The sequence below is a fragment of the Vigna umbellata genome, chromosome 1, assembly GCF_029865625.1.
Source record: "Vigna umbellata cultivar VRB3 chromosome 1, Vumbellata_1.0, whole genome shotgun sequence".
Lineage (NCBI taxonomy): Eukaryota > Viridiplantae > Streptophyta > Magnoliopsida > Fabales > Fabaceae > Vigna > Vigna umbellata.
Window position 1 is genome coordinate 53,900,280 of NC_142165.1, and position 121,152 is coordinate 54,021,431.

Consider the following 121,152-nt stretch of genomic DNA (forward strand, 5'->3'; position numbering starts at 1 on the left):
TGCTTAATTGATCGTGTGATGGTCTGGAAAGCAACCCTAGATAGAATAAACTTGCATAATAAAAGTCATTTGAATTAAGGCAATCTTTAAACATCAAAATGGTTAAAAAAGGGATTAAAATCTTACTCTTTACCATATGGCTCAATCCATGGTCGATCATGGAGGGGCGGGTCAACACTTTCACCATCACCAGTTTAGTTTGGATCAGCAGATGGTGTGACAGTTTCAGAAGGCGATATAGAAGATGAGGAAGGTGCAAAAGTAGGGTCAATGAGAGGAGTGGGGGTAATAAGCACAAGGGGAGGAGTGGGGGTAATAAGCACATGGGGAGGAGTGAGGGTTATAATCACAGGAGGAGGAAGAGGGTCTGCTACAGGGGTAGGAGAAGGGTGTACTGCAGGGGTAGGAGAAGGGTGTACTGCAGGGGTAGGAGGAGGGTGAACTGTAGGGGTAGGTAGTGTAGCAGACACCCTAAGTACATACTTTGGTGTCTGTTATTGCCTCTTTTTAGGCCTTGCTACCCCCTTTCCTTTATCAGGACGTTCTGAACCTTGTCTTGTCATTACTACATTGAAATGATTACAAATAAAGTGAAACAATACAAAAGAATAAGGAATGATCACTACAAGTTAAAGTGAATGTAAAATAATATCATACAACTTTTAAGATGGTATTTTACATAACTCTATTGAATGATAGTTCAATTTGCTACAATAGATGTCCAACATTCAATCATCGTCATCATGATCTCCTCCTCCTCCTCCTCCTCCTCCTCCTCCTCCTCCTCCTCCTCCTCCTCCTCCTCCTCTCCTCCTCCTCCTCCTCCTCCTCCTCCTCCTCCTCCTCTCCTCCTCCTCCTCCTCCTCTCCTCCTCCTCTCCTCCTCCTCCTCCTCCTCCTCCTCCTCCTCCTCCTCCTTCTTCTTCTTCTTCTTCTTCTTCTTCTCATCATCATCATCATCATCATCACCTTGTATTGCTGCTTGTAATTCTTCTCCATCACCATCAGGGTCGTGCAATGCGGTTATATGTTCAACTTCAATAATTTCTTGTGCTTGTGACATTTGGTCAAGTTGGTAGGCAACATCTTCCTCAACCACATTTGAGTCAATGCGACCTCTAGGCTTGGTTTGTATTGCTACAACCCAACCATGCTTGTCAATATTGCGGAATGATGAATATGGCACATAATAAACCTGTCTGACAATAGTTGGTAGAATGAAAGTATCAAACGGTGATTTTGAAACTGTTTGATTATTTTGCAAACTGTTTGATGAATGTCCTAATGAATTTTAGATTATGTGATTTTAAAGTTTTGGGACCAAAATTGGATTGCTTCGTTTTCTTTTGCTATTTATGATTGTATTACAGTGCAAAGATCATGTAATTATATTTGGAAACACTAAACCAGATTTTTCCAATCTAGAAATGAAGATTAAAGATTTGAAATTGTCAAACAACACTTAAAATGCTCACCGCACCAGAAAATGACATTGAAAATGGTGGTTTCAAACCAAAAAATGCTTGAAAGTGTTTCAACAGCTCAAGTGATGCTTCAAGCAAGTTTATATCATTAATTTGAAGGTATGCAAACACTTAAACAGCTAAGAAACAGATTGCAATGAAAAATCACTGGTTCACTTCCATTTTAAATCAAATTTTGATGGTTTAAAAGGTGATTATGCATATAGGCTGAAAAATGACCAAATGAACAGTGCAAACAACTTTGAAATGGCAATTTAAACTTGCTCAAATGTTGGAAATGCACAAAGACAACAAGATTAACCAAATCACTCTTGTTATAGTCAAATATGCAACAAAATGCACCAAAAACAACACTAGAAATCAGATTTGAAAGAATGAAAAAGAGGATAGCAACAACAAGGACTCTAGGAAGGCCTAATTCACTACAACTAACTGAAGATAATCAGCTAGAAGATTATAAGCACCTAAGACACAATCAAAGAAAGCAAGCACGGTGAAAAAGCTTGACGGAAAAACGGTGACAGTAGTTGAAATCAGATTTCAAGCAACTAAAATAGTCAATTTTCAATTTTGTAATTATTAGGGGTTGCTATCACTTCAAAAATATGTAAAATCATCAAACAAACTTGTCTTAAGGTGTAGAACCAAGAAATGTGCACTGAAACAAAAGCTTGATATTGCACCAGCATTAAATAAGCATTCAGATTTCAGCTTTGCACTGTGTTGTTTGAGTTGTGTGTGAGTCTAATTTGAGTTTAACTCCACCTAGCTACTATTTTCCAGCTTGGTCTTGTGTAGTTACACATTCTACAATAACTTTTAACATTGCCTAGTCCATTGAATCTTTTAAACTCAGTTTTGGTGGTGTGATAGAGTGATTTTTCCACATTTTTTGCCATAACAATGTTAGATTTCGAATGCTAGCATTTCTATGCTGTGTGACAATTTGAGAAAGTCTAAAATGATGTTTAAAAGTTGCTAGCAGAGTTCAATTAGTGATATAATGGTCTGAGTGCGTAATAGTATACTAATCCATCAATTTTGAGTCAAAATTAGGAAGTGGCAAGGTGTTTTTGAGTAACAGTTTGAATTTGAGCCAATTCAAAGTTTGAAAAAGTTTAAAATCACTAAATCAAGTTGCTGGAGTGATTAGTTTTGAGCTACAACCACTGCTGTGACATTTTGTGTCTTAAACCACCAAATTGTGAGTCGTTTTTTTGGAAAAAATGAACCAGACAACACTTGTGTAGATAGTGGTAGCATCTTGAGGGGTGGAAGTTAAATGAGAAAGGAAGGATCATGGTGGGGGGGGGGGGGCATGGTCCTGGCAGAAGCATAATGAAGGAGAAAGAAATAAAAGGAAAATATGAGAAGAAGTGTACAATACACATTCTTATTGTTAGTGGTAACCCTAAAGCATGTACTTTATCTCCTTTTTCATTAGGTTTGTTATCAATTGTTATAGTTTTTGAAATTAGAGAACACAAAACTGTCTTCAATGTATAGGCTTTTACACAGATCAATTAGCAACAAACTAAAATAAAGCATCTACATAAGTTTCCATGCTCAATTTGCAGAATTTAATTCTCATGAAGGCTATAATAAGCAAAATAGACAATTCATACATGCTCAAATTGGTCAAACTGCGAAATTAATTAAAAAAATTCAATTATAATGATGAAACTACGAACATTACGTACCTGGAAATGTTGAAATCTTGGATACTTGACTTCAACTGCAGCTCGTCACCAATTGTGCCTCAGCCCTAAATCAAAACACCAAAACCTTGTACAGTAATGAACAAATTACATTACCACTCAACAATAACTTACTTTCAATGTTATTATATTCAAAACGAAAATGTGTCTAAACATTTTCTATTTCCATTCCAACTAGCCCCAGATATACCCAAACAGATTTAAACTAGCCAAGAAACTGAATCCAAACCTTTAATTACACTAGACATAATTAAACAAAGCTTAGGACATTCCCAGATACACACAACCATATCAAACCAAATTCACTTGTAGAGAAACATGTACACTTAAAGTTATTACCAATTCTGATTAATCCCACCCAAATATATCATAACAGCCAGGTTAAAAAGACTTCCTTAGGTTCAGACGTTCCATTCCAAAACCTAATAACATAGCATTCATTTCAATTCCACAAAATACAACTTCAAACATAACTAACAGCTCAAAGAACTCTAATAACGTTAAAAACTACACAACATATCATTAAATTAAATTCATCTTCCCTACTACATAAGCAAATAGCCCTCATAATAGATTATCATATCATTATGTCATTACATAACTCACTACACCCTTAGAACAAAAGAATTTATACTATCGTCAATTCAAGTTGCTTAATCTTTGGGTTAATTCACTTTTATGAGAAAAAGCATATTATAATTGAACTTAACCAATTCATATTAAGTTTTCCTCATTCCCATACTCTTAAGAACTACAAAGTATAATTAACAGCTTGAGTGCAACTTGGTTTACAACTTGGTCAGCAGCTTCTGATAAACCTTCTTTGCACAAAACAAATACATAATTTAAGGACTCCCTTAGCAATTCCAGAAAACATTGCAAGACTAAATCCTTGCCACCATAAGCCACAACGAAGAGCTTGAAATAAACTAAATTGAAAGAGAAGTAGAGAAAGTAGGATTTACATAATCATATATTATTACAACACGGGCCAAGGTTTCAAAGCAAACTAAGCTTACTCTTTAAGTTCATGAAATCATACGGGCCAAGGTTTCAAAGCAAACCTACTGCAAATAATTTAAACATCATTGTTCATTCACGGAACAAAGTACCAAACCAATTCAAAGAAAAATATATAACATTGCATACATTTAACAATGACATATCAAATTCTTCATCAGTCCTTCATCAACAAAGTCTTCATCATTCACAAAATAGAGAACTCACCTCTACGACAGCGACACCCCCTAGGTGTATCAGCCGTCTAATAGCCTCCCTCGCGATAATCAAAGCCCTCCTCACGCAACGAAAGGCCCTTCGTCACAAAGCCCGTAGATTGGCCTCGTCGCGATACCGGAAGCACTGGTCACGCCGCCACACCACCCTCATCACACCGCGACAGAAACCTCGTCAAGAAACCCCTTCGCAACAACCTAATCCCTCACCTCAACCACCACCCTCCTCACCGGCACTCTCCTTCCACACCCCCCCCCCATCCCTCACCCCCCTCTCCCCCCACCTCCTTCCTCCATAGAAACATAGCACACAACGATTGAAGACCAATTTCACAAAAATGGGGAAGGTTCTGAAGACCAATTCCACGACAGAAACCTAGCACAGTGGTTAGGTTTGGGGGTTCTGAATGACAAAGGAAGAGTAAGGGAAGAACTTCTCACTTGGGCGAAGCTTTCGCAAAAATATAATTTGGCAGAATGGGAGAGGGAAATCCCAAATTTTTATTTCATTAAGTCTGAGCAATATACCGGCGGTCATATTCCACTAAAGTCACTGTGCTAATACAGACGGCTAAAAACCCTCGATAATCTACACCTAACATGACCATCGAAAAATCCTTCGATAATTCAGCTCTACCAAAGGCCTATAGGCCGTCGGTATTAATCCTTCGGTAATTGACAGTTTTCTTGTAATTATACATAGTTTATGTGATATTTTATTAAAAAGAAATATAATTTATATTTAAAATTTAATTAATTCTCTACTTGATTAGACAATGAGAGATTTCTGTATTAATGTAACTAGACTGATATTTTGTTAAAAGGAATATGATTATAAGACTTAATTATTAGTTAATATTGTAGGGATTAATAATTGGTTTTAGCTGTCCAAATTTTAAGAGATAAATAATGTTACTTAGGGTAAAAAAACGCTTAATAAAACTTTTAAGATAAACTTTTAACCCTAATTTAATATATTCATGAATATTAAAGTATTAATATAAATTATCAACTCTAAATACTTTAACTAAAACCTAAATACAATATCTAGGTACTTTTAGTTAGAACGTAAACTATTAGAATTTTAAGATACTAAACACTATAAACGGTTATTAATGTTTCTACGTTAGATTTATTTTGCATGTTAATAGATTTTATTAGTTATCTTGTTGTATGTTAATTATTTAGTTTACGTGTAATATGATTATTACAAAAATTTATGATATTACTAATACTGTACTGGTAAAAATATTTTCAATCAAATACTTTATATAAGAAAAAAGTTACTCTAAAAATAACTTCAGAATGATTATATTTTACTTTCTTTTCCATTTGCTTTTAATATGTATAACCATTAAATTAAAAGAAAATAAAAAATAAAAAGTTGTTCTAAGAAATACCTACAATTCCTTTATCTTTCTCCTCGCAGCAAAAGTAGTCCAAATTCCTTTGGTTTCAATTTTCCAAAAGCCTACCACTAGTAAACATATAATTCCACTTCTGTTTTACATTAAACTTAAGTTTGATATGTATTAAACTTAAGTTTGATACATTTCCGTTGATGGATGTCTTGAAGGTTACGTTTTTTATTTTAGGGTTTTATTTGAAAGTTTATTTGAATACGCACCTTGAAGAAGCATCACACACTGCACTACGAGAACGACACTGCACCACGAGAGGGAGACTGCTTGATAATTTTTTCCACCACCACCAACCTTTGCAACTTGTAAAAGAAAGAGAGGAAGAAATATAATGTTAAAATGAAAGAAAAATATTTTATTCATAGTGGAATAGGTTGTGAATGGGTAAAATTAAAAAATAACCCTAAAAATAAAATTTTACTTAGAGGCAAAATAGTAAATGAGAGATGGAGGGAGAAAGGTGTGATGGTGGAGGGAGCAACACCATAAGGTTAATCCCTTGCCAATTAACACTAATCATAATGACTTGTTGTTTGGGTCTTGGAGGTGGATAACCCCGTTTTAACTGTAGAAATATTGTAAGTAGCTTGGGCCATAAGGAAATATTTTTAAATTATGTAATTCAGCAGCTGCTTTTTTTCTTAATTATCTTGAAACTATTATTCACTTTTGAATTGCATAATTTGATTAACTTTTTTTTTGTCTTTTGAACTTTTGCAACTTCAAAGTTACTTTTTTAAGGAAAAAAATAACTTCTGAATTGTGTAATACAAAAATTAAAAGTGACTTTCAGATTACAGGGTCTAAAAAGGTAAAATATAATTTTTTTTTATATTGGAGGTGTATAAAAAGAATATATGAAGGTACAATAAGAAGTTAAAAGTTAAAAGAAGATCATGAAGTAACACATTAACGTTCAAAGGATGTAGTAAAATTATTACTTGTTTCATAACAAAAATTCAAAGAATACATTAATTAAACTAGTCATAATCATTGTCATTTGAGTTTCTAGTCCATGGAATAATCCTGACTCCTAAAATCAAATTCCATTTTTTTAGTCCACTTAATAGAGATTTTTTTTAAACCTCAACTCCAAAATTTCAGAATTGGGATAGGGTTAGGATAAACTCACCCCAAACTAAATTTATTTATTTTTAATTATTCTTTTATTTCTTTATAAGTTTAATAGTTTTCAAAATTTACATGATATTTTACTAATATATTTTAATTAAATAGAAATATATAAATATCGATTTTATACAAAACTATTCAAGATAATTTTTTAATTGTAATTAAATATATAATTTCATTATTTTAAAAAATTAAAAGTATAATATATATTGAATTTGTTTAAATTTAAATAAAGAAATTTTTTACTAATATATATATTGGGTTTGCTAATGTACGTAAGTTATTTTTTCAGTGGGTACATTTTAGCAGAGTGTATCGAGTTTTAGTAGACAAAACTACCCTCATATATTATGGATTTTAAGTTTTAAGGTCAAGGGTATTTGAATAATTTTACTCACCTCTCTCCCCTCCCTCGTTCCTCTCAACCCTTTTTCTTTCATCTCTCTCACAGAAACCTTCTCTCTGTCATCCCTACCGAGCCCCAATTGAAAAAAATAAAAAACACCCACCTAATTCTAATCTACCTTCCTCACTTATCCAATTTGTTTCTCTCTCACCTTCATCATCTCTCACCTACACACAGCAACCCGCAACACCGCAATTTGTTGTTCTTGCTCTGCTTGTTCATTTGTTTTCCACTTTAATAATAAAATAATTGATGATGTTGATGTTGATTTTTGATTGGAGAGCTTTGTTATATCCTTTCCTTTCTGATTGTTATTAAATTATTAAAAAACTAAAGTCTACAATAATTTTAAAAAAAAAAGAAAACACAAGAAACCCCCCATGAAAAGACGTTAGCATCAATCCGAAATAGTTGTAAAACATTTAGTTTCTTAATACCAATTTTGATAAAATCATAGAAATGAAAGGAGTAGAAGTTAAACTATAAGCGTGATGGTAACAAATTTATTAAGTTTAAATTCCAATTTGAAATTAGTGTGTTTTGTTTTTCTTAATTTCACTTCTGCGGCAAATGATAAATTAGAATGACAACATCATGTTTATATTAACCAAACAAGTTGGAGATGTGAATTGTTTAGAATAAACTTACATGATATGATTACTTTAGAAAGTAATTTTCTGATCCAATTAAGAGCTAATAGGTTCATTATTATGACTAATTTACTAATTTCTGGTTGATTTTTAATTAGTTGGTATATCAATGCAGTTCTTCTTGGAAACTACTCAATATTCTACAATCTACTCAAATATAGAAGATGTGTAATTTGTTAGAATATTTTTATTCTTTTTACAAAAATGAAATGAAAATATGCTTATCAATATGAAACATTCGAAAGGGAACGAGCACTGATCTCTTTTTTGAATAAGGAGACAAAGTCAACAACAATAATTTTATGTATTCATAACTCTCTTTAATAATTTGTTCCTGTTAAATAATTTAGTACGATGTGTAGGAGCTTCATTTTTTTTGACGTTGGTTATATGCAAGAATGTGAAAAGTATATTCATAAATATTGTTTTCAGTGAAAAATATGTTTTTAGAATTATTTTTAAGAACTAATTTCAGAAATCCATTTTATGGGCAATGACTTACCCCTTCCTTAATCCCCTTTCCATATAACAGTTTTTCTCTTCTAGAAAATATTTCCAGACAACTTAATAGTCAAAATATCAAATCTCCCTAAAGATAAACTACTAATTCTAAAATTTAAAAGGGAAATTTAATAACAATCAGAAGGGAAAATATATAACACAACCCTCCAGTAAAAATCAACATCAACATCATCAATTATTTTGTTATTAAAATGGAAAACAAATGAACGAATATAGAAAGAATAACAAATTGTGGTGTCGTGGGTTACTGTGTGGGTTCGAGAGAGGATGGAGATGAGAGAAAAACTGATGGCATATGCCCTAGCCATGGCTAAGCACACTTAAGAAGAGTTGGATTCATCTATGGAAGGTGGGTCCGAGCTCTTATCATCATGAGCCATCAACATGTTCTTAGTAAAATTATGTGTATTTTAGACCTTGTATTAAGGGTCAAGTAGTATAGGATTTCATTTGAGGCCTTGTATTAAGGGCCAAGTATTGTATGGTTTGTAATTTTATTTTAAAAGAATGTGTCCCACCATGAGACATGATGGCCACATGACAAGATCTTAAGTGAAGAGTTTTTCTTAAGAAGGAAGTGGCCACGTGTCATTTTCTAAGAGGAGAAACTCTTACTAAAGTGGATTGTCACATGTCACTCTAAGAATGGAGAAACATTGCAAAAGTGGATTGTCACATGACACTTTAAGAGTGGAGGAACTTTGCAAAAGTGGATTGCCACATGGTACTCCAAGAGTGGAGAAGACTTTACAAAAGTGGATTGTCACATGACACTCTAAGAGTGGAGAAACTTTGTAAAAGTGGATTGCCACATGTCTCTTTAAGAGTTGATAGTTTTTAGAGTTTCTTGTCTACTTTGGAGACACCTTTGTCTATAAATAGAAGGGTCTCCTTCCTTGTAAAATCACTTGATGAATTTGAATGTTATTATGCCAAAATGTGTGCAAAAATATCTTGTCTCAAGTCAAGGCTAGAGCATCCCATGATGCCCCTCTAACCACCCTTCTCTAAAGTTGGCCTAACCTCTCTAAAGATCCATCAAACACCTCCCACCAAAATACTCACCAAAACCTCACCAAAACCGTGAGTCCACCACCATATTCATAGCTTCCGCACAAATTCCACCTCCATAGCTTCATCTTCATGCTTTGGCCCAACCTAGCTCGAGGAGGACGCTATCAAAAATAAATTGGATAAGTGAGGAAAGTAGATTAGGGATGACAACGAGAAGGTTAGAGTGAGAGAGAAATGATTGAGAGGAATGAGGGATGAAAGAATTGGTGATATGAGGGAGAATCAATTCGTTGGAAAAAAAACCTAGGTTGAGTTGGAGAAATTGGGGAAAAGAGGGTTGGAGACGAATTAAAAGAGAGAATTGAAGCAACGGAGGAGACCCTCGGACCCTAGGTCGTCGTTGGTGGTGGGGAGGTGGAGGAGGCGGTAGAGGGGCGGTGAGATCGGGGTTGTCCTCTTGCATGAACCTGCACCATGAGAAACTCCAAATGGATGAAAATGGAGACTCAGGGGAGGGAACAATGGTGGGTGTGAAATAGATGAGAAACCCCAAACGTGGCACACGCCTGACTCACAATTAGCTACCTCATACAAAAATTTAACGTCATTCAATTTTAAGGACTAAACATAAGAGTTTCAAAACTAAGAGGACTAAAATGAACAAACCTTTCGAAGAGGGACGAAACCCAAAATTCCTTCATAGTTTAGGAACTAAAAACATATTTAACTCTTAAATATATTTTCGATATCGAAAATGACTAGGAAAGACTATAATTGAGAATAATACCAAAAAACACTGAGAAAAGAGTAAATTTTCTCATTATGTAAAATAAACTTTTTCAAAATAAGTACAAGATTTTTCTCTATAATGAGTCATAATCAGTAAACATGATCTTAGAATGGTTTTCATGTTTTTAATGAATGATACACGACGATATTGTTTTCTTTTTCTTTTTACAAAATATACTTTATAAAACACTTTTATTTCTTTAATATTGATTAAAATAAATATTGTGATTAGATATATAAGAAAATAGTATAATAAAATAACAAGTATTATATGGATATTTGAAATTTTAGAGTTCCTATTTAATTATTTATTGTATTTGTTTTAGATTGAAAAGACTTTTTTTTGTTAATTATTTATTTGTAACAATTGATTCAATAATTTTTTATTTATTTATTGTTTTATGTGATTTTTATATTTTTTAAATTTTTTTGTTAAATTAATATTAATGATGTTAATATAATTATATTTGACAATTTTAAAAAGAAAAATCCATGGATTAGTCCTAATTCATATGACTTTGGAAATATTTGACTAAGCCTTTTTTGCCCAACCAAGACTTACTAGGGGCAAATTCTATTATATGGACTTATTTTACAGGTCTAATCGCAACAAAGTACATGACATGTTGAAATTGAAGATGAAGTTTAAAATTTACAGATAGAATATGGAGAATAATGAAAAATTTAAACTTAAAATGTCACCTTTCCGAATTACAAAAGTGAAATCATGGATGTTTCAAAGATGCAATATGAATGAGATAAGAGCTTTATTCTATAAAATAAAATTGACACTATTTATAACTCTAATAAATTTATAGATTTTTTATTTTATAAGTTGTTTAACTTTCTTGTATTACTATTCAATATAAGATTTAAATTTACATTAGAATTTTTCCAACTATCTCGTCCTTTGCCCTCCCAAGAAAATTATACAGCTGACATATGAAAAATAGATATACAACATTACAAAATCAGTCATCAGTTTCGTATCCTTCCCATAACCTTTCTATATATTTATACACGTCAAGCATACTTGGCCTCTGGTGTGGAGACAACTGAATGCAATCAACTGCAACCTTAACCAGACAAGAGATTTGCTCATCGAATCCTTTTCCCAATAAAGATGAATCAATGACATTAAAATTTATACTCATTTCAACGTGCTTCTTTCCAGTGATAAGCTCCATCAGTACAACGCCAAAATCGTACACATCCTTCTTCCCTAGCTTCTTCTGGCTTTCTTTCATGAGTTCAGCACTTCTGAAATTCCGTAATTTGGGCTCAAAATTCTTATCAAGCAAAACATGCTCCGAGCTTATACCAAAATGGAGTATCTTCCAATTGCAACAATAATGGAGAAAGGATAAACCTCTAGCCAACCCAAGTGCTATTTTAAGCCTTATTGGCCAATCCAATGGAAAAGCTTCATTTTGCAAAGGATGTAACCAATCAGAGAGTTTACCATTTGGCATGAATTCATAAACAAGGATCCTCTGCTTTCTCTCTGTGCAAAACCCAAGAAGACCCACTAAGTTTCCATGTTTGAATCTGTGTAGAATCTCGATTTCTAAGGCAAACTTTCTTTCAAATAACTTGGAATCATAGAGTCTCTTCACTGCCACTTTTGAGCCATTAGAAAGCTTGGCCTTGTACACCGTCCCTGTCTTTCCTGTCCCAATAACATTGGTCATGTTGAAGTAATCAGTTGCTTTACACAGTTCCATGAAGCTGATACTCGATCTTAGTTTCTCCAGTACTCTAGAAACCTGTGTATACACCAAACTATGTTATACCAAACTTTTTCTTGAGTGTACCTTTGAATTGAAATATCAGTAATAAAATGCATCTTGATGGATCCAGTATATAAGAGGGCAAGTAGAAAAGCTGTATATGTAACTAAGAAAGGTTTACGAACATAATTTCCTAAGAATTTTAGAGTGTGATATGAAATTGATGAATGTTGGTAAAATTAGAAAAGAAGAGAACCTCTTGGTTTCCTTTCTTGAGCAACAACAGATAGAGTAGTATATCATGCCTACCAACGTTGGAAGACATGAACTTTCTCTTGGTCTTCTTCAGTTGCGCCCAAGGGACACAGAACCACATATAAGCAAAGATGATCCCACTGGCTGAACAGACATAACCAATGCTAAAACTGTACCAAAATGATTGATCAAACAATGTCTCATGATCACTTTCTTCCGATCCTCCGTCGAATTCAATGCTACCTGCGTCACTGATCATGGCGAAGCAAGTCTGCAATGACCACAACATGAGTAGAAGAACGTTGAAAACCATGGTTCTCAGGTCAACTTCCATATAGATCCAAGGTTATGCTTAAACAAGGTTCATTTCTACTGGTTTTGTCCCAAAGTTACGCTACAATACTTTGATTCCTTCCCATCAAGTTGACTTTTTAAGGATGAAAGTCTCTCTCCCATAATTTACGCTACAAAATAGAAAAAGAGCAACTGCAGAGAGAGGGGCCCTCAACGGATCACAAAAAGGCCTGCTGGTATGGATTGGGCTCTTCATACGGCCCAATTAAGCGAAAGTCCAAGGAGAGTTACTCCCTCCACCGTCACACAGCTCCCTACACCTCTCAAATTTGTTTTTATTCCAAAAATATCATTTTTACTTTTATCCTTTATCTTTTTTAACTTTTTCTTAAAACCCTAATTTTTTACTCTATTATTTAGTCAGTCACCCATCCCCACACCCTTTACCTTTTTTAACTTTTTCTTAAAACCTTAGTTTTTTACTCTCTTACCCCCACCCCCACACTCTTACTTTCTCTCTCCATCTCTATTCTCCTCTTTCTCTTCCTCAATTAACGGATCTCGAAATCCGTCCACGGATATTGAGATCCGTTTAAGTGTTCTACGGATACCCTATATCCGTTTAAGGGTACTGAACTTTGTATTTTGCTTGGCACCACCACTGGACCACTACAATAGCACAGTTAAAAGGGAGAAGAAGCAAGAGAAATATGATTTTTGTGGGAGTACATTGATGCAATGCGTAGATGTTGGTGAAGGTAAATACATTTTAATCATAATTAAACATTTTATCGGGATAAAAGAGGAATGAGAAGGTGTAAGGTGGTAAAGGAAGTAACAATAAATCCAAGTAGGTAAAAACAACATGCGTTGATCCAAGAAACAAACCCGGACAAAAAAATTGAATAGGGATAAGGACCGCGATATTCCAACAACGTTTTCTTAACACATTTTTTACAAAGCCACGTGTCGTGCTTTCATTGGTTTGTTTTAAAAATAATATTTTATAAAAACCTTCAAAATGGAAGTTCGTAACCCTTCTTTTAACTGAAAATCCGAAAATACCCCTTTCTCTGTTTCATTGGAGACGAAGGTCCCTTCTCGTGAAGGTCCAAGGTCGCGTTTCGCAGAGAAACTTTTATGCGTGCCTTAGAGGACCAAGAATTTCTAATTGAAGAACTTAAAAGGAGGGTTGCAAGTTTGGAGGCACAATTGGCTGAAGAGAAGGCAAGAAGGCAAAACAAAGATGACGTTGGACAAAGTGTGCCTCGTACAGAACCATCCGTGAACACTGGTTTTGTATCCCCTACTGACATTGACGGAAATGAACAACCTTTGAAGACGTATGTTAGGGTTCGTTACAAGGAAAGAGCACTTAGGACTCCATACACCGGAACCGTAGTGCTTAGAATAAAAAATGAGTGATATGTGTATTTAGTTGATTAATGGAAAGTAAATGATAATTGTAATCATTGTAAATAGATTAAGAAAACAAAGTGTAATGTATCGGATTTAGTTCAATGATATAAAATTTGAGTTTTTGTTTGAATTGGTCTCATATTTTATTTTTTCAATACCATTGTTATTATGAGTTGTGGGTTTGTGGATTTCAGAATGTGGTCAAGTTTAGTGTCTCCTAAGTTGCAGACTTGTTTGTAAGATGTTGGTGTTTGAGTGGTCATTCTGGGTAACATGGGTGACCAATGTCAAAACCAGTTCATTTGAATGACAATTTGAGTGGGGGGTGATGTGATGTGAGGCCAAGGAGTGTGGAGTGACCCCTCATCACTTGGAGGACCAAGCTGTGCAAGGGATGACTGAGGGTGTTGAATAAATGCTCTGGTAATCGTTTACAACTTCCTGGTAAACGATTACCCGAGAGAAAATGAGATTTTGTACAGAAAGTCCAACTGAGGTAGTCAGTCAGGTTAACAGGGGTGACCATTGTCAAAAAAACTGGGTTTGAGACACTTCTGCACTTGTCTGAGGCTGGTCTTGGTGTTTCAAGGGTGGGAGAGGGTGGTTAGTGATGTGATGATGTCCCAAGGAGGGTGGAGTAACCCCTCATCAGTTCGAGGAACAAGCTGTGCAAGGGATGACTGAGAGTGTTGAAAAAAGGCTGTGGTAATCGTTTACAACCTCCTCGTAAACGATTACCCGAGAGAAAATTGGATTTTGTACAAAAAGTCCAACAGAGGTAGTCAGTCAGGTAAACGGGGGTGACCATTGGAAAAAAAAGTGAGTTTTAGGCACTTTTGCACTTGTCTTAGGCTGGTTCTGGTGTTTCAAGGGTTGGAGAGGGTGATTGGTGATGTGATGTGAGGCCAAGGAGGGTGGAGTGACCCCTCATCAGTTGGAGGAGCAAGCTGTGCAAGTGATGACTGTGACTGTTGAAAAAAGGCTGTAGTAATCGTTTACAACCTCCTCGTAAACGATTACCCGAGAGAAAATTGGATTTTGTACAGAAAGTCCAACAGAGGTAGTCAGTCAGGTTAACAGGGGTGACCATTGTAAAAAAAAGTGAGTTTTAAGCACTTTTGCACTTGTCTTAGGCTGGTCCTGGTGTTTCAGTGGTGGGAGAGGGTTGTTGGTGATGTGATGTGAGGCCAAGGAGTGTGGAGTGACCCCTCATCAGTTGGAGGACCAAGCTGTGCAAGGGATGACTGAGAGTGTTGAAAAAAGGTTGTGGTAATCGTTTACAACCTCCTCGTAAACGATTACCCGAGAGAAAATTGGATTTTGTACAGAAAGTCCAACAGAGGTAGTCAGTCAGGTTAACAGGGGTGACCATTGTCAAAAAAAGTGAGTTTTAGGCACTTTTGCACTTGTCTTAGGCTCGTCCTGGTGTTTCAGTGGTGGGAGAGAGTGGTTACTGATGTGATGATGTCCCAAGGAGTGTGGAGTGACCCCTCATCAGTTGGAGGAGCAAGCTGTGCAAGGGATGACTGAGAGTGTTGAAAAAAGGCTGTGGTAGTCGTTTACAACCTCCTCGTAAACGATTACCCGAGAGAAAATTGAATTTTGTACAGAAAGTCCAACAGAGGTAGTCAATCAGGTTAACAGGGGTGACCATTGTCAAAAAAAGTGAGTTTTAAGCACTTTTGCACTTTTCTTAGGCTGGTCCTGGTGTTTTAGTGGTGGGAAGTGATGTTTTGGCACCCCATGATGGAGGGAAAAAACAATGTTTATGAGATGAGCAACTTGGGTGAGATAACATGCTGTCAACTTTGACCTTTACTGGCTATTTTACTGATAACTTTTTCCACCGACCTCCAAATGATGTGATTCTTTTTTTATTAGAAACAAGACTCAAAAATCTTTCCAATGACTACTAATTTGTAATTTGTGGACATCTGAGTTGGTACAGTTTATTCTTTCAAGTTAGCGTTTCATATATTTTTGCCAACTCTGACCTTTGCTTGTTCTTTTGCTCATAACTTTCTCCACCGAACTCCAAATGAGTTGATTCTTGTTTTGTTGGAATCTATACTCAAAGACCTTTCAAATTATGCCTTAGAAATCAAGTTTACACCTTTTTTGACACTGTAATCGATTACAAGGACACTGTAAACGATTACCCGAGTGAAAATTGGATTTTGTACAGAAAGTCCAATAGAGGTAGTCAGTCAGGTTAACATGGGTGACCATTGTCAAAAAAGGTGAGTTTTAAGCACTTTTGCACTTTTCTTAGGCTGGTCCTGGTGTTTCAGTGGTGGGAAGTGATGTTTTGGCACCCCATGATGGAGGAAAAAAACAATGTTTATGAGATGAGCAACTTGGGTGAGATAACATGCTGTCAACTTTGACCTTTGTTGGCTATTTTACTTATAACTTTTCCCACCGACCTCCAAATGATATGATTCTTTCTTTATTAGAAACTAGACTCAAAAATCTTTCCAATGACTACTAATTTGTAATTTGTGGACATCTGAGTTGGTACAGTTTATTCTTTCAAGTTAGCGTTTCATATATTTTTGCCAACTCTGACCTTTGCTTGTTCTTTTGCTCATAACTTTCTCCACCGAACTCTAAATGAGTTGATTCTTGTTTTTTTGGAATCTATACTCAAAGACCTTTCAAATTATGCCTTAGAAATCAAGTTTACACCTTTTTTGACACTGTAATCGATTACAAGGACACTGTATACGATTACTAGTGTTTTTTTACAGATTGGCTCTGCACTTGTCCAACTTGGTCCCCTAAGTAAGAATGGCTTCTTCTCCACTTCTTGGGGTCACCTCCCATCAATTTCCACTCTCTACCTCGACTGAAACACCAACACCAAGTAAATACAAGTGGACTTGTGCCTGAAAGTAACAATTTTTGCCAATGATCACCCATGACACCACAGCTGAGTACTTCAGTTCAACTTTCTGTACAAAACAGTGATTTCTCTCATGTAATCGTTTAACAGGCCACTGTAAATGATGGACAAATTTGTAAGCACCAAAATATGATGTCACAAACTTGTTTCACAATCGGCAAGTATGACCGAATCGTTCAAGTAATAAAACTTGGTAAGACCAAGTATCGTTCTTCCCAAAGGACTCACGGCCTAGTTTAGTTATGTGGTTTCTTGATTAACTAAGACTTACAAACGAAATATTTGAGTTTAAAATGCAAGACAGAAAATAAACATGTATGCATGAATTTTGATCAATGGCAAAGACAAAAGATAAACACTTTCAATGGAATATATGAATGAATATGTTGTTGGGGTCAATTTCATCTCATCCACTCTCATATATTTTAGGAATTCAACATTCAAATCATCATTGTTAATGCCACTCTCTAATGTACCATTCTAGATGGCTTCTCCCTAATCAAATAGTTCATACAATTCCTAGCATTCCTAATGATTAGTTCATGAGTGCAGGAGCTTAAAGGCAACCAATAGAATATTGTCAGTATAATATTGGGAGAAATTCCCCGGATCTAGACTTCCCCGTACGTGTCCGTATCGACAAAACCAATAATCATGCATTAGAATGAGTTAAACAATGCAAGCATTGAGCAAAGAGGAAAAACCCTAACTAATGATGAAAGAAAGCATATGTCTTAATTCAAAGATGTACTCAACAGATTCCATATATGAGAGCTTCAAGAGATTACATTGATTCCCCAACAAACATACAAGGTTTAGTTCACCATATTCATGGTGAACCTAGATGAATAACAATGAAAGTATGAAAGAATAAACCCAATAAAGTGGAAGAGGTAGCCTGAGCATCCAAGATCCTCCTTCAAAGGGGTGAAAGAGAGAGTGTTTGCCTCGTTTCTGCCAAAGATACCTAACTAAAGGACGTGCAAGCCCTTATATACTAATCTAGAGTTACAAAAGATTACAAAAGCCCAAGCCCAAAAAGTGCCGCTCAGCGCCATTTACCGCTCAGCGGTGGTTACGCGTCTTCTTTCTTCCCCTCAGCGGCCATTTGCCCCTCAGCGGTTCCAACGCCACCTCTTGAGTGCCGCTCAGCGGTAGTTTGCCGCTGAGCGGTGCCTTCGACTTCTCTTTTTGCACTCTTTCTTGTCTTTTCTAATGTCCTCTCTCTCATTCTTCACTTCTTTCACCAAATTCACCTCAAAACCTGCACAAAAACACTCAAATCAAGTATAAACCTGTCCAGCTCTCTTATTTCTGAAAATATAAACAAAATGCATGATTTCAAGCTAGTTTCTAAGTCTAAAGGTTGCTTTTAGTATCACTTTTAAGCATGAAAATAACAGTTTTTCAACTGTTATCAGTAAACGATTACAACAGTGTTTTTTTTGTAGATTAGCCATGCACTTCTCCAACTTGGTCCCTTCAGTAAGAATGGCTTCTTCCCTACTTTTTGGAGTCACCTCCCATCACCTACCACCCTCTACCACCAGTCAAACACCAACACCAAGTAAATACAAGTGGACTTGTGCTTTAAATTAACAGTTTTTGCTAATGATCACCCAGGACACCACAACTGACTACTTTAGTTCAACTTTCTGTACAAAACAGTGATTTCTCTCGTGTAATCGTTTACGAGGCCACCGACAATGTTTTTTCTGCAGATTAGCTCTGCACTTGTCCAACTTGGTCCCCTCAGTAAGAATGGCTTCTTCCCCACTTCTTAGGGTCACCAAACATAACCTCCAAACCAGTAATGACCCTTAAATTCACTTGTATGGTTTTTTGGTCAACAAATTCCACAACTTATATTCATTTCTGAAACCATTACCTACATTTTAAATACTTATTAATATTCTGCAGTCTTTTTTCAATATAACACCTTTGTTCATTATAACACACATAACGTAAAAAGAATTAAATTCATGACACCCAAACCGCCACCAAACTTCGAATCAGAAAAAAAATACAAGAATAGGGTTAGAACGACAGAGAAGATAGAGGTTAGATCGAGAGAGAAGATAAAAGGGATGAAAGAAGTGTAGAGGTGAGAGCGAAAAAACGAAAACCGCGAAACCAAAAATGTTAAACTTGTAAACTTTTCTTCCAATTTTGCCCTTAGTATGATAACCTCTCTCTATTTTTTTTTATTAAATTTGACCAATGCAAAGACGCCACCTGACGTTGTCAAATTGTTGGCAAAAATCGACATATCATTTTCCCAGGGATAATACCACTGCAACCAAGATGGAAAAATAATTTATGTAAAATAAAAATAAAATAAAATATAAAAGTATACATATCATGTACAATGAGAATATTTTTTCATAAATATTAGAGAGGTAACGTGCTAGATAACATATCAATTTCTTTCAAACATAACATGCAAGGACACTCTTTTTATCCGATCCCACCCATTGTGATCCTTAATATTCAGAAACTAAATGAGTTTAATTTTGTTACGCAATCTAATTTTTCTCCAACCTAACTTAAACAGTGCTCATAAGAAATAAAAGATCATATACGACTTCAACTTTCCCCAATCCGTCCAACGGATTAAATCATTCTATTTCCTTGAGATGAAATTCCAAACTCTGCATTTAAATATTTTGAAAACCTTAATATAATATTTATAATTTTCCAAAAACTCGTTCAAATGTGGCGAGTGGTCAACGTAATGGTCTTTGTACAGTGCAAACTGTACTGAAAAATTAGTGGTGAGAGTTTGAGAGTGATAGACAGACAAACTATAACCACGGAAAAATTAAGCCTCACTCTCCTTCTCTACAAGATTGACGTTTTCGTTAATATTAATAATTACTATCAAATATAAATAATGATTTGAATACTCTGGAGTGAATAAAATTCTATCAAATTAGGATTCGAATATTGTTTGAAGTTGGAGTTTCATTTCTGGCGTATTGAAAAGTATAATTGAAGAAAATTCAATTCCATTCTTCTCGTCTCTTAAATTCACTTTTCCAATCCTTCTCCTCTTCTTAACTTATCTTATATCAGAAAGGATCGTTTCTGCATGAGCACAGAAATGGGTTCTCAAATAAAGAGGGATATTTTCATCCATGTTTTCTTGTATTCTTTGCTAAGATCTCTAATGGTAGGTAATGGTGTTGAAAGCGACATCTCCTGCTTAATATCCATTAAGGATTCCTTAGAAGATCCTTTCAATTACTTATCAAGCTGGAACTTCGACAACAGAACCGAAGGTTTCATATGCAGTTTTGTGGGCGTTTTATGCTGGCATCCGGATGAGAATAAAGTGTTGGGTATCTCGCTGGAAAATATGGGGTTGAAGGGTGAGTTTCCACTGGGAATTAGGAATTGCTCGTCATTAACAGCCTTAAGCCTTTCAAACAATCACCTAACAGGACCCATCCCCTCGGATATATCCACCTTAGTCCCTTATGCTACCTCCTTAGATCTCTCATATAACAAATTTAATGGAAGTATTCCACCTACTTTGGCTAACTGCACTTACCTCAATTCTCTTAGGCTTGATCACAACAAGTTAAGTGGTCACATCCCTCAAGAACTTGGTCAGCTTCCCCTGATCAAATCAGCTTCTTTTGCCAACAATCATCTATCAGGGTCGGTGCCTTTGTTCTTTCAAGACATATCTTCTGTTGATTACGCAAATAATGGAGAGCTTTGTGGTGGGCCTTTGCCACCGTGTTCATTGGACAGCTCACATGATTTCCCTCAATCGTTCAAGCGGGGTCTTGCCACAGGCTATGCTTTTTCAGTGACTTCTGTTATTGTCATTTACATGTCCTACTGTGCACCTTGGGAACAATCACACCATCAAAGGAACAAGCACCGGAAGAAGGCTAAAGAATTAGGAACAATTTTTTGGTCCATTGCTGGGAGAAAGACACGTACTCAAGCTCCTGCCGAACACGAATTGCAACCTCTGCAGTTGCAGGAGAAAGTCGTCAAAGAGGTGCTGTCTGTCCCTACCATATCTGCTCTGGATCAAGTCTCTTTTGTTTTCAAGATATATAAAAAAATAAAAAACCAATAAATATATAAAAACTAATTTTTCATTGGTATTATAATATATATATATGTTTAGTTATGTAAGGAGAATGGAAGATAATGTAATGGATTTTCAAAGGAGGATGTGCAGAAAATAGAACCAAATCACAAGGACTCAGTGAGACTAAAATGAATGGTTGAGTGAATAACAATTGGATGTGTGCAAGCTAACTGGGTGAGATTCGGCTATAGACAGAATTATACTGATAAAACATGTAGGCTAGGCACAGTAGCTTTGGATGCAGGCAAACCAAAGGTGAAAAGGGACATCATTTTACTGGACCAAGTAAGCAAACAAATAATTCATTCTAATTACAACACTTAAAGCATAACAGATATATCTGGAACAAAGACAAAATAGGCATAGTTACTGCATGCAGAGGGCACCTTGTGTCTATTGTTGATTAAGGAGGTTATCGGTGGAGGTTTCTAAGAGTCTAAAGGCAGAGCTACTGATGTTTTTATTTGAACAGAGCTAGTGATACATATGCCGACTGGATTTTCTTGTTTATGCTAAAGTCCACTGGTTATTACAATGTGATACTCAAATCAGAGCAAGTACACAAAGCTTTGTGGACTTATTAAAGAAGGAACATACCTGGTGTTTGAAAAGATATACATGGATATAACATTATATATCATAAGGTATAGACTAAGTATAAGATCAACAATGAATCGTATTGTTCCCAAAGAAAATGCAATGAGGCCCTGGATGGGTTTTCGCAGAATTTAAGGCAGAGGAATAAACCAAAGTTTGGTTTGTTGTTCGCGATATGACAAATGCAGTATGAAACAAGTAAAGTACAAGGCTAGATAAATGAATAGTCAGAAGAAGCTGCACAACAATAGTCTTGTCCCTTAAAAAAGGCCAACGTTAATGTAGTACCTAGATAATTGAAATCTAAGTTATATTGTATGCATGTTGAGGCAATGTAAACACTTTGTAAATAATGAACCGTGTATATATATAATTTGGGGGAAATAAAAAATAAAAAGATTTTTTGTACTTTTTATGAAAATTGATTCATAAAATACTCTTTTATTAATTATATAATAGAGAAGTGATAATGATAAGCTAATACACAATATTGTCTTAAACTATTAAATTATCTCAGATAAACAGAAATGTGTTACAAAGTTTGCACAGAAAAAGTAAGGATTAACTAGTTAAATGTCCATGAACTAAAACTATAGTAGTAATGTATTATAATGAGTTTAGCAATGATTAATATGGTTGTGGTTACATCAACAGATTTCTGTAGTAACAGAGAGAATGAAGTCTCGATGAGGTTCAACGAAGAGAGATGCAACAGATTGCTTTTCCATAGACAAGGCCATTGGGATGGGGAAAATTGGAATAATGTACGAGGGAAGGCTACCCAATGGTTGGAACCTTGCCATTAAGAGACTATTCGATTCGAAACAATACAAGAGAGAGTTTCTTTTGGAAATAAGAATTCTGGGAAAGTACAGACACAGAAATATAGTTCCCTTACTTGGGTTCTGCGTAGAAGGAAAAGAAAGGATTTTGGTGTACCAGTTCATGTCAAATGGAAGGCTTTCAAAATGGTTGCATCCTTTAGAAGGTGAAGTTACATTGAAATGGCCTCAGAGGATCAAAGTAGCAATCGGGGTAGCAAGAGGCTTATCCTGGATTCACCACATATGCAACTTGCATGTTGTGCATCTCAGTATAAGTTCGGAGTGTATCTTGCTTGATAAGAATTTTGAACCAAGACTGTCCAACTTTGGAAAGGCAAAGTTTGTGAATCCGAACATTGAAGACGGTGCAAACACAATGTTTTATGTGAGTGATGGGAAGAAAGACGTGTATGACTTTGGTAGTTTGCTATTTGAGTTAATCACAGGGAAAACATTGAAGGAGTTGTCGTGTTCATTCAGTACTGCAACTAACCTATCTGGAAACCCTTCAAACTTTGTTAACGCAATTGATGAATCTCTGATGGGGGAAGGTTTGGAAAACGATGTGTACACTCTCATCAAAGTTGCATGCAAGTGTGTTCGACCATTCGCAGATGAAAGGCCAACGATGCTTGAAGTTTACGACACTATGAAGGATATATGGGGTGAAGGACATTAATATAGTGATGGGTTCACCCACTCTACCTCGATATTTCTTCTTCTAGTATAGACAAACTTTTTTTCCTATAAGAACGGGCTTACCCATCTAACATTTGAAATTAGGATTTAAGGTTTATTGAGATATTATATACAAATTTTTTATATTCATTTCACCCTATTTTTTTATATTTTAAAAAAATTATATATATATATATATATATAATATATATATCATTTTATTTTTATTTTTATAATATGTGTTAAATAAATGGAAATGTCTCTCACTTTAATATATATTTTTTATTTTATTTTTAAGGTATGTTTCCTTTGGTTTCCAACTTACTACATTAAAGTTTCTCTTGTAAACTTCTATGTTGATTTCTTTTCTTTTGTTTAATGAACTAAAAAAACTGTTTTTTATTAACCATTTTTTTAGTGGTTATCTAAACTGATATAAATATTTTGATTTCTGTTAATTATTCTTAACTGTCACAATATTTTTTCATGTTATTTTAAATTTAGTTATATTAACTTAATCAGTAGATTAAATCTGATTTGAATATTTTCAATCCTTGTCTGTCTTTATAATTCTACAGATTCAGAAATATGCAAATCTATTGTGTTTAAATCTAATGTGTTTTCCTCTATTCATCCTATGATCTATGATCTCCTACGTCTACTCTTCTCTAGTGCATGTTTGCCTAAAATTTCTAGAAATTTGTTCAGGTAATCTTCAATATAAGATTTTCGAAAGCTTCTTGAGGTAATTTCTTCATATTGGAAGCGAGATTTCATATTTCAAGTCAGATTTTCTCTTTCCCTAGGTTAATATGCCCTTTTCCCCGAAGAGAGAGGAACTGACAACTCAGTTGACTTTGAGCTCTCTACACGTTCTTTCAAGTTCTGCACCAAGTTCTCCAGAAAAAGCTCTCCACCGAGCTCTGTGTTGAGCTCTTCACCGACCAAACTCTCCATCGAGCTTTGCAAGCTCTCCAAGCACCTTTTCAGATTGTTCGAGCTATCCATAAGTTCTTTGAAGCTTTCATTGAACTTCTGTGTGGTCGACCTTTCCATAATAGTCGACTGCCTGGTTGAGTTTCCCTTGCTTCTCAGTTGTTTATCCGAGCTCTTTGCCTCACCTATTTTACTGAGTTATTCTTGTCATTTGGAAAACTCGCCGAGCTCTCATTTTCTACTCGACGTTCTTGTCGAGCTTTCCTTTCTACTCAGAAAACTCGACAACAAAGAGGGAGAGAAATTGAATAAAAACATAAGAGAGAAAGAGACGGGTCTGACCAGGGATGACAGCTGGTCGGATCTAGGTGCAATCCTATCGAACAATATATGTTTAAAAAATATTTATAAATATTTTAAAATTAGCAGCCGTGAATAACCACGATATAAGTAAATATTTAAAAAATATATTTTTATAAAATATTATAATAAAACTTAAATAAAATTTTAAAAAATATATAAAATATAATATATATTAAATTAAATATAAATTAAAATTTAATTTTAATTATATTTAACTTTAAAAATATAAATTAATGTTAATTTTAATTAAATTTAACTTAATAAAATATGAATTAAATTTTTATTTTTATTTTTTGTCAGTAGTAGATATTCGCGGGTACGGATAGTATAATACCCGCACCCGACTCGTTTATAAGCGGGTATTAAAACCTTACTATCCGCAACCCGCGGGTAGTAAATATCCGTGGATACCAACTATCCGTCGCGGATTTTATCCGCGGGTACCAACTATCCGTCACGGATTTTATCCGCGGATATCCGCAGGCACGAATTTTTTTGTCATCCCTAGGTCTGAGTTGCATAGAGAAGCATAGAAAGAGAAAAGAGTAAAAAACTTGAGCATTGCTCCTTACACCTCACCTGTCTCACCCTGTACTTCTCAATTGACAGTTTTATTCTTCTTCATTTAATAAAATAATAATTTTTCAACCATCAATAATCTTTAATTCTGTATTTTAATCCTTACATGGACCTCATCTTATTAACAAAATTAAATTTAATATATTAAAGGTTTAATACCTATTTTGGTCCCTCTTTGTGTAGGGTCTGTTCAAAATTGTCCTCCTTGTTTTCAAAAGTTCACTAACATCCTATTTCTCGCAAAAACGATGCACGTTAGTCCTTTTTGGTTACGGCGTTAAAAGACTTACGGCACAGCTGCCCAACTGGCCAGGTGGCAAAAAACTGATGAGTTGTATAGTTGTGGTTGACGTGTTAAATTGAATTGCTGATTCATCCTGAAAGTAAAGGGATTCATGGTTGTTTTTCCCAAATTTAAAAGCAAAGTTAGGGTTGTTGGTGATTCGTGCTACATTTGTTCTCAAATCTAAAAGCAAAGGTTAGGAGTCTTGGAGATTCGTGCTACTGTTGTTCCCAAATTTAAAAGCAAAGGATTAGGGTTAGAGATGACTTCATCACAAAGTTGTTCTTCTTGTTCGCAGAAGTTACTCGGAATGAAAAATTCATCACGAACTGCTTCAGGCATCACTTTCTGCTTTATCAATAGAGCAACCAATGGAACACCAAAAATGCACAAGATTGCTTCCTTTGCTCCTATTCTAGTGAATCCTAATGTCCTCACCAAACTTTTCATTATCTCCTGGAATTCTGTTTTTCAGTGCCTTGTTTTTCCCATCTTTACTCGTTTCACGCTTCTACATTTCCCATTAAAGCAAACAACAATCAACACTGTTAATTCTATCAAAAGAGAAACATTGTGAATTGCAATTTTTTAATCTACTTTTTTAACATACCCCTTTCCAACACAGACTATAAGTAAGAACACTAACCTCACTAGGACTGACGAACGAACCACGCTCTTCGACGAACCACGAACTTGATTTCACCAATAATCAAAATCTGGACACTTGAAAAGCTGATTGTTGAACCCGAAATCGCGAATTTATTTTACCCCAAATGTAATATCGCTTTAGGTAATCCTAAAATTATTTTTAACCCTATCTTTTAAATTATTTTAAATCATTTTAAATTATTTTATTTTAACACATATAATGAAGTCACAGTGCCACCACAACCAAAACTGTACAACTCATCAGTTTTTTGCCAGCTGGGCAACTGTGTCGTTAGGTCTTTTTAACGCCGTAACCAAAAAAGACTAACGTGCATCGTTTTTGCGAGAAGTAGGATGTTAGTGAACTTTTGAAAAAAAGGAGGACAACTTTGAACAGACCCTACATAAAGAGGGACCAAAATAGGTATTAAACCTATATTAAAATAGTATTTCGTACATATATGTTTAAACAAATTTAATGTTAAAAATAAATATAAAAATACTAAATAATATATAATATCTAAAATACAAATTCTAAATTTAAAACAAATCAAATAAAAATTTAATTAAATATAACAAAGTAAAAAAAAGAAAAGCAATAAAAAAACCCTAAACCCTAATTCCAACTCCTCGTAGTAGCTCCAAGTGCGGAGTAGCTTCAAGTGGAAGACGGACCGTAACTCCAAGTGCGGAGAAGGAGAAGACGGACCGCAGCTCCAAATGCGGAGAAGGGGAAGACGAATCGTAGATCCAAGTGTGGAGAAGATGAATCACAACTCCATGTGCGGCGAAGACGAACCGCGGCTCCACGTGCGACGAAGACGAACTGCAGATCCAAGTGTGGAGAAGATGAACCGCAGCTCCACGTGCAGTGAAGACGAACCGCGGGTCCACGTGCAGCAAAGATGAACTGCAACTCCACGTGCGGCGTAGGCGAACCGCAACCCTTTCAACCGCACTTCCCTGCGTGCCACCTATATGCTCGATCTCTGTCGTCACCCCCTGCTCTAACCGTAGAACCAGAGGCTGAATCCGCATCTCCATCAACGCCCTATTCTCCTCCTTCAACCCCACCACCTCTCTCCAGCACCCCGCCCTATAACATGTTCGAAAAAAAATCTGACCTTTAACAAAACATTATAATTTCCTTCAAAATGTCGTAAAGAAAAAACATTGCAACAAGTTAACGGCGAAGTAGTAGTTTTCCATATGCTTGACTTGATAACCTTAAAAAGAAATGGTCAAAAATAAGGGAGGAGGGGAGGAAGGGAGAAGCGCCAGTAGAGAGAGAAAGAAAAGGGTGTAGGGTTTCAGAGATGAAATGCGGCAAAGAGGAGATGAGAAGAGAAAGGGGTGGAGGATTTGTAAAAATTATTATTTTATTAAATGAAGAAGGGAAAAATTGTGAATTGGGAGGTGCAGGGCGAGACAGGTGAGGTGTAGGGAGCACCGCTCAAAACTTTTTTGTCACCTTACCACAGAGTTAGTTAATACTGTTCTGTCAACTTAACAGAAGGAGCTTGATTGATGCAATTATACCACATTGGGACGTAATAAGTGTTTTTAAAAGTGGGTACTAACGAGACACTAAATGATGAATTTGGGAACTAAGTAAACAATTAAACCAAAAAAATTACTTTGACACGTTTTTACATATTATTTTTTAGTTTTCCAAAAAACATGTCAAATGAGTGTAAGCGTGTTAACATATTATTGTCCAAGTTTGATTTCATTAAGAAATTCCTAGTTCTTCTACTAGCTCAAAACCGTCATAGGACGAATACTACTATCACGTGAGTCATCAAAATCTTAGGGAAAACATGTCTCGCAAGATACTCAAATGAAAAGTTATCAAAAAGTCACTTTACAAGCATTAACTAATGACCAAAGGTTGCAACTTTCCACCTCGTCATTGACGCTTCGTTTCCTGTGTAACTTGACAACTCTTCATCTCTCACGTCTTATTAGGTCTGACATCTCATGATTCAAACATTTTCATCAACATAGGGATCTATTATACCTATAAGATGAGACCATATAAAGACAATTTTTTTTAACATGGTGGCACAAAATGCAGACACCATAACGATAACAGAAAGACTCAAGTACATGCATGCTGTATTTGGGGGGTTAATGTACCATATTCGTCTAAGGACATCTCAGCCACTGTTACCTAGATGTACTAATCCCTTATGGTGTGACCACATTATGACAACTTGGCTACATATCGATCAACCATGAGTATACCATGTATGACTTAAGACATCTCAACATTTGTGCCTAGATGTACTTGACTATCACCACATGAGTATGCCCTATGGCAGCTACCAAGACCGACAAATGGAAAGCGTTGACTAGGTTCACTAACTCAAGATCGTGATTAAGTATAATTAAGCAAATTGATTAATCAAAGACTAATCAATAGCTACTTGGATCATGCCCATTAAAAAGCCTATAATCATAAGTATAAATAACATAGTACAAGCGGTACATTTATTACAATCATTAATTACTGAATTTACTGTCATTTGATGCACTGACTTGAAAATCAGAATACAGAGCACAATACCCATTTGACTTAAAGAGGACAAGTAACTTTGAAGAGAACAAATAACCTCAAATTGAAACTAAAAGTGTTTGAAATTAGATTCTTTTGCAAAATATATTCAACTATATAAAAGCAATATATTTTCAAGAGAATTAAATTAAATAAGAAAAACATCTTATCACATATCTCTTTAAATTATTTTGAGATTTATGGATATCAAGGAAGATTTAAAAAAGTTAATCAAATCCTTAATATAATTATTAGACTTATTATTGTTCATTCTAAAATATGATCATCACTAGTTTTATGTTTGCATGATTTCCGTGTGATCCGTTGCTTATATTCATTTTTTTTCTTAAGATTTAGTTGAATTTATTTATACTTATTTATAAGATCAAATTCTCTTAAAAATATCATAATTAAATATTAAATACAAATGATTTTATTACAATACTTTTAATGTATTTAAAAAAAGACTCTTACTTTTTTCTTCTTATTTGAAGAGTTTTTTTTTCTTTTTTTAGAAATGAATTTTAAATTTAATTTAATTTTACAAAATCAGTTTATAAGATAAATTCATTTATATATTTTAAATTTAAGACTTCCATTATTTTTAAATAATAAATCTTAGTTACATTTTGAAATAACTATTTATAAAGAGTGTAATTTCTTAAACTATAGCTATTTTTTTATTATTTAATTTATATTTATTTTAAAAGATAATTATAACTGTATTAAATTTAATCGAATGTACTTTTAAAGGTATCTAAAAGTAAAATTTCTAATTATATATTTTAATGTAGTAGTTTTGAAAAACAGTTAGTTTTTGCACCAATAAAAACGTAACTTATTTTAGTTTTATAGTTCGTAACTAAACTTTCAATTATTTCGATTTCCTTTTCCTTTATTTTTATTGTGTAAGTTTCATTCCTTCAACTCCAATACTAAAATTTTCGGACCAGCAATTTTTTTCTAAGCAAAAATTAGAAGATATTATTGAGAATAAAAAATTGATAATATTACATTATATACATATATATATATATGAGTGGTTGGTTAGTATAAAATGTTAGTAAGGTCGTGAGCCGATGTAATTGCCTGTAGGGTAATAGTTGCAGATGATAAACATCCAGTTATTGTCACATTTGGTTCTAGCACATCCAACACTTTCTGTCGTGTTCCAAACCACCTGAGTGTAATGCAAGCATTCATCCTTAACACACTTGTTGTTCTTCTCATCATAATTCGGCTTCTCTCCCACCCACATTTTCACCGAGTCTACGCCACTAAATTCACCATAACCCTGCGCCAAGTTCTCCCCATAAGGCCCCATAGAATGCTCAAATTCGCAGGTTTTTTTCTTCGAGTTCACGTATTTCTGTCCATAGGCCACAAGGGTTTCGTTCCATTTCAGTGGTTTAACACCAACCTCTTTACGAGCTTTGTTGTGCTCGTCAAGGTAATCTTTCGGAGAATTCTGTGCGAAGCAAATGCTGCACATTGAGATAAAGGTGAGGATCAACACAAGACTTGATGTCTTCATTGATTTTCATATTGAGACTTCGGTCGAGCACAACATATATATTATTTTAAGGAAAGCAATGCATGGTGAAAAATAAACCATGACGTGTGGACGTAAACATTACAACATTTTGTGTGAATGCAGTGAGTACCTCCTCTTTCGCTCATTCTCTGTCTTTACATTTGATGTACAAATATAGAGAATCTAATTCTCTCTGACAGTGGAAGTCTTCGCAACTAAGAACTTTTCGCTTAACCCACATTGATGAAGTTTACACTATAACATTTACCACGCTTAGCAGTATTTTATCAATTACAATTATTAAAAATATTACTATAGATCAATTTTATTATAGTAACATTTTTCAAATAAATGTTACTATAAATAACGTTAGTAATAATAATATTGTAACATATTTTAAATAAATGTCACTATAAATAAAATTAAGTCGTATTATGATCTGTTTTATAATGATATTATTGCATTATTTATACTTCAAACTATTTGTCAGATTTGAAACAGAGAATTACACTTCTATTTTTCTTCGTTTTTAGGCTTTTCCATATCTAGTCTCCACTGGTATTTAATTCACGCATAAACCTACAGTTCAGTCCGCGGCACCTAGATCTTAATATCAAAACGCGATGAATCTTCGACGGTGCTGTACTTCGAGTTTCATAAGGCAGTGTGTTTGCCATCGTCTTGCTTTGTCTTTGCATTTTATTCAGTTCTGTTTCCATGATCATCTAGGTTAGTATGGGGTTTAAGCATTTTGATGTGATTTATGCAATTGGGATGTAATTGAATATGATATATAAAATGGACTTTTTGCTTATGCATCTTTTTTGTTTGAAACCTAATTGGTTTTCCCTGTTGCGTGTTTCGGTGGTAAGGTTGAAGGTTGGGGAGGTGGTGGGAGCGAGTTTGGTGGTGCGTTTCTGGTGTATACGTTTCCGATGTGTGCGACAGAGGAGAGGGAGCTACAAACTTCACTCTTATCCTTGGATTTGGAGATTTAAGTTTGTGGCAATGAACACTATTGAAGAAGTTGAGAATGCTATGGAGAAATTCAATAGCTATGTAAGTTCTATCGCTTATTTTTGTGTTATGACATTAATAATGAGTGCAATTGGGATTGAAATTGGGGTCGAAAAGTTTGGTTTTATTTTATATTGAGTTTTTCGTGTTCACTGGTTGTGTTTTTGTGTGTATGGATGTTGACTAACCACTCAGGATAAGAGCTAACTAATTCTTGGTTTTCATATGTATGGTTGTTGACTAACTAGTGAGGATAAGAGCTAGCTACATATACATTCTAGAGAGAATAGTGTCTGACCATTGTGCATTAATAGTAAAGACAACAAATACATATTGGGGTCCGAATCCATTTAGAATACTAGATATATGGCAAGAGGCCAATGGATTCAGAAAGGTAGTGGAGGGATCTTGGAAAAACAATACAATTAATGGGCAAATAATGTGAGTCTTAAAAGAAAAACTTAAAACAAGACCTCAAAGTATGGAATAGTGAAGTGTATGGACACTTAGAAACCACAAGGCAAGACATCAGTAGGAGAACAAGTGAGTTAGATAAGATGGATGAAGAGAATATGTTGGATGGTAATAAGAAAGTGGAGAGAAAGGGAGCTATTTAGTCAACTGGAGCTGAGTAATCATAGTCATGAAGCAATGATAAAACAAAAATCAAGGACAAAATGGCTAGAAAAAGGAGACATAAATTCAAGATACTTCCATTCAATTTTGAAGTGGAAGAGGGCAAAAAATGAAATCAAAGGAGTGCAGATTTTAGGGAAGTGATGTGAGGAGCCAAATGTCGTTAGAGGGCGAATTATGGACTTTTTTGAAGAAAGATTGATAGAAAAACCAGATAATAGCATCAAGCTTGATAATATTGAATTTCCAACCAAAAATCTATGAAATCGGTTGGAAGTTATATATCAACTAGAGATAAGATCAATTTAAAATATAGATGTGGGTGAAAATCTCACCTTACAAACCACACAGATTCAGATAAGGAATCAAATGCATTAGGGAACTGCTTATGGACCTGTAGGGAGTGTAAAAGGACTTCAAAGCACACAGACAAAAACATGTCCACTTCTTTGTTTTTTCTATAAGATTTGGTGTAGGATGTTTTGACATCCATAAAAGATCATGGTGCATTGCTTTGATGGATTAAAGCAGTTGTATACTGCTGTGATGAACTTTTGTGATGTTGATTTGTCCCAGTAGTAGCCTAAAGGTTTAAAACATCCCGAAGCACTTGCAAAAGAAATAGTGGTTTGTGCAAGTGAGAATGAAGTAGTGTATGAACTATTCAAGAAGATCAGTGGTGCAGTGATTAATGAAGCAATTAGTAAGGATGAATTTCATATGGACTTGTTGAAGGCAACCAAGAAATAATGTTTATTTGTAGATATTGTGTTTGAGTTGTTTGACACAAAGCATGATAGGATACTTGATTTCAAAGAGTTTACACTTGCTCTCTCTGTCTTTCATCCCTGTGCATCAATTAATGATAAGATTGAGTTTTCATTCCAATTGTATGGTCTCAAACAATAAGGATTTATTCAGAGACAAGAGTTGAAACAAATGGTGGAATGTACTTTACTCATTTGTTCATTAGGAATGAAAGTCGAACAGGATGTATGTATATTCATGGGTAGCACTAGTAACTTTTGGATAGAAATATATTGCCATCATGGCTTGTAGATGTTTCTGGTAAGCTCGAAAGACATCACCTAGCTTAGTTACAGAGCTAAGAATATTTGCTTCAAAATATTATAGGTTTTAGCTTCTGTTGTATATGTTGAATTTATCGTTCCTCACACAATTTTCCAAGTTACAATAATAAATTAATTGAAAAATTATTCTGCAGAGACATTTACTACTAGTTAAATCTTAAAATTATTTCCATTTTTTTTCTTTGCTTAAATATAGTTGATATCCACCGATTATCTTTTAAAGATTATGCTTTAGTTAGTATTTAATTGAGAGAAATGGACAGTGTAAATTAAACTCTCAATTTAAAAGGATAGAAGAAGTGTATGTTCAAGAAAAGGAAAAGCTTCAGTCTGAGCTAGAGGCTTCTGAGAAGAAGTGCAGTGTACTGGTGTGTTTTATCTCTACGGAAATATTTTAGAATAAGTTGAGTAGATATGCTGATATACTATTGAAAATTTCTTAAAACTCTGTTTAGAAGCATGCTAGCTACTATTTGTGTTGGGCGGGAGAAGGAATTTGTATACTTGTGTTTTGTTTGCTGTGTGGCTAGAAGTAGGTAGGGATTTAGGTGAAGTAGAGTTTACACATAAATAGTGACATTCGTTCTTCAATATACAGTGAAATAGTTATCGAGTTATTGTAATTATTTGGTGATGTATTTAGCTTGTTGAGGGTTTATATATTTTGTTTTAATTTGTTCTATTTGAAAAACTTGTATTTTATTTTAAATTTTCTTTGATTGACTCTATAGTTCCTTGATGTCCAGATAGCATTTATTATCTCTGGTTGTCAGATCAGAAAATTCACATGGAAAGGAAAATTATTTTATGACCATACATTTCTGTTTTCTCAGAGACTGCGATGAAGAATAAGATCGATGAGTTGAAGGAGGCTCTATCTGATTCAAGGAAGAAAATTTCTTGTCTAGAAGAGAGAATTGTGAAGGAATAATCAGATAAATTGGTAAGGCTGCCTCCTATCTTTGTTGTGGAATATCTCAAGAAAATTATTTTATTTCCCAATGACCTCTGTTTTTGTGGCTTCAAATCTAGGAAGCGATTAATTCTTATGGTAAAGAAAAGGAAGCCAGAACTGAAGCTTAGAAAGTTCGTGATGAGAAGTCAGCTGAGCTTGAGAAATTTCGGGATGAGAAATCAGTTGCTGAGAAGATGATTTAATGCTATATTCTGTATAAGATTGTTGTAAAATATTGGACTACTGAACTTTACCCCCCAGTTATACAAAATTATTGCCCTCTTGGATAAATTCTGCACTAAAAAGATGTTCATGTTTTCTGCTATTTGAATCCTACAGACTCTCTCCCTCATTAACTGTTCTTTTTGATAGTCGTCTTCTGTTTGATCTTGAAATAGTTAATGAGGCCCTTAAACGGCTTGAAACTGAGAAAGCTGCCATTGTTAAGAGCCTTAGCAATTTAAGAGGCCACTATAAAGCATTGCAGTATCAGTTGGTATCTCTTAAGTGATTACCTAGACACTGATATCTTACCTTATGCTTCTTAAAATGTCATAAGTGAACTTGTTGTGAAGAACCTATTGCATTTTACTGGTACTGTTACCATTAGCATTACCTCCCTGTTGTCACTGGTGGTGGCATCTTGACAGCCGCTCTTCCTTTAATGTTTGTTCCCTCTGTTCTTAAATTTTTTTTAATCTGTTTTTCAGGTTTCACAGGACGAGACTATAAAGCAAAATGAACAGGGCTTGAAAATTGAATCTGAGCTTCTTGGAATCCTAGTGCACCATTTCCCCATTCGTATATTTTCTGTAAGAAATTCTTACTGCTAAGTATAAATACACTTTGATAAAAACTGCTAAGTATAAATACACATTTCCCCATTCACTCATTCTGCAGGTATAAATACACAGTTCTATGTAGGTTGATAACAGGTTTTTACAGAGTTAATATACAATTCTATTCTTTCTTTCTTACCTTTCCTTTTCTCTCTATCCCTGGGTTCTGCTATCCTTGCATAAACTTCTTTTTTAATTTCTTTTCTTTTGTTTAATGATATATTTTCAACAGAATTAAATTAAATAACAAAAACATCTTATCACATGTTTGGACCAGCAATTTCTTTCTCTGCAAAGGTTAGGAGATATTATTGAGAATTAGAATTAGTTTGATCATGTTACAGGGTACTCGGGTGTTCTTTCAAATGAAAACTGATACAGTGGAGTTTCTGAGCAGAAGAGAAAAACACAAGGGTTTTTATAATTAATTCATATTCACACACTTCCAAAATTCATTATCATGTGATAGAAAGATTTCAAAAATGTATCTTACTACACAATGGTAATGGTGACATTTAATGATAAGGAAAGTTAAAGCTACTTATAGAGAGTGATAGATATATATATACATGTATGTGTGTGGATGGTTACTAAAAAATGTTAGTAAGGTTGCATCTCGACGTAATTGCCTGGAGGGTAATAGTTGCAGATGACATACGTCCAGTTATTGTCACATTTGGTTCTAGCACATCCAACACTTTCTGTGGTGTTCCAAACCACCTGAGTGTAATGCAAACACTCTTCCTTAACACACTCGTTGTTCTTCTCATCATAATAGGCCTTCTCTGCCACCCACATTTTCACCGAGTCCACACCACTCAAGTCACCAGAACCCTGCGCCAAGTTCTCCCCATAAGGCCCCATAGAGTGCTCAAAGTCGCAGTTTTTTTTCTTCGAGTCCACGTACTTCTGCCCATAGGCCACGAGAGTTTCATTCCATACCAGTGGTTTAACACCAACCTCTTTACGAGCTTTGTTGTGTTCATCAAGAAAATCTTTTGGGGAGCTTTGTGCGAAGCAAATGCTGCACATTGAGATAATGGTGAGGATGAACACAATAGTTGATGTCTTCATTGTTTTTTATATTGAAACTTCGATCGACCACAACATATATATTATTGTAAGGGACGCAATTTCATGGTGCAAAATAAACCATCACGTGTGGACGTAAACATAACATTTTACGTGAATGCAGTGAGTATTTGAGAGAAATTTTTGCTTAACCCACACGTCGATCAAGCTTAGTTAATTAATGGTTTATATCAAACACAAATTTACCTCATGAACGTCGTAGTCATACACGTCATCTTTATACATGTCTTCAAATCACCAAAGTAAGATATAAATTACTTTTAGAGAATTTTAACATTTAATAAAACAACTTGAAAACTAATTAATATTATTAAGGTTTCTGTTTTTGTTAAAAAAATGTCAAATTGATCATCTAAAATTTTAGTCTTAATTTGATATTAATTTGTGAAAATTGATGCAATTTTGTCCAAAATTTTAAAACATTGACATAATTTTTCAATTTTTTGAAACGGATCAAAAAATTTCATCAAAATTGATATTAAAATTATATTAATTATATCAATAAAACAAATCATTTAGTTTTGAAACAGTTAACTTTTGCACCAATAAAAACGTAACTCATTTATTTTTATAGTTCGTAATTAAACTTTCATTTATTTCGAATTTATTTTCCTCTGTTTTTAATTTTTATTTTGTAAGTTTCATTTCTTCAACTACAACACTATAAATTTTGGACCAGCAATTTCTTTCTCTGCAAAAATTACGAGATATTATTGAGAATAAGAATTAGATTGATCATGTTACATGATATTTCGGTATTCTTTCTAATGAAAACTGATATAATCGAGTTTCAAAGAAGAAGAAAAAAAAAATTGTCTATTTGACCCAACAAATGCACTAGAAAATATGGTTTAATATATATGATCTATTTAGAATTATAAATGTCTAAATAATTTAACATAGATATTTGTTAATTGAATTAATATCAATTTTTTTTTCTATTTTCGTCAATTTTGTTTATTGTGGAATTCATCGAGTGATTACTGTACTCTTAACTTTTGTAATTAATATTAAATTTGGTTATTTTTTTTCATGATATTGTCTAAATCATTAATGACAAATAAAATAGTGTGTGTCACGTGCCAATTCGTAATTTTTTTAATTTTTTATTAATTTAAAAAAAAATATTTTTCTTAGATTTTTCTTAATTTTAAAAAGTTTGTCCACGTGTTAAGTTAATAGTGTCACGTGAAAAATGTCATCTCACGTAGTGTTAATGTCACATGTCAATATCTTGTATTCAATTGAGTTCCAATTTTTGTTAATTTTGTTCAATTTAGTCTTATTTTTCCTTATTTTTGTTCACCCCAGTCTCAATTTTTATTAATTTTGTGAAATGAAGTTCCAATTTTAAATTTAGAACATTTTATTATTTTAAAATTAGATGAAAAATTATTTATTATTTTTAAAATTAAAAGAATTTTTTTCATTATTTTTAAAACTAGAAGGAAAATTTTCATTCTTTTTAAAATTAGAAGGGAAATTCTTTATTATTTTTTAAAGTTAGAAAAAGAAAATCTTCATTATTTTTAAAATTAGAAGGAGAATTCTTCGTTACTTTTAAAATTATAAGGAAAATTATTTATTATTTTTAAAATTAGAAGGAAATTTTTTCATTATTTTAAGGTTAAAAGGAAATTTCCTCATCATTTTTAAAATTAGAAGGAAATTTCTTCATTATTTTTAAAATTATAAGAATTTTTTTCATTATTTTTAAAATTAGAAGGAAAAATCTAATTTGTTTTTGAAATTACAAGCAAAATTCTAATTTATTTTTAAAATTAGAATTAAAATTCTTTATCATTTTAAAAATTAGAAGAAGAATACTTCATTATTTTTAAAGCATTTCTAACCCTATTTTTACATGTAGAAAAAAAATCAAACATAAATGTAATAATTATATTCCAATAATATAGTTAGGGTTAGTTTAAAAATAATAAAAATATTTAATAAAAATGTGAATTTTACTTAAAATTAAATTTAATTTCAATTTAGAAATAACAAAAATCGGAACTAAATTGAACCAAATTAACAAAAAATTAAACAAAAATTGCGAAAATTGTGACTAAATTGAATACATGACAGTGACATAGTCACATGACACTGATACTAAGTAGACACATGACATTGACACGGTCTTGACACGTGACACTGATATTGTCACATGACACAATATTAACCTAAATTAAAAAAAAAAACTACAAATTCATACATATAATACATGTGTGTGTGTGTGTGTGCGCGCGCGCGCGCGCGTGTGTGTGTGTGTGTGTGTGTGTGTGCGCGCGTGCGTGTGCGTGTGTCTGTGTGTTTGTCTGTGTGTGTGTGTGTGTGTATGTGTGTGTGTGTGTGTCTCTGTGTGTGTGTGTGTGTGTGTGTCTGTGTGTGTGTGTGTGTGTGTGTGTGTGTGTCTATGTGTGTGTGTGTCTGTGTGTGTGTGTGTGTCTCTGTGTGTGTGTGTGTGTCTGTGTGTGTGTGTGTGTGTGTGTGTCTGTGTGTGTGTGTCTGTGTGTGTGTGTGTCTGTGTGTGTGTGTGTGTGTCTGTGTGTGTGTGTCTGTGTGTGTGTCTGTGTGTGTGTGTGTGTGTGTGTGTGTGTCTGTGTGTGTGTGTGTGTGTCTGTGTGTGTGTGTCTGTGTGTGTGTGTGTGTGTCTGTGTGTGTGTGTGTGTGTGTCTGTGTGTGTGTGTGTTTGTGTCTGTGTGTGTGTGTCTGTGTGTGTGCGTGCGTGTGCGTGTGTGTGTGTGCGTGTGTCTGTGTGTGTCTGTGTGTTTGTCTGTGTGTGTGTGTGTGTGTGTGTGTGTCTGTGTCTGTGTCTGTGTGTGTGTGTGTGTGTGTGTGTGTGTGTGTGTGTGTATCTGTGTGTCTGTGTGTGTCTGTGTGTGTCTGTGTGTGTGTGTGTGTGCGTGTGTGTGTGTGTGTGTTTGTGTGTGTGTCTGTGTGTGTATATGTGTGTGTCTGTGTGTGTGTGTGTGTCTGTGTGTGTGTGTGTGTGTGTCTGTGTGTGCATGTGTGTGTGCGTGTGTGTGTGTGTGTGTGTGTGCGTGCGTGTGTGTGTCTGTGTGTGTCTGTGTGTGTCTGTGTAAAGTTTTTTTAAAGAAATTTGTTATATTTTCTTTGAATTTTGGTTTTGTCTTTCCATGTTTTTTATATCTTTCCTCTTTTATATATATTTCAATTTAATGATACGATATTAACAAAAAAATATCTATGGAAATTACCAATTGAGACAATATGAAATTTTCAATAAAAAAAATTGTCATAAATCACCTACGGAAAGAAAAAATATGTAGAAAATATTTCCTACCAACATATTGCACACAAATTTTTAATTTTTAAAAAATTATGTCCATAAGTATTTTCAAAACATTTTGACCATAAAAAATTTCAACTTTTCCTATAATATACTAATGCAAATTGGACTTTCAATAGTGGTTAAAATAAGTTTGTAACGAAAGTCTTTCAATCATTCCACCATAGTTGTTTCATCATCTTTAAAAGTTTAAATAAAATGACAATGATTATGATAATCATCAAATATAAAATAACGACGGTTAATGAGAATCGTCGTTAAAAGTAAGAAAAAACAAAAAATATTATTCGAGAAACAACAGTTATTTTAGATAACAGTCATTAAAAGTAGAAACAACAATAATTATTTTAAACAACTGTCGTTAAAAGTTTGTGTTTATTCTTTTGAATTTCAAGTTTTTTTTAAACCCACAATTCCTACATAAAATTTTATAATTCATTTTATAACCATTTAGGACCATGGTTTAACATATTATAAAGAAAGCCTAATAAAAATAATCTAAACAAAAGCTTAATAAAATAAATTGTTTCCCTATTATCCTAAATTGTTATATATGTTAACAAAATGCTTAGACTATGTTTTATGAATACAAGTTATTGCATATAAACTTAGAGTCATATAATGGTCTCAAGTTCAAACATAGTAGAACTAGGAAAACTTGTGGGAGTAACATATGACTGTAGTGAAAGCTCCAAAAAGGACAATGAGTGACAACACATAAATTCGGCTAATATATGTTACCATTGCTTCAAACACTAACACTCTATACACATACAAATGCTGCAAGAAAAGTATAAGATGTTTGAAATTTTATTCCAATTTAATGAAAAAAGAAACAAAAATCAAGTATTGAAAAAGGAGTAAGTCAATCCAATTTTGAAATGATGAACATGAAGTTCATGCTTGGAATAACTCCTGTTAAAAGCATGGGAGGGATAGTTAATTTACAAAATAATAATAAATAACAAATAACAAATGTTGGATGATCAATAGCATCCTTAATAATCGAAGCGTTATCAAACTACAACAAAAAAATGCCACTCGTCATTCTATAATAGACAAAAATTAACAAACATGAAGCATGCCTCATTTTCTTCTCTCTTATGTTCACACTCAACACTCCCAATCACCCAATTCAAAATTATAAATGTGCACATCAAATAAACAATAAATTAATAAGCTATTAATTAATTGATTAATAGATTGATCAAACCTTACCTTACCTTACTAATGCTAGGAACCATGGATCTAAGTGTAAAAAGCCTTTCATTGAGCTTCTTCCTCCTATTCCTCTCTAAAACAATGTTATTAGATGCGGTAGATGGAGCACCACCATCAGGGAACTGGAATCGTAGTACCTTGATAAAGCCTGATAAAATATAATATGTAAAAGCATGGAATTACTAAATTTAACCTAGTTACTTTACAAATAACAAATAATATTTAAGTAAAATAAAATAAAAATGAGTAAGAAAACTAACATGGAGTTCATCCTTTCTTTTCTTCTAACATGGTATCAGAAGAAAATTAATTCTTGATCACGTTCTTCCGCAACCAATTCTGTTACTGCCAAGATCTTCATCTTCTACCTTTCGTTCTTGGCTTTTCTACAATTTCTTCTCCTTCTATGGCTACTCCCTCTGGTACTCTCACATCGTTATGTTTTATGTTTTGCCTTTGCTTTCTAGGGTTTTCAATGAGAAATTTTGGGTGCTTTCATCACTCGTAACCCTGGATTGATTTTTGAGGAATCTGAAGGAGTTTTCGGAGATTCGGGTTCTGCCATTTTTGTCCAATTTGAGGTTGTAAAAATCAGTGGCTTCTACAGTTGTTCCTTCTTCTAATAATGCTTAGGTGCAATCACATTCCTCAACTTTGGTACTTTCTCAAGAGCAAATTCATGGTCTATTGGCACTTCTTCCTCAATCTAATCCCACAGCCACACATTCTATTGGTCTAGTGAATTCTCATAATGTTTCCACTTCTTCTCAGGATCAAGGTAATATTTATTCCCAATGGATTCTAGACACAGGTATTACTGATCATATATCCAGTTCTTTGTCTCATTTTATTTCTTATCATAGAATCTCACCAATTACAGTATCTCTACCCAATAAGAACTCTTCATTTGCTCATTTTCTGGCACAGTTTCTCTTGGCCCACACCTTACTTTACATAATATCTTGTTTGTTCCTAATTTTTCAGTCAATCTTATTTTGGTCACAAAGTTAACTAAATCTCTCTCTTGTAAAATTACCATTTCTGAATTTTCATGTGAAATACAGGACAAGTCAACCCTGCAGATGATTGGGAAAGCTGAAGAAAGAGATGACTTGTATGTCATGATAGTTCCTGCATTCGCACCCCTTGGTTCACCAACTACTATTACTCCTGACAATTCTATTGCTTGTTCTACAATAAGACCTAACTCTATAGATATTTGGCACTCTAGACTAGGGCATCATTCTTCTTCTTGTTTTATCAAACTACGTACCATGTATGCCACTTTACTGATACAAAATACACTCATTGTGATACTTGTCACTATTCTAAGCAAAGAAAATTGCCTTTTCAATTAAGTACTATTGTTTCAAAAGCTTCTTTTGATTTAATTCATGTTGATATTTGGGGGCCCTATTGTACTTCTTCTGTTGATGGTTTCAAATATTTTTTAACTATAGTGGATGATAGGTCTAGATTCACATGGATTAAATTGATGGCAAGTAAGTTAGATACAAGATCACAACTTATTGGCTTTATTTCTTATATCAAAACACAATTTGGCATTGATGTAAAAGCTATTAGATCAAATAATGGTAATGAGTTTGCAATGACAGATTTTTATAGACAAAAAGGGATACAACATCAATTATCTTGTGTTGAAACACCTCAACAAAATGGAGTTGTTGAGAGAAAACATCAACACATTCTCAATGTTGCTAGATCTTTAATGTTTCAATCCCATTTGCCCATAATTTTCTGGTCTTTTGCTGTTTGTTATGCTATGCAACTCATTAATCTTTTACCTTCCAAAGTTTTGGCATATTTTTCTCCATCTCAACTGTTACACAATGTTAAACCTGACATTATTTACTTACGAGTTTTTGGCTTACTTTGCTATGCTTCAACTCTTCAAGCTCATAGAACAAAATTTCAACCTCGTGCAAGAAAATGTGTTTTACTTGGTTTTAAAACCGGAGAGAAAGGCTACCTTTTGTTAGATTTCAACTCAAGGGAAATTTTTTTATCAAGGAATGTAGTATTTTATGAAAACATATTTCCTTTTCTTACTAGTGACAAGCACTCACCTATTGATACACAAAATTCCTTGGATTCTGTTACCAAAATCATTTCCTCTCCATCACCTCTTTTCTTAGAAGTTACTGATCAACCCTCTTTACCACCTACATCTCCTCCTTCTCAACCTGTTTCTATTGAACCTGCCACTGCTACTCCACAAAAGAAATCAACCAGGCCAAAACATAAACCATCTTATCTGTAGGACTATCATTGCAACATGTTATCTACTTCTTCCGCCACTCAGTCATCCACAGGTACCTTATATCCTATCTCTTCATTTCTCTCATATGATGCATTATCATCTCTTCATAAATCATATGTCCTTAATCTTTCCCAAGTTAGTGAACCTAAAACCTATAACCAAGTCATCAAACATGATTGTTGGAGAAATGCCATGGATCAAGAAATTGCAGCTTTAGAAAATACCAAAACTTGGGTTTTTACTGATCTACCTTATGGAAAGCAACCTATTGGATGTAAATGGGTATACAAAATAAAGAGGCATGTTGATGGAAGTATTGAACAATACAAGGCAAGGTTAGTAGCCAAAGGCTACACACAACAAGGTTTATATTACTTTGAGACTTTTTCACCTGTTGTCAAACTCACAACAATAAGATTGGTTCTGGCTTTAGCAGCTTCTAAACATTGGTATTTACATCAACTTTTTACATGGGGATCTAGATGAAGAAGTATACATGTCTCTTCCTCTTGGCTACAAAACAGAAAAACCAGGGCAAGTTTGCAAGTTGCTGAAGTCTTTATATGGACTCAAGCAGGCCTCTAGACAATGGAATCACAAGTTGACAGCTACTTTACTTTCTTTGGGTTACATACAATCAAAATCAGATTATTCACTTTTTGTCAAAAATGATTATGCTCATATCACCATCTTACTTGTTTATGTAGATGATATAGTCTTGGTAGGTGATGACATCCAGGAAATCCAAACTGTGAAGACTCTATTGAATGCAAAGTTCAAGATTAAAGACCTAGGTCAACTCAAGTATTTTTTAGGCTTAGAAATTGCAAGATCTCAACAGGGCATTAATTTGTCACAAAGGAAGTATGCTCTAAAGTTACTAGAAGATGCAGGATTGTTGGGATGTCAACCTGTTTCTACTCCCGTACAGCCAGGAACAAAATTTTCCAAGACAGAAGGGAAACTCTATTAAGATGTGCATGCCTATAGAAGACTTCTTGGCAGGTTATTATATCTAACCAACACGAGACCAGATTTATGTTTTCCTGTTAGTACTCTCAGTCGATTTCTTTCCAATCCTTTGGAAGAACACTGTGCAGCAGCAATAAGGATCCTGAGATATATCAAGAATAATCCAGGACAAGGGTTATTCTTTCCCTCCAACACAAAACATGCTCTCAAGGCTTTTAGTGATTCTAATTGGGCTGCTTGCCCTAACACTAGAAGGTCTGTGACTGGTTTTAATGTGTTCTATGGTGCACCTTAATCAGCTGGAAATCCAAGAAGTAGGTACTATATCTAGATCATCAACCGAAGCAGAATATAAAGCCTTAGCTTCCACAACATGTAAAATTCAATGGCTTCTATATTTGCTCCATGATTTGAAACAGCCTCTACCACAACCAGTTCCTCTGTTTTGTGACAATCAATCTGCTATAATTGCACAGAATCCAGCCATGCATGAAAGCATATTGAATTTGATTGTCATCTCATAAGGGATAAAGTTCAAGCTGGTGTAATTAAGCTCCTGCCCATTTCTACTTCAGCCCAACTTGCAGACATTCATACTAAAGCTTTGCATCCAGCACAATTTCAATCTTTGTCGTCCAAGCTGAGCATTAAGGATATATATGCTGCAGCTTGAGGGGGATATTGGATTTAATTTATTTTCCTTTCATATATGTGCATTTATGTTCATATATTTATATTCTGTTTTTATATTTATATTCCGTTTTTATATTGTTTTAAACAATTATATATATCAATTGTACTTTCTCCTTATTATGAAATAAGATACACAATTTTCATAGAAAAAAAACATTCTATTATTCTATTCCACCCTCTATCGGGCCATTATCGGACCATCCAATTTCTACTATCACGCACGAGATGTCTATACCTCGGCGTGAAGGGGGTGTGTTGGAAGTCCCGCAACGACTAGAGATAAGGCCAAATTATAATATATAAGTGAGATGCAAATCTCACCTTACAGGCCGGTTTTGTGGGGTTCAGTTAGGCTTAAAAACCCACTTTCTAATATGGAGTGTGAGGTAGAATACCTCTCATGGAGAATGCATAGGGTTTCAAAGCACCACTGGTTGATGAAGAAGGACATTGCATGGTGAGAAGGAGAATCGTAGTGAGGGTTTTGCGAAATGCGAAGAGCTTCGCAGAAGAGATTAGTGGTGAGATGTGGAGAACTTTACGAAGGAGCACGGCAGGATTTTACAACATTATTTTTTATTTAATATTCGTTTTTTTTAAACATCTAAAAGAATATTTTTCTTAAAAAAGTTGATTTACATATAATAACCTGTTTCTTATTTATTTAAATTAATTATACATGTATCACCCTTGTTAAATTTAAATGGTTTTCTTATTTTTAAAATTTTATTTGAATTGAAATATGATAATGTTGTGCAAAGAAATTGCATAAATTTGAGCTTCATCAAAGATTTGTGATTCGATAGATTGAGCATTTGTAATCAGTCTGATCAGAGGTTTATCCTGTCGAAAGAAAACGACTTCTTAGTTATAAAAAAAAAGATGTTCTTTTAATTAATAAACATTTAGAAAAAATAATCTAAGTTTAGAACATTAGGCAGCAAAAACTTTGATTGATGAAAAAAGAATTGACAGACAACAATAGCAGCTTCCTCGGGAGCCGCAATCCATGGAGTTCGGAGTCAATTTTTAGGTTCCCATGTACATATAAATATAAGCATTATTTTAACCTTATTCTTATTCACCCTAATCCAGTAACTTAATAGTTTATCTTCTATCCTCCATCTTTATCTGACCTTCCATCTGTTCATGGAAAATTCCCATCAACCATGCAACAGGTTCTTTCCACGACAAATTCCAATTCATGTTATAATTTTGTAGTTTTTTTGCAAAAACATTCATCAGAACAAATCATTAACTTAACTAAAGAGATGGCGTTATATATATATTGTTTGATTTTTCTGATGGCTACCATTTTTAATATATTTAAAAGGATGGATTGGGAGAAGCTTGGATACGATGTGATTCCAACCGATTACATGTACATGATGAAATCCAATAAAGATGGGATCTTTTCAAACGGAGCTCTGGCACCTTTTGGAAACGTTCAGATTGAACCACATTCTTCTGTGTTAAATTACGGACAGGTGAGAAATTGGTTTCTCAGTTATAGTATAAGTATAGATATATAATGCGTGTATGAAAAATAGGGATTGTTTGAGGGAATGAAAGCATACAGAAGAGCAGACGGTGGAGTGCAGTTATTCAGACCAGAACAAAATGCCCTACGCATGCAGAGGGGCGCAGAGAGGTTGCTAATGGCGGCACCTTCCGTTGAACAGTACATTGAAGCTGTCAAACAAGTTGTTGCCGCAAATAAGAGTTGGGTATGCACTGCCAAATTTCTACATCACATATTAGGGTTTTTCTTCCTTTTTATTCATGATCTTTTGCTGCAGGTTCCTCCTTACGGAAAAGGAGCCTTATATATTAGGCCTTTGCTATTTGGAAGTGGATCCGTTATGGGTATTGCACCTGCACCACAATGCACCTTCCTCATTTACACTAACCCAATTTGCAACGTTTACAAGGTCAGTCATCAGTTTTCAACTAAACTTCTACGTAGATTTTTATATAACATTTTCATTCATTTTTACTTTATATATATTTTTGTGCTGTCATATCCTCTCACAGGGACGAACTTCACCACTCAACTTGTTGATTGACGATAGAATTCCTCGTGCGTTTCCCGGTGGGACTGGAGGAGTGAAGAACATAGGCAACTATTCACCTGTAAGATCAAATATACTATATATAATATAAAACTTCGTTTAGCATTTTAACCAAATAATTGTGATATAAACGCAGGTTTTCGAAGTGACGAAAGAAGCAAAAGCCAAAGGATTTTCTGATGTTCTGTTCCTTGATGCAATGGAACGTAAATACGTGGAGGAGGTGTCTTCTTGCAACGCTTTCATGGTCAAGGTAATGTTTTCTTACTTTGCCAATTTCATAGTTTTCCTTTAACTTATACATATGCCTGTTAATCTACATCTCTAGGGTAATGTGATTACAACTGCACCTACTCTCGGAACCATTCTTCCTGGAATCACAAGGAACAGTATCATGGAACTTGCTCGTGATTTCGGTTTCCAGGTGATTCACTCCTAATCACGATGAAAACACATGCTTAAAGCATAATTTGTTGTATAAGGATAGATATTATATATTTTCGGGTGTTAATTTTGCCTAGGTGGAGGAACGCAAATTTTCGGTTGATGAACTGCTTGAAGCTGATGAGGTTTTCTGTACTGGAACTGCTGTTGGGATCTCTGAGGTTGGCAGTGTAACCTACAAGGATCAAAGGTAAATAGAATAAAAGGTCTTGTTCCGTTATTTAGCTTTGCAATATCACTGGTTCACTTCTGTTACTACCAACATAATAACACTGTCGAACAAAATATTGGGTTGTCAGGGTTGAATTCAAAACAGGAACAAATACTGTCACCCAGAAATTGTATGATTTCATTACGGGAATCCAAACAGGTGTTTTGGAGGATCAGAAAGGATGGGTGGTCAAGATTGACTGAAATATTAACCACTGATATCATATACTAATGTACTACATGAAATATATATATATATATATATATATATATATATATATATATATATATATATATATATATATATACATATCATACATGTATTGACTATATATTTAATAAAGATATTGGTTGGATTGGGGTGAAATCATTGTGCAGTATTTGAGATTTATTTATTGGAGCAAATTCGGAACAAAATATCCAGTGAAAGATTTTTGAAGAAAAATGACGATGACATATTTATTACTGGAAAAGGAAGTTTATATGGCGGGGAAAACCGCCATAATGATGATTAAAAATATCTTTAACCATTAAAATTCCTTCTAACACTTAGTAACAATATAAAATAGATATGAAAAATAAGATTTTGATACCCATTGTTTTATGTATGACTTTGGGTAACTTATTATAATAATTTAATAGAATGAATATTTAAACAAATAAAATAATTTTTAAATTATAATATCATTACTCGACAGAGATAATAACGATATGAATGAATAGTGTCGACCTTTCATTGTTTGGAAACTTCAAATTATTTATTGTTTATTTATTTTAATAAACACACTAACTTACAATTTTACAGATATATTAATTTTCTAAATCTATGAACTATTTTTTACATTAATTTTCAAAACTTATAATTATAAACTTAAAATTATCTATTATTTATTTATTTTAATAAACAGACAAACAAACATACATAGATACAAATTTAAAACTAATTTAAGCAAAATAGAACATTTGTTTTCAACTTGTAACGATAAAAAAGAGACTTGGAGGAGGGAGAAATATTAAACTTTGTCTATTTAAAAGGATGAAAAAAAATTATTTATTTAAAATTTATAATTTAATATATTAATATATTTAAACAAAGATTACTATTAACTCATCAAATATTTTAAAAATACTCTAAAACATTATTTTTATGACAATAATTTTCAACGCAATATTAGTATAAGAAAGTTTGGCATAGTCAATCAATAAAAAAGTATTTTTCGTTTTGTGTGTGATAATTATATGGTTCTTTATTTTCTGGTTTCATAAAATACATAGTCAATCTAGAAGTCTTTTGCTCACGGTTGCTTCTTGGTATGAGGGGTCTTACTTTCTCTATATATCAGTCTCTGTATCTCAATCCTAGAAGAAATAATGGCTACAGTGTCTTCAAAAAAATCACGAGAATAGGTTGAAAAGAACATTTCTTACATTATTTCTAGTTCTTTAAGTGTTTCTTGATATCTTAAATTTAAGATATTTCAATAACATTTTCTACAGAGGGAATTTTAGATTCAACTTAATATTAATGTAGAATAGACTTAACAAAGTCAAATTTATACTCCTCTATGTATACTATACAATTTATTCATATTTTCGATTTATATCACAAAACATATTTCTTACTTCTAAATTAACTAAATAATTAAATAATATCACCTGTGAATAACGACGAGTGCATAAAACAGAAAAAGTCAAACCAAGATAAAAGTGAGAGTCGTGTTTTAAACTATTCCATGTGAGACATGTTTGTAGAAAGGAATAATTACTAACAGTGTGATACGAACTCATACTGCGTCTATATGAACGTCAATACAATAAATAAATAATGTTTTACTTTCCTTTATATATATATATATATGGTCACTTGTCCTCATAATTCAAAAGATTCCTAGGAAAAATTGTCAAGATCAATCAGTTATGGAGGTTGTAACTGATATATTTGAAAATGCATATTTCTTTTGTTTCTTAAAACTTTTATTCTGTACTAAAAAAATTAAAAATATATAAATTTTTAATATGATTATATAAATTTCTAATATGTTTATATAAATTTTAATAAAACAAAATCTTATCTAATGCCTTTAAACTACTAGTTTATTAGCAAAATGTTTGTTAAAATTTTGTATTTTATAGGGAAAACCTTTTTTGTATAAACAGACGACTTCATGGGAATCACTATAATTAATGACGACACTTTGTCAACTATCTATAATTTGTAAACTCAAAAACCTATAAATAGTAGTCCTCAGTTTGTTTCTAAATATTCTCTCCAATAAAGGAGAGAGACATATTCCGCCAAACAACCTCTTGGACATTAGTTAAAGGTAGCAAATTTACATGGACAGCTATTACCTTCCCTCTTATACAAATTAATGCTCACATTTAAGATTTTCTCAATATATGTAAATATAAAATTAAATATTAATATAATTATTAAATAATATAAAGCATTAATTAAATACATACATATTCTCTAAGCATCAATCAAATATACAAAGCATTAAATAAATATTGTTGGTTAGATCAAAGTGATGATGAATACTTTTAAAATAATTAAAAAAAAATAGTTCGTAAAATTTAAAAGAAAATGGAAAATGGTCATTTTATAGTGAGTGTTGCATGTTATCCTCAATTCTTTTGCAAATTAATACAATTTTATAATAATTTTAAAAAATAAATTATTTGGATTAGTTAATCATCTTGTGTCCCTATAAACTATGTAATGTATGTTTTTGGATTAGGTATACGTTATTTGTGCATTGATTTTGATATTATCTCTTTTAATGATAAGTATTTTGGCAACAACGTTTGTTTTATTTGTATGGGTAAATATATTTTTGTACGTTAGAATATATAAATTTTACTTTAAAATAACATATAATATAATATATTAAATTAAAGTTAAATTAGCCAATATGAAAAGCATATGTGCTTAAAGTCCAATCCGTGAGAAGCGTGTGCTTGTTATTTTGCCCTTTGGTGGTTGCAGATTTTGATTATAAAAGGCATGCACCAGTATGCTTCCCTTCGCATCTATCACTGTTTCATTCTCCATTTTTTTCATCTAAAGCTTTTCTTTCTCTTCTCCTTTTTCAATCCCACGTCTCTACAAAGTTCGTACCAGCTTTTACGAGGTACTCATGTTTCTCATTCCATTACCTCACTTTCTAATGAATGTTCAAAGTGAATACCGATTCACAATCACATCTTTCCATTCCATTTTTACCTTCGCCAATTTCTCTGTTTTTTTCAAATCTATCACTGGGTAGCGCATCCTTTTCTTTACCAGGATGGAAAGAAGAAAGAAAATTTGAGAAAAACCAAGGAATGTGAATCATGTTGCTATTGTAATTTCTAAGATCACATTCATACACATTCTAGATCATTAACATTATGTCAATCTGGGACTCAAGACCTAAAGTATAATCATCGTGTTATTCTATCTCTGGACAAAAATATGATAATTTTGAATTTTAATTCTTATTTATAACTGTAGTTCCCTTTTTTTTTTGTGAATTTTAACTTTTATGTTTAAAAGTCTTTAATTTTGATCAGATATTTAGTTTTACATGTGATCTTTGAAACATATAACTTTCTAAGTGCGAGAGTGTGTATGTGTATGTAATAAATTTTATCATATATTATAATGATGGTTACTGTAATATATTCTGACATGACATCAGCTGGATTGGTTTTATACAGGTTTTTGTGTGGAGCCTTGCATCAGCTGACACTACTTGAAAGGAGAAACCTGTGATCGCAGCCATGTCTCCCCCCTCAGGGAACATCAATAACGGTTCTGAAAGGTATTGAACGATTAATTGCCTAATTTTTAATGAGTAAGACAATGATATACGAACTTGGTTCAATCATGTTTTTATGGTACAATACTTTAATATTGGTGATTTTGAATGTGAGGTTTGGTCACCCTGCTTTTGTATCAGTGCTGCTGAGGTTAATTGGGATGAACTTGGATTTAATTTAGTTACCACAGATTACATGTATGTCATGAAATGTGCAAAAGGAGATAAGTTTTCAGAAGGATCACTGCTTCCTTATGGTAACATTGAGATCAGCCCTTCTTCTGGGATATTAAATTATGGACAGGTTCTTATGCCACACAGCAGTGCTTAATGATTTATTAGATTTTATCAATAATAAGCATTGTGCAAAGAACTTGAAGCTAAGCCTCACAAATATGCAAACTTTGTGAATCTTCAGGGAATCTTTGAGGGGCTTAAGGCACACAGAACTGAAGATGGGCGTATACTTTTATTTCGACCAGATGAGAATGGTCTACGCATGAAGAGAGGGGCAGATAGAATGTGTATGCCATCCCCATCTGTTGACCAGTTTGTCAATGCTGTAAAGCAGACAGTTCTTGCCAACAAACGATGGGTATTCATTATTTTCTTCATCCTATTAATCTCTATGTTCTATGAAGCTGTTGAAAAACAAATTAAGCTTCAAATTGAAACAGGTGCCTCCTGTAGGAAAAGGGTCACTATATCTTAGGCCCTTGCTCATTGGAACAGGACCACTGTTAGGTTTGGCACCAGCTCCTGAGTATACTTTCCTTATTTACTGTTCTCCAGTTGGCAGTTACCACAAGGTCACCTTTGGATTTCCACATGTTTTACAATACAAGGAGAAAATTCTACTTACAACTTGTTGAAATTTCATATTCGAGAATATTTTCTTCTTGATTAATTAATGCAGGGTGCACTGAACTTAAAAGTGGAGGATAAACTATATCGAGCAATATCTGGGAGTGGTGGAACTGGAGGGATCAAAAGTGTCACCAATTATGCCCCTGTAAGCATGCACTACCGATACATCTATAAAACATGAAAAATGATACTTTTTCACACATAAATTTTTTATACTTATTTGACACTGTCTTTTCTTACCTATCTGTTCTGAATGGTTGATAATTTTACTTATCCCGAAATGAGAAGAAATCAAGTTAGAGGAAAAAGAACGTTAATCAAAACTTTGTTCCTGAATTTTATCGTTCTGTAAACTTTATTTAACAAGTTCCCTGATTTATATGTCTTGATGAAAGTAATACAAATACAACAAAAAGCACGGTTATACTTAGACTGCTAAGTCAAATAATAGATCATACTAAAAGTTACCTCAGATTATAATTATGCTCTTGATAAAGTATATTATCCATATATGTTTTTGTGCCATAGGTTTATACTGCAATAACTGATGCAAAGGCCAATGGATTCTCCGATGTGTTGTTCTTGGACTCAGCAACAGGAAAATATATAGAGGAGGCATCATCATGCAACGTATTTGTTGTGAAGGTCTGAACATTATCTATTTGGGCATGCTATTAACAATTTATATATCCAAACAATGCGATAGTCTGAACAAAATTTGTTTAATTTAATCATATGAAGGGCAACACTGTCTCCACTCCTTCATTAGATGGAACCATCCTGCCTGGTATCACACGAAAATCCATCATTGAACTTGCCATTGATTTGGGTTATCAGGTATTAATTCATTTTCGTTCAATTATTCGAACGTATATTGATTAATCTTAATGGTTTCATTTTCTGCAAATTAACTTGCTTCTAGAAAATATACCTATTATGTTGGAGAATCTACCTTACCTATATTTCTACAAAGAAAAATGTTCTCAATATTGTATGCTTAGTTACTTACAGAGGGGGGCTTTGAATTATGTTCAGGTAATGGAACGTGCCGTATCAGTGGAGGAAATGCTAGTTGCAGACGAAATGTTCTGCACAGGAACTGCAGTGGTTGTTAACTCTGTTGCATCTATCAGCTATAAGGAAACAACGTAAAAATTTCACTTCAATTATTCTATTTCTTTTGTTTCCAATATATTACGTCAATTCAGATAATATGTACTCATTTTTTACACTTTTATATAGGATAAAATTATTTATTTTGTAATGATTATTTTCAAACTTAATCTTATTCATTAATATGATGATTTTTCAGTAGATGTCAACTATAAAAGTATAAAACTCAATTTTTTATACTAATAAGTATCATAATTCAACTATTTATTTAAAATATATTCTCTCTTATGTCTTTACCATTGACCAAATGCAGGAGGGATTACAAAACAGGGCCAGAAACATTGTCTGCAAAATTACGCAAAACACTGGTTGGAATTCAAACAGGGTGTCTTGAAGATACAAAGTCATGGACAGTCACAATCTCTTAAATGAAGATAACTTCTGTTTCATCCTAACAAGTTATTATTTGAAAGTCATTTTTTTAGTTTATTAATGTAATAAAGGTTTCTAGTTCTCTTATTGTAATAAAGGTTTGAAGTTCATCAACTGTGAAATTCTATTGTGCATTTTTTTCTCTCACATTTATTTGTTCCTTATTAGTTGTTATTAATAAATGAATACATTTTAGTTGTTTATGTTTCAACTGAAGGAATGGTGAATGGGTTAAAATGAAATGGAATGGACTGAAATGTAATATAATAAAACATTATCATTGTTTATAAATATCATATAATAAAATGAAGCATAAAGAATCCATCTCTATTCTTTTAAACTTGAGTAAAAGAAAGCAAATTTAAAAACTGGAGTAAAAGAAATCAAATAGAGGTAAAATTCACTGGTTCATATTATATTTCATTTTTATTTTACCAATTCAAATAACAAAAGTGAACCGAGCAAAAGCAAAAAAGAAACTAAAAAATTAAAGTGAAGTGACAAGGAATGCAATAAAACAATAGAACTTTGTTTCGATAGTGAAATAACATCGTTAGGGTTAATCATTTCTTATTCAAGATGTTGTCCACTGTGGAGTTTGTACTTCATTACAGTTTTGTCCTTAAAAGACATCTCAGAGGCTTGAAGGAGGAAAGAGTATTTAAACTCTCTTTGGTCTCGATTCCTAAGCGATGTGAGACTATTAGGTGTGATAGGAACATAAGCCCTTCAATCAAGGTTTTAGGGGAATGATTGTTCAGTCTCAATGGAAGGCTTAAGGGATTGATGGTTCATCTTGGAACCTCATTATCAATCCCACTATGGGCGTATAATGTTCATACATGAGAGCGAAATTTTCTTTCTACATCATGTGCTCAACGTCAGACTACAAAATAGCCAACGTAAAAATTTATCCGGTGGCATTGTTGTAAATGAAATCACCTCTTAGACGTTGGCTATCTCCTCCACCAATGTCATATTCCCTTCAACGTCAGCTTTCTCTACCCACTGACATTATATCCTATGCATAACTATGTTGGAATTATTAAAAATTGAACCGAAAAAACGTTTGGCTACTAAAGTACCATTTTAAACGTTGAGGGCGAGTAGGCCGACGTCTAAATGTGTTTAATTTAGTAAAATATTGAGTGTGAAAGTGAAAATCTAAACCCATTAAACGTCATATGCCCAAAAAATAGACATCTAATGGGTATAAGACATAGGACAACATTTGTGTCGATGTCATATGGACTGAAAAAGTTAAAAAAGCAATATTAGCCATATTGTTTCTTCATGCTCTATCTTCCAGGTGAACTAAGAGCTTTGTTAACAAGTGTGAGGAAGAACAAAGGTTGATTGTGGGTCATTTACCTCAAATGTATGTGTTTTCGATGTCTTGGTTTGAATTTTATTTTAGTTTTAATCAATTGATTTCGTGTTTTCATGCAGTGATGTTTTGAAGGAGAGTTGAAGCTTCCCCACTTCCAACAGTGGCGGCAAGGAGCTTGACACTAACCATCGGTGGCAACGACGAGTCTGCCACTCTCCATTGTTGGCAACGACTCCACTCCACTCTCTAATTGCGACAACGATCTTCGACCCTCCAACAAGGTTAGTTTCTTGGTTTACATATACATTGCAATGTACTAATTGGTTATTGGATATGGATTTTTAGTTTTCCTATTGTACTTTGTGTCTTGTTTCTTGTATGTGTCATTGGTTATGTTTGTCTTCTTCATTATTGTTTTTATGTTGGAAAATTTTTTTAGTTTGATTTTTGGCATTTTACTTTTTTATTAAATTTTTAAAATATTTGAGGTATGAAATGATAGTTAAACACTAAGTGAAACTTAGTTCTCGATTAAGATTTAACACAAATAATTAAATTTTTAATCGTTTGTATTAAATCTTAAATTGTCTTATTGGACAATTTAAAAGAGTTATTTTTCATAATTTGCTATGATGAGTACGCTGAAGTTTATAGATAAATTTGAAAAAAAATTGGTTGAGATCATTTTGTATTATTCTTTGGATGCATACTTGATTGTCAATTGACACCGGCCTTTAACATAACCGACAATTTTCCCCTCCATTTTTCATTCATAGAAATTTGCATCTTGCAGTGCAGGTCGTGTCGCTTAGAGCATTAATGACAACCAAAATGGGTTCGGCGTCCAGGTGCACTAAGCGGCATAACCTATACCGCTAAGTGCATATGAACGCAGGGTCCTCTTTTGGCCATCATTAATGAATGTCAATTTGGCTGAGGGTCGACGTCATTTGACATCGCTTTTTAGTCCGACATCAAATTGACGTCTTCGACTAAGACATCAGAGTTTGGATTGACGTCAAAGGTTGAAAATAATGGATGTCGAAATTCATTTTTGTAATAGTGATACTGGGTTCGGATTCTAAATTTGACAAGACCCGTGGTAGAATCCTGAAGGCTTGTTTATCATGCAGGTTGGTCTAAATATGGGAAGATTCATTTGCAAAAGACTCCCTAATGCTTAAGTAAGAGTTTCTTGGATTTGTTTAATGTATGAGTGAAAGTAAGAAGAGTGATTTAGTGAATGGTATGTTCCTATTCTAGCTCCTTATATCGAATTAGGAGAATACTAATGTTATTCTTGGGCATCTTGGTAATAATAGTTAATAATCAACTCAAAGCATGGTTGCAACGTTTATATGTAATAAATGCTCATTCATTAGTAAAAACTGCTTAACTTTAGTTAAAAGTTAAAAGACTTTTTCTTGGATCGGGTATCGATATAAGTCGGGTATGTACATAAGTCCCCTAAGCTCGAAAGTTTTATCATGTGCAACAGACATTTTTCTATTGATATTCGGACCAAAGTTCATCTAAGTTATTGAGAAGGAGTGACAAACTTTATTATGGTGATGATCGACTTGTTTAGTCGGATTGACTTTTATATGCAGATGGGTTGCTATCTGGCCATGCTTTGAATGACCAACTTTGATCAAAGTGACATATATTGTTTACCCTTAAGGGTTATAGTTACTGATCTTGTAGAATCGTCTAGAGTGGCCTCATTATTTTGACATTCTTTTATCTTCTCAACCTGACTCATCAACATGGTCACCTTACCCATCTTTTCTTTCTCCAGGTCACTAAGTTTCTAAGATAATTGGACCTTACTTACCTGAAGTGAAGAGTGGCTAACGAAGTGAAGGTTGAAGAAGTTCTTGCAATTGAAGTCTCTTTACAGAGTACATCTTTAGCTCTATAAGTACAAGTTATAAGAGCAACCATGCCTAGATCTTTTGGACCAAGAACTAGAGCCTTATTTGCTTAAGGAGGATGATCAACGATTTAGTGTTTTTCAAGGCGTTATTCTTGAGCAAGTAAAAGAGCTTCAATTTCTTTGACTGTGGTGAGCACAAGAGGTGATAGAAGTAACGAAGTTATTATAATCCTCGGATAAGCCATCAAAGATAGCTCAATGTGGTCCTCAAATGAAAGGGGTGCCCTAACAACTAAAAGGTTGTCTACTATTTTCTTATATCAAGAAGATAAAATGACAAGGACATCTCTTTCTTGGGAGTACAAAGTTGAACTTTAAGCTTTTTAATCTTTGCACCGTGAGACGCAAAATAAAGAAAGGAATGGGAGTTGTCATTGACACTAATAACTAGGAAACTATAAGTTGATCCTGTTGATCGAAATTGGCAAAAGCGGGATTTATAGTGCAACTGATTTAGTCTTCTAGTGCGAGAAACTTGGTTTGAATTGATATTATAAAGGAAATGATTTTATTGTAACCATGATATTAAAAGGGAAATATTTTTAAAGCATTGTTTTAAGGCTTAATATCACTTTTGGTCCCTATTTTAATCAACTTTGTTCAATGTGAGACTTACTACTTTTTCGTGTTAAATGTGATTCCAATTTTCGTAATTTATGTTCAATTTGATATTTTTCAGGACGTTGTCTAAATCATTAACGCTAGAATAACCATGTATACTACATGTCAGTTCGTGATTTTTTTAATTTTTAAAAAAAATAATTTTTTATTAATATTTTTTCAGATTTTTCTTAATTTTAGAAAGTTGTTTACATGTCAAGTCAATATTGTGACAATGTTAGTACCATAGGTTAAGTCAGTTTTAGTGTCATATGTCAAGTCAGTATATATGTCATGTGTCAAGTTAGTATCAATGCCACATGTTAATGTTAATGTCATGTGTCAATATTAGTGTCATGAGTTAGTGTCTTGTATTCAATTCAATTTCAATTTTTTTTTTATTTTTGTTCAATTTAATCCCAAATTTTGTTAATTCTTTTCAATTTAGTTCCAATTTTAAATTTTAGAAGGAAAATCTTCATTGTTTTTAAAATTAAATGAAAAATTCTTCATTCTATTTAAAATTAAAAGAATTTCATTATTTTTAAAATTAGGAGGATAATTCATCATTATTTTTAAAATTAAAATGAAAATTTTTCATTTTTCTTAATTTTAAAATTCTTCATTATTTTTAAAAGTAGAAGAAAAATTCTTCCTTATTTTTAAAATTAGAAGGAAAATTCTAATGTATTTCTAAAATTAGAAGCGAAATTCTAATTATTTTTAAAATTAGATGAAAATTCTTTGTTATTTTTAAAAGTAGAAGAAAAATTCTTCATTATTTTTAAACCAACACTAACCCTACTTTTTACATGTAAAAAAAATCAAACATAAATCTAATGATTATATTCCAATAATATAAATAGATTTGGTTTAAAAATAATAACAGAAATATTTAATAAATATGTGAATTTTAATAAAAAATTAATTTAATCTTATTTTAGAAAGGGACAAAACCGAAACTAGATTGAGCAAAATTAAAAAAAATTGAGATTTAATTGAATAAAATTATTGAAAATGTAGACTCGATTGAATATAAGATACAAACACGTGGCATTGACACTAACTCGTGATACTAACATTGACTTGACACATGATACTGATATTGGCATATGACACAATATTGACTTGACAGATGAACAACTTTTTTTTAAATTAAGTAAAAATCTAAAATAAATAATGAAAAATTTTAAAAAAAATCATGTGGACAACAAATATAGCACACACGTGGTTACATGTGACACACACGGTTAATCTGATGAAAAAGGGTCAAATTGAACATAAATTACGAAAATTAGAATCACATTGACTACTCGAAAAAAATGAGTCTCACATTGAACAAAGTAGACGAAAATAGGGATTAAAAGTGGTATCAAGCCATTATGTTTATTAAGAAACCAATTTACCTCCTTTTTTTGTCCAAATGCAAATATTTTGTTCTACAATGATCCTATGAACTTACACTACAATGGAATGAAACGTTAATATATACACGCATAATCTATAATAGAAAAGATAGTTAGATTAATTTATGTAAGAAGGGTTGTCAAAACATTCTATCTCTCCATGATTTTGTTAGATTGTTGCTCTGCTAAAAAAAAAGTGTGGCAAATTGATATACTTTGAAAATTTTAGTCCATCTTTTACATGGTATTTGGTTTAGTGGACCTATTATACAGGTAGATAGAATTTGATAAGAAAAACATGTTGATAAAAGAACTAAATTTGTTTATGTTTGTTTCAAACAATTTGAGTAGATTTGTGAACGCAAAAATGAGAGAAAGCAAATGTCGATTCTCGCAGCTATGAAGAGAGAAGGCAAGAAAGACAAGTTAGCAAATGCCGATTCTCGCAGCTATGAAGAGAGAAGGCAAGAAAGACAAGTTAGCAAATGTGACATTACACAATTTCCCTCCATTTTCATCAACTTTTGCTACTCTCTTTTCACCTCTACACCATGCAAGAAATTATGCCATGCACTAGACACACAGAGTAAAGATTCATTCACTTTTAAATAAAGAGATAGATGAAGTTTTAGAAATCTCAATTAAAAAACCATAACAAAGGTGGTTAAATAGTTACATTTATCTTCATAGTACAGTTCTTATTGTCATTCATTTGTGAAAAAATTACTTCTACCTACAATATGTAAAGTTGGTGTTGTGTTCACACTCATGGAATGTGATTTCATAAGGTAACCATGACTAGTGCTGATTTTGATGTACAAGAGAATTTATTTTAACATAAATATCAATAAGTTTGTTATTTTTTTATTTTATATATATATATATATATATATATATATATATATATATATATATATATAACCATTGTGTATTATGAGTTGTTCATTATACATAAAATTTAATCTTTTAGACTATTTTTAATTTTAAGTTTTAGTTTAATAAAGTGCCTAGATCATTTCATCACATTCTTTACAAAGTAGATAAAATGAGTTACAAATTAAAATTATTAATTTGAATCATCAACTTATATCAATTGTTGTGTAAAAAGAGATAAAGATTTAGAGTTGGATTTATTGAGTTAAATATAAAAAAGAAAAAGAAAAAGTCTATATAATTAGACAAGATTTTTTTTTATCATAGAAGGTTTTATTCCAACATCACTGAAAACTTAAAGAGAAAGTATACAACTTTTTTATTATTTAAAAAATAGCAAAAAAAAATTATGATACCTTGCATTTTCTTTCCTTGCTTGTATTTTTCCTCAAAAAGGAATAGAAGATAGAAAGCAAAACTCAACCAAATTAGGAAAGATTATACGAATAAATCTAAAATTGCGCCGTCTGTGGGGATCGAACCCACGACCACGTGGTTAAAAGCCACGCGCTCTACCACTGAGCTAAGACGGCTCATGTTATAAGGTCTTCTCAAGAAGCTATTTATTAAATGTTATAAACTTAATTGCTTTTTCTTTCTTTGCTTGAGCCATTATCATCTTAATCTGTATTCATATCGTTGGCATTTTAAGGTTAATTTCAATTTTCATCTTTAAAGACTATAATTATTCATTTTAAGTTATACTAATTTTATCATTACTTTTTTATATAATAACGAGTGGCATTTGAAAGTGTTGGTAATTTCTTTCAATGAATTTTGTGGTGTGTCCTATAAAAAGGTTATGTGACACTTATATATTAATTCGAGTTTTTAATGAATAATTCTATAGTTTCTAAAATATTAAACTATCTTTTGTAACATTTTTATTTCGTAGAAATTATATGTATTTTTCATGTTGAATCTAATACTGTTATTATAATATATATACTAATGTTAGACGTCTCACTTATAAGTTGGTTTTATTTTAAAATTTTAATATATATTTTTATCTAAAAATATTAAGTGTGGAAATAGAGCGAATTTGATATACATTGTCCGATAAACTCAAATCCCAATTAAAATATATTTTATTAATCGTATAAAATACTATCGCATTTTATAAATTTAAATATTTCTTATTAACAAATTTGTTTTTATTGAATGTTTAATATGTTTTTTATTTTCATTTAAGTATTTTATTGTTTAATTATTTTTATCAATACGATGACCTAACTAGTATCTTATGTCTTTTTATGTAATTCTTTGATTGATTTGTATTAAAATTTTCAATTTACTCCAACTCATAAATCAATTTATTGTAAGGGAAATAAACAAATTGACTGATAAGTTAAAAAAAGAATGAAAATATAACAAATTATTCTATAAGTTGAAAATAAAAATTAAATATGTAGTTTGCCCTCAAAATCAAACAAGAAATGGTCAAAATAAATTTATTTAAAATAATTGAATAAAACTAAGTCAAACTTGTAAAACTTAACCAATTAAAAAAGAGGGTAAGTGTTGAAACTGAATGAAGTTTGAGTAGGTGGATAATGTAGCCGTTGGCGGCCGGACAAATATATATTCTTTTATCCCAACAATATCAAGGAACCTACAAAGTCACCAACTTTTCTTTTTCATCATAAAAAGGTCAATGTATTTTAAATATATATGTATTTATGAAGGGTTAAGATAAATTTATATATGTTGAAAAAGAGGGTAAGTGTTGAAATATCTTTGTATTATCCTTTAAATAACTATTATTTTAAATTAAAATAATTTTATTCTTTTATTCTTTTATTCTTTTAATGTTATCTTGTTAATTAATATAATTACCTACAGTAAAGAAAACACATCTGACACGTGTTCTGACTAGTTTTATTAGTGTGGTTTAGGAACAAAATTTTCAGGAAAGAAAAGTAATTGCGGAAACAAAATCTAATGGAGAAGTTTGATACGTATCATGTCAAACGAAGAGGATTTTGGCATTTTAATATCAAAATAATTTCGAAGACAAAAACTAGTGAAGTCTTCTACGTCAACCAAAATTAAATGGGGATATTGATGTAAATATATTAATTTTTCGAAAATTGGAGAAGTTATTGCATGCTATATATATATCATTGGAGACACAACTTCATTGCTTGCATCAACTTTTGCTCTCTGCTTTGCAGGAAAACCCCAGTTCCCAACCATGACTCTCCATTCTGTTTCAGGGAACTGTGAACGAAATTCAGAAAGGTACAATATCACATCAAATTTTCCATCAATTCAAACATGGTATTTTTCTTTTCTGTTTTTTATGATAATATTCCTCATTCTAACTCCTTAACTTTGTGTCTGAAAAAGCGCTGTTGATGTTGAAAACTGCACTGACATAAACTGGGATGAGCTTGGATTCAATCCAGTTCCGACAGATTTCATGTATGTCATGAAATGTGCAAAAGGAGACAACTTTGCTGAAGGATCCCTCGTTCCCTTTGGAAACATAGAGATCAACCCTTTTGCCACGATATTAAATTATGGACAGGTTAAAACAACACTGTCCCTGCTTCAATTCATCAGCTTCTATCAATCATACAATGTTTGCACAATCCACATTAAGCATGTTCTGATCAAATTCTAGCTCAAGCCTCACAAATTACTGTAACTTTTCTTCAGGGAATCTTTGAGGGGCTTAAGGCATATAGAACTGAAGATGGGCACATAGTGCTGTTTAGACCAGAACAGAATGCCCAACGAATGAAGATAGGGGCAGACAGATTTTGCATGCCATCCCCATCCATTGATCAGTTCATTAACGCTGTAAAACAGACAGCTCTTGCCAACAAACGTTGGGTACTAATTTCTTCCTATTTATCTCCAGAGTTTAATAATGGTGACTAATCTGAAACAAGGTTTGAACCTTAATATAGTACATAAACTATTTACCTTTTCACTACTACTGCATAGAATACTTAACCAGTATAAAAATCTTCTATCTTTTTTTTTTTTGTCTTTTCCCTGTAAGAAGTTGAAAAATAAGTTGAACTGATCTTCAAATATGAAACAGGTGCCTCCACTAGGGAAAGGATCATTGTATATTAGGCCATTGCTCATGGGAACAGGAGCTTCTTTAAGCGTTGTTCCTGCACCAGAGTACACGCTACTTGTTTATTGTTCTCCTGTCACTAACTACCACAAGGTCTGTTACAAAGAATCGATTTTATTATAGAGAAAATATTTAATGAAATTTCATATCAAGACTAAATTTCAATTTTATGACAGGGTGCACTGAACTTGAAAGTGGAGAGTAAGTTCTATCGAGCAATATCTGGCACTGGTGGAACCGGAGGGATCAAGAGTGTTACCAACTATGCCCCTGTAAGCATATCAATGCCATTGTACCACTTTTCTCTAATTTTGCACTGTAGAATTTCATCATTCTGGAAAGTTTATTGAATAGTTCAATTTTAGTGAAAGCTGGTCCATTTTGCTTATATATGCTGCTGGTAATACAAGAAATTGATGTACAGTTAGTCAGACAAAATCATAAGGCATATTATAATCCCTTAAACGAATTTCGCTCTTCATTGACTGTGTATATATGCATTGTAGGTTTATGCTGCAACCACTGCAGCGAGGGCTGATGGATTCTCTGATGTCTTGTTCTTGGACTCAGCAACTGGAAAAAACATAGAAGAGGTTTCTGCATGCAATGTGTTTGTTGTGAAGGTAAACCAACAACCTTACTTTAGTATTCCAGAATAGATTGTTATCAAGACACGTTATAGAATGAACAACAAAATATTATTGAAGAAAACAACATAATAAGATAACCCAATTTGATCTTTATTTGTACTTCACATTTTCCTTTTATGTTGTGAAGGGTAATAGTATCTGCACTCCGGAAACAAATGGAGCCATTCTGCCTGGGATCACACGAAAATCCATCATTGAAATTGCCTTAGATTTGGGGTATCAGGTATTAATTTGTCGTAAGCTTTGAAATGCACCCTATTAATGATTTCGCAATATTTGTTCGGTTACTAAGAATACGAATACTTGAATTATGTTTCAGGTCATGGAACGTGCCATATCATTGGAGGAGATGCTAGATGCTGATGAAGTGTTCTGCACAGGAACTGCAGTTGTTGTCAACTCTGTTTCATCTGTAACCTTCAAGGAAACAAGGTAAACTGTGTCCATGCTGATCATTAATTAATGCTCACTCTATTAAAATTTTATTTGTTATATGTACGTGTGAGATGAAAAACATTGTTAAAAGAAAGTTCGATTTTTCAGTAGGAATTTGGTTATTGGTCCGTTATCTTTCCTAATATTCTTGAAAATTCCCAACAACTAATGATTGTTGTACTAACAAATTGCTGATAATACTGATACTGCAGAGCTGAATACAAAACAGGAGCAGAATCATTGTCCCAAAAACTGCGGAAAATACTAGTTGGAATTCAAACTGGGTCTATTGAAGACTCAAGGGGCTGGACAGTTCGAATAGATTGATCGATTTGCACAACTTGCCCTATGGCTTGACTCGGATTTTTAGCTATGCGGATATGCACGAAACGTGCCTCACTTCTATTTTCTTTTTTTTTTTCTTTCCTTTTCCCCTCCCAATACGATGATGACTCGGATGTATTATTGGGAGAGGAAAATATTTTGAAAATAAATGAAAAGAATAACTATTTTGCACAATATAATAAAAATAAAAAGAACTTCATCATACTTCATCTTTTTGATAGGTTTCTAATAACTTAATATTCCAACTACTGGTATTAGTTTTGCTCGCCTTAGTTGCACGTCAATTTGCCAGGAAATCACAATACTCTTTTTTTTTGGTACATTTAGACTTTGAAGTGTGTATAATCTTAAATCTTAAATGTCGCCTTTCTAGCTTTTTAGAAGCATTCGTTAACGCTGACGACATTCTAATGCGATTGAGTAGACAAAAAAATTGAAGGCCTGATTCGACAGTGTATTTATTTATCTCATCGATCCTCAAAAATAACTTTTGGTTACACATGAGAAAAGAAAAAATGCAATATACTAATGAGAAAAGCATGCCAGCTAACGAAAGATGAAGAAGTTAAAGACAATCGTTATGAACAATGTCAGTCTCTTTTTCTAACAAATATAGATAAATAACTACTTTATCAAACTTCTACGCTTGATACTTCTTACTATTCAGAAGCTCTATGAACAAATCATTCCAGGTATCTGTAATTCCAGGTAAGCACCAGTGCATGCAATCATCATGTTTTTTCCCTCCAGCTGAAGCAGGGTGTGCATCAGCCCTGAACTCACTCATGTGAGTGATGTCCAAAATAATGAAATCAGACCCCTCGAGAGCCTTATAGAGGTGATCATTCACCAGCCTAGTCTCCACATTTGTCCCATTATTCTTCACGGAGAAAAGTTCTTCTACCTAAAAGAGCAACAAGCAACAAAACTTCCAAGGTCAACTTACTAGTAACAATTTAGCATGAAATTATCACATCACGTATGTCACTCATTGGATGACTGTTCTAGTAAAAACATGCTTAAAAAGATAATTGACTAAATGAACCACCTGCTCTATCGACAAAGGTCCATCCCTTAGACAGGAACCACCCTGATCCCAATCTCCTCCTTCAAAGTGTCTGGGTGATTGAGTACGAAAAAATTTTACTGCACCAGGCCGTGCATTTTTCTCCACATACTTTATCTGCAAACAAACCACTTTCGTATTAAATATGCTGATCAATCACATACCCACTTAAACTAGGTGTAATTTCGTAAGTGGATTGGTGAAAGTATAAGGGATCAGACTAATGTAGAAAATCTTTTAAAAGTAATCATGACAGTTTTACAACTCAATCCTGAACACTTCATCCATATATGAAACTCAGACCCATACATTGATGGGTAAAAGCATTATGGAACTAAACATACAGAGTTCAGCATGAGCAAACGCACTAAAGTCAATTACCAAGATACCACGTACGTAATTGTTTCATACTTAGGTTAACTTAGAGCCATAAATTACAGAAGTTCCTATTTCCTACTACTTCCACTACCATTATAGTGTAATAAAAAGTAAAGACATTACCATGTGCTCCAAAACCATATCCAGGCCTTGATCTGGACGTATTGGAGGGATTACCGGCTGGTCATTCTTGAAGAAAAGCATGGGGGACTTAACAGGGTCAAATTTTGAAGGGGCCCACCACCTGTTTACACAAACCAGATAAAAAAAACTAATATCCTCTCGTATACTTTTAGTTTTCCAAAGAACAGTAATAGCACCAGCTTATACAAAGGAAAGTGAGGAGCAAGCAGTAAAAAACATAAAACTCAAAAGGTATTCTTCAATTGTTGAATTACCAGCAACAACTCCGGAATCAACTCAACCCAAACAAAAGAAAATAACAACCAAGCAGATACATGAAAGACATTAACGTATACGCATTGCAAAGAAACCAGATAAAAGTCATGGGCACTGATGAAACCAGATAATAAAACTGACACAGATACAGCTTAAGCCTTGCAACCCATTGAGGAAATTCAAAAATCAAGTAAATGCACACACAAGAAGACATTCCAATGTAACAAGACAAAATCATAGGACAAAAACATACTTCTTTCCCACTCATTATTTTCAAAGATCAAATAACGAATGGGAAAGTGCTACAAATTGCAATATATGCCCCATTTACAGAAAGAGACTATAGAAACATTCTAGTATTACCAGTGTCCCGTGTTAAAAATTAAAATATCGTGGAAACTCAGAGCCTTTGCCCACGTGCTGTCTGGAACATCAACATCAACTCTATATCCCTCTTTGAATCCAAGAGTTTCTAAGGCACCACCTTTATCACTAGCGGACCAGCTGCATCAAACAGAAGAACAACATTAATAATAGTTAACAATGCTCAACAACTAGAACCATATAAGGGGAATTTATAAGTGTTTTTTCACAATTTATTTGAGTTTATCCATGAAAATGGCTTATGACATGTTCATAAGTTCATTTTAGCTTGTTTCAATAATCTCTTCATACTAACTAGCGAAGACAACTTATATATGAAAACAATTTATCTCCATTTTGTCTTCAATTAAAAAACAACTTAACAGTCTACAATGGTCTTTTGTTACGAATAATGAAAGCAATGAGGTTAGGACCCAAGATAGTGAGGACATCTCCCCTGGGCTATGAGCAAACCATTCAACCAAGTTAACAACAGAATCAACCCAAAACAACCTTAAAGCGTCATGTTTGAAGATTTTTCTCACATGCTTCTCAACTTTTCCATTTCTACCTAATGTGAAAAACTTCACATTCACATTTGCAGTCGAACACTTGACACTAATTATATAACAGGACATAATATAACATAAACAATGACATCTGAAAAAATAATAATAAACTGAAAATCCTAGAATCCGTACATAAACACTTTCACATGAAAACTGCGCAATCCATGTCCTCGTATAGAAACAGTAGATCATTTGAAACAAGACCCAGAAGAAAACAGGCGTGAAAAACAGGAGAGGAAAGAGTAATGAATGAGAAAAACGCAAGCTTACCTACCATAACGAGCGAGAAGATTGGTACGGTGATAGGCGATAGTGAGATTGTAAGCGAGGAAGGTGAATCCACGGTCAGCCCCAGCGGGGCGCCACTTCTTGACTTGTCCCTCGGAGGCACTCCTGAGAGCGCAGAAGAGAGACACAAACATGTTCCTGTTGAGCGAGTCCCCGACAAACCCTGCACTGCTGAACACCCATTATTGACAATCCCAAACAAAAGAAGAGAGAGAAAGTGAGAAGGTATACCAATGGCGGTGTGAGTGTGAGCGCGGAGGAAGTTAAGGGGATGGAATTGGGGGAGATCGCAGTGGCGGGGCTGCCAGCGCCAGGTGGGGAGAAGAGGGGCGTTGGATTTGTTGGCGGAGAGGCAGTTCCAGCCCTTGAAGATCTCCTTGCAGGTGTGATCGTAGGTTGGAATTCTGGGAGGATGAGTGATCCATTTTCCGTCGGAGAAATTGCAGGAAGCTTGGGTGTGTTTGTGGAAGGTGGGAAGAGAATGGGCAATGGAAGGGGAGGAGGTGGTTCTGAATTGGGAGAGAAGGAGGAAGATGGAAGTGAAGCAGAGAAGAGAGAGAAGAGGAAAGAGAGGAACTTTCTTCTTGGGGCTTTGCGAATAAGCTTCCCTTGTGGCCATTCCAATGCCAGATGAGCTAACCTCCTTCATCCTTCTGCATCTCGCTTTTTCTTCTTTCTTCTCTCCAACTTTTGCAGTTGTTCAATTTCCTTGCCACACTTCTTCTTTCATAATCCTGTTTTTGGCATACACTCCATACATTCTCATGAAGTGAAAGTTATATATCCACAAGACATTATTAAATTTTAGGTTTACCTAAATTTTAATTACAACATATTTTTAATTCAATTCTTCGTTAAATTTTGTTTTGTTAAGTATTTATTTGTATAAGTATTCTATCATTTAATCTTTAACTTGATAATATAGTTGTATGTTTCTTTCTTTCTTTTTTTCTTAATATTTTTTTACTTATTGATTAATTCATTTTTCTCAAATAAAAACAAATTGATCACCAAAATAAAGAATTTGAAAAAAGAAATGTTTAATAAGTTCAAAACAATATTATTGATTTTACGAAAGTGAATATATTTTGTAAAGATTTTTCAAACTCCTAGTAAAGATTCTTTACTCTTCAAACCGACATGTTTGAAGTCCACATCTCTTTAAGACACTCTGAAAGAGAGTGAGTGTCTGTAAAAAAACACTGTGTCCAATTAATAGATAGCAGTTAATGCTTTAACGATGAACGTAAATTATTTACCTTAATGGTTGTCCTAATTATAGGTTTGTGAGTCTTCACCTATATGGGTCTAGGTGGGCTCAATAGCCCATTTACCTCATGAGTCAATTGTTTGTTTCAGATTCTGCTAAGTTAGAGTAGTATTCCATTAGTGTGCAAGGTAATCAGACATATCAGCTTATGGCAGATAGTAGTGATCATACAGGCCAACTTGTGACCGGGTAGAAACAATGATGCAGATGAGCTTGTGGTCGGGTAGAAACGATTAGGTGATACCTAGCCTTCGGCAGGTAGCAACACATAACCTCAACAAACAACACATAACTCTCAGGATGTGGCACCTAGCTCTCGATAAATGTCGTGTGGTTCTAATAGATAACACTTGGTTTTGGTAGTCTAGACTTAGTTATGGACGACAAGTAAGCAACAACACCCAGGGTGTTATGGCCTAATTTGTCTAAGGACAAATGTGATTAATATTGATAAGGTCAAAGAAAATCGATCACTACAATTATTATTAACAAAATTAAATAAAATACTTTAAAAAAAGTTTTTAAAAAAAATGTTTTACTTTAATAAAAGTTTAATTGAAAACATTTAAATTTATAAAGTAATTAAAATTTAATTAAATTTAAAACCTGTACTTAGAGTCATTCCTAACGTTTAATAATGTATTTTATTTTCAACTTTTGTAGCTTCACCAAATCTATCACTTACTCTTTTCTTTTCTTTTTTACATATTTTGCAAGTGTAATTTAAAATCTCAAGCTAAATTTTATATAATTTAAAAATCTTAAACTTATTTCAAGTTTTGATGTTTATATTTTTCAAATCTAAAAAAGATAAATAACGAAGAAGAAATTGAGAGGGGATTAAGAATAAGACATTGAAAATAATTTGCACAATGAAAATTGTAACATCCCAAAAATACAGCAATAAACCATATGATAGAATAATTACATTAATAATAATCCAGATTAGTCTTACACTAGAGACGAGCGTACGCTCATGGCCGAACGGCCTTACTGAAAGAGTTACAAATTTAAGCTGTACCTCACTACCCAAAATATGCGACCGGTTTACAAAATAACAATACCAATCGTTCATACTTAAACAAAAGGGAAGGTGAGCGGACGTCCACCTTACTATAACTAGACTATTGACCGAACGTCCTACTCTTCGATCTTGACTTCGATTTCTTCCAAATTTTCTTCTTCCAGCGCCTTTTCCAGTAGCTCGACTCCTTCTGCTCACATCCACACGGATGATCATTGCAATGACAAGGACGGACGTACAAAACCAGACACGACAGGAAACGTAGGGTAAGCTTATGTAATTTAATTCATGCATAAACATACATTTCAAATAATTCAACACCAAATAAATTTCAACGTACGTATCACACAAGCCTATCACTAGACTGACTGTCCGGACTGTATGAAATCTGCGTAGCTACAGGCGTTTGTGCACCCGGGTGATGTAGTAACTGGAATACTCTCATCAGCTGCCACCCGAGGTTAGTCCGTTCCGTCCAAAGTACCCCTAAGGACTAGGACCGTTCCCACACATGACCTACCCTCCTCTACGTGAGGACGAGTACTCACGGAACATCAGGATGAACCGCCAGCATTAGCTTCCCACAGTCATACTTTACAAATTCAATATTCAAACATGAGTTGTTCCTCCCCGGAGCGCTCGTTCATAATTCCAACACATTTCATTCATATCATATTCTTCTCATCTTCCATTATCAATCATCTTAGTTTCATCTTTCAATGTCAATCATTTTAATTTCCTCTTTGTTTGAAGATTTAAAAAGACACCAGATAACAAACGTTCAATCCTCACTCAGAACAAGGATGAACACTTGGAACGAGACCGAGAGGTCTCCAGTTCCAGAATAGAATAAGACTGAGAGGGTTACAGTCGGTTTGAGAGAAAAACTGAGTGTAATAAATATAGCAAGAAACGAATGAACCGCTCGTTCATTACCAAGTAAATCAATTATAGGGACTGACTCGTGATAGCTCTAACCGAACACTGGAAAGGGCTTGCCAAGTGTACGACTCTAGGCCAGAATCAATCGATACAAACTCATCAAGACATTTCAGTAATAATACTTAGAAGAATTTACATGAAGAAACCGAACGCTTATGAATATTTAGCTTAGTTGAATTTACATCAAGAAATCCGAATGTCAGTCAATGACCAAGTACGGTAGAGAAGAAAATTCTATTGAAGTTAGACGAACGCTATTTTTCATCAATATAGATTATATAAGAAACGAGTACGAGCGCTTGGTGTAAGACCGAGCACTACTCAGTACGAGCGCTTGGTGTAAGACCGAGCACTAATGAACTTATAATAAAAGGCTTGATAAATATAGTCAGATACTATAGAAGTAGTGTTTACGAACAACGAAAATATACCATACATATATATAAAGATTTAAGTTATCATAGGATACCCAGATATAACTATGCTTGGCCGAACGCTCAAGCATAGTATTACCATACGAGGACGCTCGTCCTCAACTAGGATTCTCTCCAAATGAAAGAATCTCATTTCAACTATATTTACCAGAAGAACCGAACGGTCAAAGACTGTTCAGTTACGAACGTACACTTTCATATGAGAAATTTCATATTCAGAATTCATTTGTATTTATCTCCTTTCTAACATATAGTTTCATAATTTTATACATTCATATCATGATCAACTTTCATACTTCATAAAATCCATATCATATAAGGTTCATATATTTCATGCATTAAAACATAACTCAACCATATTTCATTTCCACTCATTAAACAAACGAACGTTCATGCAATCTAATCATATCAATCATCATTCATCAAAATCATTCAGTCAAATAACGAATGTTCATACAATACAACAACATACAAATTAAATTAAATAAGCTTCCCTTACCTCTGAGCGTGACCGAACGTTCCCAAACGCAGAAATACAATTTCACCACTACAGGTTCTTCTACCGTCAACGCTCGACAAATTCAACTACACCAAGTGACAACCCGACACTATCAGAACCACTCATTTTAAGAATGGTTATCAACATACGAACCCAGAACTGGGTTTGCATGTTTAGGAAAACGAACGACAGAGTGAAGAGAAAGACTTACCAGCCCAGCTTCACAAACCGAACGGTTTATCTGGAAGCTCTTGACGCCGGAAGTGCTTCTACGGTGCCGGAATAGTGATCGGAGGAGAGAAAGTGAGTGTTTTCTCAAAGAGAAGATAAAGAGGAGGTAGAGAGAAGGAAGAGAAAATGGGATTCTTCAGAAATCTGGAAAGAGGGTGCATGCAGAGAGTGGAGTGGATTTTTTGAAAATCCAAGTTTCGCTTCACACTTCAAAACGAACGTCCCATCTTCTGTTGACACCTGCTTTCCACTAACTGATCTTCGGATCCTCTTCGCCTGACACCTGGCGTTCGTCATCTGAGTGTCGAGCCCCCTTCTTGACACGTGAACCCCACTAAAATGATACGTGCGTGGCTTTTTAGTGGTTCTGACAAAAATAATTTGTACAATACTATATAATATACAAGTACATGGTAAAAGATATATCTTTATTTTCATGGATCTAAGTTTTCGGTAGGAAGGAAAATTGATTTTACTTTAGTTAATAATACTCATAATTAGATATTCAAGTAATATCTTAAAATAAGGTTAATATAGAAAACAGTCTGAGACCTAAATATTAAAGCTAGTTAATCTGCTTAGTTGCAATAATATATATTTCAAATACAAGCAAATAAAATTCAACTTTTAAAATGTAAATATTTAGTAAGTTTACTTAAAATTAATATTGATTCATGATTAAAATCACATTGACATATATTATTGCTCAAATGTAATCAAGACAATTCTGTACACATACTTAAGTATTATGTAAAAATCTTGATTAATTTTTCATTACACCATAAAGAGCAGGAAAGTTGGCTTGAAAAAACATAGCACGAGTGACATTGAGAAGGTATTGATAGTAACTTTCTACGCTGTCATTTTGTTATAGAGTCTCCATGCACGTTGTTTGATGGATGATGCCTTTGCTAGAAAAGAAATCAAGCATGGCAAACTCAACCATTGTCAATACAAATGTTTTTTATATTGGTGTTAGAAAATATTTATTCCCTATTTATAGAAACAAAGACACAAGGGCTTCATATATCTAGATATAGGCAAACAGAAAAGAGAAAACTGATGTAACAGAAACAGAAAACTAAGCAAAAAGAGAAGACGCTGAAGCAATGAAGGAAGGTGTTGGACAAAAGGAAAGCACGCTAGGCGAAATAGCAACAAAGTAGATATATTGAGACTTTGTCACATTATTATATTAAAATTTATTAAATATTACAATAGTTGATAAAAGTAGGCTTAGTCATTTAGTCCACTGGTTTGTTATTTGGTTCACTTTGATCCTTTGTTATTTTTAGGTTCAATTTAGTTTTTATTTTATTTTTTTTAAATATTTAATTTTATCATTTTTATTAAGTTGATGTTAATATGTCACGTGTTAATTCATAATTTTTAATGGTTATTTTCAATTTAGTATTTTTATTTAAAATTTTGATTCAATTTAGATGATTCGGTTTTGTCCTCTAATTTAACCGAATTAGTAATTAAGATTAATTATAACTTATATATATTAAAACAATTATTTAGAAAAAAATACAAGTGAAAAAATATAAAAAATAAAATAATTTAAGTATTTAGGTGAAGTGATTTGATGTATATATTAAAAAATTATTTTAATATGTATAGAAAGATAAAATTGAAAAAGACAAAATTATATCATTGTAAATAATAAAGAAACTGAATTATATAAAAAATTTAAACAAAAACATAAAATTGAAAACAACTATTTTTATATGACAATAATATTGATATATTGTCATGTCAAACTATAACGACACGCTATATTATAATTTATATATTTTTTAAATTAAAAATAATAATTTAAAATTTCACCAATTGAAACATGATAACATTAGTATCAATTTAACTAAATGACAAATTAAACTTTTTTTTAAAAAAAAATCTAAATTAAATCCAAAAATAATGAAAAATCAAAACAAACCAAACCAATAAATTAAATACTAAATCACTAATTAAGTCATAAAAGTAATATCCCCTGTAACTTTTGTTTTCCTTCGTGTTGAAAGAAAAAAATTGTTATAACTTGGTTTTACTTTTATATATATTATTTTTAAATAAGTAATATATTAAATCATGTTAAATTATAACTTTGGCCCCGTTTGCATTTGTGAATTTTAGTTTTTTTTTGTTTAATAATGTTAATTAGTACCTTAATCTTAAAAACTCGTAATTTCAATTTAATTCTCATTTTTCTTTTGAAAAATTGTATTTCTTTCATGATGATCAAAATGAACTTTAAGCCTAGTATATTTATTTAACGTAATAATTTAATTAATTAAATTGTTCGAATAAAAGAAATAGACACATACAAAATTAAAAACTAAAGTAAAATTATAATTTTTCTCAAATTTAGAGGACCAAAAATCATCTAAGCAGAATAGGAAGACCAATATTACAATGGAGATTGAGATCAAAATTATGGGTGTTGTTCCCTCGACCACCACCGAATATTCTCTGCACCACTCAATACCAATTTTACCCTTCTCTAAAACGGATGTCAACATCTGTTTCACCTTCAACGGATGTTGACATCCGTCCGTTCACATATTTTATATTTTAATTTATTGTTTTTAACATATATTTTATATTTTAATTTATTATTTTTATTTTAAAAAAAATCTTTAACGGATGTGGCAACATCCGTTAATGGATTACCACATCCGTTTTAATAAAGTTTTTAAGACTATTTTGATTATTATTTAAATAATAATATATAAATTAAATTAATAATAATTATTTTATTAAATAAAATAAAATTAATTTATAAATAATTAAGTAATAATTTTAAATTAATTAAATAATATTTATATATTAATTTAAAATATAATAAATTAAAAACTAAAAATTTAAAAAGAAAAAACTTCATGGATGTTGCCACATCCATTTTAATAAATTTTTAAAAACTAATTTATTATTTAAATAATAATATATAAATTAAATTAATAATAATTATTTTATTAATAAAATAAAATTAATTAAATAATAATTTTAAAAAAAATTAAATAATATTTATATATTAATTTAAAATATAATAAAATAAAAAACTAAAAACTTTAAAAAGAAAAACACTTCACGGATGTGGTAACATCCGTATCAGCTTTAATAAATTTTTAAAAAGTATTTTAATTATTATTTAAAATAATAATACATAAATTAAATTAATAATAATAATTTTATTAAATACAATAAAATTAATTTATAAATAATTAAGTAATAATTTTAAAAAAAATTAAATAATATTTATACATTAATTTAAAAATTTAAAAAAACTAAAAACTTAAAAAAAAAACTAAACGGATGTGGCACATCCGTTGAAGAATTTTTTCTTCAACGGATGTCGACATCCGTTCAAGAGAAAAGGAGGAGGTGTAGGATATTTTAAAATATAAAGGATAGTTTTGAAATTTAAAAAAAGTATGATGGTGCATGGAGCAATGTGTGGTGGTGTAGGTAATAACTCTCCAAAATTATAATGACTCGTGGAATGGACACATTTAACATTAGTCCAGTCCAAACAACTTTTCAACGTTAGTTAACGTTAATTAGGTTTAGGATTGGGCTATTGCTTCCTGCTTCCTATGATATTTCTTCCAGCACTCTATTTCTTCTGCAATTTATTTTCCAGAACACTGTAAGCAATTTTAGATTTTTTTTTTCATAAAACAATCTTATTATGAAAAAATATTCGGAAACTTTTTGATAGGGCATAAATTTGATGGAGTGTAAGATCTTTATATCTAACATTATTTTCTATATATGTAAATAATGGAGTACGATCTTTATATCTGAACTTAATTTGCGAATTATTTCATAAACCACCCTTTATACACGTTGAAGATATATCATTGATTATATATAAATGTACGTAAATGCCATTTATAATTTTTGGGAGATCAAAACTAAGAGTAATTAATCTTTAATTTCATTATAAAATTCATTTTTCATGTGTGGTGGGTTTCGAAATTCAAAAAACTTAAATGGACTTTTCCAGAAAATTATTAAGGAAATATAATACTAATAAAAAAGATGAGATTACCTCATAAAATATTTTTTATTTTTACTTAAATATTTGACTTAAACTTATAAGATTAAATAGGTTTTTAGTCCTTTATCTCTAATTCATTTTCAAAACTTTAAATTAATTTATTATCTTATTTTTAGAATTAGTGAATTTAATTTTTTTAACTAAATTTTATCATAAAATATGTTTAAAAAAACATAAAATTAAATAAAATTAAAATTTAGTTAAAAAAATTAAAAATATATTTAATACTAAGTGAGATTCATAATAAAGATTGAATTAAACTTAGACATTCACCTTCTAATTTACTTTGTAACAAATGTCTATGTATTTTTGAACTACATGAGGAAAATCTTTATGACTCTTCAAGAGTTTGAAGGTCACCACAAGAACAGTGTTTGTTTGTATCTACTCGTTGACGTAGGGTCATATTTGTGAGCAGGGGAACGTGAAAGGACATACGACCAATATCATAAATCTTTCTTAATCACTTTGCAACCAAACATAATCACTCATAATTTAATATTAATCTTCAATAATGCTACTAAAGATGAATAAAAAAAATACTTAAAAGGAAAGTTTATTAAAAATATTGATCGGATTAGTTAAACTAATTTATGCAGTTCCTCTCATTCCAAACGTGTACGTAATCATATTTTTCACCAACGATGACTCTCTTGTAACTGAATAATGAATGTGTAAGCCACTAACTATGTTGAAAAGGAAGTACAACAAGCTAATCAGTTTTTGTTTCTTATGTAAATAGTTTATATCCACATAATAAACATAATATTTTACTGCATTATTCACTACCAAAAATAAATAAATAAATAATAACGTCAATACACCAACACTAACACTATTAACATCAACCAGATTGCACCACAAAAAGACACAGTTTTTAATTTTTTAATTTTTTTTTATAACGAAAGGATGATGCTTTGTGTCAGCGAAAACTCTCACTATTTGCAATCAGCTCTACACAAACGCTAACCCATTAACCAATTTCAATACAAAATAAAATATAGCTTTATAGATTGACACTACAACATAGTTGTATACTTGCTTGTTACTGGATAAAGTCTAACATTGACCGAACCAATTCATACATTAAATTCTTCTATTATAGTATTAAAATTTGTGACCAACGCTAAGCTAAAACTGATACTTGGTGTTTAATAATCAATCCAAACAAATTAATTCAATTGAAAATATATTCAATTGAATTTTTGTTTTAGGTCTTTTGGAAAACAAATTCAACTCATTGACTTGGTCTGGATTTCCCATGCAAATAAAAAAAATTAAATCAAATCGCTTATTGTATTTAAGTCTAATGTTATATGTTTAAAATTAACTAATAAATAATAAACACACATGAGTATCTTTTTTTAATATTGCTTTATTATTTGATTATATGGTGGATCTTTAATAAATATTTGGAGTGCTAAAATAGATGTATTAGAGTTTTGGAGATCTCAACTGAATAAAATATATTAAAATTTAAAATATTAATTTTGTTTATACAATAATTTATATATTTGTAAAAAGGAAAAAAAATTTGAGGGTCAAAGCTCTCAATAAACTAAACTTTGTGCCTGGATAACATATGGTTAGATTGTTATTATTTATTATTTTTAGTTAGTTTGTTATTATTTATTATTTATAGTTAGTTTGGGTTTAGTTCATATTTCTTCTATTATAAATAGAGTAATATATATATATATATTCAACATTAGGAAGATTCATCTCATACATAATTTATATTCAACATGGTATCAAAGTCATGAGTAAGAACTTATCCCTAACAAGATTTTTTTTATTGGGCATACCATTTCACTCACTATCGACCATCAATTAATGTTTAGTCTCACGCTTGATATATGTATACACCTCGACGTGAGGAGGTGTATTGGAAGTCTCACTTCAACAAGAGATAAAGTCAATTTAGAGTATATATGTGAGTGCAAACCTCACCTTACAAGTTAGTTTAGTGGGGTTGAGTTAAGCTTAAAGTTCACTTCTTGACATGATTCTTTGGAAAAATGTTCGTCGCCCCTACCCACTACAATCGTCATTGTCGCCATTAAAGCCACTAATGTCACCGCCATTGTCGTTGTCACTACAATTGTCACTGCCGCCATTAGAGCCACTAGTGTCATCATCACCGTTGTTGTCATCGTTGTTATTGTTGTCATCGCTATTGCCATTGTGGTTATGTTGATTGGGTCTCTTTTGAGTTTTAGGTTTTTAGTCTCTCTTTCTTGTTCATGGCTTCTAACCTTTCTTCTACCACCAATACGTCTGACATTGTCACCAGTACATTTGACTCGTCCATATATACTAACTATGTCAATGTGCATATTTATCTATTCATAAGTTAGATGACACTAATTATGTGATTTGGGCATCAAACGTTAAACTTTGGCTTAAGAATCAGGGGTATGTTGATCATATTACTCAGAATGTGACAACTATTGATTCTCAAGGGTATCCTTTACTCTTTTTAAAAACAAATTGTTCGTTCCTACGAATCATATTTTGAAATTTGGCAACACGCCAAATTATTATACATTAATGATACTCAACGCCTTTATGGTGTTTGTCATGATCTTTTCAATGTTGTTACTCTTCGGAATCAGACTCTATAGCTTATTATATGGGTAAATTTCATGCTTTTTTTCATGAATTTAATGAATTATTACCTCTTGCCTCTACTTCTCTCCAATAAATAGAGCAACGGTCAAGGTTATTCATGTTATTGGCGTTGCATGGCCTTACTGATGAATATTCTCATATCCATGATCATATTTTGGGTTCACCTATTGTTCCCACTTTGACTTCTACTTGTTCCACTCTTTTATGTGTACCTAGTAAACCCATCAATGATACAATTATTTCCTCTACATTGGTATCTCAACATCATGATCACAATCACTCTCGCAAGTTGGGAAAATGACATCTCAAGTGTAACCGGTGTGGCAAGCTAAGCCATAAGATTGACAAATGTTATGCATTACATGGTTGCCCTTCTATACCTCTTGTTATTGTTCAGACGGTTCCTCCCTCACAATCACCTATTGTGGATCCTTCTTCATTCAATATTACCAATGACTCTGTTATTTTTAGTAAATTTCTCAATGGTATAAGGATCAACAACCTTCTAGTTCCACTACATCTGTAGCAAACATAGGTACATCTTGTGTTGGTCTAACTCCATCTTCTTCTCTTGGCTTTTGGGTTCTTGACTCAGGAGCCACAGATCACATTAATGGTAACAAATCTTTGTTTTCCACTTTGTCCTCTCTGAATCCTTTACCTTCTGTTATAATGGTTTGTGGATCTAGAGTTTTAGCTCGTGGTGTTGGTATTGTTAACATTTTTCCTTTTTATCCATGGATAATGTTCTTTATGTCCATATGCCTCCTCTTAACTTTGTATCCATTAGTTGTCTAACTTGTTCTCTTAATTGTGATATTTCTTTTAACAAATATTTTGTTTGTTTGCAACACCAGAGTTCGAGACAGGTGATTGACACTAGATGTGAGACTAATGGTCTTTATCATCTTTACCCTTCTACATATGTTAACGCGGTTATGGAGTCCCCATCTCTTTTTCATGCTTAGTCAGGTCATCACAATCTTGCCAAAATTGCAACAGTTTGTTCCTAACTTATCCAAGCTATCCAATTTGGTTTGTGAGTCATCTCAATTAGGAAAACATATTCGTAGTTCCTTTCCTCGTAGTGTCTCATAACGTGTTTCGCCTCCTTTTACCTTATTCCCTTTTGACATTTGGAGACCTAGTTGTGTTAAGTCTATTTTAGGTCTTTAATATTTCGTTACTTTTATTTATAATTATTCAAAATGTACTTGGTTATTTTTAATGAAAAATCGTTCTAATTTATTGTATATTTTTCAAACCTTTTATAAAGAAATTAAAACTTAGTTTGGTGTTTTTATTCAAACTTTAGACAACTATAATGGTCGTGAATATATTTCTCATCATTTTAAACAATTTATGGCTTCTCATGGTATTCTCCATCAAACTTCATGTGCTTATACACCTCAACAAAATGGGGTGGATGAACGCAAAAATAAACATCTTATTGAAACAACTCGCACCCTTTTAATTCATGGTAACATTCCTCAATTGTTTTTAGGTGATGTTATTCTTATTGCATATTATCGCATTAATCGCATTCTCTATTTGAATTTTAGATAATAAAATACCCTATTCTATTTTATTTCCTTATGAACATCTTCATCCCTTACCTATAAAAGTTTTCGGGTCTACATGTTTAATTCTTAATTTTAGTCCTTATTCTTGATAAGTTAGATCATTAATCACACAAATGTTCTTTTTTAGACTTTATTAGATCAAAGGAAGGGTACAAGTGTTTTTTTCCTTCTCTTAATTGTTATTTTGTTTTTGCATATGTCACATTCAATGATTCTTCCTTTTATTTTAATGATCATTCTTCTTTTGATATCTCTCCTTCTAATACTATCAATATTTATGTTATTTGTGCTCCTCTAATTGTGCCTAGTCCACTATGTATTTCTACACAACCACCATTTAACTCAATTCAAGTGCCTACTATGTTTACCCTTCCAATTGCCCTCTGAAAAGGTATATGTTCTACTGATAATCCCTCTCCACATTATATTACTCTTGTTGGAAGTCCCACAATGACTAGAGATAAGGCCAATTTATAATATATAAGTGGGTGCAAACCTCACCCTACAAGCCGATTCTGTGGGATTGAGTTAGGCTTAAAGTCCATTTCTTAACATGGTATCAGAGCTATGGTTAGAGCCTATCTTAGTGATATTTGTTATTTGTTGGGCATGTTGTTCCACCCGCCATCATATTGTTATCGGACCACACATTAATGTCTAGTCTCACGTTTGAGATGGTGCTAATACCTTGGCGTGAGGGGGTGTGTTGGAAGTTCCACATCGACTAGAGATAAGGCCAATTTATAATATATAAGTGTGCGCAAATCTCACCTTACAAGCCGTTTTTGTGGGGTTAAGTTAGACTTGAAGTCCACTTCTTAACAGCTCTAATTTATCATGGATTATATTCACCTTTTTATATTTGCCTTTCATCTATTTCTTCTGTTATCACCCCAAAATTTATTATTAATGCCTTAACCCATCTTGATTGACGTCAGGCCATGCTAGATGAACTAAGTGCTCTTCAGAATAGTGGAACTTGGGAGTTTGTCCCATTACCGTTTAGAAAATATATTGTTGGTTATAGGTGGGGTTTTGCTATTAAAGTTGGTCTTGAAGGACTATTGATCACCTTAAATCCCGTCTTCTGGCCAATGGTTACAAATTTTTGGGTTGGATTATGGTGATACTTTTTCTCCAATGAGAAAGTTTGAATATGTTCATTTATTTATAACTATAGTGGCTCTTCAACAATGGTTTCGATATCAACTAGATGTCAAAAATGCATTCCTCAACGGAGATTTGCAAGAAGAGATTTATATGGAGCAACCTCTAGGATTTCTTCCTTAGGAGGAATCTTCTGAGTTGGTATGTCGTCTTCGCAAATCCTTATATGGCTTAAAACAGTTTCATAAGCCATGTTTGGAAAATTTAATAACGTTGTTCAACAATTTGGTATGACTCTATGTGAGGCAGATCATTAAGTCTTTTACTGTTACTCGAGTGTTGTATGTGTCTATTTGATAGTATATGTTGATGACATCGTTCTTATAAGTCGTGACAATCATGAAATCTCTCAACATTTATATTTTTAATATATGAATTTTTTATGTAATGCTTTCTTGGTAAGGTAATAGAAGATTTTGTACTATATAATTGATGAATATTTCGAGAAATAATTATTTGAAAGATACAATACTAATAAAATATAATATGATTATATATTATATAAGATATATAAATTTTATTTTTTATATTATATTCAATTTACTCATATATGTTTAATATAAAACTTATAGTGACTAATATTTCTAATAATACTTTTTCTAAGGTTGACTCCCTTTCACATAATATACTCTCTTTTAGGAGTGAATCTTCTTGGAAGTAAAAAGATATAATGTTACTAGTATAAAATAGACATCAATTTTCAAGAAACGGTAGAATGTAGAATAAAAATAATATAATGACATTTTTATAAATGTCATGAACTTATACGCTTGATTCAAAAAAAAAATGAAACCATATTTATCTTTTGGCCTTAGTTAACAAAGAATCAAAGCCTAAAGGTCCGTCTAATTTTCAAAATATTTCAAAAAAATTGCATTCTTTTATTTATTCATTAAAAAAGAACATATAATTTCGATTATTTGACCAACTGAAGCCATATTTTGATTATGTTTCTATTTATTTACCAATCGAAGCTTAAAGGTTTGCCAAAATTTCAAAATATTAAAAAAAATTGAACTCTTCTTTTATTTATTTAACTGAAAAAGACATGTGGCTTTAGTTATTTGACCAACCGAAGCCATATGGTCTTTCAAAATTGACAATTTTAAATAATTACTTGTCCGAACAGGACCTATGGCTTCAATTTCTTCTAGAACCAAAGTCATATGGTCTTCCAAAATTGACGGTTTTAAATAATTACTTGTCTGAGCAAGACTTATGATTTCGATTTTTTGTAGAAACAATGACATAGAGTCTTTTTACTATGATTCTATGCATAACGAAAACCAAAAGGTTGTCGAAAGTTTCAAAATTTAATTTTTTTTCTAAACAATGTTTATGGCTTCGGTTGTTTGCAAAATTGATGCTTACTTCAATTTTACGCAGAAACGAGGTTGAAAGTTTGATAAAAAAATTCAAAATTGTTACTAAAAATTATTATTTTTTATTTTATTAACAAACTTTAAACACCAGTTCTTCTAGTAACAGATGCCATAGAGATGTTATTGCTTTGCTTATTTGAATAACTAAGGCAATAGGGCTTTGTAGGGTTAAAATTTTGCGAAATAAATAGAGGAATCACTTGCACAGTTTTATTCTTCCTTTCACCTGCTCAAACCAGCGTCGTTGTACTGTGTCTCTCTTCTTATCTAAATGCAAATGCCCGTAGTCACTACTCTGACGTTGTTACACCTCCGCTTTCATTGTCGTAGTCCCACCACACGTTCGTTTGTTCTATGCTTTTGTTGTTCATCTTCTTCGCTGTGGTGAGCATGATTCCTTTCATTTTTTTGTGTGTTTTTATGCTTGGATTCATTCCTGAGACTAATATGTATTTTATATTTATGCACATGTACTGTATTTTTTTGGTGGGATTGTGGACCTTTACAAAGCGCGGGTAGTTGTATCCTTCTCCATTGTTGTTCGTCTTTCACGCTCTTAGGTTCCTATTATTATCTTTAAAATTTATTTTTAATATAAACCTATAATTTTGTAGCACGTTGTCTATTTTTTGCATGTTGTATATGTGATTAATTGTATGCTTAAATATATTGTTCTATTGAGTTAGCCTTGGTTTCCCATTTAAGATTCAATACAAAAATTATTTACTGTCTCTAAGCTTTTTGAAGAAATGTATTTTTTAAAAATGAATATAAGAGGAAAAGGTTCTAATAATTTATAAGTATTGAGTCTGGAATTGTCTAGTTGGACATTTTAAGAACATTAATCACTTTTTCATAGTTTATTAGTACATATAAATTTTAATATACATGTCTTAAAATTCATGAATATTTGCAATTGTGTTTTGTATTGATCTTCGAGTTTATATTTGGTTGTGGTTTATAATCACTTTCATTTCATGTATCTTGAAGACCAATGCGAAATGCTGGAAATTTTTTTGTGAAATTTAGGATATGTTGTTTAAAATTGATATGTATAATAAACTAAAGAAAGTGAATATTCTGAATGGGATAGGATCAAACCTTGAATACAAAAGTGATCAAAGTGATCATTCAAGATTATTGAAATTGTTTACAATTTCAATATATATACATATGGATCGAAATTGAATTAATTTATCATAAATCAGTGCAGAGTATGAGAGAGCGGTAAAATAATTTATAAAATTAGCATAACATAATGAGGGTAGAAGTGATGATGGAGTGAAGTTTAGATGTCCTTGTGTCAATTGTTTGAATAAGAGAAAGTTGAACACAACTAAAATTAGGAAACATCTTATATGTGATGGTGTCCTTCGAAGTTATACAACAATGACATGACACAACGAACTAATAGACTTTCCAATTGTCTCCCAAACTGAACATGTATTTGATTCCACCGTGGAAGATTGACCAGAAGAAGACTGGTTAAAGGACATGATCCGCAATGTTGGCAGAGAAGATTTTGCCCAAGCGCATGTGTATGAGATGATGTCCACTGATGTGAAGAATCCTTTGTATGCCAATTCAACTAGGTTCACACAGTTGTTAGTGGTGTTAAGGTTCATGAATTTGAAGGCGACCAATGGATAAATCACTATAGAATTATTGTCGTTGTTGAATGAAATGCTTCTAAATGGAAATACATTACTCACTCATAATTATGATGCAAAGAAATTTTTTTGTCAGATGGATATGAAGTATTAAAGGATACATGCATGTCCAAATGATTGCATATTATACAGGAAAGAGTTCGAAGGTTTGAAAAAATGTCAGAAATGTGGTTTATCACTATACAAGCTAAAAACCAACAATGAAGATAATGGTAAGATAGAAATGATGGTTCCGCTTTGAAAATAGTTTGGTACCTTTCATTCGTGGCCAGACTTTGAAAATAGTTTGGTACCTTAGATGGCATTTAGATGAGAGAACAACTAACAGACTGTTTCGTCATTCAGCTAATTCAATGCAATAGAAAAATATTGATCATAATGAATTATCCCAATTCGGTCAAGAATGTAGAAATCTTTGGCATGTGACAAAATATCCATCCTTACTCCATCATTTGATCATGTGTCTGAACTTGATTGGAACGTGATACGACAGGACCTATTGGTAAGTTAATTACTGTTATTCCACTTATAGTTTGTTTATATTGATTATTTTGTATTGATGTGCATTTTCTTTATTGCCAATGACATTTGATATTCCAAATGTGCTTACGCTTTAGAAATAAATGTTTATCTTTGATCGTTGATGAATTTCGTGGTTTTAAGACCAAATTGAAGTATAGATTTATCTTTGCAGCAAAAGGTAATGAAACTTCATATGTGTTATCGATGAGGAGCATTGGTAAATTTGAAGATAAACGATTTTGATGATGCTGCATGAAGATAGACTTGAATAAGCTGTTATAATTGTTGTAAAAGCACTTTGTAGAATATAAATGTATTAGGAAAGTCTTTGAATATGTAAAACTTAGAAAATATCATATCTTTAGTTAAGTTACGCATTTAATCGATTATGAGAAGCTATCGATTATCATGAGCACACTTGGAAAAAGCATTTCGCTCTGGAATAATCGATTATTACTTCAAATAATCGATTATCAACTGGTCCTGATGAGAACTGCACAAGTCTCTGGAATAATCTATTGTTCCTCAAGATAATCGATTATCACTTTCTAAAATCCCTCTAACGGACTTAAATAATCGATTATCACTAACAATAATCGATTATCAGTGGCAGTTGTAATCTGTCTTTTCTAACTCAGACCAGTTGCCTATATATAAGTTTTCCAAAATCCTTAGAGGGTTAACTCTGAGCTTTTTGAGAATACATTGTGATCTGAAGAAGTTCCAAAAAGCTAGTTCATTGCATTGCCTGGTCTCGTGAATAGAAGAAGCTCGCGCTTTGTGGGTCAAAGGTCGGAGCGGTTCTCTTCGAGTTGGCAACGCTGTTGTTCTTCCAGTTCGTTGGTCGAAGGAAGACTGTTTTTGCACTGTTCTAGTTTGTTGGTCGAAGGAAAGTGTAGATTGATCACTTCCGGTTCGTTGGTCGAAGGAAGCATCATTCTAGTTCGTTCGTCGAAGGAAGGTTTTATCTTATTGTTTTATTCACTCTATTGTAAATCCGTGAAACTGGTTTTAGTGAAAACGTTAATCACTTTTTATAGTGATTAACAACTGGACGTAGATTCTTTTGAATCGAACCAGGATAAAAACTTTGTGTTGAATTTTTCTACTCCTTACACTCTTTACATTTTATTCTCATAAATTGTTTGATAAATTTTCTCTAAGAAAATTGATTTTCTAAAACGGACCATCTTAATACGAGTTTGACCAAACACACTTTTTCGCTATCTTAATTTATTCCGTTGCGCGACTCTATAATGGTACCGATTGTTCCGATAATATGCCAAAGACAAGGTAATTGATGAAGAGACTTGGCGTCAATTTGTTGAGATTCGTACATCTGTGGGATGAAAGGTTAGTTTACTTGAAATCATTCATTATATGTTATAGGAAAAGAGGACAAAAGCACAAGGTATAAGTGCTCAAAATAAAAACGCACACTTATTATCTTGTGATGGGTATAGAAAGCTTGAAGAGAAAATCATAAGGGAAAAGTCAAAAGTTAGGCCCCTACCTTCTGAGGTTGATTTTCCATAGCCTCCTTCACCACCATCCCATCATGAGAAGTAGAAGTGAACCCGCCTACGATCGTTAGGTTCTTACACTTCTAGCACCGCATGAGAAATATCGAAAAAAAATTGTAAGATATCACTTTTCTTATAATAATAATAATAATGATATTCATTATACATATTAGATGTTGTTTTAAATAATAATGTTGTTTTGTTACGTTACAAGACTTCTTGGTTGAGCAGAGCTCACAAAGCCAATTCACTCTAGAAGGTCGTCATAATATTCTGGCTATTGCAATTGGACGACCTAAGCACTTTAGTTGTGTACGTGTTGCTGGATCCGACATTGATATTTGACATTATTTTGGGTGTTTCTCTCGTCAAATTTTATATGCACACAGTGCTAAGTATGAAGAAAGGTTGAAGTAGGAGATCACTAAGAAGATCAGAACGCAACTTTATGATGAAGTTACTTCAAAAGTGACTTAAAAGGTTATGTCCTAGTTTTAGTAGCAATTTGATATTTATGGAATCTGTTCGCAAGTATCTCCTCGACTTGAACATGTTTTGCTTTCCACAAATAAAATTAATAATCATTTTGTGCTAATTTATGAATTCAATAATTGTTCTTTATATAAGCTAACATTGTCTCTAACATGTAAAAGTAAAAAAGCTATTATATGTTTTTTAATAACCTGATTTTAATTGTGGTTTGGTTACCATTTTAATAATCATGTCCCTCAATATTTAATTAGATTATGATAGTTTTTTTTTTTAGTCTTCAACTTTTTTTTAAAACAAGTATAGTTACGAACAATAAAGGAATATATTCACCTTTCTTTTAAAAGTGACAAAAGAGAAGTTGTAACGTGAAGATGAAAACAACAAAAATTTATTTTTTTCACTTATTCTAAAGCACGATCCTTATTTTTGTTTTATTAGTAACAATTATTAAATATATGTATTTTTAATATATTATTATGGTTTCCCCCAAAATGTTGGTAAACATTTGCCACTATCATCCTCAAGAGGAAGCATATCCATCCATAAAGACTTCAACGGTGACATTTTTATATCATTGTTTTTATTACAATAACATAATACATTTATTTGAAAGGCATCACTAAATTTGTTTTGACTTTTTAATTCGTTTGATATACTTTGATTTTGAAGAAAATGAAACATATAAAGATGTAGGAGCAATTTTGAAAAATTTGCAAGTTTATAGGCCCCAGTTTCATGAGAAGTGAAGCTATATATATGTTTTGTTTTAGTTCCCCCAATAACTAAGGCCAAAAGGTGCTTGAAATTTTCAAATTTTTTCAAAATTCTCGTTATTTTTTAATTATTTTATGAAAGTGAAAGAATTTGACTTTGGTTATTGAAAAATAGAAGTCATATACTTTTATGGTTTCAGTTATTCAAGACCCAAGACTGGAAGGTGAGTCAAAATTTTCAATTTTTTTCAAAAATCTCATTATTTTTTTATATTTATTTTATCTACCTAGAATCGAAACCAAATACCCCTACAATTAAATAATATTTTTAAATCATAAAGGTATTTAATTCCAGTTCTCCTTATAATCGAATCCAAATCTATATTTTTTCTATTTTTTATTATTTATTTATAATTTATGGTTAAACCCCTTTAGTTGTCCCTATTTATGAAGGTTTTTTCCAGTTTGATCCCCGTTTTTTTAAAATCTCCAATTGAGTCCTAAATAATACTAATTTGAATCAATTGAGTCCCTACCGTTAATTTGGCTTAACGTGGTTAAGTTTTTGCTGAGGTTGGAGGTTGACGTGTCAATTTTTTTAAACGTGGTATGCTGAGAGTTGAATACGTGGAATTTGGTGATTAAAAAATCTGAAAGGAATGTGTTTTTTGAGAGTCTTGTGAACCTTGCGTGAGACTAGATGATGTCGTTCTTCTTCGTTGTGGTGCACGAAGGTGGACATTGATGGAGAAAGGAGATCTTGCGATTTGGATTTTCGCTTGATGGTTATGAGGCGCAGCGCGATGAAGATGATTTTGGCTACTGGTTCAATTTCGCCCAATCTTCATTAAGGTTTTTCTGTGATTGGGTTTTCCTTTGTAGGTTGAGGAAGACAGTGATGGCTCGCGCAGGAGGAGGGAGAACTATGGTTGATGCGATTCGCAATTCAATGCTTCTGCAATGGAGAAATTTCTGCATCTTTGCAATTTCTGGCTCTTTGGGTTTGATGATGAATGCGAGAATGAAGATGTTTCCATGGTTGACGTCCTGCCCTTGCGGTGGTGATTTAAACGGCGCTGATGTGGTGCGAAAAGGAAGCTTTGGGTGGCAGCAGTCGCGACAACTTGCAGTGTTGGGTGCTGTTTGAATGACAGTGAAGGAGGTTGATGAAGATGTTCGCGAACTGGCGGAGAAATCAAACTCGGGACGGTGTTGCGATTCGCGTTCGAGGGTTCTGCTAGAGAAGATGAAGATGGTTGTTGGAATGTGTAAATTGATTGCGCGATAGCGGCGCAAGGTGGTCTTGTGGCGGCGACGCTGGTGTTGGGTAATGGCGAGGTTGCGGCAAGGCGGTAGGGTGGCAGACAGCAGCCTAGGGTTGCCCATGGTGCTGACGGCGGAACAAACACATTTCTCTCAGCATGCCACGTTTAAAAAAATTGACACGTCAACCTTCAACCTCAACAAAAACTTAATCCCTTTAAGCCAAATTAACGGTAGAGGCTCAATTGATTCAAATTAGCATTATTTAGGACTCAATTGGGAATTTTAAAAAAATGGGGATCAAACTAGAAAAAACCTACATAAATAGAGACATCTAAAGGGGTTTAACCTATAATTTAGTTTGATTCTTAAGAAATCGAAGCAAAATATGGATATGTATGCTTCAATTCATAATCAAAATAAAAAATTTACCTTTTCTTTTTTACTTTATTTGGAAATGTTTCAATTACAGAATCGAAACCTAGTGTCCAATCCTTTTATATACTAATGCATGTGAAGAAAATTTTCAATATAAGAAATTCTTCATGTTATACTCGTATGACACTAGTGGAAAAATGACATTTTATAACGTACAAAAATGATCTTTTATAACGTAGTTACTGGGGACATAGTTCTGGGCGATATAGTAAGTCTACGCATTTTATAACGTAGCAGAAATTTATGTTATAATATGTTCAACATATTATAACGTAGTTTCTGAAGTACATTATAATATGTGCAGTTTATTATAACAAATTTTCATTTGTCTGTTATAATAGGGTGGAAGGTATTATAACGTAGAAGTTTTTGTACATTATAATATGTGATATATTATTATGTATATATTATTGTACGTTATAATATGCGATCAACGTACCATAACATACATTGCTTAGTACGTTATAATATATGTTTTTTTTTTAAAAAATTGATTATTACATTTGACATCCAATGAAATTATAATAATATTCCTGTATTATCATCTCATCCAATCAATTTATAATCAATTTAGCTTCAAATAAACAAATTTTATGAAACTAACAAAATAGAATTCATTTCAAATATTAAATAGTCTAATATTTAATACATGATTTATACATGAAACTATATATTAAATCCAAATATTACATTAATGTACATACACTATTTAATTGAAAGCATCATTCACTTTAATCCTAACTTTAGAAAACTCATTTCAATACCTATCTTCAACTCCATACTGTGCAAACCCTCACTGTCGCATGCAAATTGAAAGCTCATTCACTTTAATCCTAACTTTAGAAAACTCATTTCAATGCCTAGTTTTGCAGATGCCGCAACTTGCTAGTGTCATTCCCACTACTCTGCTACTTTTTCTCTGCCACTTTCATTGGCACAAGGACTAAAGTGAATAACACTTTCCCGCATCAATAATTCAAACAGAAAAGTATTTTTAATTAAAAATAGTCTATGATTACACTGGTTTATTTGTAGAAATATAACCCCAGAATTAAATTTGAAGCAGATTCTCGTGCACGAGACTCAAAACACGATCTTTTTGTTCTTCAAAAATCAATGAAAACTAAATTAAGAGGATAAAGAGGGGGGGAAGTGTTACAAAGAAGAATGTGAACTATAACTACCTTCAAAATTCTCCAATCACCACTATGGATTCGGCGTTGAAGGCTCCCTCCTCCTCTTCTTTCTCGTCCTAACGCCACTAATTTCTCCACCAATCCAAAGACAATCCCCACCAATCTAGGCAAAATTAGTGAAATTAATAGAAGAGAAACATAACAAATTAGGAAAAAACAAATAGTAGAATGTGAATTATGAATCATAAAACCTACTTGGTTAGACTTTGGAGATTTTGACGAAGAGGCAGCGAAGGCAGAAGCAGTCTTGCGGAGGGAGGAGTGTTCTTGGAGCCAAGAAAAACACAAGCTCGGAGGAGTGCCGAGAAATACGAGTGAGGAGTGCCGACAAATGTGAGTGAGAGGGATGAGACGAAGAGCGGAAGAGAGGAATGAGAGTGAGAGGGAACGTGAAATGAAATCTAGCGAGAGGGAAATGGGAAATTAGAGAGGAAGAGATATTAAAATTGATTTATAAAACTCCGTTATAATACATCAATAATAGGTTTTGAACTTATTTACAAATTTCCCACAGCTTTTCATATTATAACTGATTTTCAAAACTACGTTATAATATGTCTTAAACTCATTTACAAATTTGTCACCGCGTTTCATATTATAACTTATCTTCAAAACTATGTTATAATATGTTTTAAACTTATTTACATGTTTGTCACCGCGTTTCATATTATAACCGAGTTACAAAACTACGTTATAATATCTCCCTATTATGATGGATAATTTTTATCCGTTATAATAGATTTGTTACAAAATATCATTTTTCCACTAGTGTGAATCTCTCGGTCAGATAAATCATTAACTTTAACGAGCCTCAATGTCAAGATTAAACATTAATTAAAGATTAGTTTACCTAATATAAAGAATTAACATGCATTTATGAGTCTTATGATACTTAACTTTTCCATCGTTACTCAAAATAAAAATTAGTCACACTTAAATTTTCCAACAATAATTACTTTTGCATTTTCTTAACATTTGAAATTGAAAAGGCTATAATTTTCTTAAAAGATTACGTTTTTAACCCACCATTGTTAGGTCATATTGACGGCTATTGGATACTTGTTCTGAATAAAGTTAGGTAAGTTATTTGTGGTCATAGATTTTTCGAAAATGTATTATTAATCCTGTTCGGTGAGTGTGAATGCTTTACTTTACATAGACGAATTTAAAACATCAATAATAGCTTAAGTTAGCTTTTTTTTAATCTTAACTTTGTAGGTCTTATTAGGTTCCACAGACTTCGATAAGTTTTACAAAAAAATATTATTATAATATCATAATTATTAATCAATAGTTTCATTTAATTTTATTACCCTCTAGTTGACTTGCATATTAACATTTATAATATTTTTTTTATTAATATCTTTTTTCCATTAAAAAAAAGTGTTATGCGAAATTCAGTTGTTTAGCATGGAATATTAGTATTAAGGCATTGTTCTTTTGAGTGGATTTGAGAGAGTGGATTTGAGGGGATTTGAAGGTAAATTTTTTTGTCGTTTATTTGAGTGAATTTGGAGGTAAATGAGAGTGAATTTAAAAATAAAATTTGTGAGAATTAGTATAGAATTGTATTGACGTGACAAATTAAAAAAATTTATTTTCAAATTCACTCTCATTTACCTCCAAATTCACTCAAATAAACGACAAAAAAAATTATCTTCAAATTTTCTCAAATCCCCTCAAATCCACTCAAAAGAACAATCATTGGCTAACATATCTCCAAATTCAATCCCACTCAAATAAATTAGGTTATTTTTCTTAATTTACAAGTTGAGTAAAGACTTTTTATACGGTGGACTCAATACTTAATTTGTTTTTATCAAAATTATTAAATAATGATAATAATTATCGTTCAAATTGCTTCATCATTCACTTAATGTGTATTTTAAAATAATAAATTATTCTATTTTTTAAGTATTAAATAATATAGTCTATAATTAAAAATATTCTGAAAAGCTAAATAAAAAATGTTTTGAAATTAAATTTTTTAGAAAAAAGCAAATCAAGAAATGAATCTAACACAATCCAACTTGATTAAGAGTAGAATGAGTTGAATTAAAATTAGTAAAAAAATTAAAATTCTCATCTAACCTAATCCAAAATTATTTTATTTAGATTGGATGATGAATTTATTTTAATCTAACCCAATGTTGCTCTCTATATTTGGAGTTCAGTGCATAGATCAAAATGCATATATGTTAAATATCAAATATTTATGTTGCCTACTCCTTAAACACGATTATTTTTTAAAAAGAAATAGTTGTAGTATCTTCAAAATGAAAAATTGTGTTACAGTATGTTCTATACAGAGTGTTAAACTCCTTAATTAGAAAGAAAAAGGTAATATTGTCTTACAAGAAATTGCAGAGTTGATGAAAAATAAAAGACCTATTCTTGAACTGCTTGAAGGACAATTTTGTTTTTACGAGGGTTAGTTGACCTACTTGAATAGTCCATACTATTTTTTTCTTTTTTCTACGCCATGTCAGTTTTGGAACATGCAAATTAGTTTTAACCTCTTAATGTTACCCAAAAACTGACGTCACGGGACAATTTTGAATTTGCCGTTTATTTTTTAATTACTAATGCTTTGTACGGTTACATTGATTCAAGAGAGATAATTTGAATGGATTTGAGAGTAATTTATTTGTTGATTACATTGATTCCGGTGAGATGATTTGAATAGATTCGAGAGTAATATTTTTTTGAGTGGATTTGTGGATAATTGACAATGGATTTGAAATAAATATATGAGAATTAGTGTAGAATTTGATTTGGCCGATTAAAAAAATTTGTATAATTAGTAGAAATAAAAAATTACCAAAATATCTCTAGTTATTAAAGTTATAGAAAATGTTATTTATTATTGTTATATTTAAATTTTAAAATTTGTATAAAAAGACCAAATTATAAATAATTATTTAAATTATTTTAAAAAAATTATAATGTAGTAAAATGAATTTATTATTTTATAATCTTTTAAAATATCAAAACTTAAAATAAAATTTGAACATATTATACACTATTTATCATAAATTTATTATTTTATAAAATTTAATTGGATATAATTTATATATTAAAAAAAATATACTATAACTTGTAGTTATAAAAAATAAGCATTTATCTTAGTTTTATTTTATTTGAAAACAACATAGCTTATGTATGAATTTCCTTTTTAGTTCCTATGTTGTTTTCCCGACAACAAGACCAACACAAAAACCCTAATTTCTCACATTCACCTTTTACCGAATTCAAGGCCCTCTATCGCCTCCTTCTCACCCCAATATTTCTCTTCATTCTTCAAATCCATTCATCTTTGTTGAAATTTTCCTATTTGTCTTTGTCGATTTTTTTCTTTTTCCATCGCCTTCTTAGAGAGGGTTTGTGTTTGAAGGTCCTTCAATGGTGTGAGGTGAGTGATTACAATTCGGAGGACGAAGGATTTGAAGATTACAGGCGCGGAGGTACCATGCACGGGAGATCATTCACTATTCTCTGCATTATCCAGGGTCCTCTCTTTCTTTAGTGTCTCCTTCTCCAGCTTCCTCCACTACTTCAACAACCATGGAATGGAGCTCTCTACAATGCCTGCAATGGTGGATTGGAGCTTCTCCAACTTAGGTTGTCTGCATTGTCCAGGTTCCTCGCACTTCAGGTGGCCTCCACCTCCACGCCAAGCTTCCTTCTGATGTTGTCGTCATCATCATCGAACTTTTAACACCGCCTCCAACTGACGCCACACAAAGATGGAACTGAATTCGTCTTATTAGAACCAAATACGGAGGTGTAATCTGAAGAGGAAAACGAAGGGGGAACCGAATACTCTTGCGGCTGGAACCGGATACACCTCGTCTGTGAATTGTTCGAAAATCTGGAACCCAATACTCCAGCTATGGAACCGGGTCGTGCATCAATGGGTCGAACCTTTGGAACCGAGTACTCCATCTATGGAACCGAATACGTTTTCATTTTTTTCGTTCCAACAACACTGTTCATCGTCTTCTTCACCTTAGAACACGCACCACAAGTAAACCCATTCTTCTTCATGCCATCAACTCCTTCTTCGTGAATCTACAGTAGCCCTAGTAAAAGCGTAAGCCCACTATTCTTCTTCACGTTTTTTTACTTTAAACTTGTTCGAATCGGTTCTGTACTTTTGCGCATACGTTAAAGTGATATACACAGAAGGAATTGTTTAATAGCTTCAGGATACTTATGACATTTCACCAACAATCCCTCCAAATCTCTTCACTTTGGCGAGTGAAGAAAAAGAATCACATTCCACAAATTCATCTTCACCAACACTTGCATTTTCTCTCATCCGAACACCACTTGTTTTTCAAATACTCGCTCACATTCGTCTCTGAAGAGTAGAATTTGTTCAAGCGAGCCTAAAAGTTAAGGAAAACATTAACTAAAATTTTGGAAAATGGATCTTAATATAAAGCAAACCCCGGGGTTCCATTTCTCTTTTCTCTCTCATCTTTTTTCATTTTTCTTATCTTTTATTAAAATTTTATATTCAATTTATTTTTTAGAATGATTGCACCTCGTAAGTATTTTTTATCCGGTTAAAACTTTAAACAAAATTTCTATTTATTTTATAGATTTTTTCTCCTCTTATTTCATTTAATGATTTTGTATCAATTTTATTAGGTCGGTTGAAAAAAAATATAATCTTAATTTTTTTTATAATATATTAAATTTGTTATGTTTGGATACATTGATCTACATATCTAAGTTTTGAATAATTTATTAGTTGGATTTCAGAATTTTTTTCTTGCAGTCATTACAAGTAAGAGAAACTATGTGTATATTTTTTTATAGAATCTTAGTAAAGGTGATCTAAAAGTTAAAGTTTTAGTTTTTATGCATAGATTGTTATTATTAACAAAAAATAGTTTGAATGCTTGAACTTGAATATTGTTGAATTCATTAATACAAAAAAATTGCATTTCACGTTATCAATTCCACTTCAAACGAGAAAAAGTTAGCGTAAATATTTCACCAATATTTATGGCGAACCCTAATATGTAAATTTCAAAATTTACATTAGACCTAGGTCGACGTAAAATTACGTCATACCTGTTTACGTATGCTATGTTAAATTTTGCCTTGATTATGTGAACGAAATAAGTTGTATGTGATTAAGAACCAAAGTAAGAATAAGTATAACACTTTGGACTGAATTGCTTCTTCGAGGCTTATTTTGAATTGATTTTGTACGTTGTAAATAGATGAAAACACCTATTGTTAAGATATGTCAAATATTCTATTAAAGGATATTAGGCAATCTAATATTGTGTTAGTTATAATTTAGATATTATTATAATTTGTACAGATTTGTGCACCTGTCATTCCTTTAATAGATGAAGGATTATAGGATCCTTAAATGTATATATATGGTATTCTACTCTTTGAAATAATATATCAGAATTATTCTTTAAACCTTTTATTATGGTATCAAGAGCCAACACTGATATTCTCTAAGATATAGGAATCAGTGCCTTTTTTCATTGAACATTTCTGATGGCTTCTTCCGATGACAATCAATCGGAGAAACATGATTCTGGAACTTTCGCTGCTTCCAAGAGTTATATTTCTACTGCTGCCGGATTTGTGACCAAGTCAGGTATATTTAACTCTGCCCTTAATCTTTCTGTTGTTACTAAGGATAGTGATTGCGGGTGCTACTAATCATATAACTTGTGATCCTCATATATTTACTAATTTTTCATCTAATTGTTCTAAAACTGTTATTATTAATGCCAATGGGGTCTCATCTCCTATTGAAGGTATAGGTACTATATCCCTCTCACCCTCCTTATCTATTCCTGATGTTTTATTTGTTCCTACGTTAAACTGTAATCTTATCTCCGTCAACAAGTTAACCAAATCACATTCTTGTGCTGCCTTATTTTACCCAACCCATTGTCTTTTTCAGAACATCCATTCCAAGGAGAAGATTGCTAGTGGTAGAGAGAGTGAAGGACTGTATTATCTTGAAAATGTCTCACAATCAAACCATAAAAAAGGATTGACTTGTCTTGCGAACGATCACATACAAGATAAAAACAAAAAAGAAATTTGGTTGTGGCATAGACGGTTGGGACATCCCTCTTTTGGTTATTTAAAAAAACTATTTCCATCACTATTTCATAAATGCAATATTTCTGATTTTTTTTGTGAAACTTGTGTTTTGGCAAAAAATCATCGTGTTGTGTTTCCTTTAAGCAATAACAAAACTAATTTTCCTTTTTCATTAATTCACACAGATGTTTGGGGCCCTGCCCCGCAATCTACACATAATGGAAAAAAATGGTTTATCAGTTTTGTTGATGATTGTACTCGGGTAACCTGGGTATATTTGCTTAAATATAAAAGTGGTGTGTGTGATGTGGTTCGTTCCTTCTATCATTTGATTGTTGCACAATTTAACACATCTATTAAGGTCATTCGATCAGACAATGGAGGAGAATATTTTAAGACTGAATTAATAGAGTTCATGAATTCTAAAGGCATCTTGCATCAAACTACATGTCCTTATTCACCACAACAAAATGGAGTGGCTGAGAGGAAAAATAGACATATATTAGAGGTGACAAGATCACTTTTGATAGATGGTAATGTCCCATCTCATTTATGGGGTGAGGCTGTGAGCTCTGCCGTTTATTTAATTAATCGAACTCCTTCTAGTGTGCTTAACTTTCGAAGGCCTTTTGATGTGTTGTCTAATCATTGTATCCTTCCTCCCATAGTTTATTTACCACCTCATATTTTTGGATGTGTTATATATGTTCACTTACACCCACATCAACGTACAAAGCTTGAAGAACGAGCGATCAAATGTGTTTTTGTTGGGTATGGATCAACTCAAAAAGGTTATCGTGCTTATCATCCACCATCAAGGAAATTTTATATTTCTATGGATGTGACATTTAATGAGCATGAATTTTTTTATGTTGATTCTCCACTTCAGGGAGGCAATGAAAGTGAAGTGCATAATCATGATGTTGGTATGTTTGATTGTGAAGATAAATTATTGTGTAAGGATCATTCTGCAGGAAGTGAGCCAATCCTAAATATGGATCCTTCTTTTCTAGATAATACAGTGTCTTCTGATCATAACCAATTGGCTCAATCTTCTCCATAGGTTCAACTTGACTCTTCAGAGGTACCTTCTGATACTGTCTCTGATAATACTAATGAAATCGATCATGGAATTGATTCTTGTCTACGTGAGACCATCAGCACACCAAACACTGAGTCTACTACTATTCAATATATTATTCCACCTCGTTCTAACCGTGGTCAACCTCTAGTTAAATATGAACCAGACCTCCAAGCCAAAGTTAAATATCCCATTAGTAAATATGTGTCATCTCACAGGTTATCTCAGTCATATGCATCATTTGTATCTCAATTATCTTCAATTTCTATTCCTAGTAATGTACAGGAAGCTTTGGCAGATCCTAGATGGACCGAAGCAATGGTTGAGGAGATGGCAGCTTTAGAAAAAAACAACACTTGGGATCTTGTCTCCTTACCAAAAGGGAAGAAAACTGTGGGCTGCAAATGGGTCTTTAAAATTAAGCATAAAGCTGATGGAACTATTGAGAGGTATAAAGCACAACTTGTGGCTAAAGGTTACACTCAGTCTTATGGTGTAGATTACCAATAGACGTTCGCACCAGTAGCCAAACTCAATACTGTGAGAATACTTTTGTCGCTAGCTACAAACCAAGATTGGCCTCTTCTACAATTTGATGTGAAAAACGCTTTCCTACACGGAGAAATTTCAGAAGAAATTTATATGGATTCTCCACCAGGCATGACTGATTCAATTGGAATGAAGGTTTGCAAATTAAAGAAGGCTCTATATGGATTAAAACAATCCCCAAGAGCATGGTTTGGAAGGTTTACCAAGTCTATGAAGGCTTTTGGCTATAGAGCAAGTAACTCTGATCACACCTTATTTTTTAAGAAAGGAAAAGGAAAAATTACAGCTTTGATTATATATGTAGATGACATGATTGTTACAGGAAATGACCAAGATGAGATTTCTAGTTTACAACAATGCCTTGCATCTGAATTTGAGATGAAACAACTTGGAAATCTTAAATATTTTTTAGGTATTGAAGTAGCTAGATCAAAACATGGTATTTTTCTATGCCAAAGAAAATATACTATTGATTCACTATCGGAAACTAGGCTGCTTGGGAGTAAACCAGCTGATACACCAATTGAACAAAATCATACACTCTTTCAATGCTCAAATTCAGCAAGCATAGACAGAGGAAGATACCAAAGGCTGGTAGGAAAATTAATTTATTTGTGCCATACACGTCCATATATCACCTATGCAGTGAATGTTGTTAGTCAATTTATGCATGACCCACGGAAGCTTCATATGGATGCTGTTGAAAGGATTTTGAGATATTTGAAGTCCGCTCCTGGAAAAGGAATTTTGTTCTCCAATCATGAAAACTTAAAGGTAGAAGGGTACACTGATGCAGATTGGGCAGGTTCAAAAGATGATAGAAGATCTACCTCTGGATACTTTACTTTTGTAGGAGGGAATCTTGTAACTTGAAGGAGTAAAAAACAACCTGTAGTAGCAAGATCTAGTGCTGAAGCAGAATTCAGAGGCATGGCACTAGGTGTATGTGAACTTTTGTGGATTAAAAATGTGCTATCAAATTTGGGCTTTACACAAAATGAAGCTATGAGTTTGTACTGTGACAATACTTCAGCTATAGCAATTGCTCACAATCCTGTGCAACATGATAGAACAAAGCATGTGGAGATTGATAGACATTTCATCAAAGAGAAGCTTGAAGCTGGAATAATTTCATTTCCTTTTGTAAGATCAGAATTGCAGTTGGCTGATGTTCTCACCAAAGGAGTATTAAGAAGATTGTTTCACGAGTCTCTATTCAAGTTGGGAATGTGTGATATCCATGCACCAACTTGAGTGGGGGTGTTAAGATATGTCAAATATTCTATTAAAGGATATTAGGCAATCTAATATTGTGTTAGTTATAATTTAGATATTATTATAATTTGTGCAGATTTGTGCACCTGTCATTCCTTTAATAGATGAAGGATTATAGGATCTTTAAATGTATATATATGGTACTCTACTCTTTGAAATAATATATCAGAATTATTCTTTAAACCTTTTATTACCTATTACATCCCACTTTTGCAAATTGGTATATCCTACGAATTTTTGGTTTTATGCAAACTCACTAAACGAGTTAAATCATTGAGTAAAAATGAAAATTTTGAAAACTATTTAGATAGTAATAATCGATTTTGAAAATTTTATTTCATTGGAGGATTGTAAACTAATTTTATATATACATTTATATTATCTTTTAATGATCATGTTTGGATGCACGGTTTAATGATTAAGTAACTCTTAGAAATGATTTGTTAGTATATATTGAATATACTGAAAACTATGTATGAGAGTAATCTCTCTTATGTTGAATATACACACAGGGTATTCTATTTATAATAGAAGAAATATGAGTTAAGATCAAAATACAAATGAGAAATAGTAAGAAACTAACTAAAAATAAAAGATAAAGATAAGATAAAGATAATATATGTAACACTCCTCTTCAAGTTGGTGTATAAAAATCGTATGTACCAAGCTTGTTACAGATATAATCAATTCTCGGTCCCGTAAAAACTTAGTGAAAATATCTGTCAACTGATCACTTGAATTAACGAACTCAGTCTTGATATCTCCAAATATAATCTTCTCTCAAATGAAATGATAGTTAATCTTAATGTGTTTAATCCTCTAATGAAAGATAGGATTAGAACTAATATGAAGATAAACCTGATTGTCACATATAAGCGATATTTGAGTGATATCTCCAAATTGTAACTCTCTAAGAAATTGCTTAAGTCAAAAAAACTCATAAGTGGATGAGGCCATAACTCTATAATGTTTTTGCATTAAATTTTGTCACAACACTCTGTGTCTTGTTTCAAGTTACGACCAATGGAGGCACAATATTTAGATGTAGACCTTCTATCAGAAAGAGATCTTGCCCAATCAACATTTGAATAACAAACCACTTTTGTATGATTATTGGAACCATATAATAACCCTTTTCCAGAAGATCATTTAATGTACTTTAGTACACGGATAACTACATTCCAATTATCTTCACACGGGGAATTAAGGAATTAGCTTACCACACTAAATGCAAAGGAAATGTTAGGACGAGTAACTGTAAGATAATTCAATTTTTCAACGAGTCTTCTATATTTCTCGGGGTCTAACATAAGCTCCCCCTGTTTTTGTAGAAGTTTAGTATTAGGATCCATAGGCGTGTGATCGAGGTCATACCCGAATCAAATTAATGTGCAATTAAAGTGCAATATACTACTAGAATGACCCCTAGGTCGTCTCTCAAGGACCGATTATGGTTCAAGCAATATGTCAAACACGTAGTGGGAAGGGTTATGTGGACAATTTATGACTAGGAATTAATAAATTAAAACACGAATTAAACATTGATTAAGGACAATTTGGTCATTAGCTTAGTTACAATGCTTCAAATCCTTGATTAACAATCAATTAAAAGTTGCTCTCACCCTATTCCAACACCAATCAATCAACTAACCGAAGATTAATTGGGTTTTCCTAAAATCGAATTAAGTAAACGAATTACACACATTTAATCAATCTTCCACCGGACAGATTAATTAACTAAGCGATAATTAACCAAAATTAGACCACTAAGCGTGTTTCCATCACCAGTGCACAACAAATTCAATGAAATGTTGGGTTAGTGCAACAGACTCACAATTAATGCCCACAACTCTCAAGGAAAACGCTGCAACGTCGCTAATGACCAAACCAAACCGATGAAACTTCCATTAACACGAATTTAAAACGTAGCAACCCAAGAACAAAATGTAGAAACGAAATTCCAATAATTAAAGCATCACCCAATGCAGAAAACGAAACCCTAATACTAAAACGAAAATAGAAAACACAATTAGGATTGAAACAGTGCTGGAAAATGCAATTTAACCATAAAAATGAGAAAGAAAACACACTTCAAATGGGACATCGAACTTGGGAATGAAGCTAGAACTGAAATACGAAATTAAAAACAGAAGCAAGAATGGAAGAATAAACTAAAGTGCCCGAAAACGAATTTAATTAATCTCAAAATGAGTAACAAGATGATGCTAAGAAAAGAGAGAAAAACGAAAAACCTAGCAAGGAGCTCTCCAAGAAGAAAGAAAACATGAATGTGCAAAATGAGGGAGAGTGAGTGGGTCTGCCCCCCCCCCCCCCCCCTGGCACTAAAACCTAGGTCAAATTTCACAAATGTACCTCTCTAAAAATAACCCAAAAACGCCCCAAAAGGTAAATCTGCCCAATAATCCACTAAAATGAAATTACACTTTAATTCTAAACTAAAATGCTGATGTGGCACTTGAAGAATGACGGGGAAGCTCTTTTGATGTCCCAAAATAATATTCTAAAATTTCCTGTAGTTAATAATGAAAATAATTAGCCTAAGATAATTCAAATTAATTAAAATAAGAATTTATGGTTAAATTAAGAACAATTAGCAAAACTGGAAAAATAATGGACATTCAAGCACAATTCTCTAATTAAATCTAGTACAATAAGCTAAGTGAAGTCGAGAAAATATTGACTCATCAGCGTGTCAACAAATTATTGAATTCACCAACCCAATTCCTCCAAAATATCCAATGGATACTTCCTTTGAGATATAACAATACCATCGTTAGATTGTGGCACCTCAATACTCAAGAAGTATTTAAGTTTGTCAAGATCTTTGGTCTGAAAAGGTTCCATGTTGTTCATTTTTTCAGCTTAAAAATACAAATATAATTAATACTTATCTTACACAAAAGAAAAATTACATAACGTAGAAGAATTTAAAATTATGCATGATTAAAGGTTAATTAACACCCACTAACTTGTTCATTTTTTCAGCTTAAAAATATAAATATAATTAATACTTATCTTACACAAAAGAAAAATTACATAACGTAGAAGAATTTAAAATTATGCATGATTAAAGGTTAATTAACACCCACTAACTTATACATGGATGTCATGTTTTCAATTTTGTCTTTTCTTCACCAAAAGATTTGCAAATCAGAGTTTAACTATTGAATTTTGCGAATATTAGAATAATATATAGAATATAACGTAACTGGTTATACTATATAATTGCAACATGTTATATTCTTTTATGATCTCAAAAATTGTATACACTTGGATGCAATTTTGTAACTCATATTATCAGTGTGGAATATTTATTAATTTTATTAACAAAAGGTTTTATAGAAGAAATTGATTCACTTTCTTTGTACTCGAACGCAATGGAAACCTAGTTTGAAATTTTTAGATATATTATTTTCTTAATGTTTTCATTTTAATCGTATTATTAAATTAGATTAAAACTTTAGTCTGTACATCTCAAAATGAATATAACTATGTTTTAATATAAAAATCAAAATGAAAAAAAAAACCATATTAAGAAGTATAAGAAGAAAAACACATAATCTTTTTAAACAAAATATATGTAACGTGTAAGAACCAAAATATGAAATGTCACTATTCAAATAAAATATTTTTTTTACATAAATATTAAAATAAAAACAATATCAAATATTAGAACTAAATCTAAAATATTGATAAATAAAAATAAATATATTTTTAAATAGTGGTGGAATTAAATGTTTAATGAAAATTACGAGTAATATATTTCACAAAATACTTCGTATTTATTTAATTTAGACTGTCTGGTTTTCTTTGTCTCTTTATTTTTGTCACATTAACGTTTGTCTCATCTATATCCTCTCCCGTTTCTCTCGACTATGTACAAATATATACTAACACATAAGTATCAATATATTATTTTCCGAAAACTAAAAGAAAAATCAATTTATAAATATGACTACAACTTTTATTAACCAATACTACGAAGGTAAAAATGAAATTTTCTATTATTATGTTGACTACAAATTTAAATGAATTTTCAGAATAAGTGACATGTTTACTTAACATGCAGAGTATTACTATTTAATAAATTATAATAATACATTTAAGTTTTTAATTTTTTAACAAGATAAGAAACACAAATAAAAACTTAAATTATAAAATAAAACTAAAAGTTAATATATTAATAGAATAAAATTATACATAAATTTTAGTATGAAGTTATATTTTCTCAATAATATAAACAAGAGAGAAAAAAATTTAAGAACATACAATTAATACAAACAAAAAGTATAAAAGAAAGTGACATGTTCTATATTGGTTTATTTAATTATGATAAAACTTTTAGGAATGTGAAGAAGAAGAGAACCGCAAGTTCTATTGTAATCCATGCGTTAAAATGCTGCATTATAATATAAGGGCATTGATTTAAAATTTTGATATACTTTTTAAAATAGTTTTAATGTAATAAATAAACCATTTTTAATAAAAAAAATATTTATGTACATTTATATTTTAAAATATTTAAATATAGTGATCTCATTTATTCCGTTGCGTTATCAAAATCTCAAAATTATGGTAAGAAAGACAGATTGAAACTTTATTTATTTTTGGTACTCTTATATTGCTATGAAAGTTATAATGCCTCGAAATTGTAAATAAATATTTTTGATCAACAATATTTAATCATATAATTACAATTTATAGTTTAGATGTCAAGTCGTGTCATTACAATATTTTGTTTAATTATGTTTATAATAGAATGAGCTGAAAACAATTATATACAAACTTTATTAACTTAAATATGATAAAAATATATATTCAGAAACTAAAACTAGTAAAAGAATGATTGATAAACTTAAACCAATATCAAGAGATTAAAAGTGAACTTAAAAGGATAAAAGATTAAAAGCATAATTTATTTAAAATTTATAAATTCAAATTCATCATCAATGTAGTTTCCATACCATCACTACAGATCTCTAATAACAAAACCCGAAAATATTTATTAAAAAATTTCAACGACTAAAATCAATAAAAGATTTGTTTTAAAGTTAAACAAAATTCTAAAAATTTAGAAAATAAAAATATTTTATCCTAAAAATATAAAATAAGAAGAAACAACATTTCTTTGAAAAAATTAATTGTAAAAAAATTATTTTAACTTCTTTTTTACATGTTATAATTCTATAAAATTTGTAAAAATGGTAAGTTGAATATGAAATGCGTAAACAAATTTAGGAATACAAATTTATAAATAGAAAAGGTTAATAAAGTAAAAACATGTGAGTCTTGTTGAGAAATATCAAGTTAGATAGAAAAATTGATGAGTACCCTTCTTATTAAGAATTACAAATATTGTCAGTAAGTACAATTTTGTTGATAAATAGTAAGGTCAAAAAGTATCAATCTTACCGAAAAATACCAGACATAACTTAAAATATTAGACAAAAATAAAAAGTTCGAAAATTTATCAAGTAATGGGGAAAGTATCTTAGAGGATAAAGTTACCTCATAATAATTAATAATGATTGAAGCTGAAATGAGTAGATAAATTTTGTCAACTAATATATTAAAAATTCTAATTTTAAAAAATATTTATATTATAAATTATGAGAGAAGACATCAAAATTCATAAAATGAGGAGAAAAACCACTTTTAATTCATTGATCAAAATTCATAATTGTATTTACTTAAAAAAAACGTATTGAAAAAGAGGCTTCGTTATAAAAATGAAACAAGTTTTTAATAAAGATTAGTAAAATTAAAAAAAATAATATATTATCAGCCTCAAGATTTGGGATGCTGTCATGGTTTTTTTGGACGAACTATAACTCAACTGCCATTCCCACTTAATGGTCCGTCCCAACTTATCTTTTCTCTCATTATTCCCTTCTCAACTTAGAAGCATGATAAATAAATAGTATTAAATATTGAATTTATTAAATAAGTTTTATATATATATATATATATATATATATATATATATATATATATATATATATATATATATATATATATATATATATATGGATAATAATATTTTATAATATATTTTTTTTATAATATTTTAACATTATTTATATTACGATAAAATTATTTTATAATTAATAACAATATTTATAAACATAACCTTTCACGGAAGGAAGGCTAAAGTAGTATAAAAAGGTGTCGTAAAAGTATCGTTATCTTATATATAATAATAAAAAAATCCTTTAAATTAAGTATTTTAAATTGAGTATTTTTAAAACCTTAAACGTTTAATTAAAGAAAAAAAGTAAATCCACCGTCTGTTCATCTTTAAATTCACACCACAACTGCACGTGCTTCTTGGTTTTTCATCTACCGAAGCAATGGAGATGGTGGAGCTCTGGTGGATAACGTGCTTTCTCTGACTGTTGCTAATACTCAACCAACGAGTCTAAGAGAGAGAGAGGGAGGGAGAGGGAGGGAGAGAGAGAGAGAGAAAGAGAAAGAGAGAGAGGGGGTGAATGGCGGTGGAGTACACATGCTGCACATCGCAGTTCTTCGTTCACATACTCGTGATCGTGCTGCTGGTGCTGTTCGCGGGCCTCATGTCGGGCCTCACGTTGGGCCTCATGTCGCTCAGCCTTGTTGATCTGGAGGTCCTCGCTAAGTCTGGTACTCCTCAAGATCGTAAGCACGCTGGTATGTATCATATTGCAAACTAGTTTCTTCTTCTCTCTCTCTTCTTTCCTAATTCACTAATCATCGCACTCGTGTTTATCGAGCTCGAGATCATGTGCACTGAGTCTGTAAGTTTGTTTCAGGAATCGCACAGAAGGAAATTTGCATCAGATTTTTTTTCGGAAACTTTCTATTATTGTTTTAACTGTAATAAAAAAAACCAGAAAAAGTTGTTTCTGTTTTTTTTTTCTCTTGTGATGAATTTGTTTACGAAAAACTATCTGTCTAAGTAACTAACTCCCTGTGATGGTTCATTTGGTGCATGAGCTGCAATTGTAAACGAGAAAGTAAAGAAATTAAGTGCAGTTTTTTATTACAATCCCGTTTCAGAGATATTTGGGAGCGTGGTTTTAAAAACTTGTCGTGGTTTCCTTCGCGGTTCTTGATACTGTAGAAACTGCGTACAAATGCTACCATTACCGTTGCGTTCCAGTTGCGGAAATTGTCAAAATTGCAGCTGAAACCTCGGTGACCGTTTTTCAAAACCTAATTTGGGAGTTTTTGACTGAGGTCCGATTTGGTAAATTTCTTTACGAGGAATTTCAGCAGAAAAAAAAATATGAAAAGTGAGATAAGTTAAGATTAGTTTATAGGAATCTCTTTGTATGATTTCTCTACATTTATATTTTTTATTTAACTTACATATAAGTTAACTTTAATTTGGAAGGAATTTATTTTTTCTTTTTTTTTTCTATAAATCCTGAAGTCCTTGTAAATAAATGACTAAATATATCCTAATAGTAAAATCATAAGGCAGGTTATCTAGATTTCAAGGATAAAGGAAATCGTTAGCTGAATGTTTCCATTAACGAAGAGACTTTGGCATGGTAGAAACGGGAAGAACGTTATTGCTTGATTTTTTTTTTCTGTTTTGGAAAGTGTGCAGTTAACGAATGATATTACCAGTTTGAATTGGCGTTTTGTTTTCGTAATTACAGCGAAGATATTACCAGTTGTCAAAAACCAACATTTATTGCTTTGTACTCTGCTAATTTGCAATGCTGCAGCCATGGAGGTACAACTGCAGTCGCATACTGGTGTTTATATTTGTCTCAAGGATTTCATATTATAAATTGTTGTTGTTCTTGTTTTTTCAGACACTTCCTATTTTTCTCGATAGTCTTGTTACTGCATGGGGTGCTATCCTTATTTCGGTGACATTAATTCTTTTGTTCGGTGAGGTAAGAACCTTTGTAACTACATGTTATGTATTTCAGTAAGTTTATTATTAAAAGTGGCTTTGCTTTATCTATTCATACCTCAATACTTTTAAACTCACTTTTCCCGAAGAATAATATGTTCTTTCAATAGCAATTCTTTTTAACACTAATTCTACCAAAACTTATAACAAACATACTCTAAAAGCATGTCTCGTCCTTTTCACTTTGATATAACTGGTAGATTCCTTTTGACACAGTTAGATTCCTTATAACTGGTAGATTCCTTATTGGTACATTGAATTTAAATAGTAGATTAGGAATCGAAATGATTCTAATAGATCCAATTTGAGTTTCAATCTTGCATCACACACTGAATATGGAAGAATAAATTTTACTTAAATCATGGTTTATCTATAACTAAATTAATTTCTATCATTAGTAGTAGTTAAGTTTGTAAATCTGACTATCTACTTGCTAGTGTTCATTTACCAATAACCTTAATTGGGTCCTGCTGTTGATGGTTCTAACCCTTTGGATTGATGCATTTGTGGTCGATATTATTTGTCTAATATCATGTGAATATATTCACTTTCATTTTGTGAAAGTGCTCTGATGTTTGTCTACTCTTGTGAAGATTATACCCCAATCAGTATGTTCTCGGTATGGTTTGGCTATTGGTGCAGCAGTGGCTCCCTTTGTTCGGGTGCTTGTATGTGTATGCTTTCCTGTTGCCTTTCCAATTAGTAAGGTGACAATATTTGCAGAACTGTTATTCTATTTGAGTAAACATGCAGCAAATTTAATTTGTTCTGTCCTTATTTCCATTTCCTTATTGGCTTTTTGTGCATTTATGTGGTTTTCCAGTTGTTGGACTTTTTGCTGGGCCATAGACATGAGGCCTTGTTCCGTAGAGCTGAGTTGAAGACACTTGTAAATTTGCATGGTAATGAGGTCTGTATCAGAAAAATATAGGCCTCTTTAATGTTCTTGTTTTAATTTGCTCTGTAGTTGAGCCGAATTTGAGTTATGTGTTTCATAAGTATGTTTCTCTTCTCTAGCATTTCTTTTTCAATCAAATTATGTAATTCTTGTGAACTGTCAGCAAGAGCTATCTTATCTACTTCTCTTCCGGTTATTTGGAATTCTGCAGTTTAACGTCCATGCATTTTGTCTGTTTGTTGATGCTGTTCATGGTTGAATTGTATTAGGCTGGAAAAGGTGGGGAACTGACACATGATGAAACAACTATCATTGCTGGGGCACTTGAACTCAGCGAGAAGACAGCTAGTGATGCCATGACTCCTATAGCTGAAACATTTGCTGTTGATATTAATTCGAAGCTTGATAGGTAAGGTGTATTCTACAATTTATGAACTAAAGGTAGCTTTTGTATTTTTCCCAAACTTTATTCAAATAATTAAATGTCTATTACTAAGTAGGGAACTGATGAATGAAATATTGGAGAAAGGGCATAGCAGAGTCCCAGTGTTCTATGAGCAGCCTACAAACATTATAGGACTTATACTGGTAAAGTATTTTATTTTTTCTTCTTTAAACCATAATGTTGAACATCGTTTTAATCATTAAAATTTTGATGAAGTACTTTATAACCAACCACGTACAGAGGATTATTACAAAAATCACTTTTTTTGAAATTTTACCTTTTGCTGAGGAACTTGAAGGTCAGCCTCCATGTGAAACACAATGCCATCATTTGGGTATTCAGCATTTACTTTATAAGAACTGAATTATTTTTCAATTGACGTGACGTTGTAACCTTGGAAATGCGAATCTAGCCTATTTTCTTATGTAGTATCCCCAGAGCATCTAATTTATTTGTATAGTTACATTTGGTTTATCTGATTCTTTATTGGTTCAAATGTCCAAAATGAATGGCAGTGACAATGAACGCCAGTAGAGGAATTAAAAACATGTTTAGTTTGGGTATTTTAGATTTGAGATGCGCAATAAAATACACTTTTATGAATTCACTTAATACAAAAACAAGCTCAGCACTTAATTTATCTGTCACAGGTAGCATTCATAAGGTCATGTGATATTTGGGTTATTCATGAGTTGGTTGTGTTAGCCAACTATCGGTTGTTGTAGTGCTTCTTGCTGCACATTGGTTATGAAACAAGCTTGGTACTTCTTTGGGTGGAAAACTATTAGCTTAAGTGTTGCAAATTAAATTTAATGTAATGAATTAGAGGATATGCGTCACTTTTTAAGCCTGACTACTTAGCAAAATGCCTGAGGTTCATCTGGTGACAATTCTGTAACATACAAACATATAAGGGGGGATCAAAACATCAGCGATCTCAGTGACTTTTTGTGGGGTTTACAAGACATTATTAGTTATAACTCAGTTGTGGTATTGGTGGTGAGTATCTCCTTAATGTGATTGATATTCATTGAGATCGATGCTTCCTGCTCTGTTAATATGAATTCCAGCTGCTGCGAGATTTTTTTTTTGTGATTTCTTTCTTTGCTTTTTATCACTAAACTCTGTATGATGAGATTATGATTCCTTTGCATTCTTAATCTTTTTTCATTCTCTATATATTTTTCTATTGCTTGCTTAAAGGTTGTTTTCTCAATCCTTTAATTTGGCCATTGTATACATATACTACCTTCTGTTTTCTAAACGCACGCTGCTTAATTTTAGGTGAAGAATTTATTGACTGTTCATCCAGAAGATGAAGCATCCGTGAAGAGTGTAACTATACGCAGGATTCCAAGGTAATCTTATTTTGCTTTACCAGTTTAATGCAGGAAGACACGTTGGTTTTATATTGTCGTGACCTTACATATATTGACAGGGTTCCAGAAAGTATGCCACTTTATGACATTTTAAATGAATTCCAGAAGGGCCATAGCCACATGGCAGTTGTTGTGAGACGGTGTGACAAGACGAAGCAGCAATCCTCCCAAAATAATGCAAACGGTAAAATCACGCTATAGACAGTTTAAAATTTAAAACTAAATTTTTCTTTCTTAATAAATGCTGTGTGCCTCACGCCTCTGAAATAGACTCGGTGAGAGATGTGAAGGTGGATATTGACGGTGAAAAGCCTCCCAAAGAGAAACCTTTGAAATCCAAGGTGCCACTCCATAAGTGGAAAAGCTTCCCAAATACAAACATGTCAAATCGGGTTGGCTCTCGGAGCAGAAAATGGTCAAAAAATATGTACTCAGATATTTTGGAGATAGATGGAAGTCCCCTTCCTAAGCTCCCTGAAGAAGAAGAAGCTGTTGGAATTATTACAATGGAAGATGTTATTGAAGAGCTTTTACAGGTATTAAAATACTAATGATAATTCTGAACAATTTTATTCTCTCATGAAACATGGTAGACAAAATAACTTAGACACTTGTAGAGAGATTTACTGTTTCGAAATTTCTGTGTAGGAGGAGATCTTTGACGAAACAGATCATCATTTTGAAGACTCATGACAATGGCTTCTCCATAAAACAATGTTCATATTCTTGTTGGGGTCTAATAAATTTTAACTAGATAGATAATTCGGTTTAGGGTGAGAGCTGCTGTACAGAGAAGTGAGTGGTGATTGGAACGTGTAAGCCATTATCGTGGACGAAATGTTGGGACCAGACAGCTGTTTATACAGGGAACCTTTTGCGACGTGCGTGCGTGCGTGTCTTTATCGCGATGCATCATGCCAGCAAATCATGGTGCGTTTTTGTGTGAATTTGTGTTTTCCTATCTTTTTTTATTAATAGATAGCAATTTGTATGGGTTGCATGTGTATTACGTAAGAGTATTGGCATTTAGTATGCACAGGATCTCATGAATTTGATAAAAGAGAAATTGTGTAACAAGGATAATTTCACCATTATAATTGGCCACAAGTTAATATAAAATCAATCTTATCATTGCCACCTCAATACTCTGTTGAAAAATGTTCACTAGTTATTCGGAAATTAACAATTTAGAACTTGTATAACCCTGCAGTAATAGTTAGTATCTTATATAAATGGCTTTAATTCACTTAGCCATCAAAAACAAGGTTTGAGTTTAGAGACGTGTTTGATTTTTGTTTTGATCTAATTTCACCTTATAATCTCTTAGCTTAGACCAAACTAGGCGAGTCCGCGATGAACCCAGTCAATTTGCTGGCTTACCTTTTTTTAAAAAAATAATTAAATTAAATTCTTGAATGAAAAAGTTTCGGACCAAACATGCTTACCTGTCACAAAATAAGAGTGAATGTCTATAGGGACAGAGAAAAATACATTGAAAATGGTGAATTTTATAAATTGTTTTTTTAATATTTCTATTTAGTTTTCTTTCTTTTCTCAATGACTTTCCTTTCATTTTCTACTTAATTTTACTCTAATAATTTATTTATTTTATATTTAAAAAGAACATTATTTAGAAATTTACCCACGCCAGTAACTAGAGGACCCAACCATCTCTAAGGGCTTTGTTTGTGAAATATATGTAATGCCTATTTAGAAAAAAAGTTTTGTCCAAGCGAATTACAAGGAATTTTGGTATATTCCGTTTTTGTTAACTATTGTTGCGAAAAGAACAATGATTGGTTTGAAAGGATTATGTTATATACCTCAATGCTGAATGACATGGGCAGAGAAGGGTGATTCAGTAATTGGTTATTTGTAGGTAGCTTTAGATACTGTTTGTAGCTATCACTATCTTATCAACACCACTAAGTCTGGACAGTGGACACTATCTCATCTCCAAACCCTCCACCTTCTTCTATCATTTCTAATTATGACTGCATTGTTTTTCAATCTAATTGTCTAATATTAATTACTTTTATTTTAGTGTTATTTTGTTATGGACATATTATTTTTATTCTATATTTAATTTTTATTTTTAATTAATTTATTATAATTATTTATTTATGTTTTAAGTTTAGTCTATATTTTTTATTATAAATAAAGTATCTTGTGTGTATATTTAATATAAAGAAGATTATTCAATATGATCTTAGAGCATGTTGTCTAAGTTTTTTTTATATTATCGTTGTCGGTCGATGGTTAGTGACAGTCGATCCCTTTAAGAATTTTGTCTTTCAACACCTATGACTAAGTATTTCAGTTTTACTTTTCAAATTTCAATTTTCTACAATATCTTTTTCATTGTCATCCACAATTTGCTACTTTTGTCCAGTGTCGTTCTTCATGAGGAGAGTTTGTTTCTAGGTGCTAATGGAAATAAAGGAGATCATTCTTTTGAAGAGAGAGATCTTCCACCATCACCGTTTGTCCTTGGTACACCAGCATTTCTATCGTTTGATGTGAAGGAGAGCATGTTTCTATGTGGTACAATCTAGTTCCTATAGTCGATTGTTGTACATCACTACAAGCCCCATCTGTTATTGATGACAATTTAATCCCTATAGTCTATTCTTGTCTAGGATGACAATAGGTCAGGTCAGGTACAGCTAGTGCCTACCCGTAACCCGATCCATAAAACGAAAATCTAACCCGCAATCCGATCCATAAAATATTCGTGGGTACCCGCTTAAAAATACCCATGAATATTTTAAAACTCGCAGGTGTCCGCAGAGACCCGCAAAAATTTTTAAAAATATATTTTATACATTTTTAGAATAAATTTTAAATAAAATTACAAAATATATAATATAATATAAATTAAAATTTAATTTTTTAATTAAATTTAACCTAATCCCTAATTTGGAAGAACAAAATTGCATGCATAGAACCCCAAGATCAGAAACGCAGAGAAAACTCCAAAACACTGCAAGACCAAGAATCCCAAAAATTCTCAAACCAGAAAAGAACATCAGAAACTCCAAACTCGCTACAAGGTCAGGAAAAACCCCAATTGCAGGAATCCTAACCCTACATTGAGAGAAACAACAATCCTAAATTTCCAATTTCAAAACTCTCAATCCTGAATAAGAACCCCAATATTTTGCCACTACCTATAGAGAAAAAACAAAGAAAACTCAATCCCAAAATCATGAGCCAAACGCAAGAATCGAACCCCTGTGCTGCAAAGTCGCCGCAAAACGTAGAAGCCCCCTCCTTTTCCAAGACGAACCAAAAAAAGTGAAGGGAGAGGAAACCTCCCTCCTTGCGCAGCGAACCAACACGAAGGGAAGGAGAATACCAAGAAGGGTCATGTGCCTTCGCATGGCACCAGGGAAATCACCTACATCGTCGTCTTCACCACTACAAGACTACCTCCTTTGCACGAGCCATAGATGATTTTCCCCAAGCTGAGTTGTCTGTGCGAGATAGAGATAGAGAAGAAGGTTAAAGCTTATGGGTTTGCTCAAAGAAATGCAAAAGAGAAGAAATTGGAAAAAAAAAACTCTTAATAGAGATTTTGAGAGAAACCAACAATTGGACAATTCGAAATTTTAATAGGGTTACGTAACTTTTAATTGAAAAGTTTTCCCTTTCTTTTAAAGAGTAATAAAAAAATAATTTAAAAAAATATAAATTAAATTATTATTATTATTTTTTGCGGTAATGGGTACTCACGAATCGAATAGTATAATATCCGCATCCGACCCGTTTAGAAGCGAATATTAAAATACCCGCTATCCGTTACCCGCGTGTAATAAATATCTACGGGTAATAACTATCCGTCGCGGATTTTATCCGTGGGCGTGGATTTTTTTGCGATCCCTAGTTGTCTACCACTACAGGCTACCATGCGTTGTTGAAAGCAACCTCGTCTGCCATAGTTTGTCGCTTTCAACCCTTATTGGTTGTCGTCCACTACTGATAGTATCTAGAGCCTAAGGTTCTTTAAAAAAAATCGTCGCCTCTACCATTGCGCCGCTATTGTCGATGGCAACACCATTGTCTATTGTTGTCGCCGGAGTTCTAGTTTCGATCGGCGACCACACAGTTTTGATTGCCTCGGTCAAACGACCACACAATTTTGATTGTCTCAGTCAAGCGACCATTATGTTGTTAACAACGCCTTCATTAGAGTTTCTACGTGCCCTTAGCGCCTTTTGGAGTTGTGGATCTACTCCCTTTTCCATCGTGTGTGTTGGTACGTCCCGTCTCCTCTCAAACAGTAACTCAAAGTGTTGAGGTCACTCTTTTTCCTCTTTCAGGTCTGTCGTGCGTGGTCGTGTGTCCTATCTCCTCTCAAGCAACTATTTAAAGCGTCGATGTCGCTCTTTTTCCTCTTTTGGGTACCTTGATTAGATAATCTTAGATTTTTGGGTTTCTCTCTCCTGTTTATCCGTGACTTTTTTCGCTGTTGTCTCTTCTGACCTCTCTTCTATTACTGGTGCATTTAATTTATTTGTATATGCTTTTTCTCTAGTGACAAAGATGACTTTTGTTAGTTTATTTATAGCCATGATGAATTTTCAACAATGACCTCTTTGTCCATTGGATGTCAACAATGCATTATTCAATGGGGATTTGCAAGAAGAGATTTATATGGAGCAACATCTTAGATTTGTTGCTCAAGGAAAGTCTTCTGGACTGATATTTCGTTGTCTTCTATGTCGTTTTCACAAATCATTAACAATTTGATGTCATTCGAGTATAGAAGCATATATTTTCATTAAGTCTTTATTGATTATATTAGTAACAAATTTGGTACATATGATTTGTACCCACCAGTTTGAGAGGGAGTGTTAGATATATTATCTTTATCTTATTTTTATCTTTTATCTTTAATTAGTATGTTATTATTCCTTATTTGTATTTTGGACTTAGCCCATATTTCTTCTATTATAAATAGAATACCCTATATGTATATTCAACATAAGGAAGATTAATCTCATACATAGTTTTACTATATTCAAAGTCTTCTTACTCATGTTCATGTTTTCTATTATATAAAATTAAAACAATGTACAATACATAGTATTACCAGATTATATGTATATTTCTTTTTACATATCGTAATTAGGAATGACAACGGGTTGGGTCGGGCACAGATAGTGCCTACCTGTTGTTCGACCTGTATGAAAAAATTGTACCTATAACCCGCCTCGCTAACCGTTGGATATCCGCATAAAAAACGTCGCAAAATTTTTTCAACTCGTAGATACACCTTAAATACTTGTGAATATTTTTATAAAATCATTTTAGAAGTTTTAAAATGAAGTCCAAATTAAATTACAAGAAATGAAAATAATAGAAAGGAACAAAACTGAAAAAAAAAACAAAACAAGTTTGAAACACCAAATGGTAGAATTTTAAAAGAGAAGATAAATTTGAAAACAGAGTGCAAATGTTTATACCATCTAATGAATGAAAGGGTCTATCTGTATCTCTCCAATCTCTATATCATCTAATGAATGAGTTTGATAGGAAAGAACAAGGTTTTATATCCATCTCATAAGTAACTCTAACATTTATATATGTAAATATTACAATACTATAATTTTTTATTTCTATTTTCTAAAATATCTTTAATTTAATTGATTGGGGTGTTTTCTTAAATATTAGTAGCAAAAAAATAAATACTTTTATAACAAATCAAACCTAATAAGGATAAAAATATAATTTCATTTCCTTAACGGGTAGCAGATAATATGGATAGAAAGATATCCAAAATCGACCCATTAATGAACAGGTATTAAATTATCCTCTATCTAGAAATATCTATTACGTGGCGGGTATCAACTATCTACAACAAATTTTATCCATATACACGCCGCGAAGACATTTACATTTCCTAATGTAATAAACGTTTTATTTAATTGACATTAATTTTTTTAAAATAAAACGTAAAGAAATATGACAAAAAAATTCATTACATATAAATATAATTTTTAGCTAAATCAATGTTATTTAGAACTATCAAAACGGGCCACCGGCCCAGTCCACTACGGGTTGGTGACTTAGTGAGCCAACCTAACCCGTCTCATTTATTAGCGAGCCAAAAAAATTCGAACCTGACCCGACCCACCACGGGTTGGTGGGTAAACGGGTTGGCTCACTGACTCACTTAATACATTTTTTTAAATTAAAAAAATTACAAACTTTTTATAATTCAAATCTAAACAAATTTCACTCCTAACATGAGTGTTTAATTAATTTTGATAAAACTAAAATTAAATTTTAATAAAATAAAATTAGGTATGTGGATTGGTGGGCCAACCCGGCCTACCATGGGTTCAACCCGTATGAGTTAAGTTTAAATGAGCCGGATACAACTTTTTCAAACTCAACCCGATCCAAACTCGTGATGAACCGAATTTATCCGGGAGTTGTAACCCATGACAGTTTTCTGATTATTATATGTATATAATCTTTAGACACATATAATAATTAAAGGCATATAATCTTTTATTAATTGTTAGAAGGTTTTGTATCGGTTACATATTTATTTCTTCTTTTTAATAGATATATAAACACACTAATATATAAAGAGTTAATATCATAATACTTAACTATATTTATTATCGTTGTAATGAGTGATTGTTGTAATGTTGGTTGTCGAGACATGATGGCTTGAATATATGTAGTTAGGACAACAAACTCGATGAGTTAATTAATTATGATAACGGTATCCTGTTTAACAATTATTTTCATAAGTAGAAATGAGATTTGTCACATTGTAATGTTTCCTTTATTATATGTTATTATTAGATATTTGATCGTGTTTTTTTTTTATCAACAACAAAATTTATAAATATATATGACGAATAGAGTGACAAACAAAATTGTCTCATTTATATCTTCTATAATAAAATATACATTGAAACTAATGTTTGAGGTACAATTTGCATTTAAGGTAATCGGTCCAAAGATGTTTCTCATAGACTTCACATGCACTCTTTTCATAAGCTTTTTGGAGCCCTTATTTATGAGACCAATCCTACACTATAATTCTTGAGAATAATTTGTTACATTATAACTTCCTCAACTCCACATCTTATTTAACTTCTCTGTCATCAATCAAACTAAAACCATTTATATTGTTACAAATCAAAAACAGCCTTATGCTATTCCTTCTCTTCTTCAGCTTTTATGATTAAAACTCTATATCTTTACATTATTAATATTTGGTTAAGTCTGGAAACTTCTATTTTTAACACAATTGTTTATTAATTTTTCTTAATATATGTGTGTGTATATATATATATATATATATATATATATATATATATATATATATAATATTTAATATAAAATAATTACTTCAACAGTGAAGTATAGCTATTATTTTAAAAAAATTATCACTAAACGTGAGAATATACTTTGCAAGTGATAATATTTTTTTGGATCATGGAAAAAGTGAAAAAGAAAGGGAAAGAAAAAGAAAATGAGACTTAAAATTGAAGTTGTTTAAATTAAGAAAAAAAATAGTTAATAATAGATATGATTGACCTATAATATATATATATATATATATATATATATATATATATATATATATATATATATAACATTTCATTTAATAGTGTGATATTATTAAATAAAATTACACATATAAGCAATTAGAGATAAATATATAACTATACTACTATAGTTATTCAAACTAACTATATTAGCATATAAGAGGTTTTACATGATAGCTACAATCACTTTAAAAAAATAAAAGCTAATCCTAGCTTCTATGGTCTTATATCTATATAGGTGCATCAACATCTTTCTCCTAAAGTAAACCAAGGTCTATTTTCTCATCTGCTTATATTGGTGAATATCATTACTGCAAAAAAGAAGAATAAACACAAGAAGCACAATCACAAGAGAGTAAACTAGTTTATAAAAGAAATAATCATACAACAATTAAATTGATTTCATGATAAAATAGTTTATTTCAAACACTCATAAAACAATCAAACATACAATTACAAACTCTTTAGACTGCAGTTATCTTAATTTAGGTATTGATGTATGATTCTTGGTGATTTTTGCACTTGTGATGATATCTACTACTCTGCAAAGTTATTGTCAATGCGTTTCACCCTACTACACACAAGGTTAGTCTCTTTAACCGTTATAAGAACCCTATGGTCGTTCTTAATGACAGTTTTCCCTCTCACCATATAATTCATTATACTCTACATGAGTCTTGAATGAGTATTAGTATATAAGACAAAACCTCTAATATTGACTCATAATATCAATGCATACAGTAAAGGAATTCCACCATAAAATCTTCCTACAAGATCCATGAAATTACATCAAACTCATATTTTCATCCACAAACATGATTCCACATCAAATTCCAAATACCAAATAATCACTCATATTTGTATTCATCCATATTAAGTAATATCATGTTCATGATCAATTGCAATCATTATATATTTTCATACATGCTCATATCCATTAACGAGTCAATCATCATCATCACAGTTTCATACATCATTATACACATACATATTCATCAATGAATCTATCAACAATTCTACAAACAACCATATACCTTCTCTTATTCCAATATCAAACCAAAACCACAAATAAGAAATGTTTTTCACAAAAGAGAAACCTAAAATAGGATAAACATAAGAGAGTAACTTTTCTAATTACAAACCTCTAATCAAATATCTCACCAGTCAAAGTAACAATTCATTTGTCTAGGACTTGTTGTCAAAATTTCAGCTTGATCCAACGGTTAATGAAGCGGGAGTCTCATTTATCTCTAGATGATGCAGACTAGAAAAATAGGATGGTGTTTGGCGCTTCAACCCTTGGAATCCACTGATTTTAATGAGTCAAACAATCCAAAAGTGGTGCCCAAAGCTCCCAAGTCAGTGACCACTATCTAAGTAGCCCACGATGGCACTACAACAGCGCCTGACGATGTCAAAAAACTTATATTTCACATTTTTAATTCTATTTATGTAATTTAACACTTAAACTTTACAATATATATTTGAAATATAATTTTTAAAAATAATTTTTAAATATAATTACAACTACTAGCATCATGGAGCTATAATGCTTCAGACATACAATACAAAAGTTGTGTTTAATGGTGTTCTATTGTCGCCCACTACACAAGTTTGTCTAAAAGTTATACCAGTTAGTGAGTTGAGTTTAGGGAGAGTAATCAATGTATATAAAGCTTATAATAGAGAGGAAAAAACACATTTTTCTTATTCTTCAAATTCATGGAAACAAATTTTGAGTTTTCTCTCTATTTTCTCTTATTTTTGGCTTGTTGCCAGAGACCTAAGTTAGATAGGCTCATTTTGTAATCTACATTTAGTATTTAGTTTCAATTCTTGTTTATTTCATTTTCTACCATTTAATTTCTTTTCATCTTACTGATTTTCATTTCTCTCCATGCTCAAGTTGAATTCATGTTGTGTTCTTCACTTTTGGTTCAAGTTCTTCATAAACTTATGAATTGATTGGTTTTGCTTCCAAATCTTACTCAGTTTTGGTTATGGATTCATGTCATTGATTTAGTGTATTAAAAAGAGCGAAATATACCAAAGTTTCTGAGTTAAACTTGGCCATTGATAGCAAAATCAAGAGATGAACAAGCTTAAGTGCTCTTGAACTAAGTTCATTTACACTATGATTTTGCAATTTAGATTTGATTTTTGATTTCTATGAATTTTAATTGCTTTGATTAGGTTTTTAAGCTTGTTTACACTCTTAATTATTAAATTAAACACAAAAAAGATAAAATCACACTTTGGTAGTTATGTTCGTTATTTTCCATTGTTTTCGTTAAAAGCTAGGTTTCATATTTTCGAATTTCATTTTTACTTGATCCTTTAACTTTGTTTCCATTTTGAAGTTTGTACTCACACTCAACGGTACAAAATTGCGTTCAGCGGCCTGTAGCTAAAATACTCTCATACCTACACAACGAGGTTGGTGTTCAATACCAATTTATCATCGCTCAACATTATACCAGACACCAACATGATTTGAGGAAATTGGACTTGCTCAATTAATCAATTTTGTATTGTCTTATTAGTATTGTGGTCAAAAACAATTTTCAATATTAGGGCACATACCAATTGCTTAGATTATAATTCCTTCAATCAACACAAAATCAACCAAAACACTTAAACATGACAATCATTCAAAACATACCAAACTCATTAGAAACAATCAAATTTCATCCTTAAATGCATTAGAGAAACAACATGAAAATCATCAAATTTATTAAACTTACGCATACAAAAAACAACTAGCTTTCCTTACCTAAGCCAACATATTAGAAGACCCGAACTAACAGAACTCCTCCCAACTTGCTGGATGCTCTATCCACACATAGAAACATCACAGGAATGATAAAGACATACTGTTATGATCACAGATCAATAGAGACTCATATATATTACTAAAAAGAAGCATGCAAGTGAAAGAAGACTCACATATAACAAATAATAATAAAAAGACCAATAAAAAGCTAAAACTCAACTTACATAAATGGATAAATTGATTGGTCCAAATTGAAGAGCTCACCATAAGGATAAATCTCACAGTCTCAGTTCTTCAATCAGACCAGCAAAAAAAAAGAACTATTAGAGATAAGTTAGAGAACTCTATAAAAATGGTTTCTATAGAGATTATATGTTTGAAAATAATGATATTCCTTCATAACAAAAAAGTGTTTATATTAAAACATTTTAATATTAGAATAATTGAATCTCACTATTTTTAAATAATTATTACTTCTAATATGTCAGTTTTTAGGTCTTTACAATTTAGATTGAAATTTTAAAATAAATTGAAATTTTGAAAATTTTCAAAAGTGATTGATTATTTATAAATATAAATTTTGAAATTTCATATATTAGAAATTTGTTATATTATCTTTTATATTTATATTTTATTTTTTGATATATATTTTTTTAATTTGATCTTAATTTGGTCTTGATTCGGTCTTTGTTTACTAAAATGTAATTGACACATCTAAGATTGAAATAATGTAGGTTGATATTTTTTTAAGTGAAGTTGGAAAGAGTTTCTCTTTACCAAAATCATTGTTATTTTTTAATCAAATATGTTTTCCCCATCTTATAATATAGGACTATAATATAACCACACATGTCATTTGGTATAAAAAATGTTTTACATATCTTTTATAAAGTGCAGAAATAAAATACTTTATAATTAGTTTAGAAAAAACATAGTTTTTCATAATAGTTTGAAAATAAAAAATATATTGAACCTTTATTTTTTTATTTAGGTTTAATGTCTTCGGAGGTTACTATTTATGCGGATTTGTATCAATTGGGTCTTTGTATTGTAAAAGTTCTCAATTAGGTCCCTATTTTGGTAAAATTGAGTCAATAATGCTCTTGCTGTTAATTGTTGTGGACGGCGTTAATTTTCTTACAATGTGATGTTGAGGTGTCATTTAATTACGACGTGGCACAGGTTAACCAACCAGAACA

General features: G+C 32.3%; 8 protein-coding genes, 1 long non-coding RNA gene, 1 other non-coding gene and 1 pseudogene across 15 annotated transcripts; 6 read left to right on the forward strand and 5 right to left on the reverse strand.

Annotated features, from left to right (window-relative positions):
- Nucleotides 1–11,171: 11,171 nt before the first annotated feature.
- Nucleotides 11,172–12,737, reverse strand: LOC124845269 (probably inactive leucine-rich repeat receptor-like protein kinase At5g48380). The gene is made up of 2 exons (XM_047322336.2): nt 12,356–12,737; nt 11,172–12,135 (listed from the first exon to the last, which is right to left on the reverse strand). The coding sequence occupies exons 1-2, from the start codon at nt 12,686–12,688 to the stop codon at nt 11,341–11,343; spliced, it is 1,128 nt and encodes a 375-aa protein (XP_047178292.2). The 5' UTR covers nt 12,689–12,737; the 3' UTR covers nt 11,172–11,340.
- A 7,147-nt stretch (nt 12,738–19,884) lies between these two features.
- On the forward strand, nt 19,885–23,337 carry LOC148205755 (probably inactive leucine-rich repeat receptor-like protein kinase At5g48380; annotated as a pseudogene). Its single transcript, XR_015783348.1, has 2 exons — nt 19,885–20,987; nt 22,335–23,337. The product of XR_015783348.1 is annotated as a probably inactive leucine-rich repeat receptor-like protein kinase At5g48380 (transcript).
- Nucleotides 23,338–29,608: 6,271 nt separating this feature from the next.
- LOC124844851 (basic form of pathogenesis-related protein 1-like) lies at nt 29,609–30,203 on the reverse strand. The gene has a single exon (XM_047321866.2). The coding sequence runs from the start codon at nt 30,080–30,082 to the stop codon at nt 29,609–29,611; it is 474 nt and encodes a 157-aa protein (XP_047177822.1). The 5' UTR covers nt 30,083–30,203.
- A 360-nt stretch (nt 30,204–30,563) lies between these two features.
- Nucleotides 30,564–34,754, forward strand: LOC148205756 (uncharacterized). Of its 4 annotated transcripts, XR_015783350.1 has the most exons (5): nt 30,564–30,811; nt 30,955–31,141; nt 33,660–33,769; nt 34,492–34,593; nt 34,682–34,754. It is a non-coding gene; the product is annotated as an uncharacterized LOC148205756 (long non-coding RNA). The 4 variants fall into 4 exon arrangements; XR_015783352.1 differs by having other exon boundaries at nt 30,566–30,811; nt 30,962–31,141; nt 34,492–34,754; XR_015783351.1 differs by lacking the exons at nt 34,492–34,593; nt 34,682–34,754 and adding an exon at nt 33,859–34,106 and having other exon boundaries at nt 30,566–30,811.
- Nucleotides 34,755–35,156: 402 nt separating this feature from the next.
- LOC124844855 (pathogenesis-related protein 1-like) lies at nt 35,157–35,759 on the reverse strand. The gene has a single exon (XM_047321867.2). It carries the CDS (start codon nt 35,692–35,694, stop codon nt 35,221–35,223), a length of 474 nt encoding a protein of 157 aa, XP_047177823.2. The 5' UTR covers nt 35,695–35,759; the 3' UTR covers nt 35,157–35,220.
- Nucleotides 35,760–45,291: 9,532 nt separating this feature from the next.
- On the forward strand, nt 45,292–47,136 carry LOC124830357 (branched-chain amino acid aminotransferase 1, mitochondrial-like). Its single transcript, XM_047304040.2, has 9 exons — nt 45,292–45,367; nt 45,523–45,676; nt 45,740–45,916; nt 45,989–46,120; nt 46,224–46,322; nt 46,398–46,514; nt 46,590–46,685; nt 46,783–46,895; nt 47,005–47,136. Exons 1-9 carry the CDS (start codon nt 45,339–45,341, stop codon nt 47,117–47,119), a joined length of 1,032 nt encoding a protein of 343 aa, XP_047159996.2. The 5' UTR covers nt 45,292–45,338; the 3' UTR covers nt 47,120–47,136.
- A 2,785-nt stretch (nt 47,137–49,921) lies between these two features.
- Nucleotides 49,922–53,252, forward strand: LOC124830353 (branched-chain-amino-acid aminotransferase 2, chloroplastic-like). The gene is made up of 10 exons (XM_047304032.2): nt 49,922–50,049; nt 50,618–50,721; nt 50,860–51,022; nt 51,137–51,313; nt 51,396–51,527; nt 51,635–51,730; nt 52,114–52,230; nt 52,327–52,422; nt 52,621–52,733; nt 53,012–53,252. Exons 2-10 carry the CDS (start codon nt 50,681–50,683, stop codon nt 53,124–53,126), a joined length of 1,050 nt encoding a protein of 349 aa, XP_047159988.1. The 5' UTR covers nt 49,922–50,049; nt 50,618–50,680; the 3' UTR covers nt 53,127–53,252.
- Nucleotides 53,253–59,796: 6,544 nt separating this feature from the next.
- On the reverse strand, nt 59,797–59,868 carry TRNAK-UUU (transfer RNA lysine (anticodon UUU)). The gene has a single exon. It is a non-coding gene; the product is annotated as a tRNA-Lys (tRNA).
- Nucleotides 59,869–61,466: 1,598 nt separating this feature from the next.
- Nucleotides 61,467–64,060, forward strand: LOC124830355 (putative branched-chain-amino-acid aminotransferase 7). Its single transcript, XM_047304036.2, has 9 exons — nt 61,467–61,576; nt 61,685–61,865; nt 61,997–62,173; nt 62,388–62,519; nt 62,603–62,698; nt 62,933–63,049; nt 63,204–63,299; nt 63,396–63,508; nt 63,724–64,060. Exons 1-9 carry the CDS (start codon nt 61,530–61,532, stop codon nt 63,836–63,838), a joined length of 1,074 nt encoding a protein of 357 aa, XP_047159992.1. The 5' UTR covers nt 61,467–61,529; the 3' UTR covers nt 63,839–64,060.
- A 229-nt stretch (nt 64,061–64,289) lies between these two features.
- Nucleotides 64,290–67,664, reverse strand: TBL13 (TRICHOME BIREFRINGENCE-LIKE 13). Of its 2 annotated transcripts, none has more exons than XM_047304029.2 (6): nt 67,151–67,664; nt 66,902–67,082; nt 66,063–66,203; nt 65,424–65,544; nt 64,905–65,039; nt 64,290–64,760 (listed from the first exon to the last, which is right to left on the reverse strand). In XM_047304029.2, exons 1-6 carry the CDS (start codon nt 67,566–67,568, stop codon nt 64,497–64,499), a joined length of 1,260 nt encoding a protein of 419 aa, XP_047159985.1. In that variant the 5' UTR covers nt 67,569–67,664; the 3' UTR covers nt 64,290–64,496. The 2 variants fall into 2 exon arrangements, with proteins under 2 accessions (XP_047159985.1, XP_087959893.1); XM_088103767.1 differs by having other exon boundaries at nt 66,902–67,087; nt 67,151–67,290.
- Nucleotides 67,665–105,320: 37,656 nt separating this feature from the next.
- On the forward strand, nt 105,321–110,612 carry LOC124830356 (CBS domain protein (DUF21)). The gene is made up of 11 exons (XM_088103768.1): nt 105,321–105,644; nt 106,622–106,698; nt 106,781–106,864; nt 107,478–107,591; nt 107,708–107,794; nt 108,052–108,191; nt 108,283–108,370; nt 109,512–109,585; nt 109,666–109,790; nt 109,877–110,142; nt 110,255–110,612. Exons 1-11 carry the CDS (start codon nt 105,467–105,469, stop codon nt 110,297–110,299), a joined length of 1,278 nt encoding a protein of 425 aa, XP_087959894.1. The 5' UTR covers nt 105,321–105,466; the 3' UTR covers nt 110,300–110,612.
- Nucleotides 110,613–121,152: the final 10,540 nt, after the last annotated feature.

What these genes read in the sequence shown, in the direction of transcription:
- LOC124844851 (XM_047321866.2), bottom strand. Translation starts at nt 30,082, where the DNA reads ATGAAGACATCAAGTCTTGTGTTGATCCTCACCTTTATCTCAATGTGC.
- LOC124830353 (XM_047304032.2), top strand. Translation starts at nt 50,681, where the DNA reads ATGTCTCCCCCCTCAGGGAACATCAATAACGGTTCTGAAAG. An exon ending in TTCTTGCCAACAAACGATGG is followed by an intron (nt 51,314 to 51,395) that starts GTATTCATTATT and finishes AAATTGAAACAG; the next exon opens with GTGCCTCCTGTAGGAAAAGG. An exon ending in ATCAGCTATAAGGAAACAAC is followed by an intron (nt 52,734 to 53,011) that starts GTAAAAATTTCA and finishes GACCAAATGCAG; the next exon opens with GAGGGATTACAAAACAGGGC.
- LOC124845269 (XM_047322336.2), bottom strand. Translation starts at nt 12,688, where the DNA reads ATGGAAGTTGACCTGAGAACCATGGTTTTCAACGTTCTTCTACTCATG. An exon ending in TCAAGAAAGGAAACCAAGAG is followed by an intron (nt 12,136 to 12,355) that starts GTTCTCTTCTTT and finishes GTGTATACACAG; the next exon opens with GTTTCTAGAGTACTGGAGAA.
- LOC124830357 (XM_047304040.2), top strand. Translation starts at nt 45,339, where the DNA reads ATGGAAAATTCCCATCAACCATGCAACAG. An exon ending in GCAACGCTTTCATGGTCAAG is followed by an intron (nt 46,515 to 46,589) that starts GTAATGTTTTCT and finishes CTACATCTCTAG; the next exon opens with GGTAATGTGATTACAACTGC. An exon ending in CTCGTGATTTCGGTTTCCAG is followed by an intron (nt 46,686 to 46,782) that starts GTGATTCACTCC and finishes AATTTTGCCTAG; the next exon opens with GTGGAGGAACGCAAATTTTC.
- LOC124844855 (XM_047321867.2), bottom strand. Translation starts at nt 35,694, where the DNA reads ATGAAGACATCAACTATTGTGTTCATCCTCACCATTATCTCAATGTGC.
- LOC124830355 (XM_047304036.2), top strand. Translation starts at nt 61,530, where the DNA reads ATGACTCTCCATTCTGTTTCAGGGAACTGTGAACGAAATTCAGAAAG. An exon ending in GCAATGTGTTTGTTGTGAAG is followed by an intron (nt 63,050 to 63,203) that starts GTAAACCAACAA and finishes TATGTTGTGAAG; the next exon opens with GGTAATAGTATCTGCACTCC. An exon ending in CCTTAGATTTGGGGTATCAG is followed by an intron (nt 63,300 to 63,395) that starts GTATTAATTTGT and finishes ATTATGTTTCAG; the next exon opens with GTCATGGAACGTGCCATATC.
- TBL13 (XM_047304029.2), bottom strand. Translation starts at nt 67,568, where the DNA reads ATGAAGGAGGTTAGCTCATCTGGCATTGGAATGGCCACAAGGGAAGCT. An exon ending in CTTCTCGCTCGTTATGGTAG is followed by an intron (nt 66,204 to 66,901) that starts GTAAGCTTGCGT and finishes TGTTTGATGCAG; the next exon opens with CTGGTCCGCTAGTGATAAAG. An exon ending in GACCTTTGTCGATAGAGCAG is followed by an intron (nt 64,761 to 64,904) that starts GTGGTTCATTTA and finishes TTGCTCTTTTAG; the next exon opens with GTAGAAGAACTTTTCTCCGT.
- LOC124830356 (XM_088103768.1), top strand. Translation starts at nt 105,467, where the DNA reads ATGGCGGTGGAGTACACATGCTGCACATCGCAGTTCTTCGTTCACATA. An exon ending in GCAATGCTGCAGCCATGGAG is followed by an intron (nt 106,699 to 106,780) that starts GTACAACTGCAG and finishes TTGTTTTTTCAG; the next exon opens with ACACTTCCTATTTTTCTCGA. An exon ending in ACATTATAGGACTTATACTG is followed by an intron (nt 108,371 to 109,511) that starts GTAAAGTATTTT and finishes GCTTAATTTTAG; the next exon opens with GTGAAGAATTTATTGACTGT.